This window comes from Myotis yumanensis, unplaced genomic scaffold (genome assembly GCF_028538775.1).
Source record: "Myotis yumanensis isolate MYYU_CA2020_CCGP unplaced genomic scaffold, mMyoYum1.0.hap1 SCAF_11, whole genome shotgun sequence".
Classification (NCBI taxonomy): Eukaryota; Metazoa; Chordata; class Mammalia; order Chiroptera; family Vespertilionidae; genus Myotis; species Myotis yumanensis.
The window spans coordinates 2,022,457-2,150,333 of NW_027223762.1; the positions used below are offsets into that span (position 1 = coordinate 2,022,457).

The 127,877-nt window shown below is 56.7% G+C and overlaps 4 protein-coding genes and 1 long non-coding RNA gene across 7 annotated transcripts; 3 read left to right on the forward strand and 2 right to left on the reverse strand.

The window, feature by feature from the left end:
* The first annotated feature begins 8,448 nt into the window (after nt 1-8,448).
* On the forward strand, nt 8,449-47,710 carry GRHL1 (grainyhead like transcription factor 1). The gene is made up of 16 exons (XM_070428371.1): nt 8,449-8,544; nt 11,874-12,060; nt 15,335-15,405; nt 17,055-17,445; nt 18,474-18,550; nt 19,964-20,120; nt 20,298-20,409; nt 21,252-21,346; nt 36,410-36,568; nt 39,250-39,301; nt 40,803-40,942; nt 42,157-42,194; nt 43,804-43,895; nt 44,188-44,273; nt 44,962-45,026; nt 46,040-47,710. The coding sequence occupies exons 1-16, from the start codon at nt 8,525-8,527 to the stop codon at nt 46,152-46,154; spliced, it is 1,857 nt and encodes a 618-aa protein (XP_070284472.1). The 5' UTR covers nt 8,449-8,524; the 3' UTR covers nt 46,155-47,710.
* An 11,985-nt stretch (nt 47,711-59,695) lies between these two features.
* On the forward strand, nt 59,696-66,354 carry KLF11 (KLF transcription factor 11). 2 transcript variants are annotated; one of them, XM_070428668.1, is made up of 4 exons: nt 59,696-59,841; nt 61,271-61,540; nt 63,178-64,129; nt 65,814-66,354. In XM_070428668.1, the coding sequence occupies exons 1-4, from the start codon at nt 59,800-59,802 to the stop codon at nt 66,092-66,094; spliced, it is 1,545 nt and encodes a 514-aa protein (XP_070284769.1). In that variant the 5' UTR covers nt 59,696-59,799; the 3' UTR covers nt 66,095-66,354. The 2 variants fall into 2 exon arrangements, with proteins under 2 accessions (XP_070284769.1, XP_070284770.1); XM_070428669.1 differs by lacking the exons at nt 59,696-59,841; nt 61,271-61,540 and adding an exon at nt 62,600-62,713.
* Nucleotides 66,355-70,423: 4,069 nt separating this feature from the next.
* CYS1 (cystin 1) lies at nt 70,424-78,162 on the reverse strand. Its single transcript, XM_070428671.1, has 3 exons — nt 77,715-78,162; nt 72,775-72,827; nt 70,424-71,673 (listed from the first exon to the last, which is right to left on the reverse strand). Exons 1-3 carry the CDS (start codon nt 78,063-78,065, stop codon nt 71,568-71,570), a joined length of 510 nt encoding a protein of 169 aa, XP_070284772.1. The 5' UTR covers nt 78,066-78,162; the 3' UTR covers nt 70,424-71,567.
* A 9,393-nt stretch (nt 78,163-87,555) lies between these two features.
* Nucleotides 87,556-92,381, reverse strand: LOC139019350 (uncharacterized). Of its 2 annotated transcripts, none has more exons than XR_011473092.1 (4): nt 92,250-92,381; nt 90,435-90,559; nt 88,425-88,531; nt 87,556-88,043 (listed from the first exon to the last, which is right to left on the reverse strand). It is a non-coding gene; the product is annotated as an uncharacterized lncRNA (long non-coding RNA). The 2 variants fall into 2 exon arrangements; XR_011473091.1 differs by having other exon boundaries at nt 92,231-92,381.
* A 1,809-nt stretch (nt 92,382-94,190) lies between these two features.
* On the forward strand, nt 94,191-101,090 carry RRM2 (ribonucleotide reductase regulatory subunit M2). Its single transcript, XM_070428672.1, has 10 exons — nt 94,191-94,347; nt 94,433-94,507; nt 94,836-94,979; nt 95,498-95,614; nt 96,035-96,168; nt 97,629-97,723; nt 97,820-97,953; nt 98,781-98,885; nt 98,998-99,111; nt 99,380-101,090. Exons 1-10 carry the CDS (start codon nt 94,222-94,224, stop codon nt 99,530-99,532), a joined length of 1,197 nt encoding a protein of 398 aa, XP_070284773.1. The 5' UTR covers nt 94,191-94,221; the 3' UTR covers nt 99,533-101,090.
* Nucleotides 101,091-127,877: the final 26,787 nt, after the last annotated feature.

Here is a 127,877-nt window from a genome sequence, read left to right on the forward strand (position 1 = left end):
CAGAGGCAGAAGGCAAGATTGATCATGTGACTACAGTCAAAGGCAAGTGGGAAACTGGGAAGAGAACTTGGTAGCGTTTGAAGGAATGATTTCCTGAATGGATCAATAATCCTTTTAAAGCACTAGCTGTGTGACAGGCTGAGCAGGAGATATGAAAAGATCGCCTTTTGAAAAAAGGTAACACAAAGCCCGAGACAGAGACCGTGACTGGAAGCCCAGCCTCACGCCTGCTCCAGAGACACGCTACCTGACGGCCACGTCCTTTCAGGCGGCTCGGACGCACTCGCCACTAGACTTGCGATCTTTGCTGACTTGGGTGGAATCTCTCTTATGAATGAATCTCATTTATCTTTTTATTTTATTTTATTTATTTATTTTTTATTTATTAAGATATTACATATGTGTCCTTATCCCCACGTTACCCCCTACCCCCCGCTCATGCCCTCACCCCCGTTGTCCGTGTCCATTGGTTAGGCCTTCATTTATCTTTTTAAATTGAATTCCATGCCACTGCAGTGAAACATAATGGTCCCACTGCGGTGAGATTCCACATGGTCAGACCCAGTAACTATTGTAAGAGCGCAAAGTCAGGCTTCTGGGCTGGGAACAGGCAGAGATCCTTGGGGGAAGACAGTCTTTACATGTCTCAGGTCTCTCAGTGGTTTGTCTCAGCCCAGAGCCATGCAGATAGAGCAGGTATGTGCAGGTATGTGCAGGTATGTGCAGAAGTCGAGTTAACTGTCATGGTTTTAGTGGGCTTAGCATCAAATTTGGATCATCCGAACATCACGTGAAACAGTTATTACACACCTGTCTTGTACTGAATATTTTACGTTTTCTCATTTAATATAACTAGAGAAATCTATCTACAACTGTAGCAATTAAAGGTTTAGGCACAGTAGGTTAAAACAAAAGCTTCTAAATTTTTTAATTAAAAAATTATACCAGTGAATGTACAATGAGAGTCTATTCCCATGAGAATACAGAACATTGGCCCCAAAGCCTCATTAATCTACCGGGATATCTCATACATTTTGAACATAGTTTTCTTGTGTGTGGGTTTTTTTCCCCTCTTAATCCTTAAAAAAATAAAAAAGCGGGTTTCTTTAGGCAGTTTGAGAGTCTGTGTTAGATTTAAATGCACAGGGTGTGTCTTCCCCCTGCCAGCTCTGGCTCCTGGCCCAGCAGGTCAGGCAGCAGGATTACGGGGATGTAATGATGGCTAACAGGGCGCTGAGCCAGGGCGCTTTATCTCACCGGAGGGGGTGGCAGGCCTGTCATTGCCACACAGAAGGGGAGCCTTTTAACGCCCAAAGAAAGGAGGCGAGCCCAGGGCTGGGGGTGTCTACAGGTCTGTGTTATCTTTGGGTGTTTTTTTCTTCCTTTGGCACAAAGCCACCTAAGAAGAAGGGGAAAAAACAGCATTAATCCGCCCTGCACATCTTTCCACAGAAGGACGCTGTGCTGAGAGGAGGCGGAGCACTCTTCCTGGGTCTGCGGAGAGGGTGAGCTGCTCTGTGTTCCGCAGGCACAGAAAGGGCGTGTGTGTCCCGGGTCCCAGCCGACTTCCTCCGTTTAGATGCCTCTGCGTTCCTGAGAGCTTGAGTAAATCCACGCAGCATGAAGTCCTCACAGACTGTTTTCCAAGAAGCTCAGCTTCCGGGCCCGTGTTGTGCCCTGTGAAGTGTTTAGGGCAAAGCGATGCCAGTGCCAGGCTTGACTACAATGCTCGGGCGTGAGGAGCCGGGAAGGGTTCCTTTATGGACTAGAGGTTCGGGATCTGGGCTTGCAGCCCGCGCAGCCCTCTCCCTCCGCAAACTGTTTGCTTCTGGAACAACTCGTGCATGTTGGGTGGACAGTTGTATTGAACTGGGTGACTCCCAGATATTTCCAAAGGAATGTTTAAGTTAAAATATCACTTAAATGTAATTACCTTTTGTCACCATTGCCATCCACATTAATTCAGATTAAGGTAAACATTACCTACAATGAAAAAGGTGGTCTCTGAATTTTAAAACTCTCAAGATGAAAAGTAGAAAAAAAAAAATGTTTTTGACCATGTCAGAGGTTTAGAAAATATTATAAACCATGTTTACTTCTGTTTACCTTCCCCCCTTAGCAATTCACACCAGAATGAAAGTCTCCCGGGAAAGTCCTCTGCTTGGTCCCTCAGTCCCCCTCCTGGGTCCGGGGGCGGGGCCGCCTCCCACTGCCCTGGGCTGTCAGTCCTGCCAAAGACAGTGCCCCACCCACCCCTGCCCGCCTCACCATCTACCCACAGTGTCTCCAGGGCCTGTGTCAGAGTCGGGGCTGCTCCCCAACACTGTGCCGGGCCCCTCCTCACCCAGGCTTGAGGATCAGAGTGGGTGTGGTGGCCTCAGACCACACGGCACGCCCCCCCTCCCAGCCCCAGGCAAGAGGGAGGGGCTGCCAGGGGTGTCTCCCTGCAATCTTCATTCCTCAGCACCCACCTCCCGTTTCCGGTGGACGACCTCTGACCTACATTTGTGTCTGTTTTCCCAACTCCAGCAAGGCTTTGAGACTGGGGGCCGCCATCCAACCGAAGGTCATCGAATATCTTTGATGATAGCGATGACGATAAAAAGGGAGAAATTACAAAAGGCTTCCTACTCATCAGTTGCTGCTGGGCAGTGAAGGAACTAACTTAATGCATGAACTCAGTTGTCTGCCTTCCAAATGGTGGTGGTGGGTCAAACTGGAGCGCTTTCAAACTGAAGGGGGAAGTGGGCATCACGTGTGGCCCCCCAAATACCCGCACAGCGCTTACGTCAGCACCGTGCTGAGCAGCGGACGCCTCGCCTTTTCCCTACGACATGGTCTCTGTCATTTCGCAGACAAGGAGCAGCCGGTCTGTGCCAGGCAGCCCCGCTCCAGCCTCTGGTGCCCACCCGTGTCCAGCCTCGGAGACCTCAGCCCCGGCCATGCCAGGCTGGAATGGAAGGACCCCAGTGCCACTCACTCCAAAGGAGGAAACATTAGCACCTATGGCTGGAATATATCCTCGCCCCCCAAACCCCCACCCCAAACCTCTCATCACAGCACCGTGGCCCAATCACCCGCCAGCCCCTCCCTATCTGTCACCCCAGCAGCTCATCCGTCACTCACCTCCCAGGCGGCTCCAGTCCTCGTAGACAGACACTGCCCAGCTCCGCCCTCAGCACGTGGCTCCTGTGGGCGGCAAGGGTGCTCTCCTTTCTGACTGTCATTCCTCTACCAGTGGTTTCCCCAAATAGACCTGTTAACACTGTGAGCCCCAAGTCCTACAGCCAATGGCTTGGCGGGCGGGGGACCGGGGTCCATTAGATTGTCGCCTCCTTGCCCTGCTCCCTCGATCTCAGGCAAGGGGGCTCCTGAACAAGCCGGGATGTGTCAACCGCAGGGACTTGGCCTTGCTGTGCTCTCTGTGGGAGATGGCGTCCCCCTTCTCAGGAGCCCATATTCTCCCGTGACCCGGCTGGAACGCCGTCCCCTCCCCACCCCACTTGGCCCTGGGCAGAGTCTGTCCTTCCCAAAGCACAAGGCACACCCCGCCCCTGGGGCCTGGCAGTACGTGTGCGACGTCCTCGGCCTCCGGGTCAACAACGTGATCGCTGGACCGCGATTCAGTTGTGTGTGTGCACCCGAGGGCTGGGTGGGGGATTCGGAGGCTGAGAAACAGGAGACCTTAGGACAGGGATAGACAATATAGGCGGCATTTCCAGCACGGGTCTGTAGCAAGGAGGCTGGTTCATTTGCACTCGCCACCCGCAGCTCAGGCTCACGGGAGAGTGTTCGGCGAGGCGCCTCACGCTCGCTCTGCTTCAGAAGCTCGGACACGTGCTAAGCAGCATCTGTTGTGTGCTTTCCCTGGTCCCCCAGCTACATGTTAACAGATCTCCAGCCTGGCCAGCCTGGCTCAGTGGTTGAGCATCGACCGATGAACTCTCACCCTCTCCCTTCCTCTCTGAAATCAACAAAAAATATTTTTTTTAAAAAAAGGTTTCCAGTCTCAGAGTTAGTGTCTCCATTGCTGATCCCACCGCGTGGCCCCGGGGCAGAGTCACTTGGGGTGTGGGGCTGCCTTGAGGAGCTTTTAGTGAAAGGACGGAAGGATGCTCACCCGCCTCCCGCTTCCAGAGGATCCCAGCGGTACCCGTGCCCACGAGCGAGCGTTCCAGACCAGGCACAACCAATCCTGCCCTTCGAGGGAAGCCAGCCCCGTGGGAAGGCCGCTCCCCCTCCCTGTCTCTCCGCCGCAGAATCCTCCGGACTTGTCCCTGCCTCGTGTCGAACTGCCAGCTTTTCTCTGAACAGTGGTCACCAACAGGAGTAACTCGAAACATGCAAAAGCGAGTCCAAAAGCACTCGGATTTCAAGCAAAGGAAACCCAGCTGGCGAAGGATCGCTACAGTGAAATGTGGTTCGGGGAGGGACTTAACCCTGGCCACTGGTTTCCCACCTACAAAGTGAGGGTAACATCTCAGCGATTTTAAATGGATATTATTTTATTTTTAAAATATATTTTTATTGATCTCAGGAAGGGAGAAGGAGAGAGAGAGAGAGAGAGAGAGAAACATCAATGATGAGAGAGAATCATGGGTCGGCTGCCTCCTGCACGCCCCGCACAGGGGATCGAGCCCACAACCCAGGCATGTGCCCTGACTCAATCGAACCGTGACCTCCTGGTTCATAGGTCGACGCTCAACCACGGAGCCACGCCAGATGGGCGCAAAGGGTTGTTTTAAAAATCCAATGAGCTCAGGTATGCGACCACTTTGCACACTGAACACTGCGGAAGGAAGACTGATGTCATCACCATCCTGAATAGCAGTTATCGATCCTCTATAATGTGCTTATGCCTGTGCCAGATTATGAGTGATTTTTTTGAAGGAGATGCAGTTTCTGTCCCTCATTGTAAGAAGAAACAGGCCAGTGCAACATTTAATATTGATTGAGCCCCAGTAGGTCTGGCCTTGTTTGAGACACTTCATGAAACAACAGAACTAACAACACGGTGGGTGATAGGAGTCGTGACCCCACAGTCCCCAGTTGAGGAAACGAGGCTCAGGGGTTAAGTAGCTTCTTGAGTCAGAGCTTCGAGGAGGGTGGGGTGCCACACTCTCCCCTTCACACCCACGTCTCCCGAGTGGAGGCTTTCGGCTCACAACAGGCGCTGACAGACAGCGAGAGACTCGCCGGCTCCAGTGAGCCGGGTGGGACGGACTCTCGGATGCCAGGCGTCAGGCTCGCCATTGTGCCGCAGCCACTTCAGGGGCCCCTCCGATGCCGCTGGTTCATCGGGGCGAGGTCCCTGGAGGCGAGTGGCTGGTCAGGTTAGGATTCGGTCACATGGCCACCCGACAAGCACTTGGAGGAACTGGCCAGGGCTCCTGTCTCCTTGGAGGACGGAGGTCCCCTGTGGAGTGTCGTGGTGCCCCGCACTGTGTGCCTGCCACTGCATCCTCTCAGTCAATGCCACGAAACGTGGCACTGGTTTCCTCGTTGTACAGATGACACTCTGAGGACTGGCAGAGAGGCAGACGGCCTAACGTAAAAGCAGGCGGATCTGAGACTCGAATCCAGGTCTGATGGACCGAAAGTCACCCTCTCAAACTCACGCTGAACTGAGTTAGCTGACAGGTAGAACCCCTTGGGAAGAGTGGCTGAATAAGGTGGGCTGGGCGCTGGAGGGCCACTCCCAGGGGATGGCAAGGGTCCCGGGAGGAGAAGGCATGGAGGTGGGTCTTGTGAGAAGATGCGGGAGTGGGGTGGGGTGGGGAGGGGAGAAAAGGATGGTGTGGCCGCCGGGGCCTGAGATCGCAGGGTGTGCTCGGGGGAACACGGGGACGGGGCCCAGGGCACTGGTGGCTTTTGACTGGGACATACATTTAGAAATATATGTTGGGGTCAAGTGGAGAAGGAAATAGATCACTTAAGAATATAATTTACTTAAACAAAAAACAGTGACTAAGAAGAACAGGCTCCATGCTCTGTGACGTGTCCAGGCTGAGGGGCAGAAACTGCGAACGGCAGGAGGGGGCAGTCAGAGGTGTCTGTGGTCCCCAGGGGCCCGGAGCACCGGGATAGGAAGGTGCCGAGAGCAGATGGGCGGCGGCTGGAGCTGAATAAAGGCCCCGTGGCCTCCGTGTTGCTAAATCCTCATCTTACTTGACCCCTGGCTGCATGTGACCCGCGGACCACACCGCCCTCCAGTCTCATTTCTTCTCTCGGCTCCCATTTCCTCCTGCTGCGGTGATTCCCCCTCCACCCCCTCCTCCTCTCCAGCCTGCGTTGGGGGTGTTGGTCCTGCTTTCTTCCCCCTTGGCTGTGGAGACTCATCCCTTCACAGGCTTCCAGCACCTTCTCTGCACAGATGCCTCCCAGTGTCCACGCAGCCCAGACCTCTTCCCGGGATTCCAGATCACAGTCAACTGTCTGCTGGTACAGCCCCTGGGATTTCTAATAAAAAAAACCCTTGAGCTCATACACAAAATGGACCCCCGACCTCCCAGACCCACACCTGCAGCCGTCCCCATCTCCTGACGGCCAAGCACCCCCTGCTTCCAGAGGAACCCCTTATCTGGTCCTGGACTCCCGTTTTCCTCACACCCCACACCCAGTTTTCAGGATGCCTTGTGGGTGCTGCCTTCAGCGTAGACCCGGAATCTCACCACCCCCCTTCACACCGTGGCTGGTGGTTTCCCTGTTCCCACCTCTGTTCCCCCCTCCCCCCCAGCAACCAGGTTATTTAAAGATATGAGCGAGCCCTAGCGGGTTTGCTCAGTGGATAGAGCTCGGCCTGTCGATTGAAGGGTCCTGGGTTCGATTCCGGTCAGGAGCACGTGCCCAGGTTGTGGGCTCGATCCCCAGTATGGGGTGTGCAGGAGGCAGCCGATCAATGATTCTCACTCATTGTTGTTTCTATATCCCTCTCCCTACCTCTCTAATCAATAAAAATGTATTTTTTTAAAAAGACACGAGACCACAGCACTGCCTGAATCCAAACCCTCCAATGCACCCCCACCTCTCAGCAAAAACCCAAGTCCGTACAGAGGCCTACACCCCCTTTTCCACTGCTCTGCCCCCTGCAGCCACGCTGGTCCCTGCTGTTCGTGCCCCACCTTCTGCAAAGCTGTGCCCCCCCCAGGACCCCCCCCCCACCTCCTTGAAGGCCTCCCTCCCTCAATCTAACCGACTCCACCCTGCTCCTCAGCGGCCTGCTCCGCTGTCTGACCTCCCACTTTCTAACACACCGTATAACTTTCCATTATTATTATTGTTTTAGGGTCTGTCCCCGCGGGGAGGATGCTGGGAGAAGCGCGGATGTTGCCCATTCGCTGGCTGACCCCCAGCATCTAGGTCAGCGCCCGGCATACGGGCCTCACAGTAAACGTCTGTTGGATGAATGGGCAGGGCTCACCCGCAGGAAGGACTGGGCCTGGGCAGGTGGGAATGAATGGAGGCAGGGGGTGAGGGTGACCCGCACCAGGGCTGCCCGAGGGCGAGGGCAGGACACGGAAGGAAGGACCGACGGACTGACGGAGCCGAGGAAGGAGCACTGGAGGGAGGGGCGCGCAGGGAGGGGAGCGGAGGCCCAGGCCCCAGGGCGCAGGGGGAGGCGGGCAGAGTTGGCAGTGGGAGCCTGCGGGGCCCAGCAGCGAGGGGGGTCCAAGAGAGGGGAAGGGCAGGCGCGGGGAGGCCACACCGCGGGGACCCTCCGGCCTCCCCCCAGGGGCCCGGTTAGGAGGCCGTCGCGGTGTCCAGGGGCGGTCACGTGGGGCCCACTGCGATGGGCGCGCAGGCGGCTGGGGCGCCGGGCGTGTGCGGGGCGGGCGAAGAGGCGCGGGGGCGCTCCCCGGGCGCACAGCCAGGGGCCTCCCGAACCCAGCGGTGAGGGGCGGGAGGTCGCGGCGCTCCCGGGACTCCAGGCGGGAAGGTGCCGAGGCACCGAGCGGCGGGCTGCGGGGCGCCGTGGTGGGTGCGGCGGCCGGCGGGGAGGCTCCAGCACCGGGCGGCGGCGGGCGTGGGCGGCGGGCGGCGAAGGCAGAGCGCCCCGCGCCCGGGAAGGCGGCGCCCAGGCCCGGCCCGGCCCCCAGGTGGGCGGCCGAGGGCGCGCCGGCGGGGCCGAGCGGCCACACAGCGCCCGGCCGCCCGGGGTGGGCGCGCGGAGGCTGACGAGGGGCCGCAGGTGCGCGCGACGCGGGACGGAGGGGAGGCCCCGGCGCACCACCCCCTCGCGACTCGGCCCCGGCGCCCCCGTCCGGGCGCCCCGCGCGCCGGCCAATCAGGAGGCGCCGCCGGCCGCCCGGCCCCGAGGCCCCGCCCCGAGCCCCCGGCGCCAGCCAATGGGCGGCCGGGCCCGGGCTCCCAGTGCGCGCAGCCCGCGCGGACCCGCTCAGAGCGAGAAAAGCGAACCCAACCCGTCGGGGCTGCCGCTCCGGACCCGCCGCCGCTCCCCCCGGATCGGGTGCACCGTCCCAACCCGAAAGTCCAGTTCGGCGGCCCGCAGCGGCGAGCGAGCGCGATGACACAGGAGTACGACAAGTGAGTGCGCGCCGCCCGCCGCCCGCCCGCCGCACCTGCCGCGAGGCCGGGCGGAGCGAGGTCGGCGGGCGCGGTGCGGGGCGAGCGGGGGTCGCCCGTCCGGTCGCCGGCTTTCCTCTCTGCCCCTCGGCGCCATTGTTCCACCGAAGCCCCCTGGGGGGACCCTGGACTCCGTGGAGCCCCCTCCCCGCCCCCGCGTCCTCGTCGGGGGGGACCACCCACGGGCGCGCCCCCATCTCTGCTCAGACCCCGGTGGCCCGGTGCGCGGAGGAGACCCCGGGCGCGCGGTCTCGAGGGCTGCGGCTCTAACGCGCGCCCCGCGTCCGCACCGGGTGGCCCTCGGTTGCTTCTGCCCCATGGAGCCCGCGGAGCCCCTGGCGACGCAGGTGGAGCCTCCAGGTAACCCCGCCGCTCGCCGGGGCCGGGGCCGGGGCCGGCCCGGGAGACTCCTCCGGGAGACGCGGGGAAGCGGCGCCGCGGGTCCTGCGCTGTCTCCCTGCGAGTGCGGACACGGAGGTGGAGACGTGGGCGGGGGTTAAGGGCTCCCATTCAGCGCTCAGAACCCTCGGAATCGGCGGGGGGGGCGGGAGGGGGGTGCGCTGGCGAGCACCGAGCACCGACGAAGGCGCCTGTTGGAGTTTGTGATCAAACAAGTATTTTGACAGCGTGAGGTGGTGGCATAAGAGCTTACGTTTAGGGGACACGGGGTGAGTTTTCTTGGCAACTTTTCTGTAAATATAAAGTTGTTCCAAAATTTAAAAAAAAATTAAATTTCTTTTTAGCGTGCTGTGTTTCTGGGTGAGTAGGTTAGCTAATTAAGTGCGGAATATGTATATCTTGAGTAGGTTCATCTTTTGTCGTAGGACTTGCATGTGGATATACTGGGTTTTTCTGAATTATCTCTGAAGTAATGTATGGGAAGTCTTTGCAAGCTCACCGATGAGAGGACTCCCCCAGGGCAGTGATGAGCCCAAGGACTAGCCATGGTGCGTGTCCTGTGAGAAAGGGGACCAAGGCGGCCGGGTTCATGGTTCTTTCTTAACGTCTACGTTTGGATAAGGCAGATTTCCAAAGCCAGAATTTTGGCCTTGGGCACATTTTGGAAATGTGCGGCCCAGCCAGGGTGATCACACACACACACAAGACCATTCGCAAACACCATTTCATTTTCTGTGGCTTCTGCACATGTGGGCTGGGCGTGGGAGAAGGGAAGCTGAGAAACGAGCTCTATGGGAATGGAGCGCGCCAGGTGCCGGCAGGATCTGTTGGAAGTGGCTATTAACACTGTTAATAACAGCTTAGCGCAGTGGTTCTCAACCTTGGCTGCACATTAGAGTCGCCTGGGAATCTTTTTAAAATCCTGATTTCTGGGCCTCATCCTCCGGAAATTCTGTTTCTTTGTGATGGGGTGGGGCCACAACATGAATAACAAAAAAAAACCACAGAATTTCTGGAGGATGAGGCCCAGAAATCAGGATTCTAAGAAGATTCCCAGGCGACTCTAATGTGCAGCCCAGGTGGAGAACCACTGGCTTAGCAGGAGCACCAGCAACTCATCCCCAGGCACCACTGGCTCCCTGGCTGGTGGGCTCTGTGCCGATGGCCCAGCGGATGCCCCCTCCGTATGCGGCTTTCTTTCCCTCTCTCTCCAAAACAGCCCCCGGTGTTCGTTTTGTGTTAAAATAGTACACCACCGCGAGACTTCTTTTTCTACCAAACAAAAGCGCCCATGACTTTATGCCCAGGCATGAGTAAAAACATTGGCTTTGAAATAAGACCTAATTTCGACTGAGGATAAATTAAGTTGTTGGATTTCCCCCCCACCCCCCTTTTCAAAGGTGTTTCCCTGTTTTAAAAATCTGTATCTGTTTTTAAAGGGCCTGGGTGGTTGCCAAGCCCTAACCTTTGTTGATGACTTGAAAAGATAATCAGTCTTTTCTGCATTCACTTTTAGAGTAGGTAGGTCACCTCTAGGCAATTTACATATTTCATTTGTGTGTTGCAAGGAGACCTTAGGTTTGCTTGTTAGAAGAGTGATCTTCAGAGGAGTTCTGAACACTTTAATTTTTTTTTCCTTAAATAAACAAAACAACACACTTCATTTGGCTGGAGTGAGTGTTCCCCTTTTTCTCTTTATTGACTTATTAAATAGTGCCAACTGCACAGTTGTTGAGACTGTTTGCATTTCAAGTTTTTAAGTCAGTCATGTTTGCTTTAGTCTCTTAAATCAAATCTCCTGTAAGAGTTTACTAAGACCTACGTTGATTTTCTCTGGATTTTTCCCCCCACCAAACTACAGTGTTAAAATGAAACAGGTCTCGCCCGGTGTGGAAACCCGGTAAAGATTTTAAAGACCAGATTTCCCCTCCTGTTTTCTTAAAAACCTTTCTGTTCAGTGGCTTCACTTATTGTTGTAGATTCTTAAGCGTTTATCTCTAAGATAAACAGTTAACTCCCAAGCCAGAAAATTATGCCTGCTTATTGATTTACAGTCCCCTTTGGCCACATTCCATGCTCAATCTTCGGGTAATCAGTAGAACGTTTTCTCTCATATCCCCCGGAGGATTAAACGGAGTAGTATCCCTTTTTCTTCCCGCCCCTTCCTCCTCTCTTCGGCGGTAGGAGAGTTTTTAAGGCATGGCATCAGCAGGAGAAGGAGGGAGTAACATGTAGCAGCATGATGCCTGAACCGTACATAGCCTCTTTAAGAGGGTACGGCCCAATTGCGTTTCTGAACAGAATCAACGCTCTGTTTTGCCTCGCTTGGTGTCCTTGGTTTTGCTTCTATGAAGTGTTTGAATAGCCTGGATTTCCTTGGAGGATCTCTTTCCCTGCCACAGAGTATATACGTCCTGGGTCCCACGTGTGGGTTAGCTGCAGCTTCCCTGGCTGCCCAAATACCTGCTATCTTCCTGGGGGACCCATCGGCCTGCAGCTAAGTGGGCTGTCTTCTGGCCTTGTCATATATAATTATTGATTTCAGAGAGGAAGGGAGAGGGAGAGAGAGAGAAACATCAGTGAGAGAGAGTCATGGATCGGCTGCCTCCTGCACGCCCCACACTGGGGATCGAGCCCGAAACCCCGGCATGTGCCCTGACCAGGATCAAACTGGGATCCCATGGTTCATAGGTCAACTCTCAACCACTGAGCCACGCCGGCCTGGCCGGGCTTCTGGTCTTGTCTTAATTTACTTGATCGGGTTATTGAAGAAACAATGGACTCTTTTATTGGGACATCAATGGATTGGTTGTTTGGTTCTTTAAAAATTAGCTTATGACGCCTTGCAGTAGAAATATGTATATATGTTTGTTTTCTTAATTTCTCTGAAGCAAACGGCCAGTGTTGGTTCTTCAGAATGAAGCACTGTACCAGCAGCGGCGCTCCTACACCAGCGAGGACGAGGCCTGGAAGTCCTTCCTGGAGAACCCGCTCACTGCAGCGACCAAGGCGATGATGAGCATCAACGGCGACGAGGACAGCGCGGCCGCCCTGGGCTTGCTCTATGACTACTACAAGGTCGGTGCGCCCCCCTTCACCCCCTAACGACAGTGCGCTGGGCTTGCTCTATGACTACTACAAGGTCGGTGCTCCCCCCTTCACCCCCTAACGACAGCGCCCTGGGCTTGCTCTATGACTACTACAAGGTCGGTGCGCCCCCCTTCACGCCCTAACGACAGCACCCTGGGCTTGCTCTATGACTACTACAAGGTCGGTGCGCCCCCCTTCACGCCCTAACGACAGCGCGTGCGCCTGCCTCAGCGGCACCTAAAACAGTCATTTGCTGGGAGGATGTCGTGCAAGTTGCTTCTTAGTGACTATAAATAGTGTAATGAGGGCTTTGAATTACTACGGTTCAAAGCTGAGCATCTCCGATCCTAGAATCAAAGGGCTGTTTCCAGACGGGAGGGGTGGCCGGCTGTCCCGCGCTCTCTGAAGCCAAGCGGAAGCCGCGTGAAGGAAGATGGTGGGTGTCTCACTGAGATGGAACATTGACCAGAATCGGTTCTCGGTGCTGTCAGAGCGGCAGCGTTCATTCCGACGTAATCGAAGTGATTTCCTTTTCCCGAAATGAGGTTATAGAATAAGCCTTCGATTGGGTTTGGTTTGGTTGTAGGACTCATGAAAACCAACAAACGACATTTTCTAGTGTTGGACTTCCTAGTCCTCAGATCAGGATGTATTTTGTTTCCTGTTTCTAGAGATTCGGATGAGTCTTAATTAAATAGAGTCTGTCCTCTGCCTGGAGTTTCATACGGTTTTATTTTATTTATTTTTTATTATTTAAATATATTTTTATTGATTTCAGAGAGGAAGGGAGAGGGAGAGGGAGGTAGAAACATCAGTGATGAGAGAGAATCATTGATTGGCTGCCTCCTGCACACCCCACACTGGGGATCGAGCCAGCAGCTGGGCCTGTGCCCTGTTTGAACCACGACCTCCTGGTTCATAGGTTGATGCTCAACCCCTGAGCCACGCCGGCCGGGCGACACCACTGCTTTGTATCATCCTCCTGTGCTAGAAGTTCTGGCTGCCACTCACTGATGCCCTGGACTCTGCCAGACCTGTTCACACTGTGCATGTTACTCTGAGGCCTCCAGAGTCCCGGCAGCGGATGTGCACTATCCCCAGTTTGCAGATGAGAAAACTGGAGCTCTCAGGTCACACCCTAGCAGTGGTTCTCCACCTTGGCTGCACCTTAGAATCACCGGGGAATCTTTTTAAAATCCTGATTTCTGGGCCTCATCCTCCGGAAATTCTGTTTCTTTGTTACTAATGTTGTGGCCCCACCCCATAACAAAGAAACAGAATTTCCGGAGGATGAGGCCCAGAAATCAGGATTTTAAAAGGATTCCCAGGTAATTCTAATGTGCAGCCAAGGTTGAGAACCACTGAGTGTTTGCTGCAGCCAGGATTCCAGGCCTGGGCTGGTTCGTGCCAAAGTGATCCTCTTCGGTATGCCTTGCCGTCTTCCGGGGGGTGCGCTGTGCTTGCTGATTCACATGGCAATTCTTCTTTCTGACCAATAGCAGATACTCTGGGGCGGCTACCTAGGACACTTTATTGTTGCCATCGTTTCGTTTTGAAAACTTTCAAACCCATAGAAAGCTTAAAATAACAGGGTCATTCGCTCCTTAATGCTTCACCTGGTTGACCATTTGCCTGCCTTCTGTTACATTCTGGCTGTTTCCTTTTCCGAATGCAAGAGATGCGGAGGGGAAGCAAAGAAGATAGTGTGATCATCAAAGTTAGGGTGGGACCTACACAAAGGATTTAATTACTTTCTGGTATGAGGTCATGTGGTCAACTTGTGTTTCAGGGAGTGGGGTCAGCATTTTTTTCTCTGACTATGAATAAAAACTTATGTAGTAACTAATGATGCTGGGAGAAACCCTTGTCTGGACAGTGTAGCCACGAAGGGTCCCTTGAAGTGGAACTTATTATGTAATCTGTTCTTTTGATGGCTTGCTTTATTGACTCAATCAGTGTAAAAGCCGTAAGTTCCTAAGTGCTAATTATGAAGTTTGAAGTTACATATTTATAACTGAAACTTCTGCGAGTGCCAGGAAGACTGATGCCATGATACTGGTGGCGGTGGCCGTGTGTGGTGTGTGTGTGTGTGTGTGTGTTTTGAATAAAGGGTCCTAAACGTATTTTACGTCTGGGGAGAAGATAAGCTTTCGTGTCTGCGCATCAAGGGAGACCATCCTTGTAGTGCTCTGTGTCAAGCTGCTTTTGACAGGCGTAGGATTCTTTGTTTTTAAATGAACTGACTTAACCTGTTTCATTTTTTTAAGTGTAACCATCAGTCATTTTTACTTAACAACTTTGGTAAAGCTTTAAAAGCACATTATTAATACAGGAAACAATACTTTTTTTTCCTTCAAAGCTAAAATAAGTTTCAAAAATCTTAGCCATGTTGGAGTGCACGTTGAGAGCAAGTCTCAGTTGGGTTGATGTCTGCAGTGCTCCCAGTAAGGTTTGCCTGCTTTCCCCGCCTATGCAAAGAAGAGCAGAATCGAAAAAAGAATAGCCCTGGCCGGTTTGGCTCAGTGGATTGAGCGTCAGCCTGCGGACCAGAGGGTCCTGGGTTCGATTCTGGTCAAAGACACATACCTTGGTTGCAGGCTTCTCCCCGGCCCAGGCCCTGGTCAGGGCGCGTGCAAGAGGCAACCAATCGATGTGTGTCTCTCACATCGACGTTTCTCTCTGTCTTTCCCTCTCTCTCCCACTCTCCCTAAAAATCAATAGAAAAATATCCTCTGGTGAGGATTAATAACAACAATAACAGAAAGAATAGAGCAAACTGGGTTCGGTTTGTCCTTTGGGTAATGGACCATGATCATCCCAAAGTATCTAAGGAGACCGATCACTCGAAGCCAGCCTTTGGCTCTTGGGAGGCACTGCTAACGTGACCGATCCCTTTGATTTGACATTCGATCTGAAAGGAAGAGCAGCAGCGAGGAGCAGCGGGAACGTTGAAAGCCCCGTGTGTTCTCAGTAGCTTCCCGTCTGTTACATGATGTCGGTCAGTGGATAAAACCAGGCCAGCGGTATTCCTTCTAAGAGGAGAAGCCCACACGCGGCAGTAGACGTGTGACCCCTGAGTTTGTTGGGCAGCTAAGCACGAGTTGGCTTTTCCATATCCACCCGGTGGGCGACGGGAAGCTCTGGGGGCAGACGCTCCCGTTCCTCCTTCCCCCGGAGCCTGGGGGTGGCGAGGCTGAAGGGGGTTGTGCCTACACTTCACGGAGTAAGGACTGAACTGTTGTCACGTGTGTCACTGTCTCAGGTTCCAAGAGAGAGACGGTCATCCACAGCCAAGGCCGACGGTGAGCACCCGGAGGCAGATCCCAGCAAAAGGTAATGTCTCCCGGAGAGCAAAGGGGTTCTGTGGAGAAACACCGGCGTCTGTGGAAACGGACGAGCGTTTGTTAGATGAACAGGTGCAAGGGGAGAGGCAGGCGCGCTGGGCCCTGAGTGTCTGCATTCAGGTGTCATCGCTGGCTCGCCTCTCACCAGGTGTGGCTCCGCCGCTCTGGAAGGGACCAGCGCCTGCGGAGGTGGTGCCTTTCTCTCCTCCTAAGGAGTGTTTTTCGTACCAACATGAGTGTTTGCTTATTTATTTGTCTTGGATGTTCTCTCAGAAGGATGTGGCTTACAGCAATATGCGGGCGGGGGCGGGGGGTCCATTAAAAACATGGAGCACCAACGATCTTGAACAACTTAGTAGTAAATTCTTAAAATAGTAAATTAAGCAAAACTTAATAGTAAATTTGACTGTATTTTAAACTCCTATTGAAGTTATTTTTAAAAATGTTTTAGGTTAAAACTTTCAGGAAATTAAATTAAGGCTTGATGTTGTAGCCATAAAAAATTTTTAAATGTACCTTTAAAATTGCCCTGTGTTTGCCCCAGCCGGTGTGGCTCAGTGGGTAGAGGGTTGGCCTGCATACTGAAGGGTCCCTGGTTCAATTCTGGTCAAAGGCACGTACCTCGGTTGCAGGCTCCATCCCCAGCCCTGGTTGGGGTATGTGTGGGAGGCAACCAATTGATGTTTCTCTCTCTCTATCTCTCTCGCTCCCTTCCACTCTCTAAAAATCAGTAGAAAAATATCCTCAGGTGAAGGTTAAAAATTTTAAAACATTAAAAATTGCCCTGTGTCCTAGTAGCAATAAAGGAATAGAACATTTTTAGAGAAAGAATGCCCACTCGGAACCCCACTGTGCCGACAGAGTCTGTTTGCCTTTGGTCTGCGTGCATATTTATGTGGTCGTGATGGTCTTTACAGAGAGCTTTTGGTAGTGAGCATTCTTCTACTTAGTATTTTCCATGTTGCTGTTTTAATCTTCATAATTACCCCTTGGCAAAGGGCTTATGGCTTTTATTTTTACTTTTTATTATGGGAATTTTCAAACAGCAAAAGTAGAGAAATACTATAAACCCACATGTACCATTATGTTGGAACAGTTACCAACATAATTCCTCTTGTTTAATCTACTCTTGTCTTCTTCAACTTTTTTTTAAAAACATTTTTTTGTTTCAGAGAGAGGAAGAGAAACATCAGTGGGTGTATGCAAGGCAGCCAATCGATGTTTCTCTCTTACATTGATGTGTTGTTTTTTCTCTCTCTCCCTCCCTTCCTCTCTGTCTCTAAAATCAATAAAAATATACCTACCTGGCCAGTGTGGCTCAGTGATTGAGCGTTGACCCAAGAACCAGGAGGTCAGGTTTTGATTCCGAGTCAGGGCACTTGCCTGGGTTGCAGGCTAGATCCCCAGTAGGAGGGTGCAGGAGGCAGCCAATCAATGACTCTCTCATCATTGATATTTCTATCTCTATAGCCCTCTCCATTCCTCTCTGAAATAAAAATATATATATTTAAAAACAAACAACAGCAACACCACAAACATCCTCAGGTGACGATTTTGAATAAATGAATGAATGAATAAGTAAATAAATAAAAATTGTCCAGTGCTGTATTCGCGGTGAGACAGGGTTTCTCCTCACAGAAACAGCATGCCGAATGTGCCTGAGCCGCCCCTCATCTCTGCCGGAGAGAACAGAGTGCAGGTTCTGAAAAACGTGCCGTTTAACATTGTCCTTCCCCACGGCAACCCACTGGGCATCGATAAGAGAGGCCATCTAACCGCTCCGGACACAACCGTCACCGTCTCCATAGCAACGATGCCTACCCACTCCATCAAGACAGAAACGCAGCCGCACGGCTTTGCTGTGGGGATCCCTCCAGCAGTGTACCATCCCGAGCCCACTGAGCGGGTGGTGGTTTTCGACCGGAACCTCAACACCGACCAGTTCAGCTCGGCGGCTCAGCCCCCAAATGCTCAGAGGCGAACGCCAGACTCCACTTTCTCAGAGACCTTCAAGGAGGGCGTGCAGGAGGTACCGTATCTTCCTGAGACAGCCGTGTGTTTGTATAAGTATTGGGTTCCACCTCTTCCTTGTTATGTAAGCCTGAAACTCAGCCTGAAGTGCATGGATTAGGAACAGAAGTGGTGTGTGTTTTTTTTTAAAGAGAAAAGGCCCCTGGCTGTAATTTGTAAACTAAACCTATAAACCCAGGCATTATCATCGGGGGCACACGGCTAATCTTACCAGCAGCTGAGTTAACAATTATGATTTCAGCTACGTGATTTGCTGGAGAAGGAGAAAGAGAAACCCCACACGCGGTTTGTCATCAACAACAGAGAGATCCCTAGTGTGTGTTCGGCTTTTGTCCTAGACCAAAACCAGCTCCCTGCAACTGGTCTTCGTGTAAAATGGGTTATCGTGTATTTATTTGTTTGGTGGTTGCTGGGTTGGTAGTCTTGTCAGGGAGGCAGGTGGATCTCGATGGCAAGTGTGTTGTGTGAAATTTACAAATGAACTGCAAATACTTCTGAGGGTTGAGGGTGATGAACAACATGTTCAGGTAAAAGTTAGGCACTGAGGGTGTTTGAAACTGTATTTAACGGTGGGGCAGGGAGGGGGGGGTGGGGTGTCTGCTCATGGAGAGGGGAGTGGAGGAGTAACGCTCCTGAGAAAGCCCACCCAGCCTGTGTGAACTTGACACCCTGTCTGAACTTGGTGCCACGCTGGCGCTGACTCCTGAGGGTCCTGAGACATTGGTTGCAGGTTCTTGAATTTGAACAGAACTGGGGGTGTGGGGAAGACGGGAGGGGAATCAGTGGAACACTTTGTGGGTTACTTACATAGATGGTTTAACTTAATTGGGGGCCATATAAAGTGGATGTTTTTCTTTTTAATTTTCTCTTTTAAATTTTCGTAGAGGTAAAATGTTGATTTTCAAGCGAATGTTGAACAAGTAGTGGGTTGCTGTAAGCCACGGGCTCTTACGCTGTCCCAGACGCTGGCCTCCGGGCAGCCTGGCACCGGGGTAATAGCTGTGGCTCATCACCTTGATGTTTCAGGTTTTCTTCCCCTCGGACCTCAGTCTGCGGATGCCTGGCATGAACTCAGAGGACTATGTTTTTGACAGTGTTTCTGGGTAATAGTTGTCTTTTCATTTGGTTTTTAACTTTCAGCTTTTGTGACATTTCCTTTTTGATGATCTCATCTTGGAAAATCAGAGGTGGCTTTCGCGGGCTTTCTGCAGTTCCCGGGGCAGGAATGCCTTTCTCTTCTGAGGACGGTGCTTCGCGCTTTCCGTGGGAGCCGCGGGCTGCGGCCATGCCCCTCCTTCTGGGTGTCGTGCTTCTCCCTGGGTGTCCTCTGTGACAGTGGTCATGGTCGGTGGAGCTGAGAGGAGAGGGAGGGCTTCAGGTAGAGCTGAGGTGCCAGGTCTGCTTCCAGAGGCATCATTCCTGAGGATTTAGGAATGACAGCAGGTGGCTAACGGCTTCCACTTTTTAATGAGCCTCACTCGGGATAACGTAAATAAGCCAGCTTTTCCCTGACCTGATGACCTCTTTTAATCTCACCACCGGGCATCTCACACTCAGAATATGGATATTTCCCAAGTTAGTTATGAACATATATCAACACCTTCGGATTTTTCTGAAAGAGTTTAAGATTTCATTTTATAATTTTGCTTCATGTATTTTTTTTGTGTGTGTTTTTTTTGACATTAAAAATTTTGTATTTAAAAGTCGATTTAAAAAAAATAATAGTCTAAGATTTGATGGGAATTGAGACTTCCCGTAAAGGCCTGCCTCAAGGGGCAGGAGTCAGACTCACATGCCTCCAGGGTCCAGGCCAGGGGTGGGCCGATGCCGGTTCAGATAGTGAGCGCTCCAGGCTCTCCGTGTCGCAAGGCCCGGCTCTGCTGCCGCAGCACAAAAGCAGCTGCCGGTGACTCGAACCCGAGGGCGTGGCTGCCTTCCATCCATTTTCCCTCTTACTTACACAAGCAGATGTACTTTATTCATAAAAATTGGTGTAATTTGCCAGCCCCAGACCTAGACAGGTGATGAGACAACTGCAGGGGCCCTAGGGATGGCGCTCGAAGGTAACAGGAAATGCAGGGCACCGTGGAGTGCCGTCTGAGGGCCTTTAATGACAGCAAGAACAGCCAGAAAGTGCTGTGCAGAGCAAAGCGAATGCCGTCGGGGCGCTGCCGGCCACCTGCTGGCGCCTCTGCTGGCGGCCTGTCCCGTGAGGCTTCCTTCCAGAGTCCTTTTCACATATGAGCGTCTGGAATATTCTCCGCCTCCCAGCTTCTCCCTGTGAGCATCACTCCGTGGCATTTCCACAGGCCTCTGTAGTCCCCCGGGGCTGAAACGAGGCTTTGTGTGTTGCTCAGATTAGATTTCCAGGGGAAAAGCGGCCACTGCTCTGGGTCAGGGGACGTGGTCAGTTGGCCGTGTCCGGGGGCCATCCGCCCGCGGCGCTTCGAGACTGAGCTGAAGCATGGGGGGCGCTTCCAAGGGAGCGGTCCGACCTGCGACTTTCTCTTCTTCAGGAACAACTTCGAGTACACGCTGGAAGCCTCCAAATCGCTTCGCCAGAAGCCGGGAGACAGCACCATGACCTACCTGAACAAGGGCCAGTTCTACCCCGTGACCCTGAAGGAAGTGAGCAGCAACGAGGGGATCCACCACCCCATCAGCAAAGTGCGGGTGAGTCCCCGGGCAAGCTCTCCATTGCCAGGTCTGGGGCGGGTCCAGATCTCAAACGGCAGCTGGAGCCTCACCTGTGAGACCTGACACTGCAGGCGCTGTCCCAGCGATGTCCCCCCCCCCCCCCCCCCGCCGCCCCCCGCATTGCCTTCCGTTGAAATGAGTTCTCTCTCCTAGAGTGTGATCATGGTGGTGTTTGCCGAGGACAAGAGCAGGGAGGATCAGCTACGGCACTGGAAGTACTGGCACTCCCGGCAGCACACGGCCAAACAAAGGTGCATTGACATCGGTACGTAGCTCGGACAGGCGCAGCGGCCAGCGCTCCCATCCAGTTGTTGTTGGCAGCGATCAGCTTCCTGCCGAAAGCATTTGAATGTGTGTGCCAGTGACCGACCTGTTCCAGAACTGTCCTCGGCCTCCTGGAATCTGCTCTTCACTTTGCTTCCTTCTTGGGGACCTGAGCCCCTGCAGCTTTCCGTGTGGCGCCCGGCCAGGCTCTGCAGAGCCGCTCACATGGGGTGTCCGCTTTTCGATCTGCAGGTTCCGGAAGGGCACTGCCTGACGGGATTCTGACCATCGGGAGTGATAGTAAGGGAGAGGGAAAAGCAGTGACCACTCGAAAGACAGTGCTGCTGGGCTGCACGCCGGGCTCCTGTCTGTGCACAGACCCAGAGGCCTCGCCGGGCAGAGTAGCGGCACCACGTCCATCGTGCAGTCGCTTTGCGAAAACCCCATTCCTGCCGCGTGTCACATTTTCATGTAGCACTATTGTCGTAAGACCGTCCCTCACCTTAGCATCACTCCTGTTCTCCGCCTCTTGTGATGATCATGGTCTCTCTCAAAGGAATTAGAAGAACTGCGTCCTCCCCTTGGCTCTCTGGGACAACTGTTTACCCATTTGCAGGCCTGTCTGGCCTCCTTTTACATAATGAGATGCAATTAGAGATATCTAAGCTCGCCTCTGTTACAGAGATTATTTTTCTTCGTGTTTTAAACTTTTTTCAGCTCAACAAAGTGTTAATTTAAGGTGCCCAGGGGTGACCATGTGGAACACTGGCTCTCACTGTGACCTGTGATATTGTCCTGTTGGACCGAGAAGTCACAGATGCCTTTTCTGTTTGTCCCTCGTAGCCGACTACAAAGAAAGCTTCAACACCATCAGCAACATTGAGGAGATCGCGTATAATGCCATTTCTTTCACCTGGGACATCAACGACGAGGCGAAGGTAGGCCATGCAGCCGGGACCCCTGTGCCGCCGCCCCTTGAGGGTGGGGATGGGAGGGGCTTAATGATCTGACAACTGACGTTTTCACAGTTCTGCATGTTTTCATTTCTTTTTTAAAAATATATTGGTTTTTAGAGAAAGAGAGAGAAACATCGATGTGTTGTTCCACTTTTTTATGCATTCATGGGTTGATTCTTGTAAGTGCCCCGACCAGGGATCGAACCTGCAGCCTTGGCCTATCGGGACGATGCTCCAACCAGCTGAGCCACCCGGCCAGGGCCCACACGTGTTCATGCCTTTGCTAAGGAGTAGGGAGACTAGCTCGGCCAGGAGGATAGTTAGAGCTGTGAGTGGTGAAGCGCATGGAAACGGGATGGGCCTTGGGGAGAAGACAGCTGTTACTGCGCCAGCCCTGTGCTGTCTTCCCCGGGACCGGCGCCCGCTGGGTGTTTCATTTTCGCTCTCTCACGATTTCATGTTTTCTGAAAGTACAGCTCTTTCCCAGATGCTATGAAACTACCCTTCTCCCTTTTCTATCCTCTCCTTCCTCCAAACCACACAGTTTGTCAACCCACTTCACAGGAGTGCGGTGTGTGAGCCACCAGAGCGGGGCCAGCGCAGAGATGGGGGGCTGCCACCTGTGGGCGGCCTAGGACCGCCTCCCCTTCACTGCGCTGTGTTCCCTCGTTTGCCAGCGGACGGCACGCACCTCCTCCCTCCTTCTGGGCCGGGCGGGTTGCGGAGCGAGGCTGAGGCTGAGGCTGAGGCTGGTGGTGCATCCTCAGAAAGGCCCCTGATACCGTATCGGTGGCAGTGGTGTTTGACTTGTCACCTGTGAAGACAGTCGTTGAAGCGTCACTTAAGCGTCATCACAGGCTTTTACAAGTGAGGAAGCGCCCAGTTCAGAGGGTCACGTGGATCATGGGAATGTCTATGCCTTTTAAGAAAAAGTCAGCATATTCTTAGGCCATTTCTGCCTTTCCTTGTAGTAGGAAGTCCCCTCTTCACTAAACGATTAGAGTTCTGGTATTTATTTATTTTCATTCATTTAAATACACTGTAGTAGATGCTAAACTACTGCAGAGTTTTACTTTTCAGTGCCTAGGGTTTCTTCTAAAAAATCGCACGGCTGGATTCGAGAACCTCGTGAAGTTGTGAGTAATCGCCTTCCTTCCTGTGGCATCAGTTGAAGGCAGATGTGTCTTTAAGACTGCGGATGCGACCAGTCACTGCTGGGACCACCTCGGTCCTGCACACACGTGTTGCTGGGACTACCCTGGTCCTGCACACGCGTGTTGCTGGGACCACCTCGGTCCTGCACACGCGTGTTGCTGGGACCACCTCAGTCCTGCACACACGTGTTGCTGGGACCACCTCGGTCCTGCACACACGTGTTGCTGGGACCACCTCGGTCCTGCACACACGTGTTGCTGGGACTACCCTGGTCCTGCACACGCGTGTTGCTGGGACCACCTCGGTCCTGCACACGTGTCCTCAGGCTGCTCAGTCCAGAGCCCGGTGCTTGGTTAGGCAATGAATTCACTGCAGAGGAGCTGCGGGGGGGGAAGAGTAAACTTTCCATCTCCTATAATTGTTGTTGCAGTCATTTTGAAATTAAATATAATAGGACTGTGCTGGCTCCTAACAGCCTTTAAAAGAAGGGCTGGCCCAGGGCCCTCCGGGAACTTCTGTTCTTACCGAAAACTAGAGCAATACGGCCATGTAGGGACCAGCTGAGAAGCTGGAGGAGCTGAGGAAGCACGCCGGTCCGAGGTCACGGTTCTGACTTGTGACCTTGAGTTGGTCCTCTGGTCCACCAGCTTCCTGTCCTCCCCTTTGGCCCAGGAAAGGAAAGGGGCTCGGGGCCGCTCCTATCCCGTGGAGTGTGGTTGGGACTGCCCACTTGTCAGTGCGGGGAGGTCCTGGCAGAGCGGCCGGGGCTGGGCAGGTGCTGTTTGTGGGCTGTGTCGCTCCGGGAGGAGGCAGGAAAGCTGGTGACGGGTGGGGATAAATGGCTCCTTTTGTTTGGAAGCCTTCGTGTTTGTACTGAAGGGAGACACTGTTGGAGGCCGGCCCTCAGTGGCCTTAATCGCATTGTTAATTGGCGTAGCCAACCTCGGCTCCATTTCCCGTGCAGACCCCCAGCGCTGACTTGGGGGGGAGGAGCGGGGGATGCCGTTGCTTAATGAGGCTGCTGCCGTTTGAAGCTGGTGTCAGGCATCCCTGTCAGGGAGGCCTGCGTTTCTGGCCAGGCTGATGTTTTCTGTTTTCACACTTAAAGTAATTGGTGCCTTAGGGCAATCGAGTGAGCACATGGACGTGCAGAATCCTGTAGGGTTGTTTTTACTTCTTTTTCTGAAAGTGTCCGCTTTCTTGTTCTAATTTAGGATCTGCTTGTTGATTCTCAACTCCAGTTTATTCTCCCCCCACAAACACGATGGTTTATTGGAGATGGTGGCGTTCCTCCTCCCCCTCCCACTGCTCTTTAAAGGGAACTGAGGATGAGTAAAACCAGAATTCCGGCCCCGCGATGACACGGTCCTCCCTGCCGCTTCTGCTCACGATAGGTCGAGTCTTGAACCCTGGGCTTCCGTTCTGATTTGGGGAAAGTGCTCTCAAGGCTAGACTCCTACTGCCCCTGTACACCTCCATCAGCGTAATCAGACCTCCGTTGCCATGGAAACCTGAAGCACGACTGGACCGTGTAAAACATTACTCGTTTTCAGGTGCTGGTGGGGAGGACGTTTAGAAAGGCAGGAACATTCTGGAAACAGTCCCCAGGAGCACTGACCTCTCCACGAGGTAGCCTGCTTCTCTGTTTGGTCATTCTTCTGTGCTCCACACAGAGTTGGGTGTGTTTGGGTCGTCAGGCCTCTCCTGAAGAGTCAGACACTCACATTTCATTGTGAAATACCTTAATCGGGTGTTGGCCTCCTGCGTGTGCGGCGAGATCAGCTGCTGGAGGAGAGCTGGGCAGGAAGAAGCAGCTCCCTTTGAGGCAGTGAAAGATGGCGCTCCGGTGCCACCACCAGAATCTGTAAGGGAGGAGGGCACGGCCACTGTGGAGGAGGGGCTGCATGAAGGAGGGTGGGAGGAAGCTCAGCCTCCACGGGACTCCCGCAGAGATCTCCCCAGAGCCCGCTGTGCACCTGCCCCGGGGCAGGAACGCATAGCCTCGTCCAGCAGGTCTCCGATGCCTGCTCTGTCCGAGCATTGTGGCAGGTCCCGGCGGAAGCACTGGTGCTGTGTGCAGTGCGTGTGGGTTAAACAGGCTTTGGTGGGCTAGCCTGAGACCCTCAATGCAACATCCTGATTTCTCAGGAAAGTGTGCTTCGGAGACACATGATTTATAAATCGGGCTTCTTTGTTCTGCTCATTGCGGTCGTTCCAAAACCAAGTGAGAAATTCAGAAAAGGCTGCACCTCTGGGCCGGGGATTTAAACCTGAGTTCATAACAGGGTTGAGGTTTGGTTAGCGATACGAAGTAAGGGTCTCCCCAAAGCCTCGGGATCTGAAATAAATAGAGGAGCCAGGCCGGTGTGGCTTGGGTTGAGTGTCGACCTATGAACCAGGAGGTCACGGTTTGATTCCCAGTCAGGGCACAGGCCTGGGTTGCAGGTTCGATCCCCAGTATGAGGCGTGCAGGAGGCAGCCGGTCAATGATTCTCTCTCATCATTTATGTTTCTCTCTCTCTCCCTCTCCCTTCTTCTTTGAAATCGATAAAAATATTGTTAGAATTTAAGCTAAATAGAGGAAAAAACAGTTACTGAGAGAGCACGAACTCCTTCGGCTGGCTGTTTCGTGCGTGCGCTGTCGTGGGCACCTCATCTGTGCTCACACTTAGAGAGCAGTCCCCTGCTCAGCGCCCACAGACGCGCTCGGGTCTGCAGGTGGGAGCAGGTCGCCGCGTGGGCATCGGAATGTGGCCACCGGGGAGGCGGGGCCTGGGCCTCGCATGGAGAAACGGTGCCTGGCGGGAGAACGTTTAAGGCTCAGGCTTCTCCCGGCCGAGCAGCCCTGAGGGGCGCAGGGAAGCCCTCGGGGAGAGCACCCTGCTACGGGAAGGCGCGTTCCGTGGTGGCAGATGAGTGTCGTTCAGCCACGGAGGAGTGGGAATTAGAGACCAAAGCACAGTTGTGTGGAATCGAGTGAGAACTGGCAGCCACATCGGAGGAAGCCTGTTCCGGCCCCCCCCCCCCCCCCCGGGCGGCACTGGCGGGGCGTGGGGTGGGAATATGCCTGATCTCAGTTCACCAGCTGGGCGGCCGACAGGGAAGCTGCCGCAGCTCACAGCAAAGCTCAGTCTCTCTCTGATGTACGTGCAGCGTGACCTCCACGGGGATTAAGCAGACCTTAAAGATGTGCTGACCCCTAGGGTGTAACTACCCCATGGCTTCCCCATAGAGACGGTTAAGTCCTTAGGCTAGAACGCCGACCACTGTGCACTGCCCACCGCCGTTCACACAGCTCGTTCACACATTAAAGCGCCTGCTGGCTCCCGCGCCGTCCGTCCGTCCGTCAGTCCGTCCGTCCGAGGAGCTAGATGCATCTCATTCCGGCTCCCTGTGCGCTGCCTTGGGGACTGAGAGGAACCTTTGAGGTGGGCTTCTCCGCAGCCTGAGAGGAGCCGCTTGCTCTGTCCTCACAGCCCTCAGCAGGGAGCTCCGTCCGGTGCGATGATGGTGATCCCCTCGCAGACAGGTGGCCCTGCGTCCCTTCCTGGGGGCGAGCTCTTCTCCCGGGGCTGACAGCCGCTCCCACACGCTGTGTTTTCGCCTTCAGCCTGGTGCTTGGCCCCTGGCGAGGGGGAGGGGCAGGCAGAGATGCGACCAAACCAGAGCACCTGTCCCCAGAGGGCCAGCCCGGCAGAGAGCACTCCCTCCCCTTTCCTCTGCTCTGTCAGCTCTAAGGCTGGTCCCCTGAGCCCGTGTCTTATGTGTCACCTTGAGGCGCTTGTTTCAGACAGAAAAGGGGTTAGAACAGAGTGCAGAGCCTCTCGGGGCCCCAGAAGCTTCCCCACTGGCAGGCGATGTCTGGATGGAGCCTTTGCCTCCTGGTCACTGAGGGGTGGGTCTGAGGGGTGGCCCGGGCGCCCAGGGCTCATTGGGTCGGGGCGGGGCCCCTCCGGCGACGAGCTGGAGACTGTGTGTGTGCGTGTGGGAGGCAGGTGCGCTTGTTGAACAGAGTTTGCTGTCTGGTCTGCACGGACTGTTTGGAGCTCATTGTGAGAGGAGCTTCCCATTTGCTTGGACTGAGGCATCGCTGGCCTCTACAGGGATTTGTCCTGGGGAGCGTCCGCCACGCCGGGGAGCGGGTGTGGCCTGTCTGGGCACAGGAAGCGGGGCAGGGCTGGTTTGTTTCCCAGCCTGAAGTTTCCAGTGTGACTGGGGGGCGGAGGGAGAGCGGTGAGTCAGGCATCTTGTAATTGCAATTAAGTGTGGGCAGATTTAATTTAAAACAAAAGTGTTTACTCCCTGCCGCATGGAAGAGAAGTCGGGGAGCTTTGTTCCTTTAAGCCCAGGAGGAGCGACGGTCACGGAGGCGGGCGTGGCTCACTCGATGAGCTGGACTGGACGGCCTGGGTCCCGTCCTCGACCCTTCCTCTCGGGACGGACGCTCAGGGTGGCCCTGGAGGCTTCCGGATGACATTCCACTCCTGGGTTTCCCTCCGTGCAGTTTATCCAAGTGAAGAATAAGACAATAGCTTGGTGCCAGACGATAGTCACATTCCTTCTAGGAGTAGTTGGGTGCGTACTGGAAATGGAAGACATTTTTCTTGATGGGAAATTCGTGGCGAATGCCTCTACTGCGCTGGCAGGAATACACGCTTTCCTTGGAAATTGAAAAACCTGTTCCAATTCCGATTGCGAGACAGTTTCTCCTTGAACTTAAACTTTTTTAGCAAGATTTGTTAGACGTTGGTGTTAAAACACTTCACAGGGAATATATTTGCGTGTCTACGCAGGAGGTTCGTCCAGCCGGAGCCTCCGCTTGAGGCAACAATAGCGCCCATTTATCTCAGCTCAGCCCGAGGGGCAGGCCCGGCCGCCGATGGGACGGGAGACTTGGCAGGAAGAAAGCCTGGGCGGCAGTGAAACCGGCGTCTTGTGAGACGGGTTTGAAGCACGCTGTCCATTTAGCCACGACTGTGCTGTCACTTCAATTCTCTTTTCATTCTTTTTGTGTGAAATTCTCCTTCCTCCACCCGCCACCGTCAAACAATGGCTCCTCTGTGGAGCTCGGTCCTTGACAGCCCTTCACGTTGCCCTCCTCCTCCTCCTCCTCCTCCTCCTCCTCCCCCCCCCCTCCTCCTCCTCCTCCTCCTCCTTCCTGGAAATGCCCTCCGAGTGGCTTTCTGAATCCGTCATTTCAACCAGTTTTGCTGCTTGTGAGCTAAACCCAGAGCTTTCCCTCTGGCCTGACGGTTTCCGTAGTAACCGAATGTCCCGGAATGGAGATGGCAGGGCTGTGCGGGCTGACGGCCAGGTTTCCTGCAGATGGCACCCCTCCTGTTTGTGCGACCACAGACCCTTCGGTAAGAATGGAAGCACATCTCTACCTTCACTACCATGGAGGGCTTTTTCTTTAGCCCTTTTTAGAGTGGAAACCCTCTCACACGTAGACGTGTTGATTGGAAGTCAGCGTGCCTGCGAGGCCCCGTGTGACGCGGGTGCTCACCTGTCCTCTCGGGGCCGGGCTGTGGAATGTGGTCTGTGCCGGCCTGTGGCACCTGCACCCCGTTCTGCATATTTCAGAACAAACATTATACTCATGTGGGCCAACAGGTGCCGGCTCCCTGCATCTGCCAAGTGTCCTCAAGTTCACCGGGCCCTGCTCATCGGGTGTGACAGGGAGGGCCCCGCAGGGCCTCCAGCGCCAGCCAGTCAGCGTCTGCCCGCTCCTCGCTCTGCAGCCGGTGCAGAAACCGGGGCGGGGGAGGGCGGGGGCCGTGCGGGCAGGCGGCACTGTGGCAACAGCGAGGCCATGACTCCATCCCTGTTTCTTCTTCAGGGAAACGCCCACGGCGACGTGAGAAGATTCCGAGTTAGGGCTTTGCCTTTCCCACACCCTCCCCGCCCGCCCGCCTGCCAGCTCTTTATCTTTCCTCTTCGGCGGTCATTGGCTCATGTGAGAAATGACACAAGTCCTAGTTGCGCATTGAAGGCTTTCAGTCTGTGCTGACATCTCTCTGGGGTGGGGCTCCTTTTCCTTTCTGATATATTTTTACTGATTCCAGAGAGGAAGAGAGAGAGATAGAAACATCAGTGATGAGAGAATCACTGGCTGCCTCCTGCACGCCCCCTAGTGGACATTGAGCCCGCAACCCAGGCATGTGCCCTTAACAGGAATTGAACCCAGTGCCCTTGACTGCAGTCGAACCGCAGGCCGACGCTCTATCCACTGAGCCAAACCAGCTAGGGCTGCAGTGGGGTTTCTTAATCACCTCCCGCCACCTGAGCTGCGGGAGGTGTGACCCCTCGGATTGTCCGATGAGTTGGTGCGAAACTGGATCCTCCTTCTGAGTGTCTGACTCAGCCTTTGGTATCAGTTGGGCTTAATTCATGCGTCAGGCCTGTGCATATGGAGTGAGCACACGGCTCCTACAGAACTGATGTGACCAGGGGGTACGTTTTGGCGGGGACGGGGGAGGAATACTGATTAGGACTAGGTGTCTGCTGTGCAGTGCTCGTTCACTGTTTCTGTCCAGTAGACTTCAGCCAAGAGTTGGATCTTGAGTTCTTAAACTTTCCCACCACCGGCCGGTGGGGCTCAGGGGTTGAGCGTCGACCTATGAACCAGGAGGTCACGGTTCGAGTCCCAGTCAGGGCACATGCCTGGGCTGCGGGCTTGATCCCCAGTGTGGGGCGTGCAGGAGGCAGCTGATCCATGATTCTCTGTCATCATTGATGTTTCTCTCTCTCTCTCCCTCTCCCTTCCTCTCTGAAATCAGTTATATATAAAAAACACCTGTTTCCCATTGGCTTCCGTTGACATTTATCACTTCATGTAAACACATTGGAAAATGATGATTTCCTCCTGTTTACCTCGTGGTGATGGATTTGGGAGAAGAAACTATGTTACCAACCTCAGGTTTTTCATTCTGCAGGAGGGTTCTGACTAAGCAGAGCTACTTAGAAGTGCTTAAGTGAGCTTTTTGACTGATGCTGCAGAGAATTAAATTAAAATTTGTTCTAGGGTTTCTACTTTCAATTCAGTAGATCAGTTACATTCTAGGAGTGACGTTATGGCTGTGACATCTGCATGCCACTAAGTCGCATTTAATGCCAGATGGGTTGAAAGGCTGAGGACTCCCACAGGCAGCTGGGCCTGTGTCCGAGATGCCGCCACCATCTCTGTGAGGCCTCGTTGTCACCTGAGCCCGTGACTTGAGTGAAGTTAGACAGGAACTTGACGTACGCTCCCTGCTCCATTTCATGCCTCATGATCAGACACCCTCCTGCTCACAGCCATGGGCCGGGGTGGGGGTCCCTCCTTCCCATTTTCCTGCTTCACGGAACAGCTTGTCCGTTGGGTGCTTCTCCGGCCGCTGTGCTGCTTTTGTGTGGTTTCGAGAGCGTTGAGCTTAGAGCGGGAGGCACGGGACCTGGCTTTGTCTCTGTCTTCGGTGTGTTGTGTCTTTCTGTCGTTATTGATCAATTTAACTCATTCTAACACCTTTATAGGAAATTGTATGCAAGGAAATTAATCTGTTAATTCAACTCTGTGAAAGGACTGGCTTAAGAAGTCCTGTTGCAAGGAGTTTACTTCCTTAACTCTTCGTTCATTTATTCGTTCATTCAGCACATTACTCACTGTACTTCTCACTGTGAGAATAAAAAAATGATTCGAACAGAAAGCCTGTCCTCAAAAGAGATTTTTCTCTCTATGTAAGTGCACAGGTGGTGTGTCCGGGCGCTCATTGGTTCCCTCCCCTGACCTCGGACGTGGGTGGAGTGTGGCCCTTCACTTGAAGTAGAAGCTCAGAGTCTGCCACTCTTAGGAGCAAATCACATTGTTACTCTAATTTAGTTTAAAACCCAAATCCCTTAAGAAGAACGCTTCATCCCTTAATGAAAAACTCAATTAAAAAATTTATCCAAACTGTCATAAGGGTGATTCATATTATTCTAAATGGTCTAAAGGTTCACATTTTTAAAAAATATATTTTTATTGATTTCAGAGAGGAAGGGAGAGGGGGAGAGAGACAGAAACATCTATGATGAGAGAGAATCACTAATCGGCTGCCTCCTGCACGCCCCACACCGGGGATCAAGCCCGCAACCCGGGCTTGTGCTCTGACCGGGAATCGAACCGTGACCTCCTGGTTCATAAGTCGATGCTCAATCACTGAGCCATGCCAGCTAGGCTAAAGGTTCACATTTTGAAACAATTTTATTCTACTTATTGAAAAACCCATATTATGAAAGTCAAAAGAAGTCATTTTCAGTATTATAGTATCGATGTCATGAAAACATGCAAAATTCTACCTAAATCTCTCAGAGGGAAAACAAATTAAGACTGTATTCTTTGGATGTTGGGTTCTTCTCTAGTACATGGATAATAATATAGCACGGCTATTACTGTCTTGATAAATTTTTGAAAGGAACAGCCTTTTAGTTAGTTCTTGAAAAGTAACCTAGTGTTGTGTACGTAAGTTAGTCAGGTTCATCATTTAGCTTCTGACTCAACTGCTTGTAATTTTGGTAACTTGACTGACAAATTCCAGGTGCTTTGTTCTTGTTTGTTTTTAATCCTCACCTGAGGATATTTTTCCCAGTGATTTCCAGGGAGTGGAAAGAAGGGAGGGAGAGAGAGAGAGAGAAACATTGATGTGAGAAAGACACCTCAATTAGTTGCCTCCTGCATGCACCCCTACCAGGGCTGGCCTCCAAGTGCTTGGTTCATGCTCTCTTTCCGTGAGTGAGATGGTGAACAACACTTCTCTGATGCCCCCACAGTGAAGTTGACTTGCTAAAGCTCACGGATCTGACTGCAGTTGTTAGAGGACACAGTCAGCACATTGCACCGGGTTTTGCCTCGGTCTGTAAGTAGGTGAGCTAGGGGCGATCACACTTGTTCTCAGTTGCTTTCGCTCTGCTGGCACCCTGTGTTTTGAGCACTGTTTTCTCGAGTCTTTCTCTCCCTCCTTGTTCCCCTTTGAGGAGTGGCCGTGTGCAGAGCAGCCAGCTGTGTGAACAGCATGTGTGGGTGCCATGTGCCTCCTGGAAAAATCATTGGGTCTTCATTCTTGTTGGTTCTGTACTTGTGAGCATTGGGACTAAAGAAATCTATACAACTTAATTCTTGGATCATGTAAATCTTCATTTCGTTGTTTTTCTCTCATTTGCAAACAGATTTGAAAACAAAATTCATTCTTTTGAAAAGTTGTAGGTGCGTGAGTTCTCGGTCAGGAATGAGGGACGGTGTTAGGAAAATGAGCCGGACACCGAGCAGGAATCCGACCTGCCGAGCAGTTACTTCTCTGCTTCAGGTGATTTGGGGCGGGAACATGAGTTACTCATCTTTTGAGACTTATGTTATGATTATTTTACTAAAGTCAAACTTTTCCTCAAAATCAATGGCGAGAAAGGATGAAAACAGCAAAGGGCATCATTTTGAGGTCTTAAAGGCCTTTGCATCATTCTGGAGAGGAGACTTTGTATTGTTCAGCCCCCTCAGGCTTCAGAAATGGGGGGGCGGGGAGAGGGAGAGAGAAGGCATGCACGTGTATTTTATAAACAAGGAGTTGAGTGTGTAATAATGCCTTTTAAAAAAATTTTTATTGATTTTTAGAGAGGAAGGGAGCGAGAGAGAGAAACGTTGCTTTGTTGTTCCACTTAGGCACTCACTGGTTGCTTCTCGCATGAGCCCTCACCAGAGATCACACCCGCCACCTTGGCCTTTCGGACGCTCTAACCCACTGAGCCCCGGCCAGGGCTCCAGCACACGTGCTGCCTCTTTCCCACCCTCTGGGAGATACTGGGTTTCTGGAGTCACATTACAGAAAGCCTCGCTCTACATGGTGGGGATGGTCCGGGCATTGGTTTTACGCAGACGTGGTGACGTGGCCTGTGGCCCTGCTCATTCGGGGCTGCCATTGGGCAGAGCAGGTGCAAAGGGGTGACTCCTGGGACAGCACACGCCCGGCTGCTGCTGCCGCCCCGGGACCAAAGGAGAGGCGGGCCTCGCCTTCCCACGCTCACCCTCGTCTGTTTTGGGGCTTGTCCCCTTCCTAAATCAAGGCTTCTCCATCCCGAGCGTCTCCCTGGAACGGACCCTGGTCCCCTGCGGAGTGTAGGTGGGGTCGAGGGGTGAGTGACAGGCTGGCAGGAAGCCACACCGATGTCTTCTCAGGAGGTCCCTGGTGGAAAGGGGGTACTGAACACAGGGGAAGAACACGTTCTGCCTGTTTGCCCCTCAGAGAGCGGGGTGGGTTCTCTGTGGCGGCACACTGCAGCTCCGCCCTGGCCAGCCAGCTGCCTGTTTGTGTCATCAAGTTTTGTTGAAACACCACCGCACCACTTGTTCCCGTGTTGTCTGTGGCTGCCTTTGCACTGTTACTGCGGAGTTGAGGAGCTGCGTGTGGCCCACGGAAGCTGAAACACTTATTCTCGGGCCCTTTTGCAGAAGCAGCTAGCTGGTGCCTGGTTTAGATAAACAGCTTTCATGCGTCCGCGTTCCTCTGAGCCACCCTTACTCACTACTCCCTCTGGTTTCCTTCTTTTATTAAAAACCTCTGTTATGCCGTGTGCGTACCAGGCACGAAGGGCTGGGTGAGCGTTGTCTGTGTCCTCAGGAGCTCACAGCTCAGTGGGGACACCACTAACCAGGCCCGCATTGGGGGTCAGACGCCTCCCACCCTCGCCTGGATGCACTCTCATCCGCAAACGTCAGCCCCTGGGAAAACCGAGTGTCAGCTAAGGAACTGACACAGAGGGTTGGGTGGGCTTGCGAGTTCTCCCCGGTCACTGCGATGCCCTGTGCGGAGTCACCGTGTGGAGCGGAGGGTCCCTGAGGCTCAGCGTGGCCGTGCCAAACAACCGGTGAGCGTTTCCTTCGGGAGGTGCCTTTCCGTGGATGAAATGAACGTTCTGTGTGATAGGCTGTAACTCTGTAAAAGTGTTTTATTAAAAATCTGATGGGCGCAGGTGTGGCTCAGCGACTGCGTGTCGACCCAGGAACCAAGAGGTCACCAGTTCGGTTCCTGGTCAGGGCAACCGCGCTTCTCGATCCTGTGTGGGGCGAGCAGGAGGAGGCCAGTCCATGATGTTTCTCTCTCACCCATGTTTCTCTCTCCATCCCTCTCCTTTCCTCTCTCCGTAAGTCAATAAAAACATATTTTTAAAAGTCTGATGAGGTACATCTGCATACACCTTAGACTATCTGAACTCTTTAGAGAAAGGGAAACCGTATGGTGAGACCTGCTTTCCTCACTGCTGAGTGTGGGAGCCTGAGTAACCGTGAGCAGTGGGGAGGGCGATGCTCTCAGGGCTGCGGGCTGCGCTGGCTCTGGCGCCTGGCTCCTGCCTGCTTCTGTTCTGACGAGAAATCTGAGCTGGGGAAGCCGGGGAGGCCAGGGTTAGGGTGGGAACCCGAAAGCCTCCTGTCAAGGGAAGATGGCTGCAGGTCAGAGACTTCTGGGAACTGGCGGGTAAACGTGTAACTCCAGGCCAGCGGTTCTCAACCTGTGGGTCACGACCCCTTTGGCGGCCGAACGACCCTTTCACAGGGGTCGCCTAAGACCATCCTGCATATCAGATGTTTACATTACAATTCATAACAGCAGCAACATGACAGTTATGAAGTAGCAATGAAAATAATGTTATTGTTGGGTCACAACATGAGGAACTGTATTTAAAGGGCCAGAAGGTTGAGAACCGCTGCTCCAGGCAGCTGCTTTTGCATTAGGAAGTGAACCCTGGGGTCTGGTTTGACAGGGAAAAGTTAAGGTTTTCCATGGGTTGTGAGATGAAGAATACAGTGGTTTCGTTCCTCTATGTGCTCCATTGTTTCATAGACTACTGTCTTTCTGTCTGTCGTTCTGTGTTTCTGTCTGCGTCTGTTTTTCTCTCACCTGTTCCATAGACTGCCTCCTTAACTCGAACTTATGGATCGTATGTGAAGTGTTTTCCAAAAATATACAGTCAGAGCACGAAGTTTACGTAATGGACTTGAAATTCCTGTGTACCACTTTCTGCCTGTATGTCTGGATTTAGGTATTTAAAGTTAAATCCGTTTGCTTGTTTACTAAGAATGAGCGGAATGGAAAGGAAAGTCACAGTGGGCAAGGCAGGGCCGTCCCGGGTCAGGCACGGTGCTCGGTACCGAGAGGCACACGGCAGAGAACGTGGACCCGCCACCACGTATTTGCAGTCCAGTCGGGACGGGGACGGGCACATGGGGGAACGGCAGGCGTTTCAGGTGGAGAAAAGCCAGGGGATTGGGATAAAAGTCCATTTGGGCCCTGGCCTGCGGGCTGCAGGTTCGATCCCTGGCCCCGGTTGGGGCGCATGCAGGAGGCAACCAGTCGATGTGTCTCTCACATCAGTGTTTCTCTCTTTCTCCCTCTCTTCCTCCTCCCTCCCTTCCACTGTCTCTGAAAAGCAATGGAAAAATACCCTCTGGTGAGGATTCTCACACACACAGCTGGTTGGGGACAGAGGCAGCGTGTAGAGGGGGACGTCCTGACTGTGAGCCCCAGTCCCGTGCCCTCTGCCTGGGGGACAATTTGAAAGTCTCCCCTTTCCTTGTAAACAAGAGGATAGGACCGCCTCTCCGGGCTGTGGGGACAGGGAAGGAGACCACGTGTGAGATGTACCAGCCCCGGTCTGACGCATCGGGGCTCAGCGAGCGGTGTCACTGCTGTGGCCCGTGGTGCAGGCCTCGGTGGAGGTGGGATTCACGTGTGGAGAGGCAGAGGCCCGTGGAGGCCCCGAGGGGAACAGGACGGGGAGGAAGGACGAGCACAGGGAGGTGAGGCCGGAGCCAGCTCCCCAAGGTGCTCGGGGAACGGCGAGGAGACCAGTCTGCGTGCAGAGCTGGTGGGGGGACAGGATGGGCGGTGGCTTTAAACCTGTTACCTTGGACAAGCTCTCAGTCTTGTAGGATGCTTTGGTCTTGTCCTACTTAGGACCAGCACATGGACTCGAGGGAGAATAACGACTCTATCTCGGCGTCTTGTGTGCTTTCTGGAGAACATCCTCGGTCATGGGGGCTGTCATTCTTCTCTCTTTGCCCTGTCCCCGCTCCCTTCTCTTACCCCCGTCCTGATAGGGTTTCCCCTTTTCTAGCTCCCACTTATCCCTGTCTGGGCCTGCAGCCAGGCGCCCACCGTACCGGGTAGGCCTGCTCTTGGTGGTTGGGGCTGAGGGACTGTCACCTGTGGACTGGAAGGAACACAGCCCAGGGTCTTTGGTCTTTGAAATGTACCTGGTTTTTAAAAACTGTCATTCCAGTAACATCCACTGCGTGGTGCACACGCATCAGAAATGAATTCTAAGACTCGAGGAAAGGGAGCTCAGGAAACGTGGTGACCACGTGTGGGAGGCTAGAATCCAGAATCACAGAGACAGGAGGGACATGAGCATGCTCACGCCGAAGAAGCTTTGCCTGGGACTCGCTAAGTACCACTTTCAGATGCCACTCGCTGATGTCACACATTCCAGAACATTCAGGCGTCAGGCGCTGCAGGCGTCCTCAGCGAGGTGCGGACAGACATGCAGGCAGGGTCCCAGAGCGTTTGTACGAAGCTGTCAGGCAGCTGCAGAGCAAAACCGGTGCTGTTGGTGACGTCTAAAGTGACAGCAAGACGCCAGCTCGTCCCTGTGAGACGTTGAGTACGTTCTCCGACAGCAGGTCAGAGCTCCGGGCTGCCTTTCCCATTAGAGGCTGCCGTTGCTCTGACCAAAGGTGGTTCTAAAATAAACCCTTTTTTAAAAATTTCTTTTTGGTGAGAAGCTGCGCTCTCATTAGAACAACCTGGTCGTTTCCGTGCCGTCGGCGTCTCACCGGCTGAGCCGCGGTTGCTGTCGGGGCCGTAGCTCACGGGCCTTTCCTTGCAGGTGTTCATCTCTGTGAACTGCCTGAGCACGGACTTCTCCTCCCAGAAGGGTGTGAAGGGCCTGCCGCTGAACATCCAGATCGACACCTACAGCTACAACAACCGCAGCAACAAGCCCGTGCACCGGGCCTACTGCCAGATCAAGGTCTTCTGCGACAAGGTGGGCTGCGGCGGGGTGGGAGCACGGCACAGGGCAGGCCGCCCTCGGGAGAAGGGCAAGGCCTTCCCATGTTCAAGCTCGCTGTCACGTGCTGCTGTTAATGTAAAGCAGGGGTAGCAGTCACCGTTTCAGCCGTCAGGGACACATTAGAGAGGGAAGAGAAGAATCTTGTTTTTATGGAAAATTGCTTTTATAAAAATATGTTTTTATTGATTTCAGAGAGAGGAGGGAGAGGGGGAGAGAGAGAGAAACATCAAGGAGAGAGAATCATCGATCGGCTGCCTCCTGCATGCCCCCTACTGGGGATCCAGCCTGCAACCCCGGGCATGTGCCCTGACGGGGAATTGAACCATGACCTCCTGGTTCATGGGTCAAAGCTAAACCACAGAGCCACACTGGCCGGGTGGAAAAATGGCATTTTATTGGGTGTGTCTGATAGAGTCACGCGGGCTTTGCTCCGTCCTCGGTGGCCCCCCAGCCTACCGATTCGTAGGCAGTGCTGCTCGCTTAGAGCTGTGTCTCACTTTACCTTGGGTGACGGGCCATGATTTCTATTTCTAATCTGCATGAACTTATACTTCTGTAAATGACAATAACAAGTCATATTAATTGCTGGGAAAATGAAACAAAGTTATACAAGCTGCAAGCCCCATTTTTAATTACTGACTCAGCAGACTTAAACGTGTCCTATCTAATTGCTTCCCAAATGCCTTCTCAATTTCTAGTGTGTTTTCACTCAGACCACAGCAGGCTGTGGACTGAGGCTAGTCCACGGTCACACTTTGAGTTTTGCTGTATTAGAGGCGTCAGCACAAGTTAGCACGGACTGAAGTTTTCCGTGTCCGGCAGTAAAAACTGAGCCGGCAGCTGCCAGGAGAAAGACCAGGACGGATTCATGCTCTTAAGCACATTGGGTTTCCACATCAAGACCTTGGAGGAAGGTCCTGTGTCGGTAGCCGACTTAGAAACGGAAACGCAGAGAAGCTCACGAATCGCCCAGTTATTTTATGAATCAGCGGTCGCTCTGCCGCGTGAGTGCGCGCTGATGGTTCTGGGAGCAGAGGCCTTTTCTCCGAGGCTGCGGAACGGGGAGTGGTAGGGACGGCACCGAACCCTCTTCCCGTGTCACTGCCGCCTGTGTGTTCATGTAGGTCACCTGTAAGGCAGCATCTGTCCCGGGTCCTGGATCGCAGGTCAGGTGTTCAGGCCGAGTCGGTGCTGGTCCGTGATGGGCGTAAGCGCGTGCGGTGAGAAAGGCAGCCCCACACAGCGCGGAGAGACGCGGGCTCTGCCGGATCCCCTCGGCCTTCGTGGCGGTGGCTGCCTCTGTAAATCCCCTAAATTCACCCTCCCGGTTGCCCTGCTTGCCAGGGCAGAGACCTGCGTGCAGGCGGGAGTTGCTGTGCCTCCTGCGTTCAGACCTGTGACACACGGGTGGTCATAGCTGGTGCCCAGGCATATAGAAGGTGCAGTTACACACTGTTCTCATCCCCAGTTGTTTTTATCTCAGGGCTGTCATGGATCATATAAAAATCCTGCACGAGAAGAAATATTATGTGTGTGTTCTGTGTCGTTAATTTTCAGTCTTTGAACTTTTCAGCCACGTGCCGCCTCCTGGCGTCACCCCCATCGTGTCCTAGGTCTGTCCTTGCTTACGGTTGAGGTGGCTGCTTCTCGTCTGGGCTCGTCCTCTGCTCCTCTGTCAGTGCAGCATCCCCCCCGCCTCCTGATTCTCCTCTTTCTGAGGTTCGATTCCCGTGTCACATGGCGCCAGTCTGCCCATGTCCCGCTGCTGGCTCTCAGGCTCTCACATCTTCGGAGTCTGGTCGACCTTTAGTCAGACACTAAAGCGAAGGCGCCTTTTGTACCCTTCAGAGGCGCTTGCAGGTCTCCCAGGAAGTGTTATCAGTACTTTACTGTGAGTTGCTTAATTGGTTTGGCAAATAGAATTTTCTCTTATTTCAGAAACAGCAACAATTTAGCGCTTTTCCAGAGAAAATGGGGACAGAGTTGGGCGGCTGACAGTGGGAGTCTGGCATCCCTCTCTCTGATCTCGTGCGCCCGGTCTGTCCTCGAGAGAAACGGCCACTGACACCGTCTCCCAAGTCAGTTTGCCCCTCACCCGAGTCTCGGTCACTGCGGCTGTGACCGGGCTCACTGCGTCCGTGAAGGCAGTGACGGCCAGCGAGCTTCCCAGCTCTGCCTGCAGCCTGGCCACGGCCGCTGTGGAGGGGAAGGTGCTGCTGTTTCCCTGTGATTCCATAGTTAAACATCGTTTTAAGAACAGGCTTTTCAGCCCGGGGGGTGTGACTCAGGGGTTGAGCATCGACCTAGGAACCAGGAGGTCACGGTTCGATTCTGAGTCAGGGCACTGCCCGGGTTGTGGGCTCGATCCCCAGTGGGGGCGTGCAGGAGGCAGCCGATCCATGATTCTCTCTCATCGTTGGTGTTTCTATCCCTCTCCCTTCCCCTCTGAAATCAATAAAAATGTGTTTTTTTTAAAAAAAAAAAATAGGCTTTTTAGAGGAAACTGCGTGATAAGCTCCAGGAACGTAATAGGCAATGGGCCCGTTTCCAAGAGGAGCTGTCCCCACCCCCACCGCTGCCGGTGAGAGTCACGTATTTTAAAGAGCATCAGATAAACAGGATCATGTTTTCTCTTGTCTTGTCTCGACCTATAGGGAGCCGAACGGAAAATCAGGGACGAAGAACGAAAACAAAGCAAAAGAAAAGGCAAGTGCCCTGGCCCCGCTCCCAGGTGAATGCCGTGAGCAGGACCCTGGCCTCCTCGCTCAGCCCGTTTCCTTTCGGAGCCCAGCCAGCCTGGGCTTTCACGCAGGAGCCAGCTGGCTGCTTCCCTGCTGTGATGGAGGCCCGGCTCCCACCACCAGCTGAGGCAGGGGGTGGCTCGGGGTGGTCTCCCAAGGGGGGATGGAGGGCGCAGGAGGGCTCCTGACTCTGCCCGAGTTTTGGCTGTCACTTCCTGCGCAGTCGCTGGTGGCAGCCTGGTGAATAGCTGATGACAAACTCGGGACTTGCCTGGGTTTTTAAGAATAATAACACCCCTGAGAGCTCAGGGTGTCTTCATTCCAGAGGAGCAGCTTTCCTCTGTCTCATGTTCTAACGTTTGCAGAATCTACAGAGCCTCAGTTTGGATATCTTGCCAGGAAAGCCTTTCTCTTTTTAATGTGATCGATATTCACACTCACAAAACCCTCTCTCGCCATGAGGGAAAACTGCTCTTTGCCAGCGGTTTCTTCCGCAGGGCGTGAACGCTGCATCTGTTCTCCGAGCGGTGGCTGGCTCAGCGGACATTCGCCCCTTGGCGCACTAGTCAGGTGCCCCTGCGGCCTCGGGGTGCCCGACGCCCCTCCAGGGAGCAGGTGCTGGCTGGGAAAGCTGTCGCTGAGGCCTCCGGAGCGGGGAGGGGGACCCTACAGCCTCATAAAGGTGGTGCCCTCAGCCTCGCTGAAGGGAAGGAGCAGGGAGGGGTGTTGAGCGAGAAGAGGCTTGTGTTAGAATGTGAATTCCTCGATGCGGGCAGCTCCGGTGAATCCCACTGAGTTCTGTCCACACACTTCCCATCTTTGGCCTTTCCGACAGAGCGGTGCTTTGCATCTGTTCCTGATCGTGTGTGCGTGTCTGTGTGTGTCTGCATGTGTGTGTCTGTGTGTGTGTCTATGTCTGTGTGTGTGTCTCTGTGTGTGTGTCTGTGTGTGTCTGTGTGTGTGTGTCTGTGTCTGTGTGTGTGTCTGTGTGTGTCTCTCTGTGTGTGTGTCTGTGTCTCTCTCTCTGTGTGTGTCTGTGTGTGTGTCTATGTCTGTGTGTGTGTCTCTCTCTCTGTGTGTGTCTGTGTGTGTGTCTGTGTGTGTGTCTGTGTGTGTCTGTGTCTCTGTGTGTGTGTGTCTCTGTGTGTGTGTGTGTCTGTGTCTCTCTCTGTGTGTGTCTGTGTGTGTGTATGTCTGTGTGTGTGTGTGTGTCTGTGTCTGTGTCTGTGTCTGTGTGTGTGTGTGTTTACAGGTGTCTTCTTCTCCTCTGATTTCGATAAGACGTTCAGTTGCTTTTAGTGTGCGAAACACCAGCAGCACATTCCTTCACACAGACCGCTTCCTCCGGGGTCCGGGAGGGGCCTGCCTCCCTCGGTGCCACGGCTGAAGCTTCTGACCATTGAGGAGCCTGCTCCCTGCATCCGGTCCGCACACACAGGCTGCTGACCGGTGTCCTCCTTTTTCAGTTTCTGATGTTAAGGTGCCGCTGCTTCCCACCCACAAGCGCATGGATGTCACGGTCTTCAAGCCCTTTGTCGATCTGGACACGCAGCCTGTGCTCTTCATTCCCGACGTGCACTTCGCCAACCTTCAGCGGGGTTCTCACGTACGTAGCAGGGTCCCAGGGCGGCTGTAGGGATGGGAGGCCCAACCGAAAGGAAGGCTTTGTAAACAGAAGCCAAAACGAGTGAGGCGTGCCCGCGCCCGGGGCGGCTCTCGGAGTGTCCGTGGGTGACAGGATGTCCTCGCACTCGGGCTGTGTGGGCGCCGTTGGACACGCAGTGCCAGACCCGTCACCTAAATCTGCTTGGTGGTGGTGGTGGTTGGTGATCCTCACCCAAGGGTATTTTCCCATTGATTTTTTAGAGAGAGTGGAAGGGAGGGGGAGAGACAGAAACATCGATGTGAGAGAGACACATCCATTGGTTGCCTACCACACACGCCCAGGCCAGGGCTGGGGCTCGAGCCTGTATCTCAGGTATGCATCCCTGATCGGAATCGAACCCGTGATCCTCCTGTCCACGAGCCAACACTCTATACACAGAGCCAAGCGGCCAGGGCCAGGTTCTGTTTATTTCGATTTTAGCTCATTTACAAGGTGCTAGAATAGTCACATAAGTTGGAGTTAGAGTCTTTGATCTTGTGGACTTAACTTCCGTGGGTCTGGACAGGAGGGAAGAGCCAGAGGGGTTCGTGGGGTCAGGCAGCCTCATGGCATGAAGAGCAAGGTTTCAGGCACTGGGTTGCCATTGTGCACAGACAGCCGTGTCTCGGCGACCAGAGGTGGTGGCGGGAGCGTGAGCAGAGTGGAGCGCACTTTCCGCCCTGAGCGCAGATGCACGCGGGAAGGTGGTCTGTGCGCACATGGCAGGCAGACTTAGGTTTGTGCGGACTCGTGGTTTTTAGAGTCTCGGGGGAAGCCATTGCTAGTGTATTCAGTTCTAATGAGAAGCTTTGGCAAACTTTTTCTGAAAAGGGTCAAGTGGTAAACATGTTAGGTGTTTGTGGCCGGACGGTCTCTGCTGGGCCTACGTCACCCGCGGCTTGTAGAGCCACGGCAGACGTCACAGCCCCGCGGGGCCTGCGCTGGCCGCGGGCCAGCAAGTGCTTTCTGTCCTCGCCCTGGCGGGCCAGGCTCGCTGCTGCCCGAGGTGGAGGAGCCCAGCATGTCTCCAAGAATCTGGTCGATGAAAAATGAGGCGAAAGGTAGTGTGTTCGCTGGGTCAGATTCAAGATCGCGTCCATTTGAGGAATAACTTATCTGTGGTCTGAACTGCTGTGCACATGTACTTGAAAAGCACCCCATTGTCTTGTTTGCAGGTCCTTTCCATGGCCTCGGAAGAACTGGAGGGGGAAGGGTAAGATTTATGCTTTGTTTTGTTCTAATAAGTTCTTTTTATTTTGTAACAATCTCAAACGTTGAGAAAAATTTCAAGTCTGATAGAAAGAACTCACATTTTCCTGAGCCCTTTGACCTGGTGACCCTCATTCCTCAGTACTGAGTGTGTCTCCTGCACCTGGGGCCGAGGACGCACCCCCACGTGACGGGACAGTGACACAGACACGGCCCCAGGCGGCACTCGCTCACTCGGGTCCCGCCAGGTGTTGCAGTCTGGCCTTCGTAGCGGGAAGGGGGCCAGCGCGGACCACTCGGTGCCCTTAGCTGTCATTCCTCCCTGCCCACAATCCGGCGCCCATCTCTCCTCCGGCCCCTGAGCTAACACCCTGGCAGGTTCCCGCTGTTCTGTGGACTGTCCCCCAGTGTCACCTCCTGGTTAGAGGAGATCGTGCCCCTGGGCAGGAAGGCCCGACCCTGCTGCCTTCCCCAGAGGCCGTCCGGCGGCACACTGCCCGCTGATGCCCGACGCAGGGGTGTCACCAGGCTCCTCTCTCCTGTGATAAGTGCTTTGTGGGGAAGGCGCTTTATAGCTTTGTAAACCCCTCCTCCCTCATCACACTTTCAACTTATGCCCTTATTTATATCGGCGTGGGCTCGAGGTTTCCGATTGTGTTCAATAAGCTGTAGCCCAGCACTGTCGCTTGTCTGCTCAGCTTGTCCCCAAGGCCGGCAAAGACCCCCAGTTGCTCCCAGATCCTCCGACAGGACCTCCCCGCCCCCCATCCCCGGGGCCTGGCGCTCCCCCACCTCGGGCAGCTGTTCTGGGCACGGTGCTTCCCTGCTCCCCGGACCCTGCTCCTCGTGGTGAAAGGCTCAGACCCGGCTGGATGCTGGGTGTGTGCGCAGCCATTGAGGTGTTGCCGCCCCCCCCCCCCCCCCCCAGTGGGCACCTCCTGAGCCTCTGGGCCCCGACTGCCACTTGGCAGCCTCCTGCCCGGCGCTCCCCGTGGGGAGGGCCCTCTCTGGGCCCCGTCATCGCCCCGTCCATGGTGCCTGCGGTGGCCTCCCTGCCTCTGCTGTGCGCAGACCTAGGCGCTACGCGTGCTTTCCTAGGAGGCCTTGTCAGTTCCAGGCGCTGGGACAGAGGGTTTAAGACCCAACCCTGTTCTTGAAGTGATGATTCTGCTCAAAGCCAAGCATTCGCTCTCTTCATTTCCAGTCACTTTCCTGCTTTTTGCTCACCCACTCTGAACCTCACAACGCTACACCCCATAACATGCTTTTGACAGCCAGTCCCGCCAATCTTTTCACTTCTTCCTCCGGCTTCCCCCCTTTATTTCCACTGACACCTGTATTTTTTGTTGTTGTTAATCTCACCTAAGGATAGTTTTCCATTGATTTTTAGAGAGAGTCAGAGGAAGGGGGAGAGACACAGAGATTGGCTGCCTCCCACACACGCCTGTCCAGTCCGTCTCTTTCTGGGGCCTCCTGTTTGCGTCCACAAAATAAGGAGGCTGGAGCTTAACCAGTGAAGGTCACCCCAAGTCTGAGCTCGGTGCCCTGCCGAGACCCGTTGGTTTCGCAGGTGCCTGGGGTGGGAGTCACTCACTGTGCCTTCGTGTCCGCAGCTCGAGCTTGAAGAGGGGGCCGTACGGGTCCGAGGACGATTTTGTGGTCCCCCCGCCTGCTAAGCTGACCCGGATCGAAGAGCCGAAGAGAGGTGCGTTGGCCTCATGTCTTAGCGGGAGTTTTACATGGGAAGTGAGGTCTCAATCTGCCAGAAGCATCAGGCGCTCAAACCAGCCTTGTCCGGTTTGACGTCCTGGTCCTGGCGTGAGCTTAAAGGAGCGGCAGGGTTAAGAGGAGCCGGAAGCTGTGCCCTCAGGGCCTGGTGGGCTGGTCCACACCCCGGACGCCTCTTTATTTTAGCCGGTGCCAGGCTCTGCTTTCCTGTTTTGCGCATATGCATGAACCGTGTCCTTTTTCCTCTCTCACCTCCCGACGGGGGTTAGTGCTGCTCTACGTGCGGAAGGAGGCAGAGGAAGTCTTTGACGCCCTGATGCTCAAGACTCCATCCTTGAAGGGCTTGATGGAGGCCGTGAGTAGTGTGCTTTGCAATAATTCTTAACAAGGGAAAGCTGCCCGGCCTGTGTGGCTCAGTGGTTGGGCATCGACTTAGGAACCAGGAGGTCACATTCCCAGGCTAGATCCCCAGTGTGGGGCTCACAACTGATTCGAATCGTCTAACCCCAAAGCAAGGCCTTTGTACACTTGCTCGGAATTTGTGTGGGTGTGTGTCTCTGTGCATTTGTCAAAACCCGTGAGTGTACAGCACAGAGGGGATGCAGTGAACACGGTGGACTTGAGTTCGTAACCTTGTAGCTCGTTGCCTATGACAAGTGCAGGGTACTAGTGTGAGAGGTTAATTCATAGCTGGTACCTGGGGGAGCAGCTCTGTGTTTCCGCCAGCTTTTCTACAGGCTCAAAACTGCTCTATGAAATACCTTTAAACACTATGACCCGTCAGCAATCAAAAACTTAAATAATAAAAAAACTGACACATAATACACTTACGGACATCTGTGCTCTCGGGGAATAGAGCTCCTGTCCCAGCTCCCTCCTCAGGGAGGCGCGCCCCCCCCCCCCCGCCCCCGGGGCTGTAAAAACATAAGCATTTTGAAAATCAAAGTTGAGTGATTGTCCCACTATATGCGCAGTTACATAGTTGTTTGTTAAAGCCAGAAAATGCCATTTTATCATTCTTTTTCATTGCTCTTCTCTTTTAGATCTCAGACAAATATGATGTTCCCCATGACAAGATTGGGAAAATATTCAAGAAATGTAAAAAAGGGTGAGCATTCATTCCCTGGCATTCCAGCGCCTGAGTGAGATAATTTATTCAGCGTGACTGCTGCTCACGCGCACTTGGGCCCAGTCCAGCAGCCGTACAGAAACGTGACTGGCAGGATGCGCTTTCCCGAAATGACCCGCATGCAGTCCAGCTCCCTGTCTCGACCTCCTCGTGGGGTTCTGCTCTTCTCCTTGGAGCAGAGCCCACTGAGGGTTACTGCTCCATGGCAGAGCCCGTCAAGGGCCAGGCTGGGTCGGGCGCTTCCCACGTGACTCACTGTTCACGTGACCCTCTGAGCTGGCTGTTCCTGTGCAGGGGTAGAGGGGTAGAGGGTAGAGGGGCGGCAGCCGAGGCACAGACGGGGAGGCCTGCCCTGACCAGGCCGGGCCAAGGCCAGGGGCCCCGTGAGTGTTGGCCGAGGCCCCACCTTTGCTGCTGCCCCTCCCTCTCTGCCCTGGGCCGTGTTTGCAACCACAGGGCAGGGCGTCCTTGTCCAGAAAGCGGTATTCTAGTTCGAGTGTCTGTGTTGTTGGGCAGGGTCAGCGGGGCAGAGAATTCTAAAGCACATCCTAATGGGAACTTGGTAGATGGGCCTGGCGGGGAGGGTCGGACTTAGTGCTGCTTCAGTTAAACGTTGAGGGTAACTGGCCGGGGGAGAGCCTTCGTCAGAGGACTGTGGCTTCAGATCCCGTAGGTGATCTTACTGATCTGCTTTCTAAAGCCAGACCCATGCAGGGCCTCTGCTGTGGCCTTGCTGTGTGCGTTAGAATAGTTTATCGCAGGGTTACTACACGCTGAGGTAACAAGAAAGAAGCGAGTGTTCTGTGTCCGCATGCCCTGCACTGTGACGAGTGCTTTGCTTGAGTGCCCATTGAGCCCAGGACGGGCACTGTCATCCCCGCCTCACAGCTGGGGGGTCTAGGTTAGGGCCTTAAGTGATTGGCCCAGCGAGTAAGCGGCAGACGCCCCGATTTCAGGGGGCAGCCTGAGCGTCCGTCTCGCCCTCCCCCCAGGATCCTGGTGAACATGGACGACAACATCGTGAAGCACTACTCCAATGAGGACACCTTCCAGCTGCAGATGGAGGAGGTGGGGGGGTCGTACAGGCTCACCCTCACTGAGATCTGAGGGCGCCCTGGCCCCAGCCCCGCAGTTCAGCGAAGGTGTTGCCTCGGCCTTGCTGCCTGCCGAGCCGCAGGCCACTGGTCAGCCTCCTGCCAACCACACGCGATGTCGGTGGAAGGGACTCTTCGCGTTGGAGATGGGGCCGCACGCGGCTTGGAGGTGGCGTGGAGTATATTGCACCGGCGCTTCTCAGATGAGGAAATCCATATGCTATTATTACGCTTGCCTTTTCTGATATAAATACTTAGGGTTAAGAGTGAAAACTCTGTTCCAAGATCTAATACTCTCTGGGAACCTTTAGGATATCTGCTGTGTTATTTATAAAAGTATTTTTTATTACAGGTTCAATTCAATATTATGTGGTATTAGTTTCAGGTGTATAGCAGTGGCCAGACTATACAACTATTGGGCTAGCCCCGTGTCTTCAGTGTTAGCGGGCCTGCCCAGTGCGAGTCAGAAAAGGCAGTGGGTGTGGCTTAAGGCTTCGGTGCCCCGGCCTGAACTCAGTGTCACTACCTGCCTCAGGGTAGTGGAAGCCACGTCTCAAGAACAAAGGATCCACCCTCTCCCGTGGCCTCCCCCCCCCCCCACCCCTCCGTACATGTTTACACCTGCAGAGCGCGTTACAGGAACCGCCCGTCTCGACTCTCTTGAAGCACCCGCTGCCTTTCTCCTGAAGACCCGGGGGCCTGGGGGGAGGTGGCAAGCTAGCGCCACAGTGTACGTAAGTGCAATACAGTTCCCGAGGCCCGCGTCTGTAAATGTGTACATACGTGTCTTATACAGATAGATAATATATGCATGTGGCGCCCGTGGGCATACACGGAGAGATGCGATGACGGCTACCTGAGAGACTGGGCCTAACGGGAGGCTGAGTTATTTTGATCATTAACGTCAACTGAGCAGATAGAACACAGCTCGGTGGGATCCAGAGCACACGCCGTCATCCGAGCGAACAGGCCTGCTCAGGGGCCTCGGCTCGCCCTCGAGCTGCTGTCATCCGGATCTGCACTGTTTACACATGAAGTAAAGGGAAGACGCCCGAGGTGGCTGCATCCGCACGTGGTGTGTGCGAGAGTCAGCCCTGTGGCCTCGGCCGCGACAGACAGCCATGCAGCCGGCGCAGCTCTGACCTTCCGGTCTCCCTGCCAGAGGGAGGGCGTCCTACGGCCTCGCAGAGCCTCGCGCCTCGATCACCTGTGCACTCGCCGTGTAGAAGCGGTCGGGTTTATGAGACTCTCACGGGCAGGGGGACGTCCGTACATGTTTAAGTATCTGGGGATACTACGCAGTGTCGTTTTACAACGTAAAACCACGGGTATCTGTCGGGTCAGGGAACTAGTTTGTAGAAGTAGGATGGGTAGTTGCATTCTTGCGTTAAAATATCCTAATGAAGTATGTGAACTGAATTGCTGGTTTTCTAAAATAAGGGACACGGGTCATATGACAATATTTTCTATTGTGTTTTATGAAATTGATTGTGTCTTGTTTACTGTTTTTAATTGTATCGTTGAAGATGTATTTTAAGCCAACGGGATTAAATGTATGTGCCTCTCTCATACGTTGTCATTTCCTGTTCTTCCATTTGAATGTGCCTTTTGTGAGGCTGGCAGGCAGGATCTGAGATCTTAGAGGCAGAGCCGGGGCCGTCTCCCGCGCAGTTTCTGCTGGTGCCGTGCCCAGCACGCGTCCTCGGCCTCGTCCCCATCTGCATGTCCCTCCAGGGCTCTGCGACAGTCCCAGTAATGGTTCCATGAGGGGCCCTACATAACAAGTTTACACTGTTAACCAAATGTAACCGCGAGAGCCGCAGGTGAGCGCTTTAGGCCTAAAATCTTAGTGTTCTTGGTTTTTAAAAGCGGCACAGAAAGTGTTTGGTTTAAAATCTATCAGTAGTTTCAGTTCGTCAGGATTTCTAAGTGAAACAGCTGCTGTGCGCATACTCCAGGAGCGGGGCCTCCCTGTGACAGACACCGAAATACACTCTAATGGCCTCGCCGTCACGTGAATGACGGACGCTCCTGGTACAGTCCCGCGACACTGCACCTTCACCCTCATCCTGGGCCTCGAGTCGGGATCCTTAGGGGCCGACTCCGCCCTGGTCACCGGGCGTCCTCCACCTCCAGGGCCTGGACTCTGCCGCTGCCACGGCTGCAGGGCGCTCCGGGCTCCCTCAGGCTCTCAGCCCCCACGTGCTGCGGCGTTTCTTCCTCCCCGCGTCACAGCTCTTCCTCCTGTCTCAGCACTTGGCTCCCCTGAGTGAGGGCTCCCACGGTCTCCCCGGTGGGTGACCCCAGCTTCCTTCTCCAGCCAGCACTGTGCTCCAGGTGTGATCAAAACCCTGCCAGCCCCTCCACCCCTCCCACCTGTTTCCGGGACCAGCCTCTCCAGCCCCTCCACCCCTCCCACCCGTCTCCCGGACCAGCCCAGAGCCGGTTCCCGAGCCAAGGCTGTTGGTGACTTTGCCGTAAGCAACCAGCAGGTGCCCGGGAGGAGCCCAGGCACTTGCGAGGCCTCAGCCAGGGGATCGTCTGTGAGAAGCTCAGAGATGAGTCTCGGCTGGACCGAGGCCAGTGGCCAGGGAGGAGCATCGTCTGTTTCACTTGGCAGCACTGGGTCAAGCGAAGTCCCCCAGACGCCGTTCAGAAAGGCTGTTCCGGGGCCAGGAAGCCTCGTGGGACGGCAGTGCGCGCTCCCCTCACCTCCGTGACTTCCCGGCGAGGGCGCGTGGCCGTGTCCTCCAATCTCGGCAAGATCTGCCTCTCCCACCAACATGCAGCACGCGGGGCCGCCCCGTCGTCAGTCAGTGGCATCGAACCCCCGCCCCCTGCCTCCCAGGCCCCACACCCAGCGACAGTCACCACAGGTCGGAATAGCCGTGGGTTTCTCCTCGGTCCAGGTTCTGCCTTACACATACACACATGCACACACACACCACGCATGCGCATACACACCTCACTCCACACACACACCACACTCCGCGCGCGCACACACACACACACACACACACACACGGTCCTGAACTCCTTTAGCCATCACCTCCTTCAAACCTCCGAGTCAGGTTTTGTTGATTTTATTGTGACTGTGACCCATGCGAAGGCAGAAGCGTAAGAGCGAGGGCTCCAGAGGAGTCCTCAGAGGAGCGGCTCCCCCCGCGGTCTCCTCCCCACGGGTAACCCTGGGCAGGGTCTCCAGGACACCGAGGCCGTCCTGCGGGTGGAGCCTCCGAGGACACTATTTGGCAAAGCGGGGCCTGTTGTTTTTTATCATTATTATTTTTTTTTTGCGATGTTTTCACTTATCTCTGTCCTCCAGGCGGGCTTGCTTTTGAGCGACTGCTTTGAACGCGACCATCATGTCGATAGCATCTTCTGATCGCTGCCGCCGATGCAGACGGGGCGGAGGGCCCGGCGGAGCTGTCCTACCTGTTTGTCCCGGAAAAGCACAGGGCGAGCTCCTGGGGGAGAAGGCCGCGTCAGAACACGCTCAGTACGTATTTCGCAGACGGCCACAGGGCTGTCCAAAGCGAACCACTCACAGTCCTACCCCCCCGGGCAGGCGCCGTCCCCCACGTCCGGCCTGGATCTGCGCTTCTCTGGTGATGGGAAGTGGGACTTCGCAAGCAGGGGCCGTTTGTACTTGATTTTCTGCGAGCGCTGGGTTTATATCCTTGAAGAAATCACCTGTTTGTGGTCCCAATTACCCATGTCTTAAGCGCCGCAGGCCAGGTGACCTGACCTCCCACCGTGTTTACTGAACTCTGTCACTGACCATCTCAGGTCCCCACACCAGAGACTGCGCAGCACCCAGGTGAGCCTTGGTGTGAACTCGGGCTTTGGGTGTCGTGACAGACGCCCACTGTGGCGAGGGGTGCTCCTGCGGGAGGCTGTGCACGGGTGGGGGCCGCGGGGTATGGAGACTGTGCTTCTCTATGAACCTAAAACGACTCTAGGAAAGTGAATCCTGATAAAAATGTTTGTTCTCACACTAAGACGCAGACTTGCTCTCTCCTGTCTGAGGCCCCTGGGAACGGCTGTGGGCCTGGGAGCCCAGCCACCCTCCCCTCCTGACTGGGGTATCTGAGCCCAAGGTCAAAGAGTGCTCCTTTTGGGGGGCGGGGTGCAGGCCGCCTGTCCAGCTCCCCAGCTCTGGGCAGCGTCTGGGGGTGACCCTATTCCCAAGCTGGGCGATGTGGGGGGCCTGCTTGCCCAGAGCTTGGACTCAGTCGTGCAGGGAGGGTGGCCCAGGTGGACACGGCGCTCCCGGCCTCTCTCTCCGTGTGGGCACGGACGCCAGCCGGGCTCACGCTGCAGCCTCCACTTCTGGAGGCCAGGCTTCCCTGTCTCCCCCTCACCCGTCCGTGTCCCAGAACAGAGCGGGGCAGTGGACGCCTTGTCCCTCGGCTGCAGAGGGAGCACGCGGTGAGCCTGGCAGCCACACAGGCCGGTTACCAGGTGCCACACGGAGCCCTTCAGCTCTGGTTGCCTGTCGGCTGTGATCAGAGTAAGCAAACACCCTGCAAGCCAGGCAGGACTGGAGTGGGGTGGCCCCCCTTGAGGAGGACCCTGGGGAGAAGCCGTGGGAGAGGAGGTTCTGCTCTTGTGAGTCGCTGTGTGAAGAGGGAGGGCTGGGGTCATTGTCTCCCCTTCAAAAAAAGCCAACGGCTCATAGAGGCTCCGCAGCTGCCCCACATCACACAGCAGCAGAGGCCGAGCTGGCCGCCTGGGAGCCGTCCCGGGGCCACAGGGAATTGGCTGCCTGAAGACAGGGTGTCCCTCCCAGTTCCACCCACTCCCAGTAGCTGACTCCCTTCTTCCACTTTCATTCTCCTGCAGTCTCTCCTCAAGCAGAGTGTGCCCCGCTCAGAGGCCTGGCTGGCTGCTGCCTTCCTTCCAGCTCCCTCTGGGGTTGAGGGGCATCTAGGGACCCCCGCCCCCCCAACCCCTAGCCCTGACTTGTAGTGGCAGCCATGCCCGGGCAGCTCTGAGAGGCTGTGAGAGGGCACAGAGGCCTGGGCCAGCCCCCAGCACCCCAGGGACACTGTGTGGGGAGACATCATTCTCATGCTCTAGTTCTCTAGACACGGTTCCCTTTATGTCTGTGAACTGACCTCATAACAGATTGAAAATAACTGGTTTAAAGTCCTTGTCTAGTAAGTCCAGTGTCGGGAACAGTTTCTACTGGTTTTGTTTTCTTTGTCTATGGGCCATACTTCTCTGTTTCTTTGCATCTCTGTTTCTTTTTGTTGTTGAAACTGGACATTGTACACAATGGAATGTGGCTATTCCGGAAGTCAGTCTCCTCTCCTTCCCGGGTTTGTTGTTTGCTCGGTGACTTTCCTGAATGAATTCTGTAGCATCTGTATCGACACACGCAAAACATGGATAAATCACAAAATAATGGTGCTGAGTTGAAGAAGCCACATGAAAAAAACAATATACTGTATGACTCCATTCATATAAAACTCTAGAAAACACAAAGTAATCCAGAAAAACCCTGGGAGAGAGTGAGTCTTAGATTTCAGTGAACGGAGCGTGTGGTCTTGGGTGCAGCATTATGTCCATACTCCTGGGAAATGCCATGTTGGACACCCACAAAATCCCAGTCACGATGGGAAGTATTAACGGGGCCAATTCACAGTTCCAACAATCCTGCTGCTGCCAGCGGCTCCTGTTGTTTTAACATGATGCTGACATTACAAAGAAAGTCATTGTTATTAAAAAGAAAAAAAAAAAAACCACAAAAACGAACAGCGATTGCCTGGGATTGGGGTGGGGGCCGGGAGGGGTGGGTGATGGAGATGTTTGTCTTGATTGTGACGGTAGTTTCATGGGTGTATACATGTGTCAGGCTTAAACTGTAACTTTAAATGCCTGCAGTCTATGGTGTATGTATTATGCCTCAATGAAGCTGTTTTAAAGTTTTTAAGATGACCGGGACCTGCTCCCGGAAACGTGTCCCCCACATGCGGAGCTGATGCCATGCGTGTCCCACTAGGTCCTCGGCGTCTCCCCTGGTGCCTGGGCCTCCGCTCAAAGCGATGAGACCGTGTCCGCAGGGGTCACCCTGAGAGGATCCACCTCGCCTCCCAGCAGCTGCTGGGACCGAAGGAGGCGTGTGACAGATCTGAGGGCCCCCAACCCAGGAGCCCTGGGCCACTCCCCAGAGGCTGTGCCTGAGCCTGGGAAGCTAGAGGCCCCCAGGCCCTGCTCTGAACCCAGATCCACGAGCACTCAGGGCGTGGCCACCTGAAGACTGCAGGACACCTGTGTGTGCACGTGTGTGCAGCTGTGTTGGCATGTGCATGTGTGTGCACTAGTGTATGTGTGTGTGTGCGCGTGCTGCTGTGCTCCTTTGCTGAACAGACCTGAGCCCAGGAAGAACCAGGGGCCCAGGTGGTGGAACCTGCCCTCAGACCCCTCCCAGCCGGAGACTGACCCCCGAGTCGGCCTCCAGGCCCCTCACTGTTGTGCTGTGAACCCGCGGAGGAGAGGCCAGGGGGGCCTGACCCTTCCAAGCAAACCCCCAAACGAAGGCTCTGCTGTCGCTGTGGAGTGAGCATCCCCATGGCCGCTGACTTCAAGCCACGACAGGACATCAGTGCGTGGGTGGGGGGGGTGAGATGCGCAGTCAGCCTCTGAGGGCCCAGCCCCCCAGCCCCCAGCCCCCACCCTTGCGCCCCTCCCGCCTGCTGGGCTCCTGGCAGCTGCAGAGAGGAAGGCCAGCTGCAGAGACAAGGTGCGCACTCGGGCAGGGGCGCGCATGGCTGGGCATTCTTTCGCTCAGGGGGGAGTTGAGAGTTTCGGTTTCGTTGCGGCCCAGCCTTACCTGCAGGGCAGCTGTGGCGGGAAAGGGCTGTGGAGGCGCCCCACGCCCTGTCCTCTTCCTCTTCCTCTTCCTCTGAAGTGCAAGTCCAGGACCCTGGGCTTGTGTGCGGAGCTGCTGCTCCCAGTTGGGCAAACCCAGGCGTCCCCGGGCCCAGTGCACGCCCTGAGCCCAGCCGGGCCTGATCCGAGGGGGCCTCCAGCGTCCTGAGCGGAAGGAGTGGGGGCATGTGTCTCTGTGAGGCCCCGGACCAGAGCCTGCTCTGCAGCACGCCCCCCTCCCCCCGCCCTCCCCGCCCCCCCCCCCCCCCCCCCCCCCCCCCCCCCCGCCTGCCTGCAGCCAGAAGAGCGAGAATGAGGCGCCAGAGCAGCCAGGGCACCGCGGGCGATAGCAGGGCTGAGGCTGCGGCGCCCGGGAAGGGTGGTCTCCGGGCTGAGACGGGCCTCGCCGTCCCTCCAGCACATCAGGAGCTTGCCCCCGCTCCCCGACGTGTGAGCGTCAGTTTTACCCGGGCGCTGGGCCAGCCCCACCCCCGGGTGTGCAGGCAGGCTCGGCGCTAGGGGCTGCTGGGGAGGACTTTGTCCGGGTTAACGCCTGCGTCAGGGACTGGAGGTCACATCTCCCTCCAGAAGGTGGGGGGCCCCATCCAACCGGGAAAGGCCTTGCAAAGCTGAGGTGTCCCTGGAGAGGAAGAGGTCCCACCGTGGCTGTGGCACAGCCCTGCCCAGGCCCAGCCTGCCCCTGGCAGAGTGCAGCTAAGGCAACCCATGGGCCTGAGCCAGCCTGGGGTCCCAGCAGATGCCCGCGGGCCCCCGACCCCTGGCAGTCCCCCGAGGGCCTGTGCTCTCTGAGGGCCTGGGACCGCCCAGCCTGGCCGTGAACACTGCGCTTCCGTACTCCAGTGGGGGGTGCTGCCCCGTGACCTGGGGGGCTCCAGCCCCTGCCCCTGCCCAGGTCACAGCCGGGGCTGCCCATGCCATACAGTCCCACACGGGGGGGGGGGGGGGGGGGGGGTAGGGGAGGTCCCTGCTGCTCCCTCTTCCCCAGCATAAAATATAAACACACATACACCACACAGCACACACACACACAAAACACATACACCACACACACCATACATACCACATACATACCACGTACACACCACACACACAACACCACACAACACACCACACACACAGGCCGACACGAGGGAAGATTGGGCCCAGTCCAGCCAAAAGAGCCCTGCCCGGGCGGGGACGTTGGGTGGCCTGTGGGTGCCCCGTGGCACAGACACCACCTGTAGCTCTTGGAACAACTCGGCGAGGGAGGATGGTGCCTCCCATTTCAGAGCGGAGGACGCTGAGGATTCAGGATGTTGGGTGGGCTCCCGGAGGGTCTGAGACTCACAGATCCGGGCTGTCCCTGGGGCCTGGGCAAGACATGCTGGGTGAACAGCAAGCCACAGTGTGAGGCGGGCGGCATGGCATACACGTGTGACCTAAAAACCCAAACAGCCAATTCAAGCCTGACTGGACCAGCTCCTCACCCCTCCCCGGCCTCAACGTCCCCCTCTGTAACCTGGGGCGGTGATGAATGCAAAGTCTACGTGAAAGTTAAACGAGGTCATGGGAAAATGTCAACAGAGTCTGGCGCAGTGTTCGCGCTAACGTAGCTAAGACGACCGGCTTGTTTACTTCGTATTCATATTGTTCGGGGCGAAGCTGGTGGCTCCTCGGGTCCTGCTGTGCTCAGCTCTGAGCTGGGGGCTGGCATCTTTGAGGGTTAAAACCCATTTCTGTGCTGAGTCAAGGGCTGGCCAGCGTGGGACCACAGGGAGCGAGGAGCAGGGTCCCGACAGATCCTGGCTCAGGCCCCTGCGGGGCCCACACGTGGCCCATGCAAGACACGGCTCCACTGGCCGCTCTGCCAATGCCTTGAGCTGCTGCCCGGCTGGCACTGCTGCCTGGCTGCCCGGCTGGGCTGCTTCCAGCGCCGAACTGGGTCACCGGGGAAGCCGGGCTGGCGGCTGGCCGGTGCAGGCAGCTGGCTGGGCAACAGGGCTGGCGGCCACGGGCACTTAGGCCGCCTTCCCGGGCCCGCAGGTGGTGCGTGCCATGGTCCAGCGCCCACTGGCCTCCAAAGGGGTTCTCCTGGGCTGATCTGGGGACAGGGGCCCTGGGGCATCCATCCAGGTGGCCTTGTAACCTGGTGGAGGCCCCGAGTGGGGCGCCGTCGGGAGGCGTGCGTCCCAGGCTCTCTCGCTCCCTCTCCGAGGGTGGCTGGGGCGGTTGCATCTGTTCTCCGGGTCTGTTTCCACAAAACCATGGTCCTGGCCCAGCCGTGTCAGTGACGTCTGGGTACGTGGTGGAAACGCCAACGCACAGGCTCCGTGCGGACTCAATGGGCTGGAAGCTCTGGGGGTCCCGCCCTTGAGGGCTGCCGTTCAAGTTAGGATGCGGCCACGATGCCCTCATGGTCCCTTCCCGGGCTCATCTCATCCTCTTGGCACCCAATGTGTATGCGAAGGTGGGGCGGTGGGGAGTCCACACCGAAATGTCATCTCCATTCTCTGGAGGGCCACCTCCTACTTGTCCCTTAACACCGGCTCCAGCAACTCTCCCGGGGAAGCCACCTGCCGGCCTCCGCCAGCTCCCGCAGGGTGGCCAGGCAGTCGCCTTAACACATTCTTTCTAGTCTATTCCTCCCTCACGGGGCCCCCGTCCCCGCAGAGGGCTGTCCGCCTGTATCACCAAGAAGGTGGGTCTCCCGTGAACCTTCTCCGCTCTGTATCCCAGAACCTTCCTGGATCTCAGGCCTCTCTCTTCCCTCCCGCTCTCCGAGGAAGCAGGTCCGCCCTCCTGCCCAGGCCAGCTTCCCTGTGGGCGACCCCCCAACACTCACTCCCACACCTCTCCGCCGGCGGCCGCTCCCCCTTCTGGCATCACTCATTTGTCCCCATGACCCTTCCCTTCAGCATCTGGACATGCTCAAGCTCCTGTGCTGTCCTTTAAGTCCCGCCCACAGTTCACAGGAGGGAAAGCAGGGTGGCTTTTACATACGGCGATTCTCAAGTAAACTCCGTCAAAGAAATACAAAACAATATGAATTCTCAGGGTTTTTTCCACTTAGCTGGGCAAAGTTCCGAAGGCTCAAGAAGGCCCGCATTAGTGAACAGATGGAACTGGCTTTGCAGCCTTGCTGGCGGATCCAGGGCAAGAAAGCATGTTTGGAGAACAATTTGACAATCTTTCTAAGTTAAAAATGCACCTACCGCCCTGGCCAGTGTTGCTCAGTGGTTAGAGTGTCAGCCTGTGGACTCAAGGGTCTCTGGTTCAATTCCCGGTCAGGGCACATGCCCGGGTTTCAGGCTCGATCCCCAAAAGGTGCACACATTGATGTGTCTCTCTCTCCCTCTCCCTTCCTCTCTGAAATCAATAAAAATATGTTTAATTTTAAAAAGGCACATACCCACGTGTCAGAGTTCTCACAGCGCTTTATTCATAACAGCCCCAGCTTGGAAACAATCCTGATGGCCATCAAGAGAAGAACAGGCCGGTCCACTGTGTGTTCTATGTGCGTTCTTCAGCAACAAGAACAAATAAATCCCAACCAAATGCAACTCTATGCCAGACCCAACAGAGAAGGCGCCATGTGCTGCTCTTTGCACAAGTGTCGCACGTGCCGGCGGAGTCTACGGCGTGAGGAGCCGTGATGAGGCTATCCTGGAAGGGGTCGTGGAGGGGCTCGGACCCCGCTGATACTCTGTTTCTCCATCTGGGGGCTGGCGGCAAGGGGTCTGCCTGTGAAAATTCACCGAGTGTGCACTTTCCTGTAGCTATCCTGAACTTCAATTAAAAGCTACCAAAAACCAAAAAATTAAGAAAAGAAATACAAGTGCAGGTGACCCAGCAATTCCAATAGGAAGTGACACTGTAGTTACTCTCACATGTGGACAAATGATGCGTCGACACTTTGGCCTGGCAAGCTGGAAACAACCTAAGCCCCAGCCAGGTGAGGGGGAGAGGCAAACCCATCCCTGCATCCACCTAAGGAAACATCATGTAACCGTTACAGAGCACCAGGCTGACTTCTGTGTCCTGATGGGTAATGGCGCCACGCTGTTACATGTGGGTCAGGGAGCGAGGCTCAGAAGGTGCACAGACGGCTACCCTGTGTCACAGCATGCTTGTGCATGCGCACACACATACACACACACACACTCTCTCTCTCTCCCTGGAAGGACACACAAGAGAGGGTGGCATCTACTGCATACAGCCGTTACCTGTGTCCACTCTGCCTGCCCGTGCTGGCTCTGACCGCAAGTCTGTGGCGCCCGGTGCTGGCGAGGGCTCAGTGAGGTCTCTGAGTGACTGTCTTTAGTTTAAAACACGTCAATAACCCCCTGATGACAGGCAGGCCCAGAAGCCAGGGCTTGGCAGCAACCACACAGCCTGGTGTGTGTGCGTGCAGAAAGGCTTCATGGAAAAGTGGTACCTGGGTAGATGTGGGGGAGAATGGACGACCGACCAGTGTGAGTGAAGACCTGTCTGTGTGTCTGTCTGTCCGGAACATGGGCTGGACGTGAGAAGAGGGCCTTACACCTGGAGAGCCCTGAGCCAGCCTGCGGCCCGAGTTGCCAGGTATTGCCGCTGTTCGGGGAGCAGAAACAGAAACCGGAGGGAGAGCTCTGGCGCCAGCTTCCGGGGGGGCAGCCTCCTGGAGGGGAAGCCTTCTGGGGGGCCGCTACCGCCTCCTGCTCTGTAGGCGTGAGACCCCGCCAGCCTGGGCGTGGCCCCACTGCAGGCCTGGGGTTTGGTCCGGTCTGACTCCCAAGCCCTGGCTCTGCGGAGCGGCCCTGCTGTGGGGAGTGAGGAAAGGGTCCCGAGGAGTCGCACGGGGCCCACAGAGCGGGAAGCAGGGCTGGGTGACCTTGCAGAAGGAACGCCACGGGCGAAGATTCTGCTTGGAGAACTGGCTGGAAAGGATGCGGGCCGCGTTGCCGTCACCGAGGCCTGCCCAGGCAGCAGGCCCAGCCCCCAGGCCCGGAGCTGCCTGCATTCCAGCTGAGGGCCTGCAGGTGGGTTGGCTACCCTCTCTACTTCCGGGAGATCGTCTGGCAGTGAGACGAGGGGCAGATTGTAGGCGGCGAGGCTGGAGGGAGACCTGTTGGGAGGCAATGGCGATAATTCAGGTGAGAGGGGACGGTAGCCCGATGAAGGCAGGAGTGGGCCCATAGAGAAGTTAATAGTTGGAGAGATATTTAGGAAGAAGAAGGGCATGGAATGATTGGCAGAAGACGCAGGTGCAGGAGTGGGAGGAGTCCAAGATGACCTTTGGATTTTGGGGTAGCTGGAGGTGAGAAATCCAGGTTTGGATACAACATGAGTTCAGACGCAAGGACACTGCATTAGAGGTGTCTCCAGTAGGGGCTCCCCTTTATTCGCTTATCCAACCAATAGTTACTGTTGCCTGCAGTGAGCCAGGCGTGGGGGCGGGGCGGGGGGTTTGCAGTGAATTAAACAAACTCCCTAACCTTGGAGGATTAATTTCGGAGCCAATTAACAACTAACTAAAGAAACAGCATTACGGGTCATCAAAGGTGCTGTGAGGACCCGAGGAATGGCGGTCACCTTCCTCAACCAGAGCAGGCCCGTGAGAGACAAGCGAGGGGCCGAGTCCTGAGCCCCACCTGTTCCTTCTCCGCATGAGGGGCAGAGGTGCCCTGGGTCTCTCTCTCACTCAGGCCTGACCGCCTCCCAGAGCGGGTGCTACTGACACTGGGTCTGGGAAGAATGGGCGGGTTTCACCAGGCATCTTTCAGTTGATTACCTGTCTTGGCTTCTCCTGACCTCACTTAAGAGTCGAAACTGTGCCCGGCCAGTGGTTGAGCGTGGACCTATGAGCCAGGAGGTCACAGTTCGACTCCAGGTCAGGGCACAGGCCCGGGTTGCGGGCTGCATCCCCAGTAGGGGCCGTGCAGGAGGCAGCTGATTCATGATTCTCTCTCATCACTGATGTCTCCGTCTCTCTCTCCCTCTTCCTTCCTCTCGGAAATCAGCAAGAAAATATCTTAAGAGTGGAAACTGCGGCCCAAAGCTGCCTGGTGAGGGGTGTCAGACACAGACACTGGCCTGGGAACGGGCTCCGGCCGCTGCAGGAAGCAGCAGATGCAGGCGGTCGGCTGGAGCCAGCCAGCTTCCAAAGCTCTTCCTGGTCCGTGATGCACCCTCAGGGCCAATCGCCGATGCAGAAAAACGGAAAACAAGCCAGCAGTGCCGGGCCGAGGCCTCCAGGGGCACTGATTCAATTCGCGGGGCGGCGGGCGGCGGCCCCTTTAAACGAGGTCCCCTCCCGAGTCACCCGGTCCAGGACCGGGGGCTTCCCGGGCCACAGCCGCGCCGCCGCGCCGCCCTCGCCGCCGCCGGGACCTTTCCCCTACTTTCCAGGCCCGCAGGCCCCGCCCCCTGGCGCCGACCGCAGCACGTGCCGCGCCCCGCCCCTCGCATCACGCCGCGGCCAGGCTTTGATCACGCGGCTGCCCGCCGCGCCCATTGGCCGGCGGAGCACGGGCCCGCGCCGATTGGCTGGCGAGCGCCCGGCCCCGCCCCGGTGTATTTTGGTTTGCCTCCCGCCCCGCCCCCGCGGCCGCGCCCTCGGCGGGCGCCCCGCCCCTCCCGCATCGCCGGGGCCGCGCCGGGCAGAGCGGCGCGGGCGGGCGGAGGCGCGTGCCGGCCCCTGGAGCGCGGGTCGCGGAGGCTGCCTCTGCCACGCACGTGCCGCCGCCGCCGCGCTCCGAGCACCCGCCCCGCGGTCGCTGTGTCGCCTCGGGGCTGCCGGCACCATGCACACGCCGACCTCCCTGGGTCCCGGCGAGGCGCGCGCGGTGAGTGGCCGCGGGTTGCGGGGCCAGGACGCGAGGGAGGGCGGGGCGCGCGGGGCCTCGCTCTGGCCGCACCTTGGGGAGCCCGGACGCATTGCAGCGCCGGGCGGGGCGGCGGCCGCGTGGGGCTGGGCCGGGGCGTGTGCCCGGCGGCACCCTCCGCAGCTTTGTCTCGCGCCCCCCGCAGCGACGCCGCCCGGGCTGGGGGCGCGGGGCTGTTTCCAGCAGTGACGTCACCAGCCGGGAGGTGGCGACCATTGGGCGGGAGCGGCTGGCGGGAACGCGGCACGCGGGCGGCGGGGCGGGGCGGGGCGGGGCTGTGGGAACCCGCGCTGCGGGCGGGCGGTGCCTGGGGCGTGGGACGTGCGGGTCGCCTTTCGCCGCAGCTGGGGCTCCTGCCGTCGCGCCCCGAGGGCTGCGGGAGGTCGCTGGCTGGTCCTGGCACCGGGTCGTCGCCACGCGTGCACCGCGAGGGTCGGAGAGACTGGGGGCTCTGCGCCTTCTGCTTCCTCCTCGCACGGAGTCACGTCTGTGACTCCAGATTGTCCGAGGCCCCGGGAGAGCTGCCTCCTTGCGGTGTGCCTGCGGGGATCTGAGCGGGACCGGAGGGGGGAACCTGAGCGGGACCGGAGGGTTTGATGCCTGGAAGTTACTTGCAGCTGAAAAGAGCTGGTGCGACCCTGGGAAGACAGCCTCCTGTTTGCGGGGGACCTTACAGATGCTTCCTCTCACCCCCCCCCCACTAGCCTTGAGGCATGAAGGTGTGACTTATGTCCCCCAGACCTGGAACAGGCTTTACACTCATGGGCCCCCCAAGTTCTGCTCGACAAGGGAGGGCAAGGCTCTGAACGTTGCCCAAAACGCACCCGCAGGGAGCGCTCCCCATGGCTTTGCCAGCTCAGAAGAGCCGGCCCTGGTCTCAGCCCACCAGAGAGCTGGATGGAGTCGGTGCCCCTCCTCCCGCCTCTGGAATGAACGTCTAATGAATCAGTGACCAAAGAGCATGAACTTTCTATCAAGAACCTTTCTAAGAATCAGGTTTTCTGTGGAAAGGGCTTGCCAGCCACGCCCAGCCATCAGAACGTTGGCATGAAAGCAGAATTGTCTGAGCGTCCTGTTGACATCTCTCCCTAGAGCAGATGCTGTGTGTGGAGTGCCGTGGGTGTGTGGAGTGCGGTGCGTGTGTGGGGTGCCGTGTGTGTGTGTGGTGCCGTGTGTGTGGGGGGTGGAGTGCAGAGTGCGGTGCGTGTGTGCACTGTCGTGCGTGTGCGGAGTGCCGTGCATGTGCGGAGTACGGTGCATGTGTGCACTGTAGTGCGTGTGCGGAGTGCCGTGCGGGTGTGACGTGTGAGTGCCGGCTCCTGTGCACGTGTCCGCACGCCTGTCTCTGTGTTTCCCGGGGCTGAGAAGCCGTCGTGTTGCCCGCCTTTAGGTCGACATCATGGACATCTGCGAGTCCATCCTGGAGAGGAAGCGGCATGACAGCGAGCGGTCTGCGTGCAGCCTCTTGGAGCTGAATGACATCGAAGCTGTCGAGGCTCTTGTGTGCATGAGCTCCTGGGGTCAGAGGCCCCGGGCTGGCGACCTGTGGAAGATGAGACCCCTCACGCCTGTGTCTGACTCTGGGGATGTCGCCGCCCCTCCGCTGGTGGACGAGGCCACACCCGAGCTGCCCAAGGACCTCCATTCCTTGTCGACGCTGGTAAGAGGCGGGGGGAGGAGAGGTGGTGCAGTGGCCAGCGCGCCTGGAATACATGTGCTGAGGGACGCGTGGGCAGGGTCCCTGGGAGGCTGGCAAGCAAGGGCACGGCCTCCCCTGTGGAGGGCCTGAGACGAAGCTGTGTTTTGTCTGTTGGAAACATGTTTTTCCATGGATCGACCACAGCTTGCAGCCACAGGGCTAAAATGTGCATAGCACAAAACCTACAGGTTGATTTGAGAAAGCAAAATGTACTCATTTCCCTGGGCAATTGCAGGGTGGGGACCAGGTTCCCCCAGATGACCCAGTTCCCCCAGGGTCAGGGTAAGTGGGTGGCGGCTGGGGAGAGCCCGTGCTTTGGCACCAGACACCCTAAGTTAGCGGTGGAAATGCTGGCCTCTGCCTCCCGGTGGCAGCCAGCTTCTGACTTGGGCGAGTTGGCTGCCATCAGGCACTGTGTTCTGTTTCCTTAACTTGTGCGGCTCTGACTTTGCTGGGAGAAACACGCCTCAGCTCGGAGAGGTGAGGGCTGTCTGTCGCTAACGGAAGTGAAAGTGGTCACGTAATGGCCCTGGGCTGGCTGGAAGCTGGCGCTGGAGAGAGACTGCGGGAACCGCGTGGAGAGGGATGAGAAGGGCTGTGCGTGCGTAGCGAGGACTGCAGAGTCTGGCCTGGCTGCCGGAGCCCCTCAGAGCTCTTGGCGTGGGGCTCTTCCCGGGAAGGCTGACAAGCGGGAATTGGTGGGGCGGTACAGAGAGGCTCGGTTTAGGCAGGCCACGGGTTAGAGCAGCGGTTCTCAACCTGTGGGTCGGGGGGTCGAACGACCCTTTCACAAGGGTCGCCTAAGACCATCAGAAAACACATATATAATTACATATTGTTTTTGTGATTATCACTATGCTTTAATTATGTTCAATTTGTAACAATGAAATTGAGGGTCACCACAACACAAGGAACTGTATTTTTATATATATATATATCTTACTGATTTTTTACAGAGAGGAAGGGAGAGGGATAGAGAATTAGAAACATCGATGAGAGAGAAGCATCGATCAGCTGCCTCCTGCACACTCCCTACTGGGGACATGACCGCAACCAAGGTACATGCCCTTGACCGGAATCGAACCTGGGACCCTTCAGTCCCCAGGCCGACACTCTATCCACCGAGCCAAACCGGTTAGTGCACGAGGAACTATTAAAGGGTCGCGGCGTTAGGAAGGTTGAGAACCACTGGGTTAGAGCGTGGCCTCTGGGCATCATCGCTCTGACGGGTTTGCCTGGCCTCATCTCGCAGGCACTGGCTGAGTGTGTATCAAATGAGAACCACTGGGGTTTCAGAAACCTTTCTGAGGATCCATAGTTACTGTGGAAAGCTCTCCCTTGAGTGTCAGTTTGTTTTCCCATCACAGCCCTAATGCTCCCATCGCTCGTTCCCGTCACTGTGCGGGCCCAGGAGCAGCACTGATTACACCGAGCAGAGGGATAGGTTTGGGAGGTCAGGAAAGCGGGGGAGACCAGAAAGTAGAGGCTTAGACCAGTTTTTTAAAGGCGTCGGGAGCATCCCGGTCAAAGTAAACGCCTTTTAAAATGTAACCAAAGCAGCCTTTTCCACACAGTCTTGTCTTTTCTTCTCCCTCAAGTGCATGACTCCTCCTCAGAGTCCTGACCTCATGGAGCCATTGGCGAGAACACTCGTTCCTTCCCAAGCACCTGATTCCAAAGCACGCGTGGCCGTGGCCGTCCCCCCAGCCTCTGTGGGGGCAGTCAGCGCCCTCAGCCGGAGGGAGGAGAGGATCCTGCCAGGTTTGAAGCCAGAGTGGCTGCAGCCGGCCCCTGGCGCCCCCTGCAGGGCTGTGGTGGCCGGTGTCACCCACCACGCCCTGGGGAGTCCTGCTCCCGGCCACAGTCCTGCCTCCCAGCCTCCAGACCACAGGGGAGGAGCAGCACCGCTTCGGGGACACGCAGAAGCTTTGCGGGACGCACACCCCAGAGACACTCCCCTCACCGTGAACTCAGGCCCCCGTCCGCCTTGCTCCAAGAAGTCTGGCGACCTGGTCCCCCCCGACCAAGGCCAGCAGGCAGGCTGGCCGGTTGCGGTCCAACCCTGCTCACCAAAGAACTGTGAAAATGACCTGCCCGGGAACACGGCGCCTCTCATTTCTGTCCCCGTCCCCAGCCCCCCCGTCCTTTGCCAGATGGTCCCTGTGACTGGACAGAGTGGCGTGTTACCGGCATTTTTGAAGGCACCTCCCCCCGTCTCCGCCGGGACTGTCGCACCCATTCTGCCCCACGCTGCTCCAGGGCCCCAGCCGGTGCTCATGGGTCCACCTGTGCCTCCGGGAGCTGTGATGCTGGTGCTGCCCCAGGGGGCGCTCCCCCAGCCCGCCTCCTGCTCCCCGGCAGGTGTCATGGCTGCGGGGAATACCAGGTTGTTGCCTCTGGCCCCGGCCCCCGTGTTCATCGCCACCAGTCACAACGGGGCCCCTCAGGCAGACTTTTCCCGAAGGAGGAACTATGTTTGCAACTTTCCAGGCTGCCGGAAAACCTACTTCAAAAGTTCCCACCTCAAGGCTCACCTCCGCACCCACACAGGTAAGTGCGAGGCAGGTGGGCATGGGGGGCGCGGATCCATGTCAGGGAACCTGTCTGGGTTCCTAGAACACGGCATCGGCTCACCCCATGCACAGAATGTGGGCGTCCTGTGGCGGCGACCCTTTGATCGCGTTTAGGGTGATGCTTACGTGGCCCCTTTCTCTTCACGTGGCCGTGGGCATGCCATTTTCTCTGCGTGTTGGAAACTGCACCCCCATTCAGTAAACACCAGTGTGACTTAGGGTTACTGCGGGGCAAGGTCTCTCCAGTGTGTGGGAAAGCGTGAACTTCTGGAATATTTGAAATGTGAAGGAGTATACATGTTTTCTTTCGGGAATATGTAGTTTTTCATTCAGAAGTCACACAGAAAGTATAATGACTTAGCGGTCTCTTTATGTCTTAGCTGCATTCAGTAGAATTTTCTGCAAGGATGGAAAGTTTCTCTGCCCATTAGGAGAGCCGCTAGCCACACGCCCTTGAAATGTGGACCGTGACTAAGAAACTGAACTTGACGCTTTCGTTAAGTTCACATGTATGTAGCTAGGGGCTGGTGCTGCCGGGCTGTAACAGGTGTGAGGGCCCCGGGCGGGTTTCTGCCGGGGTCGCTGAGGGAGAGGGCCCTCCCTGGCACACTGCACCTCTGAGGGGGCAGCTCCCGCTGGAGCATGGAGCAGCCTTGAGTTGGCGGGCGTTGCAAAGGGAGCTCTAGGCTTCCACTCTGCAGGCGGGCGGCTGATTGCTCAGGTGCAGTCTCCGAGCCTGGCCCGCCAAGCACCTGCCTCTCCGCCCTGACCTTCCCTCCCCAGCTCCACATCCTGCCCTTCACCCGCCACCCTCTGCCCAGCTCTCTTCTCTGAAAACCCGGGAAGGGCCTTCCCAAAGCCGTTCTTACAAGTGTTTCCTGATCTCATTCCTTCCTGACCCGAGCGGCGTACTGTATGTCCCACCACACTTTTTCTTCGTGTTTTAGTTTCTTATGTACTTGACTGTCTGACTAAATATAAACTCTTGGTGTCGCCGGTCTGGAGTGGCTCAGTGGTTAAACGTCGACCTATGAACCAGGAGGTCACGGTTTGATCCCCGGTCAGGGCACATGCAGTCAACCAATGAATGCATCAGTGAGTGGAACGACAAATCGATTGAGAGATACAACCACCGTTCTGGCTCTAAAAATCAATGTTTTAAAAAAAGAATACTCACTAAGGAAAAAAGCCTTTTCTTTATCACAAGCTAACAGTTGAAGAGTTATTTTTATTTAAACGTAGCTTTTGAAAGATTGGACATCCTTGGGCCCTGCCACATTACAGCTCAGGTGTGGCGGGAAGAATGCAGCTTGGAGGATTTCTTGACTTCTGAGTGACCCGATACCAGTATAACTGTCCTAGATTTTGAGGAACAAAATTTAAAAACAACATGGGTCAGCCCTAGCTGGTTTGGCTCAGTGGACAGAGCGTCGGCCTGTGGACTGAAGGACACATGCCCAGGTTGCAGGATTGATCCCCAGTAGGGGGCATGCAGAAGGCAGCCGATCTGTGATTCTCATCATTGATGTTTCTTTCTCTCTCTCCCTTTCCCTTCTTCTCTGAAATCAATAAAAATATATTTTTAAAAAAAGTAAAAACAACACAGATGTGATAGGTGCTGAGCGCTTAGTTTTCTGTAATATGTGTTTTCTCGCTGCCAGGGGAGAAGCCGTTCAGCTGCAGCTGGGACGGCTGCGATAAGAGGTTCGCACGCTCGGATGAACTGTCCCGCCACCGCCGGACACACACCGGGGAGAAGAAGTTCGCGTGCCCCGTGTGTGACCGGCGCTTCATGCGCAGCGACCACCTGACCAAGCACGCCCGGCGTCACGTGACCACCAAGAAGCCACCTGGCTGGCAGGCAGAGGTTGGCAAACTGAACCGAATCGCCTCGGCAGAGAAACCCAGGAGCCCACTGGTGAGCAGGCCGGCCTCGGCCTGAAGGGAGTTGCCCGAGGGAACTTTACAAAGGCTTTTCAGGGAAGGACGGACTGATGGATCTCTCCCAAAACCACTGTCGTGGGGGCTGGGGGACAGCAAAGGCTGGTTCTGATGAGCGTATGTTACCTGTTCTCTTTTTGGTTGAGACCCTGTTCAGTGTCTTTTGTAGTTTCAGAAGTTTTTTAAGGAAAATGAAGAAAATTTGACGATCTAAATCACCAGCATTCAAACATTTCGGCAATAAATTTTACAAAATCTGGATTTTTACAGCCTTTCTATTCATGTTTTGTAGAAACCAGACAGGGTATGACTTTATACTGTTTTTTATGAAAAGATTTATATTGTTGATACTCTGATCACCAGTTTCTAGATAGATGATTTTGCAGTCTTTTCAATGGTTCACGTTTTTATAAGAACCCTTCTTTCAGTAACCTTGAAACATTATTCAGCCAGAAAAAAAAAATCGCAAGTTTGTAATCAGGCCTTTTAGAGCTAAGAATTTTTTAGAATCAAACTGGTTGACAGGGTCTCTTAGGGAAATGCCACACTTTCCTCTGAAAGCGTGGCAGGCAGCTTGCTCATGACACTCTCCAGGGACGCTCCAGGAAGCTATTCCTTCGCAGCTGTGGCCCAAGGATCAAAATTTTCGTTGCATAGAACTAGTCGCCTGTGTCTGCGGTGTGACTTGTGCAGGATGTACCCAGAGGATGACTTTAACACACTCCACAGACAGACAGACAGACACCCTGTGGTCAGGGAGCCTCGGTAGGCTCCGTCTGTGCTCTGTGGAGAGCACAGCATTCACAATTCCCTGTTTGTACCTCAAACACCGAGGGAAAAAAAGAAGAAAAAAGATGCCGTAAGCACGTAACCCAGCTGCCCAGTTGTCAGGGACTTTTACTGTGGCCTCATCCGTAGTATTTTGTGGGCAGAGCAACTTCTTAGAGCAGCAGGGAGTGGTCTCATTGGTGGGAGGAACTTCCCACCCAAGTACAGGTCTGTACTCTGCACACGCAGACGAAGGTGCGTGCAGGCGGCCCAGCCCAGTGGTCCGGCTCCTTGATCCATTGAGAACTGGAGGAAATGCAAGTTATGCTTTTCCAGCTGCCCTTTCACTCGTGGGAACTTGAAGGAAACTGATCACACAGAAAACTCCTTGCATTGGGGCTGTTTTGCCGTCCGACAGGAAGTAGACCACAGGCACCGACATTGAAGCTGTGAGCACAGGCCCTCGCTCCACAGCGCCTGCCCCTGGCGGCACCGAGAATCCAGGCGGCAGAACGTGCGAAGGAACGGAGGGATGGTGTCCATTGTGCCTGGTGTTCAGAGTTTGTCTTTGCCTCTTGGGGCCTGGCACTTACCTTTATTAGAAGGATGGTAAGGTGAGATGTTGCATAAATATAATGAGGTTCGTGCAAGAGAACACCAATTAGATGCACACAGCGCCGGTCCTTTCTCTCCCACTCATACCTTTAAATCAGCATGAACACTGCTGTGTGCATGTCCAAGGCGGCATTAAGTTTGGGTATTTCCCCTCATGCAAAACAATGTTAGTCCTGCCAATGTGGTGGCGGATCCCACAAGGTGGAGTGCTTGCTCGCGCGTCATGGGAATGTCATGCTCTGAGCAGCGTTTCTAAGGAGACGGCTGCCCATGGTTTTGATTTGCGCTTCCATTCCTGATCGGATGCAGACATGCCTCCTGGAAACAGACTTCCTTTGCCTTCTGTCTGTCCCTGGAAGATGGCAAGTTGGGAAACAGTTTTGCATGAAGAATTCTGTCCTGAGAGCCGCCCTTGGTTGGTTCCACGTGGAGCCCTGCGGCAGGGGCTCTGGGCGCCCAGGCGGAGCCTCCCCCCTCCTTCCCCCGTGCGGCCCGCCCCCCAGTGCACTTTACTTCCTGAGCACTTTTGCTTGATCTTTGTTGACTTTGAGCCTTTTACGTGGTTTCAGTAATAAAATTTGAAATGTCTTGGAATTATGTTTCTGTACCACCAGACTTTGACGTCTTATTTAAATGAATATGTGTGATGTAACTTTTTTCTTTGAATCGCATAAAACTTCTTTGATTTGCAAACTGGACTTGTGTCCCATGTCATTTAACTGCCCCAGTGACTTCAGAAAATAATTTACCAAATCCAGTGTATATAGGCCCAGCCTACGCCTTCTCTCTGTTCCCTGGGTTCCGTTCTGCTCCCGGGCCCCCCAGGTTCCGTGGAGGGTTCTTTCTGAAAGAACGGTGTGAAGAGGCAGCTGCTGTGTGGGCCGATGTGGTGCTGGGTCTGGGTCTGGCAGGACGGTGGGTGCAGGGTGGCCCCGTGCCCCTCCTCCTCGAGCTCTTCCTGTGCCAAGAGGGGGGAGGGAGGGAACCTCACCCCCCACCCTCAGCCCAGGCTTTAGAGGTGCACGGCGCCAGTCTTCACTCCTGCTCCTGGGGTACGTTCTCTCTTGCACCCACTTGGGCTGGGATTTGCATCCACATCCCTTTCAAGGAGCAGCTGTGGATGTTGCCAGGGATGTGTGGGTTCCGGTCTCAGTCCTCATATTTGTCCAAAATGACCAAGCTCCTCTAGTGACATCTCCCCAACGCTAGATTTTCTCACAGGTGACTCCCTTGTCTTTGAAAAGAACGGCAAGCCCTGGCTGGTGTGGCTCAGTGGATAGAGCGTTGGCCTGGGGACTGATGGGTCCCGGGTTTGTTTCCGGTCAAGGGCACATGCCTCAGTTGTGGGCTTGATCCCCAGTGGGGGGTGTGCAGGAGGCAGCTGACCAATGATTCTCATCATTAATGCTTCAATCTCTCCCTCTTCCTTCCTCTCTGAAATCAATAAAAAATAAATAAATAAAAATAAAAAGAACAGCAAGCCCGGCTGACATGGCTCAGTGGCTGAGCATCCACATATGAACCAGGAGGTCAGGGTTCAATTCCTGGTCAGGGCACATGCTCAGGTTGTGGGCTCGATCCCCGGTGTGGGGGTGCAGGAGGCAGCTGATCAGTAGTTCTCTCTCATCATTGATGTGTCTATCTCTCTCCCTCTCCCTTCCTTTCTGAAATCAATAAAAATATACTAAAACAAAACAGCAAGACTACCCTTCAAGTTCTTCAGGTGCAGCTAGAGTCACCCTGGCCTCCGCTCTCACTTGACATTCAGTCAATCCTCTTGGCTCGGTGCCTTCCAAAGCCACCCATCCTGGGATGTGATGGTGACAAAGACATGCAGGTGTGACTCGTGGGCCACGCGGGTCCTGGTCATGTGTGTGCATGTGTGTGCAGGCGTGCTGGGGAGGCGAGATCCTAATGGGCTTTGCACTTAACCATCCACCTAGAGGCCTCCAACTCCAGCCCTTTGCCTCTGGGAGGCAGCGACAAGTTGGTTACCCAGCTTTGTGACTTTCCTGCTGTCTTCCCTCTGTCTCCAAGGTCCTATTTCCCAGCTGCAACATCCACGGTGCCTTTGCTTTCAACCTGCCTCTCTGGGAGCGACTTTTAAAATGAGGAGCTTGAGAAATGTTCTTAACAGCTGGGCCCCATCCTGGGAGAGACACACTCAGTCCTCTGTCGGGGGGCTCGCTCCCCAAGGCCTCTCCCTAAGAAGCCGAGAGTCCCCAGGTGGCCCTGAGCGGGCCCTCTCCCCAGAGATGATGAAGAGAGAAGACGCCACCAGCCGAGGGCCAGGGGAGGAGGTCCCCTTGCCCGAGGAGATGACACAGCCGTGGAGCTGGGGGCTGGGGCTCCCCCTCGGCTCCCACCCAGCTCTGGGGAGCCGCCCCAGAGCCCCCTTCTCTGGACTCCAACACTACAGGTCTGACCACTAGTAACGAACTTTATTCCAAGTCTAATCCACCTGCTAAAAGACAAGGCCCCCCATGACAGGGATCATAGCACACCTACCCGCACCTCCCGTCCGTGTGTCTCTCCATCCATCCATCCATCCATCCATCCATCCGAATCAAACTTTAAGTTTCCTTATTCGTAAAATGAGGGCTGTGGAGACAACAGGTGTCACGTGCCTGGCACAGGGGGTGCACCCAGGGGGCGGCCTTGGCTGGGTCTGGGGCTCTGGCTGTGAGAAATGGAATGTTAGCTTCTTTTAGAAGAAGCATTGTGCCCTGGCCGGTGGCTCGCTTGGCTGGGGCACTGTCCTGGGCACCACAAGGCTCTGGGCTCGATTCCCACTGGGCCCGTCCCCCTGGGTCCCAGGATGGGTGCGTGTGGGAGGCGGCGGACTGACGCTTCTCTCTCACCCCGATGCTCCTCCTCCCTCTTCCTAAAATCAAACACCTGTGGGTGAGGACTTAAAACATAATATTAAAAGAAGCATCTGTATCACTAAAATAGTAACGGCTTTAATCGTCTTGTCAAAAGAGAGGGTTTGTGCGTGCGGAGGGCAGCGCTGGTTGCGGGGGTTCTGAGCAACCCTCGGGCTCCCGGGCTCCGGCCCGCCTCGGAGAGGAGACCTCCGAGCTCTGCACCTGCATCTGATCACAGAGGCCGAGTTCACGGAAACTCCCGCTTGCCCAGCGGCACGGGCTGTGGTCCGTCGGGCGACGCCAGGCAGGCCGAGCTGTTGGTGGTAAACGCGAGACCAGCGGGGACCTCTTCCGGGTCCGGCCGCCACGTGCCCTGTGCGGGCTGCCCTCACCTGCGCTCCGGGGGGCAGGTCTCGGGGCTTCCGGACCACGCCTCTCCCTGCGCTTCCGCTTCCGGCTTCCGGGAGCAGCCACACCTGGGCCACGCCGGAAGTCCCGCCTCCCCGCCTGCCCGTCAGGCTGCAGTCCTGGACCAGCCTGTGATAGAGGGGCGTCCTGGGCGGGCAGCCTTGTCTCTGTCAGTCTCCTCCGGCCTCGCTGCTGATGTCTACTCCCTCCGCCGGGGAGGCCGGGACCAGGCCCCGCAGACACCGGCCAGGTGAGGGCAGGTGGCCCCGCAGGCCTCTCCAGGCGGGCGGTTCCGTGCCCAGGGGGCGGGGTGGGTGGGAACCAGGCAGGCCAGGGAGCCTGGAACCCTGCAACCCCAGTTGTCAGAGTGGGCAGAGCCTCCAGGACTCCCTTCCAGAGAGGGAAACTGAGGCCCAGCGGGCAGGATCCCTTTGGGAGGCAGCCTCCTGCACAGGCTCCATCAGTCCTGCTCCTCAGGGGAGGCTAGGAGCCCGCAGGTGGTCTCACCTGGGAGCCCGTTAGAAGTGCGGGCTCGGAGGCCCCCACGGCCCCTCCGAGTCAGAATCTGCATTTCATCTCCAGGACATTCACCGGCAGAACTCAGGCGACTCCCTCCGGCCGGCCGCCCCGATGACCACCTCCTGGCAGCAGCACGCAGGCCGGTGGCTGGCGAGCTCTGGCCCCTCTGATGTGGGTGGGAAACGGTTTGAAAGTCCGTGCGTAGCTGCCTGTGGGCAGCAGCTCAGCTCCAGCTCGGCCCGGGAGGGGCAGGGTGCACCCCCAGCCCAGGCTCCCGGAGGCCGGTCCGGCGGGGCCTCAGTGGCAGTACTCCTGCTCGATGCTGGCCATCAGCTCCTCCTCCGAGCAGTCGTACAAGATGACCGACCGCCTCTCCGGCCTCTCCTGGCTGCTGCCCGGGGCTCTGCAGCCGGAAATAGACGCGGTGTCAGGAGGCGAGGCGTGGCCATGGGACTCACTATCTCTCCCGGGGAGCCGCCATGGCCCCGCCAGGGGATTCTGCTCACCCTGTGACCAAAACCAGGAAGCCAGCCCTGGGGACACCTTCCCAGACTCCCCCTCTCCGCGAGCAGGCCTCTGCCCCTGCCTGCAGCGAGCCAGGGCTGTGCTCAGGGCGAGGCCCGAGCGAAGGGCCCAGTTCCGGTCCTGGCTCCACCACTTACTAGCTCAGGGACCTTTCTTTTTCTCTAAAATGGAGCTGCCTTCACAGGTTCCTTCTGAGGCAGAAATGAGGTAAAATGCACGGACAGCATGTGACACAGTCTTGCCCTTGGCAAGTGTTGGGGGAGGCGCCACAGCCATTGGCCTGATGCTCTCTGACCCCCCATCTCTGGGGGTCCCACAGGAGCTGCTGCGGGGGACAGGGGGGCCCCCCCACAAGCCGACCTGAGGGTGAGCCGAGATGCTGAATGCCGTGTGTGTAGCGTGGAGCGTGGCACCTAGAAGTGCTGGGTAGAAAGGTCCCAGCAAAGCCCCTGACACTTTCTGCTGTCCCCTCGGGGGCTCTCGGAAGGTGGCCAGGGCAAGGCATTCGGAATGGGGGCGGGGGCACCTCACAGACCCTAAGGGCGCCAGGGTCTCTTGAACAAGCCAGCGGGGAGCAGGAGTCCCAGGGCATCAGTTCTGGGTCCTCATCGGACCCCTTCCTGGGGTTAAGTGTGTTTTCCTGGGACTAGAGGGGCCCATCTGTCCCCCTCTGGGCGTAAACTCCAAAGGCCAAGGTCAGTGTCTCATCCTGAGTGACAGGTGAGCGGGAGGGGCGGGTCCGGGACGCCTGAGTGACTGGGTCAGGGCCTTTTTCAGGAGGATCACAGCTGCTGGGACTGGGAGGTTCTGCGCTGTCCCAGGGCTGGGGCCTGCCCCCTCTGCGTGCTCCCCCCACCCCAGCAGAGCTTTGCATTCTAAGAGAGAGCTGCAGGGGGGAGGGGAATGGGGCCCTGAGGCTGTGGGGCAGGTGGAGCCCACGGAAGAGCCAAGTCCAGCAGCAGGTGATTCCCAGACTTACTCAGATGCGCCGCTGCTCTCCGGGGGGTCTTCCGCTCTGTGCTCCGGGGACACCTTGAGAAGGACAGAAGGAAGAGGCATCAGAGGGTGACCGGTGGCGAGCCTCCCACCGCCCCGGCTTTCTGTGACACTGATGGCCACCACGTTCAGCCCAGGGCTGAACAACATCCCCCTGTGTGTGTGTACGGTCGGCCCTCCGTATCCGCGGGTTCTGCATCCAGATCCAACCAACCGGGTCGAACATAGAAAAAGCAGCTCACGTTGCTGACGTGCACGGTGTAGTGAGGCTGCGGTGGTTGTGTTTGCAATGAGCACAGTCAGGGTTTTCTCTCGTCTTCATTCCCCAAGCAACACAGTATGACGACTGTTTACACAGCGTCTGCATGACATTAGGTGTTATACGTAACCCAGCGATGGTCTAAAGCAGTGGTCGGCAAACTTCGGCTTGAGAGCCACACGCAGCTCTTTGGCCCCTTGAGTGTGGCTCTTCCACAAAATACCACGTGCGGGCGCGCACGTACAGTGCGATTGAAACTTTGTGGCCCATGCGCAGAAGTCGGTCTAAAGTATTTGGGAAGTTGTGCGCAGGTTATACACAGACACGGCACCATTTTAAAGAAGGGTCTAGAACACCTGAAGGTTGTAGTGTCTGGGGGGGCCCTGAAACCAACCCCCGTGGACACTGACGGACGACTGTACCACTTTTCTTAAGAAAATTTATTCTTATTTTTCCAGTTTACAGTCAATATTATTTTGTGTTAGTTTCAGGTGTACAGCCTAGTGGTTAGATAATCATCTTTTACAAAGTGTCCCCCCTGATATTTCTAGCACCCGCCTGGCACCCATACACAGCCGTTACTGTTACTGACCGTAGTCCCTATGTTGTTCTTTTCATTCCTACGACTGTTTTGTAGCTGCCAGTCTGCGCTTCTCAATCCCTTCACCTTCCTCACCCAGCCCCCAGCCCTCCCCTCACCCAGCAGCCATCACTTTGTTCTGTGTATCTAGGAGTCTGTTTCCGTTTTGTTTGTTTATATGGCTCCTTAGGTTCCACATATAAATGAAATCATGTGGGATCTGTCTTTCTCTGACTGGCTTGTTTCACTTAGCATAATACCCTGTGTCCATCCATGCTGTTGAAAACAGTTAAGAACTCATTCTTTGCCCTGACCGGTTTGGCTCAGTGGATAGAGTGTCGGCCTGCAGACTCAAGGGTCCCAGGTTTGATTCCGGTCAAGGGCATGTACCTTGGTTGCTGGGTACATCCCCAGTAGGGAGTGTGCAGGGGGCAGCTGATGGATGTTTCTCTCTCATCGATGTTTCTAACTCTCTATCCCTCTCCCTTTTTCTCTGTAAAAAATCAATAAATTTTAAAAAGAATTCATTCTTTTTTAGGGCCGAGTAGTATTCCATTGTGTAGATGTACCACAGCATTTTTAGCCACTTGTCTAGTGATGGACACTTGGGCTGCTTCTATACCCTAGCCGTTGTAAATAATGCTGCAGTGAACATAGGGGGGCATGTATTCTTTTGAATTAGTATTTTAGGTTTCTTTGGCTATTTATCCAGAAGTGGAATCGCTGGGTCATAAGGCAGATCGGTTTTTAATTTTGGGGGGAAATTCGTACTGTTTTCCATGCTGGCTGCATTCCCACCAGCAGTGCTCAGGGTCCCCTCTCCTCCGCCTCCTCGCCAGCACTGGTTGGCTTATGGGTGACAGCCATTCTGACAGGTGCGAGGTGACCTCTCATTGTGACGGTACCGTATGTTCTTTATGCATCTTGTTTACCCAGCCTCCATGGGGTTGCTTCCGCCCTCTGGCGGTTGTGACTAACGCCCCTGTGAACATGGATGCACAGGACTCCATGGGAGACGGGCTTCCAGTTCCTGGGCCTGACATATTCTCAGGGGCCACAGGGAGAAAAACAACACTTCCACCCAACTGTCCTCCAGCCGTTTCTCTGAAGTCACCCTCAGTTCCCGCTGGTCAGTTTCTGCTGGGCCCAGCTTTGCCGTGGCCTGGGATGGCTTTTCCTTTCGCCACCAGGTTCTGTAAGGGTTGTTACAGATACAGTTTCTCCCGTCAGGAGCACAATGGGGCGGACGAGCACAAGGTTGGAATCAGACATCTGCACCGGCAGCCCGGCTGGCCGCCTCGCGGGGCAGGGACGGCGCGCACACCATCACACCTGTGAACTGGACACCCTAAGGCTGCGTCCAAAAGGTAGGCACACTCTTTCCTCAGTGATTCCCCTGCCTTGACGTTGACTTGACCTTCTCCGATAGGCGATGTTAGACGCCCTCCCACAAGTACAGCTTGCATAAGATGCAAGGGGAGTGTGGATGGTAAGCAGAGACACAGCGGCCCCTGGTGGCTGCTCCAGGCCCCGGACAGACACAAGTGTCCGCCACCAGACAGCTGGCGGGCTGCCACCTGGAGGTCAGACAGCTGGACCCAAGGAGGGCAGAGCCGGCCGGGCGTGGGAACCTGGCTGAGCTCAGGGAGGGCGCTGTGTCTGGCCACAGGGCCGGGGGGGCATGTTGTCACTTGAAACCCTGCCCTACATGGTTTGGCTCAGCGGATAGAGCGTTGGCCTATGGACTGAAGGGTCCCGGGTTCGATGCCAGTCAAGAGTACAGGCCTGGGTTGTGGGGTTGATCCCTAGTGGGGGGCGTGCAGGAGGCAGCCGAACCATGGTTCTCTCTCATCACTGATGTTTCTATCTCTCTCTCCCTTCTCTGAAATCAATAAAAATATATTTTAAAAAATAATAAACCCCACAGAGGCTGTGTAAAACCTCACCCAACAGGAGGAGGGGTTGACTGAGATGGTCTCCTCTGGGTCTTCTTACAAGCAGAGTGTGTATTGTTAGAATAGTGAAATATCAACAGTTAGTTTTTAGCAAATCCACTACATATCTTACCAAAATGTATTCTATCCTTCTTCTTCTATCTAAAGAGTTCTCCCCTTAGCTCTTGACACTTTTATATGTATATACAGGGTGGGGCAAAAATAGGTTTACAGTTGCTCATGTGGAAAATAATACAATAACTAATAAGTAATAATACAAGGAAAAAACTGTTGCTTGTACTCAGAGCTAAAAACCTCCTTTTGCCCCACCCTGTATACGCACACACCTGTCAGTGAGATATGTGATCACACAGAACAAGCGGCAGGAGTTTGAAGGATACAATTGGGTAGGTTTTGACATGTGGATACACCTGTTAACCCGTCCCAGCCCCGTGGGAACTCGGGCTCCTGAGCCATGTTTTTGGCAGCATCTTTCCGGGTAGTGCACGCCCAGCGACGTCCTGTCCACTTCATTCTCCACCTTCCCATGCCCAGCACGAGGTGGCCACCCCCCAGGCCTGGCATCTGGCAAGGCCCGTGAGGCTCTGCTCCAGCCCCGACAGGCCAGCTTCCTCCGACCACGGACAGCAGCCAACACCCCATCCATTGTGTCCCCCGCCACCAGGCCGCCATGGCCTTGCACATGGGGTTCTCTTTGCCCCAGTGCTCCCTCTACCTGTTTGCCTGGCTCATGCCACAGGCCCTCCCAGCCTCAGGTCGAGCCTGTCCTGGAAGTCGGCCTGACTCCTCCAGGGCTCAGCTGCTTCTCCTGCGGGCCCCTTTTTAAATTTATTTTTTATTTTTATTGATTTCAGAGAGGAAGGGAGAGGGAGAGAGAGAGAGAGAGAAACATCCATGATGAGAGAGAGTAACTGACCGGCTGCCTCCTGCACGCCCCACACTGGGGATGGAGCCTGAAACCCCGGCCTGTGCCCTGACCAGGAATCCAACCGTGACCTCCTGGCTCAGAGGTCGACGCTCAACCCCTGAGCCAGCCTCGGGGCCCCTGCAGACTTTATACAGATCCCAGACCGCACTGCCCTCCGCTTTCTGCCTGCAGATCGCCCTCCGCCCCCCACCCCCATTAGACCCCCGGCTTCTTTAGGACAGACAACTGCCATCTGTTCCTCTCCAGCACCTAGGGCTGCGCCCGCCCGCACACAGCAGGAGCCCAAACAGCACCTGAGAAGGGACTGGAAGGATGAGTGAGGCGGCCCTGCCGGGAGCGGCTGGTACCCAGCAACTTGGTGGGGGGTGGGGGGTGGGAGGGGCGGCATTTTGTTTTCACACCTAAGTTCCCAGAGCGCGGGAAACGCGGACACGGCATTGCTTCCATGCGAGCTCGGAATCCCCCAGCGTCCCCACCACGGCTCCGTGTCCGTGATGTCCGTGTTACATAAGCGCTGGTGCAGCCTTGGGGGACCCTGCCGGGCAGTCCAGCTGCTGAGCTGCAGCGGCTCCGTGGAGCGGGCGGACGGGAGGCCGCTCTCCGGCTGTCCGGGCTGGGCCGGCCCTTGCCCCACCCTCCGGCGGCTTCGGGGACCCCGCTGCCCAGGGCCCCCCGGGAGGACGCTCCTCCCCCGCCCGCGGGTGGGGTTGGAGGAGAGGCCCGCCGGGAGCTGCTGGTAAAGACCTTGTCCGCTCCGCTCAGCCGCCCGGGAAGGGGGGTGCGTCCGACACGCGGGCATCTGGGAGCCACTGTTGGGCTACGGGCCCCACCGCTTAGCACCCCCTCCGCCCGCACTCCGGGGCTGCCAAATCGGGGGGGGGGGGGCGCCCCGTCCGCTCGCACGGCTGGAAGGCCCGGTGCTGTGCTGAGCGGCGGACCGGGTTCCCAGGGCAAAGAAAGGCGAGTTTTGGCCACAAGAAAGCCCGAGAGACGCATTTCTGCCGAGGGAGGGCCGCCCCCGCCCCGTTAGGGCTGCTCCCAGCACTGTCACCCCAACACGGAGCGACTAACCAGCACCCAGAGGAGGTGACGGGGAGGAGATCAGGAGCGGGTGATCGTGCAGGCCTGAGGGCCGGCGGCCTGGGGAGCGCGGCGGGGAGGACCCGGGGCGGTGGGAGGACTCGGGGCGCACGACACTCACCCGGCTCCCTGCACCGGCGGCGGGTGGGGGGCGCGCCGGGCGCCGCGGGGCCGGCTCCCCCGGGGCCCAGGCCGCCGACTCGGCCAGCAGCTGGTCCAGCAGGCGCAGGGTTTCGTCCCGGCCGTCGGAGGGCGCTGCGGGGCCGGGGTCAGGGCCCGTCGCGCCCGCCGCCGCCGCCGCCGCCGCCGCCACCCCCGCCGCCTCGGGGATCTCCACCCGGGCCCCCGCCATCGCCAAGGCCGGCGGCCCCGTCCCGCCCTCCAGGGCTGCCCCACCAGGCCCCTCTGGCCGGCTGTCGGGGCCGCGGAGCCGCCGCAGGGCCCGGCCGCTTCGGCTGCTGCCGCTGCCCATGGTGCGCCCGCTGCGCAGACCGGTCGCCGTGGGAGCGGCCGGGGCGGGGACGCGGGAGGGGGCGCGGCCGGGGAGAACGGGGAGGGGGGCGCTGGTTTTGGGGGTGCCGGGGGCCAGGTCGATCCGAGTTGGGTAGCAGTGGGCGGGGCCACGAGATTGGGGGCGGGGTAACCGGGTGGGGGCACTGGGGCGGGGTGACCGCCGCCTTCCCCGCTCTGCACCCCCCGCCCCCGCCCCCGGCCCGGGTCCCCTCTTTGCCAGTCCCGTCGTCGCCTGGGAGAAGGTGTAGAGGTGACCCCGCAGCCTCGCCCTCCTGGGGCTCAGAGGCGGTGGATGCCTTCCCCGCTCCCAGCCCCGGAGTCCCCAAAGGGCGGGCGGTTCAGGCACCTCCGAGCGAGATGAGGAAGCGCAGGGCGCACCTGCAGCCCTGCACCCGGTCCCCACCCTCAGGCTCTGTTCCTCTCCCTCCGGCTCAAAACCTCATCAAGAAGTAACCCCGGCCCTGGCCCGTGTGGCTCAGTGGACAGAGCGTCGGCCTGCGGACTGAAGGGTCCCGGGTTCCAGTGCGGTCAGGGGCTCAGACCTCGGTTGCAGGCTCCTCCCCTGCCTCCTGGTCAGGCTCTGCAGGAGGCAGCCAATCCATGTGTCTCTCACATGGATGTTTCTCTCTCTGCCTCTCCCCCTCCCACTCTCTCTAAAAATCAATGGAAAAATATCCTTGGGTGAGGATTAAAAAAAAAAAGAAGTAATCTCGGTTGGGAAAGGAAAAATGTAAAGGAGGGAGACAGAACAGGTATCCTCTCCCCCCAGAAGAAAAGCAAAGGACACCCGAGAAGCTACTGATCATAATTCGTCCTAGCTCTTGGTCTGGGAGAGTAAAAGAAAGAAAGAAAAACCCTATTGCTTTTTAAGTGAACCAACCGCAAAGTAAGAGCAGGACCGCCCCCGGGGCTGAGGCGCAGCCGGGTGATGTGACAGGGTCGGGCTTGCCTTTCCCGGACTGGGCTGCGGCCCCCTCTTCCCACGGCCGCACCCCCTTTCCTTCCCGAAGCTGGACGGCTCACACCCTGGGTTTCACCCACTTGTCCTGACGTGACATTGACCCGGACTCAGGCTGATGGCAGCGTAATTGTCCATATGAAGTCTCCACTAGCCTTCACCAGCCAGACCCTCGCATTTCAGGAGTGAACCTCACGCCCAAGGACATGGGACAAACGCGGGATTCAAGCCCAGAGCCATTTATTACCAAGAGGCCGAGGAAGAATGTACAGCTCTCCGGCCTTCCTTTCTTTTTCCTTTTTCCATGTGCATCTTAACCAGCCCGATGGAGGAGTTGGGCCAGATGCTGATTTGATACCGTTTGGGGTGCTGGGTGCGCCAAGTCCACAGATGTCGGAAGCTGTCGATACAAGGTTTCTCTTTAAGAAAAACAAACCTCATCTTGAAGCTCTCTAAGCCTGGAAAAAAGTGTTCAGATGGAAAATTTTTTCCTGAACGAAGTTCAACTAAGTTTAATCATTTAAAGGAAAACATGCCTCAGGGCTGGCAGAGGGAGGCTGGTCACGTGACTCACCGGCAACTGCACCCACCGCCCCTGGCGCTGGCCTCCCAGGCAGCTCGCCTCCCAGGGTGTGGATTTCCCTGACCCCTCTCGGTCCCACGCCCGTCTCCCCACACGTGTCCCGGTCGCTCCAGCGGGAGGGCGGCCAAGCCTGTGTTCCTTCCACCCTGAGAGCACATTTACCATCGGCCACATTTGGGGACCTGGCTTCCCGCAGACACTCAGAACCCCAGCGTGAGTTTATTAGGCGCTCCGCTCCCTAAGCAAACAGCCCCAGCTCCCCCGCGGGGCCAAGGCCCCTGAGATCATCTCCAGAAATCAACAAGGACCTCTTGGTCCCAGAGGAGGGCCAAGTCCCGGGAATATCGGGACATTGAAAATGGGGTCTAATCCCTCTTCTTTTTAAAATATATTTTTATTGATCTCAGAGAGGAAGGGAGAGGGAGAGAGAGAGAAACATCAACGATGAGAGAGAATCATGGATCAGCTGCCTCCTGCACGCCCCACACTTGGGGATCGAGCCCCCAGCCCAGGCATGTGCCCTGACCGGGAATCAGACTGTGACCTCCTGGTTCAGAGGTCAACGTTCAACCACCAAGTCCCCCTTAAGCAAGCATCCTGGCAGCGACACCTTGCCAGTGGCCGTGTGGTGGCTGGTGAGGGGGTGGAGGACGAGGCCCCGCCTGGAAGCTGTCTGCCTGACTCCTGGAAAGCGAGAACTTCCTTGCAACGAACAAATCACACTTTAGGGGAGAACTGTGGTTGTTGGTGCTCAGAGCAGGAAATGTGTCCCAAGTGATATTTTCCTTGGCAACAGGACTAGCCTGGCATCCGGAGATGAAGGGGGTCTGCTCCTCACCACAGCCCAGGACCAACCACCCCCATTATAGCGGGTGGCCAGCCCCATCCCTAGCAACGCCCCCCTCAAGTGCCCTTCTTCAGGGGCCCTCGCCACCCCTCCCTGCTCAGAGCCTCTGTAACGTCCACCATCCCCGACACGCCACTTGGTCATACATCGGAGGGGATGGTGTGGGCTGGTTATTATGGGATGCAGAAAGCTAGCGCCTGTGCTCAGATGCGAGGAGTGAGCGTTGGAGACAGAGGCGAGCCGTGTTTCTGTGTTAACGCGTAGCGGTAACCCGAGAGCCCAGGGCTGGGTGTGGACGGCCGAGTCTCAGGGAACTGCTGTTGTCTGTGGGCAGCGTGGCCCAGCTTTGCATTTGGTTTCCTCACAGGAGTCCACACTATTCACTGAGGACAGTGGAGGAGTTACAGGACCCCGTACCCTCTCGCAGAGAGCGGGTTAAGCCCTCAGAGTTGGCATGTAGCATCAGGACTGATTGGGCCCACAGCATCCTCCTGATTCTGTCTCTGGACAGCCCTGCCTAATACAGTGGGCCACATAAAATCTAGGAGGACTAGCCCTAGCCGGTGTGGCTCAGTGCTTAGAGCATCGGTTGGCAGTCCAAAGAGTCCTGGGTTCGATTTCGGTCAAGGGCATGCTCCTCCCCCGCCCTGGTCAGGGCTCGTGCAGAAGGCAACCAATCGATGTGTTTCTCTCACATGGATGTTTCTCTCTGACTTTCCCTTTCTCCTCCACTGTCTAAAAAACCAGTGGAGCCGGGACCGGTTTGGCTCAGTGGATAGAGTGTCGGCCTGCGGACTGAAGAGTCCCAGGTTCGATTCCGGTCAAGGGCATGTACCTTGGTTGTGGGCACATCCCCAGTAGGGGTTGTGCAGGAGGCAGCTGATCAATGTTTCTCTCTCATCGATGTTTCTAACTCTCTCTCTCCCTTCCTCTCTGTAAAAAATCAATAAAAATAAAAAAATAAAAGCACTAAAAGCCAGTGGAAAAATATCCTTGGGTGAGGATTAACAACAACAACAAAATAATAATAATAATAATAATAATAATAAAATCTATGAGTAATAGAAGCAGCACATCTATTTTCCTGCGTTTCTTTTAAAGTTAACCCTTCCAGCTGGGACGGTCCTGGGCCTCCCGGACGGTTCTGTGCGCTCCCAGCTGAGTAACCAGCTCAGCCAGCTGGCGCCCTTCCGGGAAGACTGGGTACGTGGGTACGGGGGGGGGGGGGGGGGGGGGGGGAGGGGCGAGGCGGGGGGGGGGGTGGTCGGAGAGCAGGAGGTGAGCCCTGCCCCGCCAGGAGCGGGTCATCCTTCTGGATCTGAAACTGCCAGCCGGACGCACACTCTGGCTTCCCGGCCCAAGAGGTGTGGTTTATTTCACTCAATTTGATTCTCGGTGTTAACGTTACGGATGCTCACAATGCCATGGTAACCTTAGGACTGGTCCACAGCGTCCTTTTCCGTGTGCCTGGTGTGTTTAAGGGAATGGACAGGAGCCTGGCTGGTGCGGCTCAGTGGATTGAGCATTGTCCATGGGCCAAGAAGTCTCGGGCACATGTCCAGATTGAGGGCTCGATCCCCAGTAGGGTATGTGCAGGAGGCAACCAATCCGTGTGACTCTCTCCCTGATGTTTCTATCTCTCTCTCTCTCTCTTCCTCTCTATCTAAAAATCAATTAAAAATATTTTTAAAAGAGAATGGACAGTTAGAGCTGAAAATGGAGTGTTTAGATCAGGGGCCAGCAACTTAGGGTCAGCAAGCCAAATCCAGCTTCTACCTGGTTTTGGTTTTGTTTTTTTTTGCCAATCCTCACCTGAGGATATTTTCCCATTGATTTTCAGAGAGAGTGGAGGGGAGGGAGGGGAGACATGGATTGGTTGCATTGGGTACGGGCCCTGGGCACCGGGGATTGAACCTGCAACCCAGGCAAGTGCCCGTGACCCACAATTGAACCCGAGACCCTTCGGTCCTGGGGCTGATGCTCTAACCACTGAGAACACTGGCCAGGCTCTGCCTGTTTTCATAGTGAAGTTTTGTCTCTGGTGGGTTTTGGTATGGAACACGAGGGCTTTGCCGCGTGGGGTGTTCTGTTCAAAAACAAGATGCAGCTGCTCCAAGGTAGTTTTACCTACATGCAGCACGTCCAGGGGATTCACACCCACAGCTCTGCTCCCGGAAGGAAGCTGAGCCATCGCCCATACACACTATTTGATGCCTTAGCAGTTGGCTCTTTTCATCACATTGAGTCCCGTCAGCCCTCCTGTGTCTGGCTGCATCTACAAAATACTGTGCTACATTTTAACACTTTTTTATTTTTAAATATATGTTTATTGATTTCAGAGAGGAAGGGAGAGGGATAGAGAGATAGAAATATCCATGATGAGAGAGAGTCATTGATCGGCTGCCTCCTTCACACTGGGGATGGAGCCCGCAACCTGGGCATGTGCCCTGACCCAGAATCGAACCGTGACCTCCTGGTTTATAGGTCAACGCTCAACCACTGAGCCACACCAGCCGGGCTACATTTTAACATTTAGCAAGAAATGACATTTAGGACTGCCGGGCCCTGGAGACCCTGTGTGTGCTCCATGACAATCTAATGGGACTATGGAGGCTCTTGTCCTGCAAAGCCTAAAACTACCACCTGGTAGTGTTTGCCAACCCCAGGTTCAGCGGGAAGCCCTGAGTCTCGCCCATTAGTCCCGGATGGCATGGTTTACTCGGGAAGGAAAGGGAGTTAATATTAACCAGCTGCGAGTTTTAGTAACTGATTTCTGCCCTCATACCTAGCCCGGCATTCCCACCAGGGGCCCCAGGAGAGATTGCTGAGGTACAAAACCCAAAGTGAAAAGATTGTTGGAAACCAAGCAGCTTCCCACTTTTTAAATTCCTTCTTTTGTGTGACCCAGGAACTAGATCTGAAAGTCATCTTTATTTTTCTACTTCTAGTTTCTCTTTTTTCTCGGAGATAAAATGTTAAAAGCATTTCCCTTCCTTTGTTCTTTCTCTTATTCAGATATAAATAAAAGGGGAACAGCTTTCGATGTCCAGTTTTACAAGGATCAACACTAGGAATATATTAAAAGTTGTTTTAATCTACTCAGTGGATGAGCATCGACCCCTGCACCAAGGGGCCACTGGTTCGATTCCTGGTCAGGGCACGTGCCAAGTTTTGGGCTCCATCTCACTGCAGAGTCCACGGATCCTGGCCCCTGGCCTTGCCCTCGGGCATCAAGGAGCCACCCCGCTAGCAGCCCAGCAGACAGCCGCACAGAGGGCTGTGGTGGCACCAAGAAAGCACGTGTCCCTTCCTCTGAGGGGTCTCTCTCCCAGACCAGGGACTCCCACCCCCTGGAAAGATCCCAGTCCATCTTCCAGCTTGCACGCCTGCCTCCAGCGGCCAGAGGCGGGAGAGATGTGTTTGAATGTGTGTGGCGCCTGCACCATCGTGACATGGGGCAGCTCTACATCTCTCTCGGGCATCTGTCTCTGAGTCCAAATAGATCTGGACACCAGCTGCCCTTGCAGCAAACTGTGGTTTCCATGGTAACTGAGCCATCAGCTCTTCCTGACTTGAGCAGGGCCAGCAGCACCACTGTGGTCTCAGCTCCAAAACGCCACATGCAGCTGGTCACTCCAGCCCCTCTGGCTGCTGCGGGCCGGGCCAGGCGGGGGCCAGATGGGGCAGAGGGGCTCCCTGCTGGCTGCAGCGTCTTTGGCCCTGGGAGGGGGTGAGGGGGCAGTGCTTTAATCCTGATGGGGTTCAGGAGGGCCCAGCCCTTCCGTTGGCCACCTGTGTTCTGTTGGGTTAACCAGGCACTGCCTCCCAGACCGGGCTCTGTCCATCAGAAGTGGCTGTGGTGTCCGGCCCTGGCAGTTCCCGAGGCTGGGAGCTGTGGCGAGCTGGGGACCAGGGCGGTGGCCCGGGGGCGGGGGCGGGGAGGGAGACTCCTCTCCTCTTGGTCCTTTCTGAGGGCGAGGCCAGAGCTCCGCGCCTGCCCACACTTCGCCCAGCCCTGGGGCCCAAGGAAAGACCCGGAATCTGTCTCCGATCAGAGGAGAGCGAGGAGACTTGACTGCAGAACACAGGAGGGTCCCCGGAAGACGCGGGAGATCCTAGGAAAGGCTGCAGGTTAGGGAATAGTGTTGCACCAAGTTAATGTCTTGCTTTTGTCATTGTACTGTGGCTATGCCATGTGTTAACAGTAGGGGGCGCAGCTGCTCTATGGAAACTATCTTGGCACCTCTTCTGTGAGTCTAAAGCAGCCGTGGGCAAACTACGGCCCCGGCCCGTTTGAAATGAATAAAACTTAAAAAAAAAAAAAAAAAAAAAGACTGTACCCTTTTATGTAATGATGTTTACTTTGAATTTATATTAGTTCACACAAACACTCCATCCATGCTTTTGTTCCGGCCCTCCGGTCCAGTTTAAGAACCCACTGTGGCCCTCGAGTCAAAAAGTTTGCCCACCCCTGGAAAGTCTAAACTATTTTAACATAAAAAGGTTTTTTTTTTTTAATATATTTTATTGATTTTTTACAGAGAGGAAGGGAGAGGGATAGAGAGTTAGAAACATCGATCAGCTGCCTCCTGCACATCTCCTACTGGGGATGTGCCCCCAACCAAGGTACATGCCCTTGACTGGAATCCAACCTGGGACCTTTCAGTCTGCAGGCCAACACTCTATCCACTGAGCCAAACCGGTTAGGGCTGGACTGAATTCTTTTTTTTTTTTTTTTTTGGACTAAATTCTTTATTATTCCAGTTACTTGGCCCTAAAACCCTGGGGTCATCCTGACTCCTCCTCTCTTACATCCCACCTTCAAACCATCAGCAGTTCCCTCAGTTCTGCCCTCCGATTACCTGTCTAGAATCCGGCCACCTCTGACTCCCCCACCGCCCTCTTGCATTCCTCTCCAGCCCCCCGCCCCCCCAGGCTGGCCCATCCTCAACCACGACAACACCATGCACCTCAGGGCCTTGGCACCGGTGTGTTTGTGACCCTCAGAAACCTGCACAGCTCACATCCATCCAGTAAGCAAAACGTTTAGATTAAGGACAAATATCAATTGGATTTTTTCTACTCAAGCTAACGCTGAGCCGTGGTTCCATGTTTCCTGGACTGCCTTGCAAGCTCCTTCCATTGTTTTCTGCATCAAAGCAGAACTGGGGGAGGTGGGCCGCCACATGTAACAAGATCTTAGGGGGCCCTAACCAGTTTGGCTCAGTGGATAGAGCATCGGCCTGCGGACTCAAGGGTCCTGGGTTCGATTCCGGTCAAGGGCATGTACCTTGGTTGCGGGCACATCCCCAGTGGGGAGTGTGCAGGAGGCAGCTGATCGATGTTTCTCTCTCATAGATGTTTCTAACTCTCTATCCCTCTCCCTTCCTCTCTGTAAAAAAATCAATAAAATATATTTTAAAAAAAGAAAAAATATCTTAGGGGGGGAGGCTGGCTTGGGGGTGAGCACATGAGCACCGCCGAGATGGGGGGTGGAGGTGCCCCCAAACTGATGGCACTGCTGGGTGCGGGAGAGCGGCTCTGGGCTTTTCTGGCACACAGACCAAGGGACACCCCTTCTGCTTAGGTGTCTGTCACTTGCAACCAAGAGTCCTAACTGTCCCCTCGGGGCTCCCACAGTCTCCTGCTCCCAATGCAGCGGGAAGCCGGCTCCCCTGCCCTCCCGGCCAGCGAGGGCCTGGAACGGGGCTTCCTGAAGGCGCAAGGGGCACAGGTGGGGCGTTAACCCGCTTCAATCCCCTGGGCTGTGGGCCTGGCTCCGGCCCCTCTGCTTCCTGGAGCCCCTTCTTCCCACCCTCAGGCGGCCCTGCAGCTTCTGATAACCGCACTATCCTCTGCGAGCGCGCGCCCGCCCTGGGCGGGGCCCAGATAAGCCTCCCGGGCCCCGGGCCGCCCAGGCCCGCAGAGAAGGAACAGGGCGCCGCCCCTCTCATCTCCTATCTCATCATCAGGCAGCACCGCGGGGCTGCGGGAGGGGGGGCAGGCGCCGCTTGGGAAACCCTCAGGAAAGCCCCGAGGCCACGATTGTCATCACAGCTGCCGCTTACTCAGGATTACCACACACCGGGCGCCGGGCCAGGTCTTCCGCACATGGTCTCCCGCGATGTGGGGAGAGGATTGCCCCGAAGCCACGGCCCCTCCCTTTCCCGGCCCCACCTCTGGGCTCTTGTGCAAGGTTTTCAGCCCTTTTCACCAGCAGGATTACGGGACATGCGGCAGGTAACAGGATGGATTTTGTTCCAAACTCTCCACTGTCAGCAACTAAAATCTCCTAGGAAAGTTAACGGACTGGGGTTACTTTTAAGCCCGTCGCAGCTGCCACCACTCTACTCCAACTGTTGCTCCTTAGTCATCCAAAACGACATAAAATCAAAACAATTATTAAGCTGCGACGCTGTGCCAGTGACTGGTGTGGGCACTGAAGTCCAAAGGTGAGTGAGGCACAGTTACGCCCCGTGGCTCGCTGCCAAACTATATGATAAAAGGCTAATATGCAAATCAACTGAATGGCAGAACCACCGGTCACTATGACGGGCACTGACCAGCAGGGGGCAGACACTCAATGCAGGAGCTGCCCCCTGGTAGTCAGTGCGCTCCCAAAGGGGAGTGCTGCTCAGCCAGAAGCCGGGCTCATAGCTGGCGAGTGCAGCGGCGGTGGCAGGAGCCTCTCCCGCCTCCACGGCAGCGCTAAGGATGTCCAACCTACCGACTTGGCCTGCTCCCACGGGGCCAAAGCCATCAGTCGGACATCCCCCGAGGTGGGCTCCCGGTCTGTGAGAGGGCACAGGCTGGGCTGAAGGACTGCCCCCCCCTGAGTGCATGAATTTCGTGCACCCGGCCTCTAGTAAGTGCTATAATAGAGGAACAGTTGTGGCACAAAGTAAGAGAGGTGAGGGGCAGAGCTAACTCCATAAAGTGAGGTGGATCTTGAAGAAGAAAAAAAGTTAATGGGCTGGAAATGTAAATTTAAACAAAGGTTATTATTATTTTTTTTAAAAAGAAATGAAAACGCATATTCACACAAAAAGCTGCACATGGATATTCACAACAGCTTTAGTTTTTAATGGCCAAAACCTGGGGGAAACCAGCTGTCCGAAGCAGCACATGGTAAACACTCAAATAAAAAGGCACAAATTACAGAGCCACTGGGTGACCTGGGTGCATTGCAAGAGCCAGTCACCAGGTGTCACACAGTGATTCCATTTATATGCGATTCTCTAAGTGACGGAGGGACAACATTATGGTGGAGACCAGAAAGGCGTGGCCAGGAATTGGCGGGGAGGGGTGACCACTATGGACCAACATGGGGATTTGTTTGTGTTGAGGGAACAGTTCTGCATCTGCTGATGATTCCTCAAATCTGCACTCCCGCTGAAATGCCCAGGAACCAGGTACACAACCACATGTGCATGTTGAAACCGGTGACATCCCAATAGGGTTCATCATTTACCTAATGGGGTTGCCACAGGGAAATTTCCTGATTTTGACAATCTGTGAGGTTACGGTGACCTGTAAGACACGGGGGGACCTGGGTGAAGGGTACATAGGAACTTGTTACTAATTTTGCAACTTCCGTGTCTTAAACTATTTCAAAAATAGGTTATAATTTAAAGAGGAAAGAAGACATAAATGAAAAACCAGGCAAAGTAACTGCAACATATATCATAGAGCAGGAAATACCACCAAAAGATACAGAGCACCTCTATGTCAATATGAAAATAATACCCAACCAATAACTGGACAAATATCAGGAAGTCCCGAGAATTTAAATGTCCATATTGGATCCTACTCATAATCAAATAAATTCAGATTAAGACCGCATGGAACCCTAGCCAGTGTGGCTCAGTGGATAGAGCATTGGCCTGCGGACCAAAGGGTCCTGCGTTTGATTCCAGTCAAGGGCACGTACCTTGGTTGCAGGCTCCTCCCTGGCCCGGACCCTGGTCAGGGCTCATGCAGAAGGCAAACAATTGATGTGTTTCTCTCACACCGATGTTTCTCTGTTTTTCCCTCTCTCTAAAAATCAACGGAAAAATATCCTCAGCTGAGGATTAACAACAAATAAATAAACCACTTAAAAAACCCAAAACAGCATGGAAATACTAGTTTCTACTCATTGTGCTGTTACAGAATTTACCAGGCAACCGAAAAACACGCAGGAGCACCGGAGGCACAGGAAAAACCCACTTATTTTCAGACATTTCACACGCGCCGGTCCAGTGACTCAGGGGAGTCTGTTTCTCGCCAAATCCTGAGCCCCAACACGGAGGAGGCTTTCCCTTTTTGTATTCTCTAGGTCTCTTTGTCTCCCAAATATGGATTATACTTCCGGACCTTTCGAGGGCTTTGCAAAAAGCCCCGTGTGTTGGGACAGGGGTAGTGGGACCACATCTCAAGGCCTGGCCTGGCGCCAGCACTGATAACTCCGTCTGGGGATGGTCTATCTACGGCTTCTCTAAAATGGGAGTATTTTGGGTCACCAGGCCTTGCAGGACCAGATAATTAAAGGAATTAAAGGGGCAGTGACTAGATTCAGATTGCTAGCCCCCCCCCCCCCCCCCGCCCCCGCAAATGTCTCATTTTCTCCATCAGTACCATTACAATCAGGATATTTATTTATCTAATTTATTGGGGTGACATTGGTTAATTATATAGCTTTCAGGTATACCGTTCTATAATACATCAACTGTATATTGTATTGTGTGTTTACCACCGCCACAATAAGGATATTTAAAGGTAATAGGCCAAACATTTTAAACAAAGAGAAAAAAGAAAAAAAATACCTATTGTAAGAAGTGAACAGCCCAGGCTACTCACTTCCTAGCCCACCCCGGAGGCCCAGCCAGGGGGTGGACTCCCTTCCAGGGAGGGGCTCTCCCTGTGGGGTTGCTCCCCCCCCCCCCCCCCCCAGCAATCCCCTGGAGAGGCCTGGAGGTGCTGACTGGGTAGGCCCTTCCCTGAGGGGCTGAGCTGATACTCCCTCAGGGGAGCATGTGATCAGCAGCCAAAGTAAAACTACTTCAAAAGGAAAGCAACAGCCCTAACCGGTTTGGTTCAGTGGATAGAGCATCGGCCTGCGGACTGAAGGGTCCCAGGTTCGATTCCGATCAAGGGCATGCACCTTGGTTGCGGGCACATCCCCAGTAGAGGGTGGGCAGGAGGCAGCTGATCGACGCTTCTAACTCTCTATCCCTTTCCCTTCCTCTCTGTAAAAAAATCAATAAAATATATTTTTTTTAAAAAAAAGGAAAGCAACAGCCCTGGCCAGTTTGGCTCAGTGGATAGAGCATCAGCCTGCAGTTTGGCTCAGTGGATAGAGCATCGGCCTGCAGACCAAAGGGTCCCAGGTTCGATTCCTGTCAAGGGCATGTACCTTGGTTGCAGGTTCCTCCCTGGCCGGGGCCCTGGTCAGGCCTTGTATGATTGGCAACCAATCGATGTGTTTCTCTCACACCGATGTTTCTCTCTGTCTTTCTCTCTCTCTTCTACTCTCTCAGAAGATCAATGGGAAAATATCCTTGGCCAAGGATTAGAGAAAGGAAAAAAAAGCTGATATTTGCAACTTGGTGGAAATTACATCACCCTGCAATTGCTTCATTGAGATGAAAAGGTTTAAACGTCCATTTCAATGTGTGCAAAGGGGCACACACACGGCTTTTCACTTTAGCCAAAAGGGGCCACTTGAGCCAAAAGAAACCCCCTGATTCCAGCTGATTCTAGCCCTGCAGCGCGGGCTGCCTGGTCCAGGCCTCTCAGTGGCTCACACTCTGAACCTGTGTTCCGGTCCACCCTCTCCGGGAGGCACAGGGATAGGGTCCGGGGAAGCTGAGGTGTGTGTATGGGGGTGTTTCCGCAGGAGGAGTTGTATGAGGGGGAAGGTCCCGTGGCAGGTTTTTGGGGTTGGCAGGGGGAGGCTGACCTAACCACCCAGAGCCCACTGCTTCGCTCTTGAAATTCCGCAGCTGACAAGTCATGCTCGGGAAGAAGCATTCATCTTCCTGCTGCCCCGGAACACATCTTCCTCCACAGGGGGTCCCAGGCATCCTGAAGGTCGGAGAGGGAAGTGTCAAGGTGAGGAAGAGGAAGAAGGTGCTGAGGGCCACACGGGGAGGGCTCCCAGTTTTGAGGAGGGCTCACCTTGCTTCCTACTGGATGGGAAACAAAAGAACCTCATTTCCTCTCATAAACTAAATGTGGCAAAGCCACGCTATGGAATACTGTTCAGCCTTAAAAAGAAATGAAATTCTGATGGTACGTGCTACATGCGGATGAGCCCTGAAAACGTGATGCCACGTGAAGTAAACGAGGCACAAACGTTGTAAGGTTCCGCTTACACGGCACTCAGAACTGTCAGGTTGCCGGGCACGAAGGGGAGCGAGTGAGTGGCCGTATGAGAGGTTGATGGGAGGGAGTCCTGGAGAACTAGTTCAGTGAGGACAGTTTCAGTTTGGGATGGTAAAAAGGTTCAAGAGATGGACGGTGGTGAAGGCTGTGAATGTACTTAATGCCACTGAACTGCACAGCTGAAAATGTATGTATACTTTACCACAACAAAAGAAGTAAGCTACGTCTAAAAACGCCTTTAGAGCTAACTTCCAGTTTACAGTAAACACAGGGGTTAGAAAAACAAGTTACATTGTCATATGAAGTTACAATCTGGCAAATTTACAATGTGGGGGCTGTGGGACATTTTACAAGAAAATTGATCTGAGTATCACCGGGCGGGGGGTGGGGAGGTTGGGGGGAGTGGAGGAGCTGTTCCAATGAAAAGAGACTAGAAAAAAAAAATACAATAACCAAATGTAATGCATGCACTTCATTGGGCCCTGCATGAAAAACGAATAGACTTTGCCCTGGCTGGGTGGCTCAGTGGGTTGGAACTGCGTCCCATCCACCAAAAGGTTGTGGGTCCCATTCCTGGTCAGGGCACATACTCAGGTTGAGGGATGGATCCCCAGTCAGGGAGCATACGGAAGGCAACCGATCCGTCTCTCTCTCTCTCTAAAAAGCAAAAACATACCCTCGTGTGAGGATTAAAGAAAAGGATGAACTAATGTAAAAGACACATCGGGACGGCCTGGGAAAAGTTGAGTGAGGACTGGGTGCTGGGTGGGATCAGGGAATCAGTGCGTCATCTCAGGCCTGGACTGGGTGTTGCGGCTGTTGGGAGAAGGCCCTTATTTTGAGGAGCTACCAGAAGCAGCTAGGGCAGCGGTTCTCAACCTGTGGGTCGCGACCCCTTTGGGGGATGAACGACCCTTTCACAGGGGTCGCCCTTTAAGGCCATCGGAAAACACATATATAATTACATACTGTTTTTGTGATTCATCACTATGCTTTCATGATGTTCAATTTGTAACAATGAAATCGGGGGTCACCACAACATGAGGAACTGTATTGAAGGGTCGCGGCCTTAGGAAGGTTGAGAACCACTGATCCAGGGGCGAGGGGTCTTCTCTGCAGTTCACTTTCAAACGACCCAGGAAGGGGCCAAAGCAGATTCCGCAGAATGGAGACTGCTGCACCCCAGGCGCTGGGTGGATACTGTAAATCTTTCATTTTTCTGTTTTCTGAGAACATTCTTTTTTTTGTTTGTTTTGTTTTTTTGCCGAGAACCTTCCTAATAAAAAGCTGGGAAGGAAAGTTCTAGCTGCGCCGTTTAAGGGGCTGGGTGACCCTGGGCTCTCCGTGACTCCCAGGCCGCAGTGTCCTCACCTAAGGGCAGAGCCGATACCTGGCCGGCGCGGTGGTCCGCTTGCGGGCGAATCACCTGGCCCAGGCGCGGGTGAGGTGGCGAGCGTCCCGGTGGCGGTGCCGAGCGCGGCGGGCGGAGTGATGGATGGCTCTGGACTTGCCCGGGCCTGTTTCCTGGCCATCAGCACCGGATGAGAAAGAGCGGGACTGAGGGGGCGCGGCCAGAGCGTCGCGGGCACCGGAAACCCGGGGGTCCAGCCCGAGAGTCTTATGAATGAAGCCTATCGGGAGCGGGGGCGGGACCGACCTCGGCGGACCAATCGTAGGGAGCGGAGCGCGATCCGCGTACCGGGAGAGCTGTCACAGCGGCGCGCACGGAACCGAGAAAGGGGCATTCCCAGCGCATGGCGGGCGTTCTCTCCCTGGGTCTGGCCGGGCCGGACCCTTCCCTCCCTGTCCCCCGGGGTCAGAGATGGGGCTCTGCGGACGCGAAGCCTGGCCCGGCGTCTCCCCAGGGCGCCGCGCTGCTGGGTGCGCCCGCTTCCCCGCGGCCGAGGACGTAGGTGGGGGGACGCGGCGAGCCGCGCGCGCGGCGGAAGGGGAGGGGGGCCGACCTCTCCCTGCCTCGTGGCAGCTCTCTTCCCGGTTTTCTGCGCGCACATGTGTATTTCGGTGGCCGGGGGGTGCGGGTGGGGGGGGAAACGGAACTAAAGACGGAGCCACGGCTTCTGCTGGCGCCCAGGGGACTCGATGGCTCTAGTGCTCGGAGGGGAACCGCAGCCCGCCCTGCGCGTCCGGCCGTTAGCGACTTGCAGGCTAACGCCGCTGACAAATCAAAAGATGCAACTGCAGCGGCGCCAAAACGCACCAAGTTCCTGCCTCTCAGCTCCTCCGCCCAGGAAGCAGTAACTGAGCTCCTGGCTCCGCAGCCATTCTCGGAACTTGCAGGACTTTTTGCGCTGTTTGCCACGTTGCAGACAGTTTCCAGGACTTTTTGCTCCGTTTGCCATGTTGCAGACAATTTCCAGGGCTTTTTGCGCCGTTTGCCATTTCTCAAGCCGTGTTGACCCAGGGGTCAGTGGCCTGACAGCAGCCACAGTGTCAGTGGGAGGCCGCCCCAAAGGCCCGCTCTGTCCTTGAGTTAGCTTGGAGGTTTACAAAGAACTGAGCATTTCACATGCATCATCTCATTTATTCCTCACGCATAAGCCCGGAGGCTAGTCCCTACACCAGAAGGTTGTGGGTTCGATTCCCAGCCAGGACAGTACCCAGGTTTCGGGTTCGAATACCTGCCAGGGTACATACCCAAGTTCGACCGCCCAAGGGGCGCATAGGGGAGGCAACCGATTTATGTTTCTCTCACTTGGTTGCTTCTCTCTCATTTCTCTTTCCCTTTTTCTCTAAAATCAACTAAAACACACTCTTACAAAAGTAATCCCGGGGGTGGCACAGATGAAACAAGGTGGAAGGCCTAGGCAACGGGGTCCCACTTACGTGTTCCTATGATATTTGTTTTATATGGATTTTTATTCAATTCTCAAACATGCTACCGCAGAGCGCCCCTCAGCTGCCAGGCAAGCATTTCAAAAATAAAAAATAAAATTTAAAAAAAGTAATCCCACGGGTCAAATATGGCTACAAGTCCCACTTTACCGGATCTTGAACTCATCTGCAAGGCGGGAACCAGTAGTCAGCACCCCACACCTCTTGCGTCGGCTCTGGGACCTTGCACCCTCCTCCATCTCCACCCTATCCTCACCCCATCCCGCCCCAAACGGTCCGCAAGCTGGCGCCTTGCAGTCCTTGCAGACAGCTGATTTGCAGACCTAATTGGGTGTGGGTGGGTGGGCGGGCCCACCTCCCGCACAGCCAATAGGGAGGGGGTCTCCGCTCAAGGGGCTCATTCCCGCGGGTTTTAAAAGCCAGACGGGCGGGCGGGGGTCTGAGCTCCGAGCCCGCGCGCTGCCTCACCTGTGCTCCTGCTCGCCGCCGCCGCCGCCGCCGCCTGCACCATGCTCTCCGTCCGCCGCCCGCTCGCCCCGCTCGCCCCGCTCGCCCCGCTCGCCCCGCTCGGGGACCCGCAGCAGCTGAAGCTCTCGCCCCTGAAGGGGCTCAGCCTGGCGGACAAGGAGAACACGGTGAGCCAGACGCGAGGGCCGGGCCGGGCGGGGGCCGGGCCGGGCGGGGGGCCGGGGCTGCCCCTCACCACGCGTCTCCCCGCAGCCCCCGAGCCTCAATGGCACCCGCGTGCTGGCCAGCAAGACCGCGCGGAGGATCTTCCAGGAGCCGGCGGAGCCGGTGAGCGGGGCCGGGGCCGGGGCCGGGGCGGGAGGGGTCGGCGGTGCCTGGGTGCGCGGGTGAGCTGTAGGCGGCGCCTTGGCTCTTGGCGTTAAGCCCGCCCACAATGCTTGTTCCCGCTCTTCCTTTCCCGCCTAAGTGAGCAACCGCCCTCGCTCCGGTTCCTGCGGGGCTCAGGGAGGGGACCTGTGGGGACTCCTGACCCCGAAACAGCGAGCGAGCCACATGAATTTGCCGGGTTTGGGCCGGCCCCGGGCGGGGAAGACGGCAATTTCATGTGGCTCGCTGCATCCTGGGCCATCCTCATCCTTCCCATCGCCCCCGACAGAAAACGCAGGTCCCCGCCCCGGGCGCCCAGGAGGAGCCGCTGCTGCGAGAAAACCCCCGCCGCTTCGTGGTCTTCCCCATCGAGTACCACGACATCTGGCAGATGTACAAGAAGGCCGAGGCCTCCTTTTGGACCGCCGAGGAGGTAATGGGGCGCAGGAGCCCTGGGGCGCCTCGGGGAAAGCTTAGGCATCGCCCCCAGCTCTAGACAAAGACCCGGCAGTGGCGGCGGCAGCCTGTGGGGGACGTACTCGGCTCTTCCCCTTGGGCAGTGACGGCGAACCTTCTGAGCTCGGCGCGTCAGCATTTTGAAAAACCCTAACTTAACTCTGGTGCCGTGTCACATACAGAAATTTTTTGATATTTGCAACCATAGTAAAACAGATTTATATTTTTGATATTTATTTTATATATTTAAATGCCATTTAACAAAGCAAAACCAACCCAAAAAATGAGTTCTTGAGTCACCTCTGACACCCGTATCATAGGTTCGCCCTCACTGCCCTGGGGATGGCTGCCCACCCAGGCCCAGGCGGGTCCATGTTCTAAGTGGCAAGGGACCCCCACCCCTGGGGGTCTGTGGCCCGATGGGGGCAGGAAGGTGGAGAATTGTTGGGGTGCGGGAGGCCCTGCGTGCTTGACCCCCTGTGACCTCGGCGCCAGGTGGACCTCTCCAAGGACCTGCAGCACTGGGAAGCCCTGAAGTCGGAGGAGAGGTACTTCATTTCGCACGTCCTGGCCTTCTTTGCGGCGAGCGATGGCATCGTCAATGAGAACCTGGTGAGTGGCCCGACCCCCAAAGTCTGCTTGCACCCCCTCCGAGACGAGGGAGAATACGTTCCCTGTCCCTCGTCTCCTAAGTGTCCCCATTCCGAATGGCTAGCTGTCTGTCAGCTAGCTTTACTCGGCCCATCACACACTTCACAGCTACTTCTGGCGGGAGAAGCTCAGACAGTGTCAGGTGGTAACAGGTTCTCGCCAGGTGTTTACGGACAAACAGGGGTCCTCTGTCTACTGGCCAGACAGGTGGCATGACGTGCCCAGCTTTGTCACAGGACAACGAAGAACTACAGAGAGAAACAGACCTTAACATGGCATGGGAAAGACAGCTGGTGCAGCCCCGGGTCCATTGTCCGTGTCCATTGTCCGACCAAACTGGCCGGTAGTTCTTCACGCTGCATTTCCTGTGTCCGCCACTAGGTGGAGCGGTTTAGCCAAGAAGTTCAGATCACGGAGGCCCGCTGTTTCTACGGCTTCCAGATCGCCATGGAGAACATCCACTCGGAGATGTACAGCCTCCTCATTGACACCTACATCAAGGACCCCAAGGAAAGGTGAGCTTCCGGTGGCAGCCAGCATGGTGAGGGTTCACACGCCGTTTATGTCAACTTCTGCATTCGTTCCTGTGGGGGCAGAAAAATGACTCACCTAAGGCACAGAGGTTCCTGGAGGGCCTCTGCTTGGAGGAGAAAGCCTGCATTCACTTGATTAGCCAATCACTTAAGAGCAAAGCTAGGAGGCTGCTCCACGTTTAGGGTGGGAGGGTGCCATAGGCATCTAATCGAATGATGAAGTAAAACCTAAATCTTACCTACACTGTGAGGCGGGGCAGGGTGGAGAGGGCGGGGGAAACAGCGTAGAAAGCAGCTTGTCTTAAGAATGAGTAATCTGCCCCACTACCCGGTGTCGGACTGAAGCATCAAGGGTTCGATTCTGGCCAAGGGCACATACCTTGGTTGCGGGTTTGATCCCCTGGGGGGAGGCAGCCAATCGATTGTGTCTCTCCCACATCAGTGTGTCTCTCTGTCTCTCCCCCTCCCATCCACTCTAAAAATCAATGGAAAAAAATATCCTCGGGTGAGGATTAACAAGAGCTAGTAATCCTATACCATAAAAACGTAATAATGCTAAGTGCTCCACCAGTTGCTATGACGTGCACTGACCACCAGGGGGCAGACACTCTGGCAGGTTAGGTTGCTGCTGGGGTCCAGCTGATGGGGACTGGGCCAGAGGGCCAGACACGCCTGAGAGCCCTCCCCTGGTCCCTCCCCAGCCGGCCAGCCCCCATGGGGACTGGACAAGACGGCCCTGATCGACCCCAATCGCCGCCCAGGCTGAGGGATCCCACCTGTGCACGAATTCGTGCACTGGGCCTCCAGTCAGATGCAGAAAATAAGACCTAGAAGTACAAGTGAGGAATTACATGATACAGTAGCCCACCCTCAGCCCCCTAACTCCCATCCACAGGGACACGTTCCAAGAAACTGGACAGTACTGAACCCTATATATACTGTTTTTCCTCTATATTGCATGCCTATGATAAAATACAACCTATAAATTAGGCACAGGGAGAGAGTGACAACAGTAGCTAATGAGTAGACCTGTTGTAGTAACAATACGCTGTAATCAAAGTCCCGAGAATGTGGCCTCTGGCGGCTAAGTGACCGATGGGCCTACACGACTGATCGGCGGTGGGTGGTGAGTGCAGCCTGGACCCCGGGACAGGAGGGTTCACGTTCCAAGTAGGAACTGAGCCAGTAAATGCCCTTGGTCAATGGACTAAGAGTTTTAGTGTGAGTAGATCTTGTGGGTCCATACAAAGAAATCAATACCTACATTTATATGAGCATAAACCAAGTCACATTAATACGGGATTTAAGAAGCACAGTGAAGGGAAAAGCCAGTCCGTAAAAACGTCCGTTTGAGCCCCAGTTTGGCCTCGGGTCCGGGTGCTCGGGCCTGGAAGCATGTGGCCAGGTCTCGGCTGGGACCGCTGACCTCTGTGTGCCTCCAGGGAGTTCCTGTTCAACGCCATCGAGACGATGCCTTGCGTCAAGAAGAAGGCAGACTGGGCCTTGCGCTGGATCGGGGACAAGGACGCCACCTACGGTAGGGGGACCTCGGCCCTCAGCCCTCGCCTGCGGCCCTTCCTGCGAACGTGAACTCGCGCTCACGGGGAACATGTTGGTGTTCACGCTCACACAGGAGAACGCGTGGTGGCGTTTGCCGCAGTGGAGGGAATCTTCTTCTCCGGCTCTTTCGCGTCGATCTTCTGGCTCAAGAAGCGAGGCCTGATGCCTGGCCTCACCTTCTCCAACGAACTTATTAGCAGAGATGAGGTGAGTCTAGTAAGCCACAGGCCAACCTGCACCCCAACACCAGCTCTCAGGCGTGTGCACCGAAGGGACCCAAGATACCGGGTTGCCTTGCAGCCACACGTCACGTGTGAAATTCAGCCACAGACATACCTGTCAGGATGAAACACGTTAACTAACACCCTGAAACCATTTACCTCGTATTCTCAGTATGTCAGCACACTTACAGGCACTTCTCCATGGATGACAGGATTTCTAGAGGAATGTTGTATTTCCTGGTAGTCTCTGTGCTACTGTCATTCAGAGCTGGGGAGCATCTTGGTGGAACCAGAACCCATTCTGGTCCAGCGTGTCTGAGGGCCGGGATTAGCTGCAGAGGGGAGGGGAGGTGCCAGCGGTTCTAGTTCAGGCCAGTCAGCACCTTGGGACTCGATGCACTGAGACGGGCAGAGGTGACTCACTTGAAATTGCATTGCGTGCCCTGCACATCAGATTGCAAATCTCCAAAGCAGCCTGGTCAGTTCTGCCTTTCCTGCTGGGAGTAGCCTCCACGTGAGCGCACGCGCTTGTGTGCGGGGTGATAGAAAGGGTGCTGAGGGGAAGTTCACATCACAGCCGAGGACCAGGCCTGCTGTGGGTGCCGCGGGGGCAGCACTGGGAGCCTTGGCTGGGGCTGAGCCTGTTTGGGGAGGGGGGCAGCGGCCCTTGAACTCTTTCCTTTCAGCAGCTCAGTGCTTCAGGCGGCTGAGCAGGATGTGGAAAGAGCATGCGGAAGAGGCTAGCCGTTTGGGGTTGCATGTTAATGATGGGCGTCTTCTGGTTCCATAGTGACCTCCGGCCTTTTCTCCTAGGGTTTGCACTGTGACTTCGCCTGCCTGATGTTCAAGCACCTGCTACACAAACCTGCGGAGCAGAGAGTGAAAGAGATCATCACCAACGCCGTTAGGATCGAGCAGGTGGGCGGCGTGCACGGGTGGGGGGGGGGGGCGGGGGGGGCAGGGTCCCTGCTGGTGCGAGGCGTCTCCGGGCCTCCGGTTGGTTCACTGAGCAGCTGTGCTTTGGCCCTAGGAGTTCCTCACCGAGGCCTTGCCCGTGAAGCTCATCGGGATGAACTGCACTCTGATGAAGCGCTACATTGAGTTCGTGGCCGACAGGCTCCTGCTGGAGCTGGGTTTCAGCAAGGTAGAGTGTGTTTTTTAAATATATATTTTTTATTGATTTCCGAGAGGGGGAGAGAGAAACATCAATGATGAGAGAGAATCATTGGTTGGCTGCCTCCTGGGGATCGAGCCCGCAGCCTGGGCAGGTGCCTGACCGGGAATTGAACCCTGACCTCCTGGTTCCTGGTTCGACACTCAACCCCTGAGCCCCTCCCGCCGGGCGAGGGTGTGTTTCGGACCCCTGCTTCCTGTGCGCGCTCCGTGTTTACGTGCTGCTGGGCCCCTTGCAGGTTTTCCGAGTAGAAAACCCATTTGACTTCATGGAGAACATCTCACTGGAGGGGAAGACGAACTTCTTCGAGAAGCGGGTGGGCGAGTACCAGAGGATGGGCGTGATGTCGAGTCCAACGGAGAACTCTTTCACCCTGGACGCCGACTTCTGAACGAGCTGAAGGACCGCTCTCAGCTTGTTGATATGTATATATTTATTTTACCTTTTCAAAAAAATTAGTGCCTTTAGTTCTTATCAACTAGCTGAACATTAACATTCGTTAATGACATCTTTAAAACTAGCTACCCGGCCTGAGCCGATGTGTTGGCGGCCTCAGCTAGAGGGAGACTGTAGACAGCTCCGCGGAGCCTCTGGAAGCTCCTGCCCGTGTCTGACCAGCAGGCAGGCGTCCAGGACCTCTCAGTGGCTCCGAACAACATTCCTTGTTTTCTTTAATGAACTGAGGTGCTTTTTCTTTTTCTTTTTTTTTTTTTATATATTTTATTGATTTTTTTACAGAGAGGAAGGGAGAGAGATAGTTAGAAACTTCGATGAGAGAGAAACATCGATCAGCTGCCTCCTACGGGGGATGTGCCCACAACTCTGGTACATGCCCTTGACCGGAATCGAACCTGGGACCTTTCAGTCCACAGGCTGACGCTCTATCCACTGAGCCAAACCGGTTTCGGCTGCTTTTTCTTTTTTTTAATCAACTTTTTTATCAGCTCTGTGGGGACATGGCAGTCTGGCCTGCAGGCTAAGCGTTCAGTTCCAACCACATGGCCCTGGGAAGCTGTCAGCCTCGCTGCTTCCGAGCAGATTGTAAAGTTTACTTATTTGTACATAAAATTGGCACTTTACCCACCAATAAGCAAAGTTTGTACTGCCCGCTTCAAGGCCCTACATGGCCTGACTTGAACTGGCACACCAGGCACAAAGCATTCTGTTGGCCACTAGCAGGGGCCACTCAGTTCTCAGGTGACCCAGAGAAGTTAAACTCATCTGAGCGTGTTTCTATTTTTGTTTAATGAATTGAGGTGCTTTTTTTTTTTTTTTTTTTTAATCAACTTTAACGTCAATCCTGTGCCTACCTGAGCATGAGCCAGCTGTCACCACGTAGGAGCTGGGCTGTGTTTTGCGTTCTGTAGCCCAGGCCCAGTGTCTGGGGTAGAGGTAGAGGGGAGGGGCCTTCTAACCCGGTCACTGGGCCCTGCGGTGTGGTCGGTGCTGACTGCGGGCACCTGGCTGGGGGGGTGGCGCTCTATCCTTTCACTTCTCGAACCTCAAGCTGCGTTTTCCCGACGCCAGTGAATGTGGACGATCCTCGGAGACTTACAGCTAGGGTCTAGGTTAGGACTGTAAATTGGTTTTCAAATTGCCCTTGGACGGTGACCTGCTAAGATCGTGCGCCGACGAAGTGGGAAAACCAGGGCTGAAGTCAGCTTTCCAAAAATGGTTTTTTCCAAAAATTGTTTGAGAAGCAAGGACCAACCAGTAGACATGCACCAGTCCTTTGGCCCCTGTGTTAACATGTGGGGTGTCGGTTGACCACTGGCCTGTACCATCGTCGGTTTTCACCATTTATTGTGTTAATTGTCCACCTGACAAATTTATGTCACATGCGACCCTTTCATCGCTTCTAAGTTATTGTTTACTAAAGTTCGTCCGATTCCGTGCTCCTCGTGTGTAACACAAATAAATAAACTTGGCCATGAGCTGTCTGCACAGGAGGGGCCGAGGCAGGGTTCTGCTGTTGTGTGAGGATTCACTTCCTCCGAGGGTTCCACTTCCCATTGGTTTAAAGGGAAACCGGTTTTAGTCGGAAGCATTTGGAAGCCTCTTAAAAATACATAACTGCGCACATATAACTACACGTGTGTGGGACGGGTGAAATCAGGCTGTTCTGGGCCCATGGGGTTGTTGAGGCGGGGCTGGGGACCGGCCTGTTCCCGTCAGGCGTCCGGGAGGAACCTGGCAGAGAGCTTTGCACCCCAAAGGCACGCGGTGAATGTCCTTGATGTGTGATGCCAGGCCGGTGACACCGCCGGGATGTTCAGGGCAGTCATCCTCTGGGACCCACAGCCATCAGGACAGCCTCCCGGGGGGGCCCACGGTCCGTCCCCTCTTGCCATCCTCCTGTGCCAGCTTTGCACCTGTGCCAACTCCCTTGCTCTCCAGACCACACCTCAGAGGGCCCGCATCGCTGGTGGGCAGGCCAGTCCGAATGTCTCAGGTATTGGAGAGGTGCAGCTCGGCCTCCCCTGGGCCTGCTGGCTCAATCCTGGGGCGAAACCTGGGAGCTGGCAGTTGTAATAAGCTCATCCCAGTTTGTTTCAGACACTAGCCATCTGGCTGGCATGGCCTGTTCTTCAGCCCATGGCTTTTTAGACAACTAGGCTCAGGTCCCACTTCTGGAGAAGGCAGTTCTGCTCTGAACTGGAGGTGCTGTTACTGCATCTGATCTGTGTCCCAATGCCTTGAGGTCCCCCCCCACACACACATACACGTACACTTAAGAGGCACCTTTCATTGGACGTGAACATGGCTTCTGGTTGGGTGGCCAAGCCCGGCTGGTGCTGGCCGCCTGGAGAGCCTGGCTCTGGCCGGAACTCGGTGTTGCCACCCAGGCCGGGAGCTGCTTCTGCAGTGAGGATCGGTAGCCCTGCCTGTGCCAGCCCGGAGATCCCGCTAATGGCTTAATGCGCAGCAAGACGCCCAGCCCTGGTCAGTGAGTGGCTGTGGCTATGGCAGTCGGGTTGCATGGCGGGGCCTGAGAAGGACTCTGATAGGGCTCCGTCCACGCTGCAGAGCGCTCCCTGCTGGTGTATCCTGGGTGTTTAGACCCTGATCCACGTTGCCTCCTCATTTGCGGGGGTGGAGGGGTAGGGGGGGCCGTTCTCCACACAAGGAGGCTTGTGATGAGATGGCTGGGCCATGAGCAGCTCCTGCAGGATGGCGGATACATGCTCCGCCCTGTTCGAACGCCCACCAGCGATTAGTTAGCTGGGTAATGGCTTCCCAGAAGGGATGGGAACAGGTGGTGACCATGGAGGCCTGAGTGAGCAGCAGTCCCTTAGGAAAATCCAAGGATGACCCAATACCCCCTGGATTTGGAGAGGGGAGGAGTCGGACCCTAAACCTGCATAAAGTCTGGACACAGCCCCCCCCCTCCCCCCCAGTGAAATGGGGGCTAAGAAACAATCCCACTGGCCAGGGAGAGGACAAGGGTGCTCATCTTTCTGGGCTAGGAACCCCCGGGACATAGTCCCACTGGCCACATGTGATCCCATGGGTGAAAGTTCACAGTCATACACTATAAAACACCAGAAGCCCAGTGCACGAAATTTGTGCGGGCGGGGGGGCGGGGGGCGGTCCCCTCAGCCCAGCCTGCACCCTCTAATCTGGGACCCCTCGGGGGATGTCCAAAGTACAGGTTTGGGATCGGGCCTAAGCCAGCAGTTGGACATCCCTCTCACAATCCTGGACTGCTGGCTCCTAATTGCTTGCCTGCCTGCCTGCCTGGTCGTCCCTAACTGTCCCCCCTTCCCCCACCCCCTGCCGGCCTGGTCACCCCCAGCTGCACTTCCCCAGCTGGCCTGGTCTCCCCTAACTGCGCACAACCCCCCCACTGGCCCTGTCGCCCCCAACTGCCCCCCTTACTGGCCTGGTCACCCCCACGCAGCCTGCTTGTTCAGTTGTTTGGTGTCCCTCACTAACCCCCCTGCTGGCCTGGTTGTAGGCAGCCAACTTGTGAGGGTTAATTTGCATATTCTATTAGGATGACTAGGAACACAGGAACTTCAGGGTAACAGGATGAAAGGTAATATAATGGGACTGAAGGGGGTAAAAATCAAAACCTGGAGAACAGTACTGGGAAGTGATAGGTTCTGGGGGTTTAAGGCCGTGGTCGGCAAACTGCGGCTCGCGAGCCACATGCGGCTCTTTGGCCCCTTGAATGTGTCTCTCCCACAAAATACCACGTGCGGGCGCGCACGTACAGTGTGATTGAAACTTCGTGGCCTAAGCGCAGAAGTCGGTATTTAGTGAAAGAGCCGCACTCAAGGGGCCAGAGAGCCGCATGTGGCTCGCGAGCCACAGTCTGCCGACCACTGGTTTAAGGGGCTCCTGTGACCCTAAAGGCCTCTGCAGAGATGGGGAAGGAGCCGGCTTCAGGGTTCGGAGGGCACTGTCCGACTCTGTTCCCACCATCACCGTCCCCCGGGCACAGCCCTGGGCCCCAGATTCCACGCAGCAAGGACCTAGCCCTGCCCGCCAGAGCCGGCTGAGGACTGGCGTTGGGTGGGAGGGTGGGGGAGGCCTGTGTTCGCCCCTGGCCTGGGAGCTCGGGGAGCCGGGTCTGGGGCATGCGCTGCCAGGAGGAGACCTTTCTGGAGAGTGGAGCCACACGGGGCAAACGGAGAGCGATCTAGATCTACAAGGAACGGGTCCTGTGGCTTGGTTTTCTGGATCTAACCACGCCCGAGTCCCAACGCATTCCTAATAGAGCCTGGTGGACGTTCCTACCGGTTCCTACCGCCTGCAACCAAGTGAGGCGAACGAGCCTGCAGCCCCGCGCTCACCTGGCCCAGTCACCCTGGGGCTGAGGTCAACCCGCTGCGCAGACAGCCGCCCGCGACCAGAACCCAGGTGTGCGGGCCCCGCGGTCACGCTCTTGTCCCTTTACCGCAGGGTCCCCTTAACCCGAGCGGGCGCCCAAACCTCGGGTCCGAGGAGCCTGCTGCTGGCCTGAGCCCTGCCCGGGGACTGTCCTTCGCCTGGTCCTGGTGCCTGTGACATGCTCGCCCCACTGGGCGGGCTGAGAACCCGGCACGCAATTTGTTCATCAATTAGAACCCCAGGCTTAGGAACAGGCGGGTGGGGAGCAGCTGACCTTGGGGTGGGGCACAGGGGCTTCAGCTGTCGCCAGGGAGCCATGCGCAGTACCAGCTGCCCCGACCCTCCACTGCAGGGGCCCAGGGACCTGCTGCCAGGACCAAGCTGAGAAGGGACTCAACAGGGACTCAGAAAATAATTAGAAGAAATATTTTAATATTGCTATTTGCCCTTTCTCCCTCAGCGCCTGGGAGCTGGGCGATGCCCCTTCCTGCCCCCCCCGCACCCGGCCCCCCACTGCTGCTGACTTCTGCTCACACCTGCCTTGGCCTGGTGCTGCCCGCTCACCTGCTCCACCATCCCGCCCTAGTCCCACTCTCGTCGGGGCTCAGTGCTGCTTTGCTGACACCCGCCATGTTCTGTGCTGCCCCCTGGTGGTCAGCACACGTCATAGCGAGCGGTTGAACTCCCGGTCTCTTGGTCCAACGACCGCCCAAGGGGACAATTTGTATATTAGGCTTTTATTATATAGGATAATTCACATACCATCCAACTCACGCATGTAAGATGCACGTGCAATGCCTTTAGAATATTCCAGACTTGTGGGACCTTCTCCCTCCCATTAGCCTCCCTCATGTCTGCCCTCCACCCCGCAGCCCCTGGCGGCACCGGTCGGTTCAGTGGCTCTGTCTCTATTGGTTGGACTCGGCACGTTTTTGCAAAGTGCAGTGAAGTGGAAGGTGTCCGTGGAAATGGCACTGGCTTGTTTCTAGAAGAGCATTGAGAACGTTAGAGGCGGCAGAGGGGATGGGCCTACACTTCAGAGAGCCTTCTCCTCTTGGCCTGTTAGAGAAATACTCTGCCTGGAAGGGCCTTGAGCCCACGGCCAGCCTGTGAGGGGCTGGTAGCCTTCATTCCTTCCCTCCGGACTATCCATTGTTACCCAGCCCTCCCTCTGAGCGGGTGGGGGGTGGCGGGGGGTGTGAGGGGGGGAAGGGCCGGCAGAAGGAGGGCCCATGTCAGGAAGTTGGTCCTGGGTCAGGTCTGGCACAGCCTGTGTTTGTACAGGCTCCGCGCTGAGAATGTTTTAGAACAGAGCAGAAGAATAATTATATTTCGTGACACGTGGAAATTACATAAAGTCCTCATTTCAGCGGTTTAAACAATTCCACTGAGTCCATTTGCGGATCTAATGGGCTTGATTGGATGATTCATGAGTCGGGCGGCACCCATCTGGGCAGGAGAAGGGAGCCCCCAGGAGCTGCGGGGAAGGAAGGCTTCTATAGGCGGGAGTGGGACAAGGCCGCTGGAGTGGGCTCTCCGGGCAAGGCCGCCTTCCCCAGGGCGGGGCGGGGGGTCTTAGCAGGCGGCTGCCTCCCCCGCACCCCCAGGAAGCTCCAGGCCGGTCTAGTCCCACTCCAGGGGAGGCTCAGGGGCAGGGGGGGCTCAGGGGCAGGGGAGGGGGGGCTCAGGGGCCGGGGGGAGGTGCTGATCTTGGGGGGGTTTAGTATGAGCGACTCTGTTTCGGGCCTGTTGGTGTTTCTTCCTTGGCACCCGCAATAGTTCCGTCGGCACTCGCCATGCCACCTTTTCTGGCGCTGCAGTGGCAGAATCGAATGGCGCAACAGGGACCAGATTTCTACCTGGAGCTCCAGTATTTGTATTTTTTTAAAGATATATTTTTATTGATTCCAGAGAGGAAGGGAGAGGGAGAGAGAGACATCGATGATGAGAGACTCATGGATTGGCTGCCTCCTGCATGCGCCACACTGGGGAGCGAGCCTGCAACCCGGGCGTGTGCCTGACCGGGAATCTAACCAGGACCTCCTGGTTGATAGGTCGACGCTCAACCATGGAGCCCCACCAGCTGGCTACAGTGTTTTCTATCTGGCCCTTTCCAAAAAAGCGTTTGCTGACTTAACATTGAGGCTTGCCCTTGCTCTTGAAGGGGTCACGGTCAGGTCAGGAAGACGGGAAGCAGGAGGTGGTCGGTCGAGGCGGCTGGAGCCAGCAAGGCCCGCTGGAGAGCAGAGGGTTCGTTTCCGGAGTCCGGGGCGTGGATTAGCTCACTGGCTGCCCTGACAAACCCCCAGCTGGGCGGCTCCAGCAACACAGGCTCTCTCTCCCACATCCGGGGCCGGGGTCCAGGAGGGTGTCGGCAGGCTGGTCCCTCCGCAGCCTCTCCTCGGCTTCTCCCCTGCCCTCTGGGGCTGCCTCTGCCTGGGTGTCTGTGTCCCAATCTCCTCTTATCAGGACACTAGACTGGGTCAGGGCCCGCCCATATGATCTCATTTAACGGTAACCACCTCGTTAACCAACCCCGCTCCAAAAACAGCGCCTTCCGAGGAATTGGGACATCAGCATGTGGATTTGGGGGGATTCCATTTAACCCATCTCACTGACTAGCTGTTAACTACAGCCATGATTGAAAATTAAATCACATAAGCTCACATCATGTTAATTAGTGAACTAATATTAAAGACAAATATAATAAACTGAGGCCTGTGCACAAAATTCATGCACTCGGGGAAGGGTGTCCCTCAGCCCGGCCTGCACCCTCTCACAGTTCAGGAGCCCTAAGCCGGCAGTCGGACATCCTTAGTGCTGCGCTGTGCTCACCAGCCGTGAGCCTGGCTTGTGGCTGAGCAGTGCTCCTGCTGTGGGAGCACACTGACCACCAGGGGGCAGCTCCTGTGCTGAGCGTCTGCCCCCTGGTGGTCAGTGTATGTCATAGCCACTGGTGGTTCTGCTGTTCAGTTGATTTGCATATTAGCCTTTTATTATATAGGGGGATACTCAAAAGTCTACTTTGTGTTCCTATTGTCTGTGCAGCCTAGCTCTTCCCAGCTGTTCTGTCGGCATGGAGGACGTGGCTGGAGAGCAGTACCGAGCATCACATCTTGCTCAGCGACACGTGTCTTGGGCTGAGCTAGGACCATGTCCCTTGTATTAATGTGGCCTCCCAGGGAGACTGTAGCCCCTGGTGGGAAGGACCCGTCTTCGAGTCCCTGGTCCCTGGTCCCGGCAGCAGAGGCCTCGGCCGGTGGATAGACAAACACTGGGACTGGCTGTCGGGGGAGTCTGGGCTCAGGCCTGGTCTGGGAGTTGAGAGCACTCGCGCCTTTGCTGGCTCAGTGGGTAGAGCATCAGCTTACGGACTGAGGTGCTCGATTCTGGTCCAGGGCAGCGGTCTCCAACCATTGGGACCTCACGGACCAGCAGCGGCCCACGGACCACCCGCTGGCGACTGCTGGTCTAGGGCACAGACCTTGGTTGCAGGCTTGATCCCTGGCCCTGGTTGGGGCGTGTGAGGGAGGCAACCAATCGATGTGTCTCTCACATGGAAGTTTCTCTCTGTCTCTTCCCCTCCTTTCCACTCCCTAAACAGCAATGGGAAATACCCGCGGGCGAGGATTAACCACAAAGAGAGCATTCCTTTCAGGTTCACCGGCCCCAGGTCAGGGGAGGAGGGGGATTAGCTCCAGGGAGGGAGGGAGTCCGAGCAGAGGAATAACCCTGCCTGTTGTGGTTGGGGGGAAAGTGGGGGAGGCAGCAGCACAGGTGGGAGACCCAGCAGCCGGGGGGTGGGGGGTGTGGGAGGCGGGGCTGGGAGGCCTTGTTCTCGGTGGTTCTGAGAAGCCTGCTCTGCACCCGCTCTGCCAGGTGCTGGGGAGGCAACAAGCAGCGGCAGCTGCGCCCAGGCTGCGTGGGCTGCGTGGGCTGCGTGGGCTGCGCGGCGGAGGCAGCCGACTGGCCGCCCAGTAAGTCAGGTGGTGATGGTTCCCAGGAACCGGGTGGGGTGATGGGGCGGTGGAGGGTGGAAGGGGAGGAAGGTGAAGGGGGTGGGGGATGGGGCGGTGGAGGGGGGGAAGGTGAAGGGGGTGGGGTGATGGGGCGATGGGGCGGTGGAGGGTGGAAGGGGAGGAAGGTGAAGGGGGTGGGGGATGGGGCGGTGGAGGGGAGGAAGGTGAAGGGGGTGGGGCAGTGGAGGGGGAAGGGGAGGAAGGTGAAGGGGGTGGGGTGATGGGGCGGTGGAGGGGGGGAAGGTGAAGGGGGTGGGGTGGGGGGAGGAAGGTGAAGGGGGTGGGGGCTCAGGAAGGGCCTGGGCTCTTGCAGGCGGTGGTCAGGGAAGGGCTATCTGAGGAGGGGAAAGTGGGGACCGACCCCTGGTTAGCAGAGGCCCACTGGACCCCCAAGGGGCCGGAAAGGGCCAGGGAGGGGCTGTGGGCTGGGCACGGGCTGAACGGACCCCCCAAAGGGTAGTGGGTCTTCAGAGCGGGCCTGGGCCAGAGGCATCGTGGTCACCGGGGTATTCGCTGGGAACGCCGGTTCTCAGGCCCCCCTGAGCCAGCGCCGGGGGTCGGGCTGATGCCACAGGCCTCAGCCCCCTCCTGTGCCCCACACCTCAGTGGCCTCCTGGGCACGAGGGAGCCTGGGAGGCCCGCCCCTCCCCCACCTCTGACCCTGGGTTGGGTCCGAGAGTCCTGAGTGGTTTAATTTGGGGGAGAGTGTTGGGGAGGGACGGAGGGGGAAGGGTGGGTGGTTCAGGAGTCGTTACCTGTCAGCCAGCCCTGCCCGGATGCCAGGAAGATGCCAGGCGGGTGCGGGTGCGGGCTGGGCCCTCGGAGGTTCCCCACCCCGACTCGTTCCTTCCTTTCTCCTTCCTGGGCTGTGATATCCGTCCGGTGAGTCAGCCCCTCCTGCTCCGCCTGCCTGGCCAGCCCTCTTGCCCCTGCTTCCTCCTGGCCGTGCCCCTGGCCTTGTCTCCCGGCAGGGACTTTGCCTTCTTGTCACCAGGCACCGTCCTCCTCCACTCTCACCGCAGGAAAGGGACCGGGGCACAGAGAGGGCGAGCGACTTGCCTGAGGTCACACAGCGGTCAAGGGAGGAACTGGGGCAGCCCCTTTACATCCGTCGTGCTGCCCCCTGTGGCCAGGGCCCTGCCTCCATTCTCACCGCTCCCTGACCCCGCACCCTACCTGGCTTTCCACCTACCGCTCTGGGGGCCCCCTGCTCGCGCGCCCCCCGGGCCACCCCTCTCCTCTCTGCTCCAGCAGTTTTCTCCTCGAGGCTCCTCACCCCGCCCCCCAGCGCCAGGTGTTCAGTTCCAGGCCTGACATTCAGCGCGACGTCTCCACTGGACTGTCCCACGGACACCGCCCCAAGCCGCACCCAGAGGGGCTCCCTGTCTGCTGTGTCCTTGCTCCGCGAGTGCATCCCGGTTCTGGGTACCGGGTCCGAAATCCAGGCGGTGGGGAACGGGGACCTGCTATTGCACGTGCGGCCAGCAGGGGGAGCCTCCGTCCCTCCCTTTTCCTCAGCGGCAGCCTGTCCCGCTGACCCGCTCCCAGGGCAGATCCCAGGGGGGCTCCTCACCTGGGTCCCCACCTGTCCCGCGCTTCCTGCTCCTTCAGCCTCAACCCCAAGCTCACCTGTCCAGGCGCCTCCCAAGACCGGGCACGACTGGTGAGAGGTGCCCCCGTGCCCAGGGCCTCCGCAGTACCTGCTCCCAGGGATTCACATACAGAATCGCACCTGCCCAGCTCTTTTCTGACCCCCCCTCCCTCCAGGTGTGAGTCCCCTGAGGTCAGGGAAGGGTCTGCTGTCCCCGTAGTACCTCAGCCAGCATCTGGCCTGGGTGAGGCGCTCTGGATTCTCTCAGTAAATGTTTATGGAATGAATGTTTGAATGAGTGAGTGAATGAATGAGTGAATGAATAGCGAGGGCCTGCCTCTGGGAGCTACTGTTGCAGGAGGGTCATGCTGCTGGGGTTAAGTGAGAGAGTGGTTGTGTAGATCATGGCCCCTGAGGGTGGCCGGTCCATGGGGCTCACTTCTGCACCCTGCTTTCTCCCCTCGCTCCTCTTCCCCTTGTCCCAGCCTGGCTAACCTGCGAGTGGCCGCAGATGCTAACTGAATGGCTGACGCTATGTCCATCCTGCCGCCGCCGCCGCCGCCGCTCACCCGCAGGGCCTTCTGGAGACTGTCCGTGACCTGGGGGTCAGGCCTTGAGGGACCTGAACTCTGTCCCTAACCCGCACCGAGTCCCTGCTGACAGGGGACGCCAGCCGACGCACCTTTCAGAAAGCTCGCAAGGGTGGTGGGAGGAGAGCTGCATTCTTTCAGTGTTTCGTTCATTTTCTTTTTTAAAAAAAATATGGTTGTGTTTTTATTTCAGAAAGAGGAAGGGAGAGAGAGAAACATCAGTGATGAGAGAGTTGCGGATTGGCCGCCTCCCGCACGGCCATCACGGGGGACCGAGCCCGAAGCTCGAGACCCAGGCATGTGCCCTGACCCCGGGAATCGAATCGTGACCTCTTGGCTCATAGGTCGATGCTTGACCACTGAGCCACACCGGCTGGGCTTCTTTTATTTTTAAATTTATTTTTATTGACTTTAGATAGAGAGGAAGGGAGAGGGGGAGAGAGAGAAACATCCTGTCCACTCCCTGCCAGGGGTCGACCTGGGTGTGTCCCTGACCGAGAACTGAAGCTGAGACCTTTCGGTGCACGGACGACGCTCCAACCAGCGGAGCCACGGGCCGGGCAGCCTCCCGCTCCTTGCAGAGCCCTCCTTCCCGTGACGCTCACAGCCCGTGTCCTGCCAGCGGCCCCTCTCTGTGTGCTGCACCCGCTGCTGTTTCACTTCCTTTCCTACAAGTGCTGTGAGCAGCCCCTCCATCGACTTCCCGGGCCCCGGGTGCTTTTGAACAGCTGGACTGGAGAGGGAGGCGGGGCAGGAGGGGGCAGAGCTGCTGTCGCTGCCCCCTGAGGAGGGCACGTCTCAAAGACGCGGGGCGGCTCCTGCAGCCATGCGAGGGGCCTGCCATTGGGGGTCGTGCGGGGATCCAGAGGCTGTGGCTTCACAGCTCAGACGCCGCATGGGGCCTGGAAGTCATTTCATTAAATACCACGTGGAATGGAAATAGAAATTCCATCTTTGGGACCGAGCCTGTGGAGCCGAGAGCCAGGCGTCCTGGGAGCAGGAGAGATGGCGGAAGCGGGGCCTGGGGCCTGGCTCTGGCTCCCGACGGAACCCCCAGGTGTGATAGGGAACCCCCAGGGTGGCAGGGCTCCCTGTCAGCACCCGCTGACTCTGTTCTCTCTCCGGAGGTGGCGGCTGGAGGGCGGCGGCTGCAGGCTGGGCTCCCCGCTTCTATAAACTTGGAATTCAGTCTGTTCTGAAACTCGATTCCGGTTGCACTGTTTGGGGAAGTTTTGACAGAATGCACAAGGAGCCAGATTAAATTAAAACAACATCGCAATCACCAAGCTAACGACCGTGACAATACAAATCATTCACAACCAAATTAATGCAATATTAGGTCTCTTCATTGCACTAATAATCTCCCAGCAATACAGACACAGCAATTGTTGGGGGAGGCATGACTCATTGCTTGGGAGAAGAGGATTCTGGGAAAGTCTCTGCGTTTCCTTCTGCCATCTGAACGGGGAGCACCAGCGTGTGCCAGGATGCAGGCGACAGAGACAGCCCTTCCCCTGGGGACCACCTGGCTCACATGTGGGACAGCCTTATGTGACCGGAAGGAAAGGGCCTCACGGAAGGCTGCCTGGAGGCGGTGGCATTGAGCTGAGTCGGGAGATGAGTAGAATTCATTGGGTCTTGTGCTGATTCACTTCTCTTCTCTCTGCAGCCGGCTGCAGCCTGGCTTTTGTCCCCTCCTCATCCCTGAAATGCTCTAATCAAATGGCCTTCGTGGTGCCGGGTCCACAGGTGGCTCCCGGCAGCTGGTGCTCCTGGAAGCTTCCGTGGCCTCGGGTTCCCACCAGCATCACCGGTCTTCTTTCTCTGCCCCCTCCGCTGGGTCCTCTTCCCTTCCCGACCCCGACCCCCAGGGGGTCCCAGGGCTCAGCCCTCGCCCTCTTCCCCGTCCCGAGTCTCCCCCTGATGACCCGACACAGTCCAGCCCTGACCCTCCTGACCGCCACACTCGGGTGTCTCACCATCCACCGCTCCCTGGGGTGTTTAATGCACTTAAGTTGTAACGCAGGAAAATACACATCATAAGGGCCCCTCCCTTCAGCTTTCCACAAAGTGAACGCCCCTCGGTGTCAGCTGCCCTATCAGGAGAGAGAATCTCGTGCCCCGGGAAGCCCCTCCAGCGTCTCCATGCTCCCCTGCGACGGGCGCACCTGGTCGGTACCATAAGTACATGGAGTCTCGGGAGATCTGCCCCGGTTCTGGCTTCGTCGGCTCCGCCTCGGCCTCAGCCGTGGCCTCGTGCTGTGGGCCTGACTCGTCCCCCTGGGGCTGTCCATCCTGGGCGCTGTGGAGCGTGTTCGTCCTGCTCCCGCAGCCCAGGCAGAGGGCTGAGGGCTCGCCTCCCTCCTTCCTCTGCCCACCCGGCCCTGCAGGGACAGGATGAGGGTCATGTGTTCAGGGACGCCTATGGTTTGGCCTGTTCGAGTGCCTACTGTTGGAATCTCAGGCACCATGGCTGGCCTTTTATTTTAAACTGGTGGCCGGTGCACATTGAAAGGAAATTCGCCACTTTCTTTCAGCTTCAGAGATGTGTTGTGCCAATAGTCGGTCTTCAGATACATTCTGGCGTCAAGTGCTGTATATGCATCACCCATGCGCGAGTCCACGCTTACTTTTAAATTGCCAGTGCGCATCATGTATACTGGCTGGTCAGCCAATTGGACAGTAGGACGGACATACTGTCGGTCACTTAGTCTTTTATATATATAGACTAGAGGCCAGGTGCACAAAATTTGTGCATGGGTAGGGTCCCTAGGCCTGGCCAGAGATCAGGGCCGATCTGTGGGGTGACCTGTGGGGTGATCAGGGCCCCCACTGGCACCTGCTTTGGCCTGGTGCCACCCGCTCGCCAGCCCCATCCCCCTTGCCCCCCCCCACCATCGCTGAGCGAGTGCTATCTGTGGGGCAAACTGGTAGGGCGATAGGGGCCTCCGCTCGCACCCATCTTGGCCTGGTGCCACCCGCTCACCTGCTCCACCATCCTGCCATGGTCCCGCTCTCGTCGGGGACCATCGGGGCTGGCAGCGCTTTGCCGGCTGCCAACGCTGCATCGCGATGCTCGCCATGTTCCCCGCTGCCCCCTGGTGGTCAGCGCACGTCTAACTCCCGGTAAGTCGAACTCCTGCCCATGGGGACAATTTGCATATTAGCCTTTTATTATATAGGATTTTTAAATAAAGGAGTGCATGAATGAATTAATGAAAAGAGTGACACGTAAGTGGATGCATTTCTGAAGAGAACATTCTTGCATGTCGCCTGCTATCAGTCGCTGTGCTGGTCATTCTCATAATGTTCCTGTATTTAATCCTTGCCACAGTCCTTTGAAATGGGGATGTCACATTGACTTTATGGATGAAAAAAAAAAAATTCAAGACTCAGAGGATCCCGGTCACTTAACTCTCTTCTGGGCTCAGTTTTTCCATCTGCAAAATGGCAACAGCAGATCGCAGCAGGCTGTTGAGAGAACAAGTGGGTGATACATGTGCCCATCGTCCTGGCACAGAAAAGGGCAGTTAAATCTTTGCCCATCTTGCCCGGTCGGTGTGGCTCAGTGGTTGAGCATTGACCTCTGAACCAGGTGGTCACAGTTCGATTCCCAATCAGGGCACATGCCCAAGTTGCGGGCTCGATCCCCAGTGGAGGGCGTGTAGGAGGCAGCCCATCAATGATTCTCTCTCATTGATGGGCTGTTTCTCTCCCTCTCTCTCTCTCTCTCTCTCTCTCTCTCTCTCTTCCTCCCCCCCTCTCTTTTCCTCTTTGAAATCGATAAAAATATATTTAAAAGGTAAAAATATATTTTAAAAAATCTTTGCCATCTCTGTGGTTTGAGGTTGTTAGTGTGCGAGTGGCTGGGCCGGGATTTGAACCTGCCCTCTACCACCCTGCCGGGCTGGCACCATCTCCATTGCTCCACGCTGCTGCCTGGGTGGGGGGCGGGAGGGCTGGGAGAGTGAAGGGGCCTCAGCCATAGCTTTCCGCCCCAGCGCACCTGCCTCTCGGAGCCTGAGCCCCCTCTCCCTCTCCCTGCCTGTAACCTGGGCAGCGGTGAAACAGATCCCTTTAGATCCAGCCCTGGGGCCCTGCGCCCTCCCCCTCCCCTGCCTTACCCGGAGGGCGAGAGTGGGACACAGTTGTGGTGGCCTCGGCCCACGCATTTCATTTTCTGTGTCTGGAACAAGAGGGCCTCTGGACAGACTATGCTAATTCCAATTCCCATGATCACCTGCCCAGCGCGTGGCCCTGGAGCTGGGCGGAGGGGCTGCCCAGAGCACGGCCGCTCCCAGCAGCGGGACAGTCTGTGCTCCCCGGAGGAGCGGCCTCCTCCTCCCAGGAGCGCACCCACCAGGCAGCCTGGAGCCGTCCCTGCCCCTTCACCCCTTCACCTGCGGAGAGGAGAGCGACCAGCAGTTAGATGGTGGCCAGAAAGCGCGGTGCCCCGCGGCGTGGGGGCTGCAGCCTGGGATGGAACAGTCTCTCGCCTTCTTCCGAGAATTAGTCGTTTATGTCCGACGCTCGGGCTAAGAGGTGGAGGCCTGTTTTGAATGGGGACCGGACGCAGCCCTACTTTTTTGTTGTTAATCTCAACCGAGGATATTTTTCCCTGTTGATTTTTAGAGAGAATGGAAGTGAGGGAGAGACAGAGAGAAACACTGATGTTTCAGTCGCCGATCCTTCACGTCCCCCATCGGGGGTCAAGCCTGCAGCCCTGGCATGTGCCCCGACCGGGAATCGGACCGGCAACCTTTCGGTGCACAGGACAACGCCCACCCAACCGAGCCCCACGGCCAGGGCCCGTGTTCTGTTGTCCAACCGAGCCCCAGGGCCAGGGCCCATGTTCTGTGGTCCAACCGAGCCCCACGGCCAGGGCCCATGTTCTGTGGTCCAACCGAGCCCCACGGCCAGGGCCCATGTTCTGTGGTCCAACCGAGCCCCACGGCCAGGGCCCGTGTTCTGTGGTCCAACCGAGTCCCACGGCCAGGGCCTATGTTCTGTGGTTGGCTGGAAGCCCAAATCTTTTCCGGCCACGAAGACCGTGCATCTTAAACGAGCTGTGTGGTCAGCACGAGGCAGGAGCACCCGCAGGAAACTCGGCCTGAACTTGTTGTGTGACCCTGGGCCCCTTGACTTCCCATGAACCCACTGGACTTGCTGCTCTCAGCGGGGGGCGAGGGGGGTACACCTCCCCAGTGCTTCACTCCTGGCTTCTAGGCTGGGATGGCCTGCGGTTGCATATGGCCAGGCCTGAGCGGGGAGGGTATCACCACCCACACATGCACCAAGAATAGCCGCCCCCGGTGAGAGGTGGGGTGGTTGGGGGCTGATTGCAGGGGGGGGGGGCGGGCTCTCCTGCCAGCGGGGCCCGGTCCGGAGCTCATCAGCTAAGCGGGCGATCCTGTGTGCGCTTTGTTCCCCGCACAGAGCGGCTCTCCGGGAACTTCCAAGCGGCCGCTTCCTGATTTGATTTCTTTTCAGAGCCGGAGTGTGAGAGCCAGGCCGAGCGCCTAATTGTGCCGCGAGGCTATTCAGAGAGCCTGTTCTTGGGAGAAAATCAGGACAGTTAGCTCTCGGCTGCGGGGAGGGGGAAGCGAGCTGATCACGGTGAATGTCAGCCCGTTCCCGGGGAGCCAAGGGGCACAGAGTTGGGAGAAGCAGGAAGAAAGAGGGGCACCCGCTGGGCCGCCTCTGGGCGGGGCCGGTCCACTCGAGCCGAGCGCGTGGGAAGGGAGAGCTGGGCCTGCTCACCCTGGCGCTGGCATGGCTGTGTGACCCTGTGCAAGTGTGACCTGGGGCACGTCGCTCGGCCCGGGGTCTCCGTTCCCTGAGTTTGCAAGAGGGGCGCTGTGGAGGCTCCCTCAGCTCGCAGGCTCTGCCCTGCACTACCTGGCGGGCTTCAGCTGCCCGGTTGGGGGCCTGATGGAGGGTGGGCCCTGCGTGCTGCCCCTCGGGCGCGGAGGTCTTCCTGGCTGCCCGGAGGGAGCTGGTCTACGTCTACGACCCGGAGGCGCGGCAGCTGACCGCGGCCCTTCGCCGGGCGCTCCTCCTCATCCTGTGCGCGCGGAGGGGCATCTATTGCTTGTCTTTGGACCAGGCTCACAGGTCTGTGAGCCAGAGTGATGGGGACGACGAGGACAGCGAGTCCCCCTCCCCCGTGACCCCTGTGGACCCAGACACCTGTGTGCTCCCCGACGCCACCCTGTGCACGTTTACGGTGCTGGGCAACCTGCTCATGGCGCTGGCGCAGGGCCCCGCCCAGTGGGAGGTGCAGCTGTTTGAGGGTCTGTGAGCGAGCACACAGTGGACATGCAGGGCCTGCGCTTCCCGGGCCTGGCTGCGCACCCCCCCCCCCCCACCCCGTACAGGCCCCTGCGCCTTGCCACCCTCCCAGCGACCCCGTGAGCACCTTCCTGGAAACCTGCTGGCGGCCGCAGTTGTCCTAACCTCGCGCTGTGGGGGTCGCTGTGGAGGGCATTGGAAACCCTGCGCGGGGACATTTCGGGCCAGGAGTGGGGCTGACACCAAATGTGGGGTCCTGGGGAGCAGGCCGTGGCCGACCTCCAGGGCTGTGCTCCGTGTAGGAAACGGGTGGGGGGCCCGCCCCCCCGGGACCGGCTGTGCTGACCGCAGGACCTCATTTTGGACACGGGGAGATCCATCCTGTAGCGCCGACAGGAAGTCGTGGATTTCCACGAGCCCTGTGCGCGGGGCATGGTGACGCGTGGGCCTCCCGGTGACCCGGTTGTGCGGCCACTGACAGCGCGACCGGGAGGACGGTGAGGCTCTCGGGGCGCATCTCCCCCGAAGGACCTGGAAAAGGTGCAGGCGTCTGGCTGTAGCCGGGCCCACTGCTCCCCGTGTGCCCTGCACGGCCACCGCTCGGGGAGTTCCTCGTTCTCGTTTTTTGTGTGGGGGGGGCAGATGTGGGCTGTGTGCGCAGAAGCTCTCTCCTCTGAGCACGGGGTGCAGCCCGGGAGCTGGGGAGCCCGAGCAGATGGAGCCCCAGCCTAGCCAGCAGCCCCGCCCGCGGCCCACCTGCCGGGAACACAGTTCCACCCTAATGCCTTTTCAGTGAAGCCCTCAGGAGGAGCCCGTTTCCAAGCAGGCAGAGCAGTTGTTTTACACTTCGTCTAATTGATTGAAATCGCTCCTAAGTCACCGGCCTCGAAGAGCCGGGGGTAGCAAGACCTGCTTGCGGGGGACGGGGAGAGGGGGGGAGGGGGCGATGCCCTGTGGGAGCCCGGCAGGCAGCTGGGCCTGGTCAGAGACGCTGGGTGGGACGGCCCTTCTCCGTGGCCCAGCCCAAGTGCTCCCACCCCTGCCTCCCCATAACCTGTAACCTGGAGCCACCCGGCTCCTCGCAGGCTCTGTGTGCTCTATGTGCTCCCTGCCTCCAGGCTGTGGCTACACGGGCCTCATCTGGGGGCGGGGGGTGGGGTGGGGGTGGGGGTCGGCCACAGCATCTGCTCTCTGCACAGCACGTAGCAAGTGGGCAGGTGTTTGACATCCAGGGTCTCCTTTAATCCTCCAACTACCTCCAGGTAGGTGATTATGATCCCATTTTACAGCTGGAGAAAATGAGGCCTGTGGCCCACCGCTAGGGGGCGCTGGGGACTGAGGCTTGTCCTGCTGACTGGATGAACCCCAGCCTGCTCGCTGCCCCCCCCCCCCCAGAGGCCGTGAGGGATGCGCCTCCCTCCCTGCTACCCCCTCCATGTCCCAGGCCTCTGCCGTGTGGACTTGGTTAGCAGGGAGGGTGCCCGTTTGCCCAGACTCTCACCAGTGAGGGGCGTGGGAGAGAGTGACTGACCCTGCAGGAATGGGTGTGTCCGCCCCACACGGGATCGAGCCTGCAACCCAGGCATGTGCCCTGACCAGGAATCGAACTGTGACCTCCTGGGTCATAAGCTGATGCTCAACCACTGAGCCAGGCCAGCCGGCTGTTTTTAAAGTACTTTTCATATTAATTGTGGGGTCTGAGCGGATCCTGGGTCCCCAAACCACTCTCCCCTGCCTCCCTCATCACCTTTCAAATGTGAAGGTTGCTGACCTCTGGGCTGGGCCTCAGGGACAGTGAAAAATGGAGAGGCCAGCGTGGGCTGGGGGCGTGGGGGGGCTGGGCGCGTGGGGGGGCTGGGTGCGTGGGGGGGCTGGGCTGTGGGGGGGAGGTGGCTGGAGGGCAGGCGCTCCCCGCAGAGGGCCCTGGGACTGGGACCTGCTCCTCTTGGCCCGCGGCTGGCCCCGCGCCCACTCCTCTCAGAGTCCCCTCGACATCCCATCCGGGACTCCGTGTGAATGAAGGTGAAGCTCGAGTTCTCTGAGCCGAAGGGGAGCCGAGTGTCCCACCCGGATTCCTGGGGGTGGAAGCGGGAGCCTGAGGCTGAGGCCGCGGGAGGAGGTGGCCCCGGGACGGGAAGAAGTCTGAGGCTTTGAACTGAAGGAGGGGGTTCCACCCGGGTTTGGAGGTTGGCTGGGCCCCACCTGCCGCCATCATCCTGATTCCGGTGCCCCGGGAGCAAGCCCGGGGCCAGCCGCCTGCAGGCCGCCTGCCAGCTCTCTCCTCCTCAGGTGGACGAGAGGAGCCGCACCCCGATTCTGCACCGAGGCCAGGCTCAGGTGGACTTTCCGGGGGGAGGGGGCTGCCTTTCTCGGCAGGACCCCGGCTCTCAGGAGACCCCGACTCCTGCACCTGTGGCTCCGCCAGTCTCCCCACCTTCCAGAAGGACCCCTGTGCAGTTCCCCGTCAACGGTCTCATTTCCTCTGTGGTCGGAACCTGGAATGTGTGTTTGAGCCTGAGCAGGTGGCTGGAGATTAGAACATAAATATGTCATGATTCAGGAGTTGGCTGGCTCCACGGGAACAAGTCCTCGCTCCCGGGGAGGGGCCCCCTGCCAGGGCCCGAAGGACCCTTCGCTGGCTCTGATGTCGGGGGGGGGGGGGGGGGGGGGGGTGAGGGAACCAGGCAGCCCCCAGCCCAGGGGAGGGAGAGGGAGAGGGAGAGGGAGAGGGAGAGAGAGAGGGAGAAAAGAGAGAGACACGGGGAAGGCGGGGGGGGGGGGGGGGGGGGGGGGGAGTGATGCTGAGAAGTCTGGCTGCTGATTAGCTCCGCTTCCCTTAGTAGCTGCAGTCAATTTGGGCCTGTGATGGGGCAGACACAGGCCCAGCTGGGAGGGGTCATTCAAGGCGTGGGCTCTCTTCCCTCCTGCTCCTCCCACCTGCTCCCTGCCCATGGCCTCGGCCTCCAGCAGCAGAGCGTGCCCTCCCCCCTCCCCTAGCCCTGGCTGGGAGCAGGGCCAGGAGGAAGGCAGTGCCAACCCCAGACCCTCAGCTGCTTCGGGTTGTGGGGCCCAGGCCTCGTCAGCAGAAAGGCCAGTCAGAGCCCCCTCTGCCCTGAGCAGACACAGGCATGGGCGCCTCTCGTCACAGGCTGTGGGGACCGCATAGACCCCAGGCAGCGAGCAGACCCCGGGCAGCAAGCACCGACCCCGGGCAGCGAGCAGGGGCCCCCGGGCAGTGCAGCAGGGCAGCGCCTGGCATTGAGGTCCCCCCCGCACCCCATTTGCTTTCAGCCTGACCCAGCCTCCTCACAGGTAACTTTAGTCCTAGAGCCCCCAGGGCTGATGGGACAACAGGGAGGCTGCTCCGAGGGGAGGAGAGGGGAGGGGAGGGGAGGGGCTGGCAGGCAGGCAGCGCTGGCTCAGTGCCCTGTGTGGTGAGTGCCCGCCTCTCCTGACCGGGTCAGGCCCCGGGTCTGGCTCCCAGGGCAGCCCCGGCCTCCCTGGCCGCCTCTTGGTGCTCCCGCGGTTGCTCTTAAAGGGGCCTGTGCGTGAAGTGAACGGCTGGGCAAGGCCTCCGGCTCCTCCAGCGCCCGGCGTTGACCGTGACCCGTGAAAGCAGGAAGGGCCTGGGCGAAGGCGCCATCGGGAGCCACCGAGGAGCTGCCCTGGGCGCTGGGCCGGGGCGATCCCTGGACGACATCCTCCTCGCACACACGGGAGCAGGCGGGCACTCCCAGGCCAACGGCGCTGAGTGGCTTATCTCGTGGAGAACAGGAGGGCCAGTGTGTGTCGGGCAGAGACCCTGGCCTTGGGGAGTCCGGGGGAAGCAGGGCTGGGGGCCGTGCGGGGTCCCCAGGCGGCATCTGGGGACTCAGGAAAGTTCCGCTTCACCAGCAGCTAAAGCCAGGGAATAAGCCTGCTGGAGGGCCTGGGCCGGAGGGCGGGGGGGGGGGAGGGCGGGGGGGGGGGGAGGCCAGGGATGCCCTGGGCCGAGTGCCCCGGCCGCCATGGCCCAAGGGCAAGGCAGGTGGCTCCTGTGGGGCCTTAGCATGCATTTCGGCACACAGATCTGGAGGAGGGACAGGGCGAGCTCACAGGGTGGGGTGTGGGAGGCAGACAAGCCAGGGGTGGATGCTGCTCCAACCCCTCACTTGCCATGGGACCTGGACAAGTTACTTACAGTTTCTCTGCTCTAAATGTGGCTGAGCCCGGCCAGCATGGCTCAGTGGTTGAGCGTCGACCTAGGAACCAGGAGGTCATGGTTCAATTCCCAGTCAGGGCACATGCCTGGGTTTCGGGCTCGATCCCCAGTGGGGGGCGTGCGGGAGGCAGCCGACCCATGATTCTCTGGTATCGCGGTCCCCCCACCCCGGCACTCCGCTTGCTCATCATTGACGTTTCTCTCTCTCCCTTCCTCTCTGGAATCAATAGAAAATAAATAGATAAACGTGGGAGCTGATCTCTCCCTCGCAGCATCCTGGGGAGGGTTGGTCTGGAGGCGGAGGGCCCTGTGCTGGCACCCACCGGGCCCTGGGCCCTGGGCAGGGGAGGGGTGGGGAGGGGGGGGCTGCTTTCCCACTTCCTCGTCCAGCTGAGCGCCCTCCTTCCCCGCCCGTCAGTGATTTATGGGAATCCAGCTCAGCCGGCGCTGGTACTCAGGGCGACACAGCGAACGCCCTTTTGTCTTTGGTTCAGGTTTGGAGGCAGAGGGCCCCTGGGGCCGGTAGCTGTGTCCAGTCATGACATACAGGCACCGAGTGATGCCGCTGCTGCTTGAAGGGACAGCTGTGCCCTCGCCCCAGCCCCCCGGGGAGCCCCAGGCGTCCCTCCCCTCTTCCCTCTGGCTGGGCCCGGCCTCTGGGCCATAATCCCCGGGAGGGGAGACGTGTGGGGTCTTTGCTCAGAACCGCATTCAGGAGCGGAGACGCCGTTTGTGAAATAAAATGTGGGCCCCTCGATCAGCAATTACTAGGGATTTCAACCCAGTGACGGCAGAACCTTAGCCAGCGTTGGGTCTGGGCCACCTTGATGAAGCAGGGCCTACGGCACTGAACCCCACTGGGCCTCCTCCCCGCTGTTCACCCCTCTCACCCCCCCCCCCCCCATTCTGCTTTCTCCCCTCCTCATGGCACTCACACGGGCCCTGGCTGTCCGGGCTCAGATTCAGCTCTGCTACGTGTGGTGATGAGTCCTGAGTCTGTGACTTAAACTCTGTGCTGTTTCCTCATCTGCAGTGCCCTCCAGGCTTTCGGAGGGCGCCCCGCGCGTGTGGGGTGCGTGGCGGCACCCTGAGGGCTGGCCGTGGTTGGTATTTTATCAGGGAGATTCACGGATGTTGTGCAGGGCGCTGGGTTGCGTGTTGTAATGGCCACGCTAAGGATTCGCCTGGCTGCACAGGACAGTCAGTTCTGCTGTTGACGCCGTCAGGGTTGTTCCGCCTGCTGCCGGGGGAGCCTGCACATGGTCACACGCACCCACTTCCCGTGTGAATATGTTGGAGTGGGATTGTTGGGTCGTGGGTGGGCCACTGTTTAGCTTCAGTAGATGGGTGTCAATGTTGAGGTCTTGATATAGTACGATCATAATACACATTAAAAAATTTTAAATATTTCTATTGATTTTTAGAGAGGGGGGAGAGGGATAGAGGGATAGAAACAAGGATGAGTTGAGAGAGAAGCATCATTGATCGGCTGCCTCCCGCACGCCCCCTGCTGGGGATGGAGCCCGCAACCCGGGCCTGTGCCCTGACCTCGACACCTTGGTTCTTGAGTCGATGCCCAGCCGCTGAGCCACACTAGCCGGCCACGTTAAGTTGTGTGGCCCGCCCGTTTCACTCAGCGTTCTTCATCTCTGTTTTATAAGTCAAGTCTTTTATTTTGAGGTAATTGCAGATTCTTTTTTTTTTTTAATATATATTTTATTGATTTTTTACAGAGAGGAAGGGAGAGAGATAGAGAGTTAGAAACATTGATGAGAGAGAAACATCAATCAGCTGCCTCCTGCACATCTACCACTGGGGATGTGCCTGCAACCCAGGTACATGCCCTTGACCGGAATCGAACATGGGACCTTCCAGTCCGCAGGCTGACGCTCTATCCACTGAGCCAAACCGGTTTTGGCGTCTTTTTTTTTTTTTCTTAATGCCCCTTTATTTTTATTAAGCAGAGGTTAAGGGAGACCATAAGACAAGCTCTGAAAATGTTAGTTCCCCCTCCTATCGTTTCATGGCCCCTTGCTCATGAAGTGGCCAATTAAAGCATAAAAGCCTTCCCATTACCTAATTCAATGTACTGTCTTTGGTCTTCTCTCTCTCTCTCATTTCTTCTTCCTGGGCTCCCTCCATGCATTCTGCGTTTTATCCTCTTACCGTGCCCTAAAAGCCACACGCTGCCCCTCCCATTCCCTAAGTCCTGGCACAGGACTGTCCCTGAGGTCACAGTTTCTGGGGCCCAGACAAGTGTGAAAGGAAACTAAGGGGGCGCCCCGCTTTCTCCACTGGCAGCATCAAGAGCGCTGCCCCTGTGAACATTCCCTCCACTGTACCCAGACCCATGAGACCGCTCTGGTCCCATCTGTGCTCTGGGGCTGCAAGCTGAAAACAGAGGAGAGGGTGTTTGCCCTCTCTCTCCCTTCCCGTCATTGCGTTTAGTGGTGAAGCAGTTAATGAGGTATTCCTCAGGTAATGGCAGGTTCTGATGCAGTTGTGAGAAATAAGCCAGAGTGCTCCAGTGTCCCCCAATGGAAACATCTTGCAAAACGCTAGAGCAACGTGGTGTCAGTATATAGATCCGGCCACCCACCTCATCCAGATGCCGGCTCCTCTGTGCTCGTGTGTGTGCTCGTGTGTGTGCGTGTATGTGTGTGTGTTCATGCCCTGTGTCACCCGTGTGGGTTGGTGGCTCCACCACCAAAGTCAAGACACTGGGCCATTCCCACACCACCAGGATCCCTCCAGGGGGTCTTCGTTTTTTCTTTTTTAAAGATTTTTTTATTGATTTTTAGAGAGAGAGGAAGGGAGAAGGAGAGAGAGGCTCAGACAATCAACCTCCCTCGGTTCCCCGGCTGCAAGCGCTGCCTCCTCCCTCCCACCAGAAGGGTCCCCGAGAAGGGTCAGCTCTGAAGTTAATTATAATTGCGGCAACTGCAGCCAGGTTGTCATGGAAACCTGCACTCTGTGGCTTTGTCTGTGGGACTGCAGCTTCTCTGTAGGCCGGCAGCTTCTGGACCCGCAGCCCCAGCCGGATCCCCCTTCCTTCCGCCCGGCCGGGATCTCAGGTCGTCGGGGGAGCTGGGGAGGAGGCGGTTAGAGAGCCCTCCCATCCCAGTTCTGGGAAGGTAGCAGGAGGCCTCTGCGCGGGGACCCGCCTCTGCTCTCTGCGTGGGCAGCTGTGTCTGGGAGATGCGGGTGCTCCGCGGCCTGGGGCTGGCCCCAGGGGTCCCAGGACACCCTGATGGTCAGCAGGACGGGGGGGAAAGGCGGGGCTTTGGCTTCCTGTGTGTCTGTGGGATCCCAGCCAAGTCAGGTCCACTCTCGGAGCTGGGATCTGTCTACAATGGGGATGGGCCTGGCTGGTGTGGCTCAGTGGTTGAGCGTTGACCTATGAACCAGGAGGTCAGGGTTCGATTCCTGGTCAGGGCACGTGCCCAGGTTGCGGGCTCAATTCCCAGTAGGGGGTATGCAGGAGGCGGCCGATCCATGATTCTCTCTCATTATTGATGTTTCTATCTCTCTCTCCCTCTCCCTCTCTGAAATCAATAAAAAAACAATAAAATGGGGATGGGGCGAGTGAGAACGGACACAGCGAGAGGGCCGCCACCTACAAGCGAGGAAGACAGCTCTCACCAGAAACGGCAGGTGACTGTGTGTGGCAGCCCGAGCTGAGATACGGAGGGAGCAGGGGTCCCGGCCAGCTCCCATGTACCCACAGTGGGAGGGGCGAGGGGAGCTGCAGCTCGGGATTCGAGCCTAGGTGGGGAGGCCGTTCCCCAGGGAAACAGGCACAGAGGGCATCGCCCTGCGACCTTGGTCAGGGCTGCGGCCTGCAGTCTGCACACGGCACACGCACAGCTGCCTACAGTCTGCATGTGGCACACGCACAGCTGCCTATAGTCTGCATGTGGCACACGCACAGCTGCCTGCAGCCTGCACACGGCACATGCACAGCTGCCTGCAGCCTGCACACGGCACACGCACAGCTGCCTGCAGCCTGCACACGGCACACGCACAGCTGCCTGCAGCCTGCACACGGCACACGCACAGCTGCCTGCAGCCTGCACACGGCACACGCACAGCTGCCTGCAGCCTGCACACGGCACACGCACAGCTGCCTGCAGCCTGCACACGGCACACACACAGCTGCCTGCAGTCTGCACATGGGCACAGTCACAGCTCTTGCCTGTGAACCTGGTAGCAGACCCGTTAAGTGGGGCTGTGCTAAGGCTCAGGGATGATACAGGGAGACAAACCCATTTCCCCACCCAGAGGGGGAGCCTGGGGGGTGACGGTGCCTGTCTGGGGCCAGTCCCGTGGGAGCAGCAAGTGCCCAGAGCTGGTGCATTCGGACCTTGAAAACCCAAGTTCACGGCTCTGGGCCGTCTCCATGACTCAGCGTCCAACTCAACGGCCCCTCCCAGGAATAGGCTGTGTCCTCCTTCGGCCTCTGTCCCCCGGCCCTCCGCTCTGCCGCTCTGCCGTCCCCCACATGGCCCCGCCCCAGGCCCCCCTCTGCTCTGACAGCCCGAGACTCGGGGCTGCACAGAGTCCCGAGAGCTTAGCTGACCAGCCAGAGGACTCAGTGGCCGACTCAGTCAGGGCGTTTTGCCAGCTCCCCTGTCCCTTTCCCACTTCTCTGCTCAGTCTGGGTCCCGGGGCCGGTCTCTATGGACTTGCCAGTGGCCCACCTGCCCCATCACCCCTGGGCTTGGCAGGGGGGGAGCCCTGGCTGGAGATGCAGGTGCAGACGGAGGGAGGGGCTGGGACGTTCGTGCTCCTCCTGCCTCGGAGCTTCTGCCCGGACAGGGGCTTCTCTCTCCCATGGGCCTGGGGAGGGTACCGCTTCCCACAGGGCAGGACACCCAGGCCTCCGTCCCTCCCGCTCCTTCCGTCCGCCCCTCCTCTCCTCTCCTTCCAGGCTCTTCCCAGGGCCGCTGGGCGCACCTGCAGGGGCCTGTCCCTGCTCAGGACACAGCGCTGAGACCATCCTCCCGGCCAGCGGCCCTGCGTGAGGGCCTACTGTGTGCCAGGGGACCGTGTGGGCACTGTGAGTCACGACACCATGGGCCTCCGATGCCTTCTGCTTCGCAGCCCAGGTCCGGGTTTCACAAGGCGCACGCCCTGACCGGGCCGTTCTGCCGCCACAACAGGCCGAGGCTCCGGACTTCTCAGCAAAGCCAGACGGTCCCAAAGCAGCCCTCCCGCCCCACGGACGGGGCTGGGCTCCAGCAGAGCAAACGTGAGATTGCGGCAAGGACACCGACGGTCACATGCAATAGAGCAGGAAGGCAGGCGCGGGGAGTTAGCGGGCGCGCTAGTGTGTTTTTCTGTTTTTCGTGAATCCTCAGCAGAGGACATTTTCCCATTGATCTTTTAGAGAGAGTGGAAGGGAGGGGGAGGGACAGAGAGACACACAGCGACTGAGTGCCTCCTGAATGCAACCCGACCGGGGCCATGCCTGCAACCGAGGCACATGCCCTTGACCGGAATCAAACTCTGGCCCCTTCCATCCACAGGCCGACCCTCTCTACCCGCCGAGCCAAACCAGCGAGGGCCAGACATTTCTCTCCCTGCTGGTCCTGGCTGGAGTGTGAAGCTGAGAGGCAGCTCACAAAGTAAGATAAATCTGCGAGCCCTCAAGCCCATTTCGGCGCTTAATGCAAAACATAAACACATTAAAGTCGTTTCAGGATCTGGAGGAGTTTGAATAATTCAGTTCCATCATCATTTACTCCAAAATGCCTCATTTCGTCTGATGAGTCATCCCTGGGAGGGAAAGCGAGAGATGTATGGTGGCAAATAACAGGGCTGCGACTCAGGGAGCGGGAGGAGGCTGCCGCTCCCTCATGGACGCCCCGGGCCAGGCTCCGAATCGGTCCTGGAGAAAGTGTGTGCGACAGGTGTAGACGCGTCCCGAGGGGCCCGACTCCTGGGGCCTTGGGGCCAGGCCCCCGTCTAGTCTGAGCCTCCGCTTGTTCCCTGTGGAGCAGAGCGGGGCTCCTCCCCGCGTCCGCGAGGCTGGGTCGGCCCACGTTGGGTGAGGGTGGGCACGGCAGAGCGAACGGTGTGCGTGATGCCTGAGACGGACATCCTCCCACAGACATGGAAGGGAGGGAGGAGCAGGGTCACCCAGAGGGTGGGGGCCAGGATGGGGACACATCGGCCCCAGCTGTCCTTTTCTCCCCGATGTTGCCCAGGTCCTGGGGGTGAGCTGATGGTCGAAGGCCCACATGGCATCCAGGGCCAGGTGATTGGCTTAGTGCAGTGGTTGGCAAACTCATCAGTCAACAGAGCCAAATATCAACAGTACAACGATTGAAATTTCTTTTGAGAGCCCAATTTTTTTTTTTTTTAAATATATTTTATTGATTTTTTAAGAGAGGAAGGGAGAGAGATAGAGAGTTAGAAACATCGATGAGAGAGAAACATCGATCAGCTGCCTCCTGCACACCTCCCACCGGGGATGTGCCCGCAACCCAGGTACATGCCCTTGACCGGAATCGAACCCGGGACCCTTCAGTCCACAGGCTGACGCTCTATCCACTGAGCCAAACCGGTTTCGGCAAGAGCCCAATTTTTTAAACTTAAACTATATAGGTAGGTACATTGTTATTAACTTAATTAGGGTACTCCTAAGGCTTAGGAAGAGCCACACTCAAGGGGCCAAAGAGCCGCATGTGGCTCTCGAGCTGCAGTTCGCCGACCACGGGCTTAGTGATAAGTAGGTAACCTGGTCTGGCCAATGAGATATTGGAGGGAACCTGTGAGGGAGGTGCTAGGAACGGCTTCTCCTGCCCCGGCCAGTTTGGCGCAGTGGACTGAAGGGCCCTGGGTTCGATTCCATCAAGGGCATGTGCCCGGCTGTGGGCTCGATCCCCAGTGGGGGTGTGTGCAGGAGGCAGTCAATTAATGATTCTCATCATTGATGTTTCTGTCTCTCTCACTCTCTCCACTCTTCTCTTAAATCAATAAAAACATTTTAAAAAATTATACCTATTAAAAAAAAGAAAGGATTTTCCTGCTTGATCCCAACAGAATCACATGAGAAACGCCTCTTGTCCTCCCTCTCCCTCCTGGTTCTGGTTCTGGACACGGTTGTGTCCAGCTCAGCCAACCGTTATGTCAGGATCAAGGGGGGCTCTCCCAGCCTGAGAATTACTCTACTGGGACCCAGGCGGGACCAGGGGGCGGGAGTA

What these genes read in the sequence shown, in the direction of transcription:
- GRHL1 (XM_070428371.1), top strand. Translation starts at nt 8,525, where the DNA reads ATGACACAGGAGTACGACAA. An exon ending in GAGGCAGATCCCAGCAAAAG is followed by an intron (nt 15,406 to 17,054) that starts GTAATGTCTCCC and finishes TTCTCCTCACAG; the next exon opens with AAACAGCATGCCGAATGTGC. An exon ending in GTTTTTGACAGTGTTTCTGG is followed by an intron (nt 18,551 to 19,963) that starts GTAATAGTTGTC and finishes TCTCTTCTTCAG; the next exon opens with GAACAACTTCGAGTACACGC.
- KLF11 (XM_070428668.1), top strand. Translation starts at nt 59,800, where the DNA reads ATGCACACGCCGACCTCCCTGGGTCCCGGCGAGGCGCGCGCG. An exon ending in GTCCCGGCGAGGCGCGCGCG is followed by an intron (nt 59,842 to 61,270) that starts GTGAGTGGCCGC and finishes GCCCGCCTTTAG; the next exon opens with GTCGACATCATGGACATCTG. An exon ending in TCCATTCCTTGTCGACGCTG is followed by an intron (nt 61,541 to 63,177) that starts GTAAGAGGCGGG and finishes TTCTCCCTCAAG; the next exon opens with TGCATGACTCCTCCTCAGAG.
- CYS1 (XM_070428671.1), bottom strand. Translation starts at nt 78,065, where the DNA reads ATGGGCAGCGGCAGCAGCCGAAGCGGCCGGGCCCTGCGGCGGCTCCGC. An exon ending in CCGCCGGTGCAGGGAGCCGG is followed by an intron (nt 72,828 to 77,714) that starts GTGAGTGTCGTG and finishes GTCCTTCTCAAG; the next exon opens with GTGTCCCCGGAGCACAGAGC. An exon ending in GAGAGCAGCGGCGCATCTGA is followed by an intron (nt 71,674 to 72,774) that starts GTAAGTCTGGGA and finishes TTCCGGCTGCAG; the next exon opens with AGCCCCGGGCAGCAGCCAGG.
- RRM2 (XM_070428672.1), top strand. Translation starts at nt 94,222, where the DNA reads ATGCTCTCCGTCCGCCGCCCGCTCGCCCCGCTCGCCCCGCTCGCCCCG. An exon ending in ACGCCGTTAGGATCGAGCAG is followed by an intron (nt 98,886 to 98,997) that starts GTGGGCGGCGTG and finishes CTTTGGCCCTAG; the next exon opens with GAGTTCCTCACCGAGGCCTT. An exon ending in TGGAGCTGGGTTTCAGCAAG is followed by an intron (nt 99,112 to 99,379) that starts GTAGAGTGTGTT and finishes GGCCCCTTGCAG; the next exon opens with GTTTTCCGAGTAGAAAACCC.